The sequence below is a fragment of the Netta rufina genome, assembly GCF_964035555.1.
Source record: "Netta rufina genome assembly, chromosome: 1".
Classification (NCBI taxonomy): Eukaryota; Metazoa; Chordata; class Aves; order Anseriformes; family Anatidae; genus Netta; species Netta rufina.
In genome coordinates this window covers 133,104,776-133,248,954 of record NC_140123.1, presented here as the reverse complement: position 1 = coordinate 133,248,954, position 144,179 = coordinate 133,104,776, and the positions used below count along the sequence as shown (strand labels likewise).

General features: G+C 40.6%; 1 protein-coding gene across 1 annotated transcript; it reads left to right on the top strand.

Moving 5' to 3' along the window:
• Nucleotides 1–58,047: 58,047 nt before the first annotated feature.
• EFCAB6 (EF-hand calcium binding domain 6) lies at nucleotides 58,048–132,083 on the top strand (the record flags this gene model as incomplete). The annotated part of the gene is made up of 13 exons (XM_084301893.1): nucleotides 58,048–58,180; nucleotides 60,585–60,691; nucleotides 77,004–77,264; nucleotides 80,439–80,556; nucleotides 82,969–83,082; nucleotides 91,413–91,489; nucleotides 92,548–92,666; nucleotides 94,214–94,271; nucleotides 123,475–123,702; nucleotides 125,569–125,746; nucleotides 126,602–126,786; nucleotides 129,260–129,409; nucleotides 131,961–132,083. The coding sequence occupies 13 exons, from the start codon at nucleotides 58,048–58,050 to the stop codon at nucleotides 132,081–132,083; spliced, it is 1,851 nt and encodes a 616-aa protein (XP_084158019.1).
• Nucleotides 132,084–144,179: the final 12,096 nt, after the last annotated feature.

Genomic DNA, 144,179 nt, shown 5'->3' with positions numbered 1-144,179 from the left:
CCAAGCTCTGCTTAATTGTAGACAACTTGCTGAGAAGCAGTCATGCAAAATATACAGAACAAAAGCACAATTATAAGATACTTATTTTTCTTAAGGAAAAGAATAAATTAGTAATGCAAATGAAGTATTTAAAAATATCTGGTATCACTATAGCACTTACTCATGTATTTATGCATGTACTGATCTATGTATTTTGAAATATAGATTCCAAGTATTGGCAAAGTTACTGTGCCCTATCTTGACTTCCTGTTCACTAAAGTTGCAGAAAGTTGCAGCGTGCTAAAAAGGTAAGTGTTCCATATTATGCAGTCAAATTGCTCCTGACTTCTAGTCACAAATCACTTGTGAGTTTTCTAGCTCTCAAAGCAGGGTCTAGCTGCTGATGTGAGCATCTAGTAAGGTAGACATACAATTAGTTCTTTTCTAGAAATGTTTTTCTTGTATATGTAATTGACATAGTTGCCATAGGAATGTTGACTAATTGCTAAAGGGAAAGGAATGGTCTTCTAAGCCACTGATCTGCTACTGGGAAAATATGAGTCTTTGGCACTAATCAGCCTGTTAACTAAATTAACATTGTAAATTATTGTGTATTAAAGAAATCATAGTCAATGCAGTTTCATAAGGATTCAAAAATGAAAGGTAGCTCCTTATTCTACATAAAAATAATAACAAAAATATTATAAAAAAGAAAGGTGCTCTCACAGCAGCTTTATTAGTGGAGCACTAATATTTTTTCACCACCACCCCTTGCTACTCCCCCCCAGTGAAATATAAAGAATGTAATTTTGAAAAGGGATCTGCAAGGAAATTGTTCTTCCTCCAAAAAAATTTTTGTAAATTCCAGTCCAACTTTATTCCCAGCAAGTGCAAAGCTAAGAAAACTCTCAGACAAAGAAAGAATGAAGGCGTGTAATACCAGGGATACAAAAATAGGATTAAGACTTTGAAAGGAGGCAGGAGGAAGAAGAGGAGCAGCAAAAGAAAAGTAGAAAAAAAAGGAGGGACTTTTTCCTAGAGAGACAGAGGAGCTTAAAAATCCTAATTAATTAGTGAAAACTAATTAAATAACAAATGTGGGGTCTTTTCTGGAATAAAAGTTTAATCTTTTCTTTATTACATGGGACATAGTAAATTGGTAAATCTTTTTATACACTTAGGGTTGGATTTTCCTCTAACATTCAAGGAGAATAAGATGTTACTCTTGATTTCCTTTTAAACTCACTAACATTTGGAATAGATCATTAAAGATTTGTTTTTTGGCCACCTAGAGATCTTTTCTGAAACTGTGTGCAGTGTAGAGAAGTAAACATAACGGTAGGATTGTGAAAGCTATCAGAAACGTATCTATACTTCCACCACTGGAGGGCAGTACAGGTGCTGTTTTCCAGAAGTTATGAATGGATGAATCATGAGATACTTACTTTTCCTGTTTAAAACTCGAGCAATACTTCCACCACTGGAGGGCAGTACAGGTGCTGTTTTCCAGAAGTTATGATGGGATGAATTATGAGATACTTACTTTTCCTGTTTAAAACTCGAGCAATTCCACTGAATTCAGAGGCTGAAAATATGGCAAAAGTTAGCTTTCAGGACTCCATGCCACAAAACCAGATATGAATAACATTGTGCAAAGCTTTTCAGAACCAGTTACTTAAGGCTGAAACCGAAGACAAATATGCAGAGATTAGAATTTTGCACATGTAGAGCCAGCTGTAGAAAGTAGACTTGGCTGGCCTGTTGCAAGTCAATGGGATGAGGAAATGGAATTAAAGCAAGGTAATACATCTTTTTTTATTATTATTATTAATTTATTTTCAAAAAGATTTTTCAAATTTTCAAAGTTACTGGTGACCAACAGGTACAAATAGATTTCATTTGTGCTTGGAGAGAAGGGGAGGAGGCATGTTTATAGTTCTGAGGGACACTTGATGAGAGAGAATTAGCACTATAACTAGAAGGGAGAACTAGCACTATAGCTTTCTTGACCTTGGGACTCTTGTATCATTCCAAGGGCCAAATACAGCAGCATATACGTATAGATATATCCTTGAACAAGAAATATTCTACACTAAGTCATCACACTGGTAGAAGAGGGACAGCTGCCACATCTCTGTTCTGCTCAGGGATCCAAAGTAGTCATTTTGTTTACGAGCAGTGCAAAGTTGTGAGGAACAGCTAGAACGAAGGTAGGATCAAGCCACTTTCTTGCATTTGTAGTTCTTTGCATGCCAAGCCAAAGCTCCCCCATTCGTGTCCCTACAGTGGTCTTCAACAGTACTATTGTGGTTCACGTTCATCTACACTTTTTCTGTGTTTTCAGATCAAACAGCCAAGGTTGCCAGACAATGACATTAAGGCAGCTGGAATTACTGCTCAAGGAGAAAGTATGTTGACCAGGGTGATAGCACAAACCACGTGCTGGTATCGTAGGTCACTTCAGATAATAAGTAGATGGTGCTCTTGATCTATTGCTATCAATTTAGTAATGTGCATAAATGGATGTTGCCCTGTTGTTGCATTATGAAGATCTTGTCATATAGGTATGCTTAAAGTGTTGTTTTTGTTATTATCATGCTAAAGTACGAAGTGTTTCAAGTCTCCTCTCTCTAATCTATGCTATGAATCCCTTTTTAGCGTCAAAAAGCTAAGTACTCTTCTCTTTCAAGCAGTCTCATAACAAATCTCTGGCATAGGACTGGCATAGTCCTACCGTGATTCTATTTCTTCGTTACTAGATGCTTGTGGCTTGAGTAACAATGCTTGTTTTATACAAGAAACTAGATTCTCCACACCAGTACAATTCCTGAAATCATTTAGCTCTTTGCAAGGCTGGTATAAAACATTCAGTCACATCACAAGCATAGTATTTTAACCATTTTGTACTCTTAAAATTATTCATCCACCTGAGAGCTCAGGCTCCTTAAAAATCAGATAGGGTGGAACAGCATCAAAATACTTTTTTTAATCGGGGAAGATGTAGAGGTAGGACTATGGAAAACCTAGACTTATTTATTCCACAAACTGAGTCACAAAAACCTGTCCATCAGTGTCATGATCTTATTATATTTGGACATTTTCAAATTAACCTGTAACCTGATGTCACATACCATGTCTGACTGAGAGAGGGAGTTAGGAGAATCTTAGCAAATAGAGATAGAGCGCTGACGGTATCAAACTAGTGGATGCTACTTAGTGTCTTTGCCAACTAGTGTGCATTCTGCAAATTAATTAAAGCAAGAAGCCTTGGGCCCCTTACCAAGGTTAGTCTCTTGATAAGAGTGTGAGCCTATCTTAAGAAACTGTCAGAAACTGGTCCTACGGATGGACAAGAGCCAAGAAGCAACTGAGTCTGCGCAAAAACAAGAGGTCAACTAGCGGTGACGAGGAAGAGTCACCAACCTTCATCCCCACGACCGCCAGCAACCACCACCAGGAGACAATGTGCAACTGCAGAGGGGAGGAGCTTATGGAAATGACTTCTTGAACTAATTTTAATATGAAGTGGGGATAGGTTATGCCTATGTATAGGCACATCCACCACCAGGAGACCCTGCACAAGCGCAGATGGGAGGATCTTATGGAAATGACTTGAACTAATTTTAATATGAAGCTGGGACAGGTTACCATAGAATCATAGAATATCCAGAGTTGGAAGGGACGCATAAGGATTATCAAGTCCAACTCCTGGCACTGCAGAGGTCTGCCCAAAAGTTTAGACCATGTGATTAAGTGCACAGTCCAATCACTTTTTAAATTCAGACAGGCTTGGTGCAGTGACTTCATTCCTGGGGAGCCTGTTCCAGTGTGCAACCACCCTTTCAGTGAAGAACTGCTTCCTGATGTCCAGCCTAAACTTCCCCTGCCTCAGCTTAACACCATTCCCACAGGTCCTATCGCTGGTGTTTACAGAGAATAGGTCACCTGTCTCTCCACTCCCCCTCACGAGGAAGTTGTAGACCACAATGAGGTCCCCCCTCAGCCTCCTCTTCTCCAGATTGCACAGGCCCAGTCTCATTGCCCAGTCTGTACGTACAGCCAGGGTTGCCCCGTCCCAGGTGCAGGACCCAGCACTTGTCTTTGTTAAACTTAATGTAGTTGGTGATCACCCAGCTCTCCAATCTGTCCAGATCTCTCTGCAAGGCCTTTCCACCCTCATCAGAGTCCAGAACTCCTCAAAGTTTGGTGTCGTCAGCAAATTTGCTCAAAACACCTTCTACTCCTACATCCAAATCATTTATAAAGACATTGAAGAGGACTGGCCCTAAAATGAAGCATTGAGGGACCCCAGTAGTGACCATCCGCCAGCCAGATGTGGTCCCATTAACCACAACCCTTTGAGCCCTGCCCATCAGCCAATTGCTCACCCACCGTATGATGTTTTTGTTAAATTGTATGCTGGACATTTTGTCCAGTAGGATCCTATTCCCAATAGGATCCGTGTGAAAAGCCTCGCTGAAGTCCAAAAAGATCACATCAGCTGGTTTCCCTTGGTCAACTAGATGGGTGATCTTATCATAAAAGGAAATCAAATTTGTTAGGCAGGACCTGCCCCTCATGAACTCATGTTGGCTGGTACCAATGACTGCATTGTCCCCCAGGTGCACATCAGTAACTTCAAGAATCATCTTCTCCATAATTTTACCAGGCACTGACATGAGACTGACAGGCCTGTAATTGCTAGGGTCTTCTTTCTTACCCTTCTTGAAAATTGGGACATTTGCCAGCTTCTGGTCCACTGGGACCTCTCCAGATTCCCAAGATTGTTGAAAAATAGTTGAGAGAAGTTCTGCAATGATATCAGTCGGCTCTTTAGGCACCCTGGGATGGATCCCATCCTTACCCATGGACTTATATGGATCCAGGTGGAGCAGTAAATCCAGCACACGTTCAGGGTTGGTTGGGAGTTTGTCATTCCCACTGTCATGGTCCTCAAGCTCAGGGCACCCAGGGTCCCGAAGACCATCATCAGCATTGAAGACAGAGGTGAAGAAGGCATCTCTGCTTTGCCTATGTCATTGTCTGTGAGGAAACCTTCCCCATCAAGTAGCGGACCTATGTTTTCTTTGGTCCTCCTTTTTCTGTTAACATATCTAAAAAATATAAACATATAAAATATAAATATATAAAATATATCCTCACTCTAGTCTGACTGAAATATTAACTTATCGCAAGGCTGTTAGAACAGATTGTATCCAAGACAATCTTTTCTTACTGTATAAAGGCCTATCAATCATAACTAGATATAGTTGTTATTAATGTCATAGCTTTTATTCATTTGGCTATATGCAGCTAACTGAAGAGTAACATTTAAGTTTTCATGTTAAGTATTTCCTATCACAAAAGAAGGAGATGAAATATCTTATTACAGAATTTATGTATTGAAAATATCCTCTGCTGTCCTAATTAGAGGTCTGCTACCTTAAATTTACAAGGTACTATTATATTTTAATAGCTTTGTGAAATATAGCTATTATATACATTTTGAGTACATTAACAAAAAACATCATTAACTTAAGACAAGGTTACGGTTACATATGTATTTCAGGAACCATGGAGTTAGCTAAGTGCTGCAAGATATTTAAATACATGATGTACACAGGTAATTATTCAGATACACCAAGAGTTCATACAATCTTTTAAATATTCACCTGTAACATTACACAGGTAATTCCCAAGCTAAACCTTATTCTGCTTCTGTTTAGATGTCTATCATCATTCAAGGAAGGATACATTTATGTTGGTGACTGTGGCTGGGTTCTAAATTTGTATGAGGGAACTTTAAAAAAAAATGCAATGTTCTCAGTTAAAAAAGAATAGTAATTTTTTCCCCTTCATAGGCAGAAAGCCACATTAGGCTCACCTACCACATATACCTGTATTTAGACATCATAACCAATGTGATGGCTGAGATCAAGAAGGCAGCAGATGGTTCAGAGCATCCTCTAGTTAGTGAAAAGATATAGGGGAACCAACACCTGAAAAACAGTCTTGGACTTCTGATCACTGTCCTGCACTTAAATTCTAGCCTTGCTGACAATTTATTTAATCAAATTATTCAAACCTGTCCTTGAGCGTTTTTTATGACACCAAAATTATTTGTTGTATTTGTAGAAAGCAAGCCTTACTGCCTTTGTAGTTATTACTACCTGCTCAGTAAAGCTAGGAAAATATTTTGAATATTTCAAATGCCAGGGCAAAGTTCTAAGTTTTGTTTTGACTGCAGGAGTCTTTCCATCATTTCTAGTCACATACAATAGCATGTTACTACTGAAGGTTGCTGTCTTGAGAAGAACAGGTTTAAAGAGCAGGGAGGAGAGGAGTTAAAAAACATACTGAACAGGAAAGAGAAGTAACAGCAGATTGTAGGAAAATGACCACAATGTTTAGGATCACCAGTGCTGTCTTCTAAGCAAAGAACTAAGCCTAGGAAGGAGGGCCAAATGCTGAAAAGATGTGTGCCTGGAAATATAAATGATGGTGCATGAAAGAGCTTTTTTTTCCCCCTCCCAGTGGCTTAGTGATTGTTCAGGGACGCAAGGCAGCAATGAAGTTAGGATAGTTATGCATTTTCTTATGTGTGGGTAAGAAGAACCAGAACTTTAATACAGTTCCAGAAGCCCAGACCCTTAATTTCCATAATCCTGTCTGCATGCTGCTTCCCTGGCACAGCTAAGACCTGTTCAATAAAGGGTGGCTCATCTTCTAAGCACCTTAAATCTAGAGTATGGTTTTGCTGGTTTGGTTGCTCAGACACCAAAAATAGGGATAGGATTTGTTCCCCAGTAATACTTGCAATGATGTGTCACCACAGAAAGGAGCCTAGACTTCAATTACAGTGTTTCTGAATATTAAAAAAAAAAAATTTGCTCAACAACATACAACTTTTTTTTTTTTTTTTTTAATATCATCATAAGGACTCTCCTGAAGTGAGTCAGACCCTCCAAATCATAGTGTTTTCTTAAGAAAAGAATTCAGCAAGTAGGAAATAATGAAAACTCATTATCAGAGTGCAGAGATGGCTCTGCATGCATGTGTACATCCATTTTATACGGAAGTCTTTCACTCATAGCTGGCTTGTGTGAGTGGAAATATTAACTAAGTTCAGACCTTGAGTGTTTCTCTTTTAAGATGACTGAAGTACTGGGATTGATTCATGTCTACAACAGGTCTGTTCGCGTAAAGTGCAATGTAAAGGCGACAGGAAATTGATTTATTTTGTATACTCATAGCACAAATTTCAAGGTATCTAAAAACTGCTAATGAGTTATAAAAAATATGAACAAGCATCAGGCCCATATATTTTCCTCACTCCCCCTACTCTTCTCTCCCCTCCCCCATTAATTTTTGATTTTGTGTTTATGAGGGTCTGAACGTAGTCTAATTCTTTTCTATCTGGTTTGGGCCTATCTTTACCAGCTGGTAAATAGGAAATCTTCACTGTAGGAAGCCAATACTCTGCAGAGCGTAAACAGATGGAATCAATATAAAGTGACAAGTTAGACTGTGCTACTGAGAATACAGAGCCAAAACTAAGAGCATAACAGTCATGACACTTATTTTGTTCCAATTCATTTGGTACTGAATAGCACTTCATATATGCACAGCTGTGTCCTTCCATTTTTTACTTTCTTTCTTCTGGTTTGATGATGACAATTTCAAAGAAAAACTTTAATTAAAGATTTTACACAAAATGGCCCAAAGTAGAATACAGGGAAAATGAGCACTGATGTTTTTATAGCAAGAGAAGAATATTTCTCAGGCATTTTTTCTTTATTTTTTAACAAAACAAACAAAATCTGATGTGTGTATCTCTGTGTGTAATATGCAAGATTGATAGATATTTGCAGACTGAAATCTTCCATTTGGCAATAAGGGACATAACCGTAACTCTAAAAGCTTCCCTGTCATCCCTTTTTTTTATCCTGGTGCCGGTTACTGTAGGATGCCAGGAAGGGCAAAAAATCTATGTTTACACTTCTGCATGGGCTTCAGGAAAGGGGACAGTCACACAGACAGACTTCTACCACCAACTGTCAGGTTGTCCTGAGGTAGACTGGAAGCAGAATGACTGAGGGTCTCCCCTTTCCTGCCCTGTCCAGTTTGTCCAACATAGAAGAGTGCACCTCCTCCACTCTCAAGAAGGACATTTTGGCTACTGGATCTGATGCAGTCCCTTTAGGCATGGTTAGAAGGGTGGTAAGCTTCCAAGCTGTTCTATATTGCCTTGAAAGCACATCTGAGCACCAGTCCTTTTGCCAGAGAAAATGCCAATCGTTATAGTGTGGGTTTTACTTTACTAATTTATGCATTTTTGATGTATTTTCATCATCAAGGAAGCAGCATGTTTTACCACTCTGTCCCCTACTTACTCCTTATTTCTGTAGAATATGCTGTTGCTGCCTTTAAATTTCTGCTATTTTTGCTCTCTTGGCAAATAATAACCTAAGATTTCCCATATGTTGTTTATTAGGGTGACTGTGCAGCTCTAGCGAGGGGTAGCAACCACAAGTTTGAACACAGATTTTTGATTCTGATTGTCATGTCAAGGGCAAGCAGCTTTTGTCCCTGCAGAAGAAAAGCTAGGTCTGTCCCAGTCTCCTCCATGCATATAATAGAATCATCACAGAATCATCTACATTGGAAGAGACCTCCAAGATCACCTAGACCAACCTCTGACCTAATACTAACCAGTCCTCCACTAAACCGTATCACTAACCTCTACATCTAAATGTCTTGTAATGACCTCCAGGGATGGTGACTCCACCACTTCCCCAGGCAGCCTATTCCAATGCCTAACAACCCTCTCAGTAAAGAAGTTCTTCCTAATATCCAACCTAAACCTCCCCTGGCGCAACTTCAGCCCATTCCCCCTCATCCTGTCACCAGGCACGTGGGAGAATAGACCAACCCCCACCTCACTACAGCTTCCTTTAAGGTACCTGTAGAGTGCAATAAGGTCACCCCTGAGCCTCCTCTTCTCCAGGCTGAACAACCCCAGCTCCCTCAGCCGCTCCTCATAAGACTTGTTCTCCAGATTCCTCACCAGCTTCGTTGCCCTTCTCTGGACTCGCTCGAGCACCTCGATGTCCTTCTTGTAGTGAGGAGCCCAAATCTGAACACAGTACGCAAGGTGCAGCCTCACCAGAGCTGAGTACAGGGGGACAATCACTTCCCTAGTCCTGCTGGCCACACTGCTTCCACTGCTTCTTATACAAGCCAGGGTGCTGTTGGCCTTCTTGGCCACCTGAGCACACTGCTGGCTCATATTCAGCCAACTATCCACCAATATTCCCAGATCCTTCTCTGCCAGGCAGCTTTCTAACCACTCATCTCCCAGCCTGTAGTGCTGCTTGGGGTTGTTGTGGCCCAGGTGCAGGACCCAGCACTTGGCCTTGTTGAACTTCATGCAGTTGACCTCAGCCCATCGGTGCAGCCTATCCAGATCCTCCTGCAGAGCTTTCCTACCCTCAAGCAGATCGACACACACACCTAATGTGTTTTGTTTTCTGTATGCTTTTTCTTTCCACCCCTAAATCTTCTTGATTCATCATAATTTTTGAAGTGAAAAGAAAAAAGTTTCAGTGTACATAAGAACAAAGTATTCACTGATATTCTGAAATGCCTTGATACTTATGAAATGTACACCTGCCTTAATCTTTGATGTTTGCTTTTTAGTAAATCTCTAGGTTTCAGTCACTGAAGGAAGGTCATGCTCTACCTAGTGCTTAAAATGTTGTATATGAAATTCATTGCTTTGCCTAAAGGAATTTCTAGTTTACTAGTGCCATTTGAAAAGGAAATTGCCTTCTCTAAATGCAAAATATTCATTTTTCATAGAGTGTTATTTTAACATTTCTTACTGTGTCAGGAAATGTCGTCCTGTATTATCTAAATAGGTACAAAATGGCATTTATTATATGTTAGAAAAGTTTTCCAGTGCTTACATTTGTGTCAATTATGTCAGTGTTAGTTTCTTGTTTATTGAAATCACCTGTAATTTGCAGATTGCAAAGAATGTGAAAAACATTATCAGGTGCTGCAGATTTTTTGACTACAACAATGCAGGATGGATACAGAAGCATGCACTATAGCAAATTCTTGAGATCACCTGTTTTAAGATGAAGGACCCAGAATTTGAAATGTAAGTAAAGAAACCTTTTTTTTTTTTTCTTTTCTTTCTTCTCTGTGAGAATAATAACAACAATAAATGATAGGGCTTTTGTGATCTTCTGAATAGCAGTAGCCAGGGCTACTTGCCAGTTTATCTTCTGTATGTGAGTTGCTGCCTTCAGTCTTTCTCTGACTAAATGGATGTAATAGTATATGAGGATAAATATGTCAGTAAGTCATTTCAAAGGGATGAGTCCTGTATCAGAATTCATCCCAGATTAAATCAGCTTGATTTTCAAGATGGAAGTTAAGATGGTGGAGAAACAATATAGGATTCCCCTTGCCTGCAGTCAGGGTTGAGGAGTCTGGAGATGGTGGTGCCTATTTGTTCCATTATGAAAGCTGAGCAGAAGAGAGAGTGAGAACCCCAGAGTCTTTTTTCAGAGGATGAGGTGGTGAACAGAGGAGAGGCCTTACAAGGCTTACAAGGGAGGCCCTCTGCTTGTAAGAAATATTAGGACAGTCTGTTGTTCGACCTCTTCGGTTTCTTTGGCTGACATTAGGATATACATAAGACTTTTTTTGAAATACTATTCAGCAGAACCAGTTTACCAGGTGAAGAGAGTGAAATGCGTGTACAAGACTTAAATACAGGAGCCAGGCCCATTCCCTTTCACAGCTGATCTGAAACTATTGTCTTCTGAACAAGAAGGTGGTGTCTTGCTCCTGTTGAGAGAAGTGAAAGGTAAAAGCTGAGAGACATTGCCTCTCTCTGGAAAAAGATCCTGATGACCAGATGACTAGTGAATTCTTGAATTTGAGAAAGTCAATAGCTCTGATCCACTGTTTCATGCTTTTGCTGAATTCAAGCAGATAATGAGAATGTGACTTTTTTTTAACCACAGGGTAGAAGAATGTAGTTGTTTGAAGTAAAATGGTACTGTGACAGGTCTTCACATCTTGTGCAACTTGAGGCAGTAAACAGAAATCTTGTATCATGGATACTATGTTTGGTTTTCTTTCACCTTAGCATGGTCTTTCTGTAAAGTGATATGATGAAATGGAAACTTAGAGTCTGCCTCCAGGATGAAGCTAGGAAGCCAGGAGAGGCTAGATTCGGTGACACAGTACTCTAGGCCTGGCACCTGATTCACCAGGAACCTCAAGGAAAAAGAGGAGAAAAAAAAAAAAAAGCTTAAACCTTTAAGGCTGTAGTTTGTACAGCTATAATAAGGGAAATATAAAAATATATATTTAAATAAATATAAATACAGCTATAAAAAGGGAATAATACTTACCCTTGAAGTTCATTGTGAACCATAATTAATGTTCATAGAGCATTTGGAAATGGGATTGCGCTGCCATCTTCAGTTGTGTGGACTCCCAGGATGAGTCCCAAGAGCTGGTCTCCCAAGACGATCCTAAGATATTCAATGTCAGAGCAATGGCTAAGTATTAATCTTGGGAGTCCATATTATGCTTCAGATTTGTCAGATTTAGGGCCTCTACCAGTCTGTACTGACAGAAGCTGTAGCAGAGCCTGATATCTCTGAGCAGAGGTGTGTGAATCAGACATATCTGAAGCTTTGTGTGTAGTAGGGCTTGCAGGAAGAAAGATGACCTAAGCATGATTGGGAAGGAGAGCGCATATCCAAACAGCATGTGGAGTATTTCCTTTATATCTTTGCTGTTGGCTTTGTGACATTGTGCTTATAAGCCACTCTGATGGAAGTGTTGAAGGAGATGAAGTGATGACAATGTCTGTGAATTGATGCTGGTGACATGCAGGGAGATCAGCTACAAGCTGCCTTAAACCAACATGAATCTGACTCTCCATACTCTGTTTCCAAAGAATGTTTAGTGTTTTATAATTTTGAATTACTTTCTGTGGACATTGGAGTCTATGAAATCCATCAGGAAATACTGTTGGTGATTGTATTTACTGGAAAGGAACTTAAAACAAATTAAGATGATACTTTCTTGCTTGAGGATTTTTATTTGGATATTCTTTTCATTGTGAGCAATTCCAGAATGATTTTTGTCAGTTCATATTGGCTACACTATTATACTTTGTGTGTATTTTTTGGTTCAGATACTTTCCAGACTTAGATGTGAACAAAACCAATTAAATAATTTGGTACAGGCAATTGTAGAACAGAAGCAATACTCTTCTAAAACAGTCTATTAAAAAAAAAAAAAATGAAACGATGCTTTATTTGGTCATAAACCTCGTGTTTGGCATCACAATCTGAAAGGTAATAAATCTATAAAAATGTTACTGCATCTTGTAAGTACTGAATAATAATTAAAAAAAAAAAAACACAGAATGTTATTGGGGGGGGGTTAAAGCTCTAAAATGATGAAATTTTATCAGAAGAACTTTTGAAGCTTAACAAATAAAAATAATGGTATAGAATCACCTCTGTATGAAAACAACAGAAAATCTGAAATAACACAGATATAATATTACATGTATTTGATTTTTCACTGAAACATCACACAAACTACAGAAATATTCTTTTAAAAAAGCCAAGTGAAATTGAGAGTGTATAAATATACCCAAACTATATCTTTTTTTTAATTATTATTATGGATGAGCCTTAAAGCAATTAAAATGTGTTGTTGTTTTCCAAAGTCCAAGTTCAATATCATTAATGTAAATAATATACTTAAGGAAGGAATAAAATGCTTTTTCTTTTGAAAATGTGGTTAAAATCATGGGTCAAATTAACTTCTATGTTGGTAATTTTGCACCAATCAAGTTAAATTTCAAGGAAAACATAAAACAGATGAGAGTACTAGTGAATCTGCTCATCTGCCTGCACGCTTACTGATTTACAAAAGCTAATTTTCTGTAATCATCATGGCTTAAAGGAACTTTGTCCAAGTGAGCAACTTAGGTCAGGTTGACTGAGTTTATTTTGTCTGTATCCTACTTGGCTGGGGAGGCATGGCATCCCGAGAAATTTGAATCTAAATGTACTCAAGTATCTTTCAAGTATATCCTTGTCTCCCTCTGAATTCCTGATCAACTGGGCAAGCATAATACTTTCTCTCTCTTATGTTGGGAACTTGACCACTTCAAAAATCTACATGGCTGACAGTGGTGAAAATGGCTGAGAAATAACAGAAATCCAAAGCAAGCAGTAACAAGTAAAAAATTGCAGATTTCTCTGTCTCCCATGGAATATTTAAATGCTCCAAATCATCATCCAGGAAATTCTTTATAACAAAATTACCCAAGATTTCCAATTTCCCCCACCTTCCTCTGCACTCCCTCTCTCTCTCTCTCTCTCTCTTTTTTTTTTTTTTTTTAATTACATCAGGGCCATATATGCAGGAAGGTGAAATAAATGCTCAGTCTGTCTTTCTAGGCTGTTTTAATGTATCTATTCCCTCTTCTTCCTACTTCACTCATTTCCTCAGGCAAAGAGTGTCGTATTCCAAAGGCAGCAGCCTAAAAACTCAGGTTAATCAGAAAGAAATTTTCTATTTTTAAGGTTCCCAGTGATGTTTCCGTAAATCTAGAGAGCCTTTGCTTCAAAGCAGTGGTTTCAGAGATGATCTAGGGTACTAGATGCTTAACTAGTTGCTAGCCCATGTTTCTTACATATCTTTATCCATCAATTTCTCTGGACAATATAGCTTTCATAGCATAGGCCTCTGAATGTGTTATTTTAGAGAAAATGCATCTCATGTGATAGGGCCTTGGCCACTGCTGTCCTTCAGGCTTCTTTTGTTGAATGAAATTATAATATAATCCACTTAAAATGGTTCTTTCTAGAAGAAACAGAAAACACTGCTATCCCTTGAACCAAGTTTTGCTGCCATGTTTCTTTCTGCTGAATCTTCACAATGTGGTCAGCTGAACTGATTTCTGCTTTTGGACTGCAGCTGTTTCTGATTCAAGCTACAGCCCACTGAATACTTGCCTTGGATTGATTAACAGTTATTTTTTCCCATAATCTGCTATGGTTGTTCTGGGACATAGTGTCGAGTCTCTCAATTAACTTTAATTGACGTTGGATTGGTCCTGTAATTACTGAGAGCTTTTTCTGTCAAGATCCTGACAAAAGTCACTGCCCATGCATATCTTTTGGGCTAGGGATGCTTACTGCATAGTCTGGGGAAAATAATCATTTTCAGAGGACTGTTTTGATCCACAAACTCTGCCAAAGAGCCCTGTTTGTGCTCCTAGCATTGCTTTCCAATGGGCCAGCCCAAATCCAGAGAAACAGAGCAATTGTTACTTCACCAAGTTCTTTTTTTTTTTTTTTTTTTTTTTTTTTTTTCCCTCCAGAAAAAAGTCTAACAGTTTCTTTTACATGTTATTTACATAACCCCTTCTTGGACTGACCTCCCATCTAAAGGTTTGCTTGATTATGTGAAAAATATAACTCTCCTTAAGACCAGATCCTAGGTCTGAGCTTTTAGGTTTTCATAGGTATGTGGTCATGATCAACTAGTCCTAGTGGTCTGGAAAGTTACTCAGTATACCAGTGCTACATTCTCCAGTTTTGTGGGAAACAACACACATGAAATATATGCCTATTTCCTGAACATCCCAATGATAACCCTGAATTCATTGCAGTCAGGCAATGCAAGCCTGCATTTTTAGATGAATAATTGAAAACATAGGAACAAAAGCACCTGACTTCTTCCTATATGCGATAACTGGAGTTAATTTAAAAATCAAAAGAAAAGGGATATAGCAACAATTTTTAAATATTGAACTTAAAAGCTTTCTCTTAAAAGTCACATGTTCAAGTCAAAACTGTCCCTAGGCACCTTTAATGTACTCGTGGCAGTAATGCAGCAAATAACTCAAGGTTATTTTCTTTGGCAGCAATTTCAAAGCAAATCTTTGTGCAAAGTATGATTTCTTTTCCTTGAACAATGGGCTGGATTCATAAAAGGTGTAATGGGTACATGTAGTGGGTTTACGCGTAAACCCACTACGGTACATTTGTTAGTTTTTCAATTTTAACAATTAAGGGGTATGTGTGTAAAAATAGCACGTAGGAAAATAATGAATAGTTGTTTATAATTAGCATATTTTTATACTTAGAAAACCAGAACCCATTTCTGCAGTTATTAAATGTGCATTGTCAGCTTCATTTTTTTTTTTTTGAAAATTGCCAACTTAAAAAAAGAAAATTCAGTTGGATTGTTGCTTAAGGAATATATACTGAAATAAAAAGCAAACTCAGACTTTAAAGTGTATAGAACAATATATAGCTTTCTTTTGCCTGATTGTGTCAGCACTGAGATATGTGCTAGCCTGCTGGCTTTTAAGCAAAAATTGTTCAAAAATCTCCCATTATGGATCTGTGTAGTACAGCTGTATCATGGCATTGATTCAAGAATATTATGGCTGCACTAGATTGGATGCTTCAGCTTATCAGTGCCAAAACTAGCATTAAAGTTAAATGTAGCTGGCATTCATGTACTCTGAAAGACTGTGCTTGCAAGAACAGGGCTTTAAAGATGGTCTGCTCCAATGTCCCTTGAATGTAATGTAAGTATTTTCATTGTGACTTGTTTCAATCCAGTCCTTCCACCTTGGTTGTACAGCAGAAACAGTGATTGAACAGATATTGGACATATGGAATTATTGGATTTTTTTTTTTTTCAGATGATAACCTACGAATTGATTTAGGTTTTATAAATATGGGAATAAATAAGGAAAGCATAGAAATAAATAGGAAAGTAATTTAATGACAGGAAGTGCAAAGGAAAAGGTTAACTTAAAGTACTGAAAGTTTGTCACCCTTTTTAATGAGCTGAAAGGTATCCTCATCTCTGGAAAGGAAACATAGGAAGATCATAACCTAGGATTTCTGAGTCACCCTGTGTTTTCTTTCTTCCCTCTGTAGAGAAGGATAGAAGAGACTGTTGTCAGTGTTTAAAGGTGGTCTTTGGCAATACCTTCTTTGGCCAATAAATTTATTAAAGTAATCATAGCAATGGTAAGGACAGATAATTGGTCTTTTAAGGCATATCAACATAGCTCAATCAAGAATGATGTTGCATAATTTGTGTTCTCTTTATATGCCCATACAATGGCAATAGTAAGTCTCCTATTGATTTTTATCACGGACAGGCTCTGGCCCAATTTCAGTGGCTGCACAGACCAACTCAATCTCCATGCATTGTGTGTCCAGTGTCATATCCCACCTCTTCTGTAGTGTTGTGGTTTACAGTATGGTCACCATTGTATGATGGTGAGATCCTTGCCTGTTCTTGGGGATTTGTGTTCCTATATAAGAGGCTGGAATATAAAGAAAAGCTGACAAAAGTGCAGTTTTGAACCAATAATTAGTTCTGTGTTTCTATTTGTTTATTAAATAGGATTGAGTTTCCATCCTTGACATACACAGGTCCATAATAAGCCATTTTGTTCAAAACAGTAGAAATTGCCCGAGAGTAGTAATAGGAAGTTCCTAGGGGAAAGAATGCCACTGTTTTCATGTAATAGAATACACAGTACCCCATGGGTTGCTGCAAACTGTTACTAATGTAGGATTATGACTGAAGAGTGTTCCTGTTCTGTAGTAAGACCATGGTACTTTGTGTATGTATCTGCTTTTTGTTGTAGGTTAGGGTTTTTTGGTAGTTCAAAAAATTGAGCTGTAAACAAGGGAGAATTTCCGACACTCCAAAGATGTTCCAAAGTATCATTCTTGATGATGAGGAATACTATTAACTTGATCTTTCTCCTGGCCTTTTCATAAAATACATGTAGAATCATAGAATGGCCTGGGTTGAAAAGGGCCTTAAAGTTCATCTGGTTTCAACCCCCCTGCTCTGGGCAGGGTTGCCAACCACTAGAGCAGGCTTCCCAGAGCCGCATCCAGCCTAGCCTTGAATGCCTCCAGGGATGAGGCATCCACAACCTATCTGGGCAACCTGTTCCAGTGCCTCACCACTCTCTGAGTGGAAAAACTTTCTCTTAATTTCTAACCTAAATCTCCCCTGTCTGTTTGAAACCATTCCCTGTTGTCCTATCACTATTAACACATATAAACAGGCATTCCCCCTCCTGTTTACATGCTTCCCTCAAATAGTGGAAGGCCGCAATGAGGTCTCCCTGGAACCTTCTCTTCTCCAAGCTAAACAAGCCCAGTTCCCTCAACCTTTCTGCATAGGAGAGGTGCTCCAGCCCTCTGATCATCTTAGTGGCCCTCTTCTGGACCCATTCCAAGAGCTCCACATCCTTCTTGTGCTGGGGGCCCTTCTTGTGCTGGGGGCGGAGGGTTGGAGAAAGTGGAAGAAAATTGTCAGGGCCAGGATGGAAAGGAGAGGAAGGGAGATGAAGGAATGGCAGGCAAGGAAGGCTGTTGTCTTGCAGCCTGAATCCTAGGAAAGACAGGCTTTGATAAGATGTTTTAAGTGTGGCCAGGCTGCCCACTTCAGATAGGAATATCCAGAGTAGAAGAAGGAGGACAGAAGGAAAATGGGATGAAATATAGTATACTGATAAGTTGTTTCAGCCTCCTGGAGGGAGAAAGATACGGAATTAAGTTGGCCAATGACTGAGCCTTTGGTGAAAGTGTGAGAAACACTCCGTAACCAATAACTTAGGCTCAGGCGAGGATCCCAGTGAAGTAGTAATTTATTCGCGATTGCAATGGTGGGCACCCCACAAGCAGGAGAGCGCATCTACTAGTTCCAAAACACAGTTTATATACTTTTTGATGACAGGACCCTCCCCTGTTTCCCCACTGAGTGGGTAATCCAGGTTCACAATCTATCTGATGCTTCACAAACAATGCATGGCTTTCAGTAGCCGGCCTGTTAAATTTCAATTTCCTTTTGCCATTTTTACTGTTTGAAGTGGTAATGTTTCTTCACTTATCTGACTTAACGCTGTGATTTTCACCTAATTGTCCTAAGGAGTCTGGTTGTCTGCATTTCTCATGGTCACCTGCTTAAGCTTTCTTATCACTATAAGCATATCTCAGTACCACATTCCTTCCTTCTAAACAATGTAACTCTGCAAAAACAACATTTCTATTCCTACAAAAGTAAGTGTTAAAAAGGGATACTGAAGGTGTTAAAGGTGTGGTATATAGAATTTGACAGAGCTGTTTGAAGTTGAATGAGCAGGGAAAGAGGATGTAGGCATTATCTAAGTAACAGTTGTTATAAATGAAGTCTCAACTCTGTTGAGGGATTTTTGAAATTGAAACAGCAAGAATCCCATGGCTTGCTGTAGCTGAGCAAACCAGGGCAACTATGAGAAGTTCCCATGACAGTGTTCCCACATCGCCCAATTGAGGAATTCAGGAAAATATTGTTACCCGTAGCTGGCTTCAAGGACAAGGTCTATGTGACTGCTAATCACAAGGGGGTTGTTTTCTTGCAGGTGGGGTTGTTTCCTTGTAGTTGTTTGTCTGAGTGCTTTTGACCAATAATCTTGTGTGAAACACCGTCCGCCCCTGTTAAGTTCACTATAAAAGTTAGGCTATTCGGGCAATAAAAGGGAGCATGATCTGACTCTACTGGTGTCTGTCGTGCTTTTGGCTGTGCTTCCTGCAACATATGGCGCCCGAACAGGCTGAGGCTGGGACATTGGAGCGGCGCCAGGAGACCCGAGGCCCACGGAAAGCCTACCACTGCACGGAGAGAGCACTGACTGATGCTGCAGAGCTACGGCCAGCTACAAGAGACAAGGACAGACCTGGTGGACGCCGGAACACCTGAGAGACGTTGAAACACTCTACACACCGACTTGAACAAACGAATCGCGGAGGGACATGGGAAACGGAATTGTGGCGGGACGAGGGAAATGGAATCGCGGAGGGACATGGGAAACGGAGCCGCGGAAAATGTGGGAAATTGAAGTAATCGCGGTGCGATGCGGGACATCCGAGATCGAGTTGATATGGGAGACCGGAGGCATCAGTGGACAACGGCAGCCGACCCTCACCGTGTGGTGAGTCAGCACATAGCAGAGGGGCGGACATCAGGACCCTGCAGCCTGTCTGACGTAACCATGTAAGCAGCGGCGGCTGTGCTGCTTCTCTCTGGCATTCTTTTTATAAGAGGTTTATCTTGCAATGCAAAAAAGACTATTCGTCCCCAGATCAGTGTTATAACTATGTTTCTGGATAACATTCCGTGGGGTTGCCACATTCTACAGATTACTAATGACAACTTAGCTCTATTACTACCTTTATTGCAGGGCAGGAGTGCAGAGACGCAGATTACACTGCCAAATGACCACCAGCAGGCTCTTTCACAAACTGCTTCTAAGGTTGCAGCTGGCACTGCCTGCAGCCGTATAGCAGACGTTACACTCTCTTTCCTAACTAGTAATCATGTGTCTCATCCATTTGTGGTGAATAGTCAGCGGCAAAAAGAAAAGGGGGAGAGTAACGGGCGACAAAGACAGAAACGGTACCAGGAGGATGCCACTGACACTAACAGCACGGGTAATAGGAGTAGTATGAGTGACACAGGTGCAGGGTGGCGGCAGGCGCTGCCGCGTTGTGGGGCACTCTGCCTGCTGCTCGCCCTTGCCAGCCTGTGCACTGCTGCCGACGGTGCTAGAGCAAAATGTGAAGACTGCTCAGATGGCAGTGATGAGAGTGCTTGTGTGAAGAAGACGTGTGCTGAATCTGACTTTGTGTGCAACAGTGGTCAGTGTGTGCCAAACAGATGGCAGTGTGATGGGGACCCGGATTGTGAAGATGGGTCTGACGAAAGTGCTGAGCTGTGTCATATGAGAACAGTGTCATGGAAATGTGATGGTGAAAAAAGACTGTGACAGTGGAGAAGATGAAGAGAATTGTGGCGATGTGACAGAGATCCTTATTGTAAGGATGGAAGTGATGAAATTAACTGCCCTTCCTGGACCTGCAGGCCAGACCAGTTCAGATGTGAAGATGGGAACTGTGTCCATAGGAGTAGGCAGTGCAGTGGTGTGAGAGACTGTCTGGATGGCACTGATGAAGCAAACTGTAACAATGTAATTCAGTGCTCTGGACCTGGCAAATTCAAGTGCAGAAGTGGAGAATGCATAGATATCAATAAAGTGTGTAACCAGCAGAGAGACTGCAAGGACTGGGGTGATGAGCCCCTGAAGGAATGCAACATAAATGAATGTGACTGTCCAGCTGGGTTTGAGTTTGTAGACAAGAGAAACTGTGGAGATATTGATGAATGTCAAAACCCTGGTATCTGTAGTCAAATCTGTATCAACCTGAAGGGTGGCTACAAATGTGAATGTAGCCATGGCTATCAGATGAATCCTGCTACAGGAACCTGGAAAGGGCCATACGGGTACAAAAATACAAATAACACCTGTGATTACAATGACACCGCTAAGCAGGGTTTAGGGGTTTAAGGCACGGAGACAAGGGGTAACAACTACAGTGTTTGGAACAATTGTACAGCTTTGGCCTTACCTCCTGATGTTTTTCTGATTTGTGGGGATAGGGCCTGGCAAGGTATCCCTGCAAATGCTATCAGATGTCCATGTTACTTAGATAAACTCATTGTATTTGCTCGTAGCTTGTTACAGTTGCGTGAGATCACCAGACATAAATGGGCATTGCTCACACTGGACTGCAATGATAATGTTGAATTGTGTGGGGTTGCAGCTAGAGCGGCATTGGCAATTTTAGTGCCTGGAGCGGCACCTCCGGCTGCACGTAACAACTTAGAAAAATTGGTATGCTGGGCCGAGAAGCAAGCCTATGCCACGACAGAGATACTTGAGGAGATGTTACCAGATCAAAATAGTCTGCGACATCTGCTTTAACAGGATCAAGCTGCTATTGACTACTTGTTTTTGGCTCAAAGGAATGGGTGTGAGGACTTTAAGGGAAACCTTAAAGTTTAAACCTTTTTGATCATAATGAGTCAATTCACAAATCCATTACTTTCCTGAAAGAGCACATGAGTAAGATTCAATATGGTATCAATCCTTTCAATCAATGGTTCACTGATTTGTTTGAAACAATGCATAGATGGTTACTGGGATTAGTCTAAGAGGGATTAAGGATTCTGTTTGCTGTGGTGTCAATCATCATTGCATGTGGTATTGTGATAAAAGTGGTTAAAGGGTTACTTGCAAAAATGTTATATTGGGCGTGGTTTGCTCAAAAAAGTTAACAATTCCCCCTTTTTTCTTTTTTTTTTTTTTGAGGGATTTTTGAAACAGCAAGAATCCCATGGCTTGCTGTAGCTGAGCAAACCAAGCTACCAGAGCAACTATGAGAAGTTCCCATGACAGTGTTCCCACATCGCCCAATTGAGGAATTCAGGAAAATATTGTTACCTGTAGCTGGCTTCAAGGACAAGGTCTATGTGACTGCTAATCACAAGGGGGTTGTTTTCTTGCAGGTGGGGTTGTTTCCTTGTAGTTGTTTGTCTGAGTGCTTTTGACCAATAATCTTGTGTGAAACACTGTCCGCCCCTGTTAAGTTCACTATAAAAGTTAGGCTATACAGGCAATAAAAGGGAGCATGATCTGACTCTACTGGTGTCTGTCGTGCTTGCGGCCGTGCTTCCTGCAACACAACTCAATCTGAATTTAATAATATTTATACTTACAAAAGGTATAAAAGCTATAAAAGGTATAAAAGGCAAGTAAACAGCGCTGGCTGTGCTGGGAGTCTACGCTCCACCAACATGCACACATGAACATCAAACACTCTAAATATATAGAATGTTGCTTTACATACTAAACCCGAGTATGCCTATACATATGTACAATCAGAAAAGGTAACAAACAATCCTTTAAATTCCATGACTTAACAGTCTCAATTTTCCATTCCTTTTCCTGATTACAAACAAGTCTCCATTTTCCATTCCTTTTGAACAACATGTCTTGCTTTAAGTTGTCAAGCAACTCAGTCTTCAGGCCCTATGTATCCTGTTCTTCCCAGATTGAAGAAAAACATACCCATCTCCTTTTCAAGGCCAATGAGGCCTGGGTCAAAAGGCACGTTCAGGTCAACAGGGGGCGTAACAGCAAAAGCATTCAATGGCTGTAGCAGCTTAGGGGCCCATGGCGTAGCAGTCGGATCAGTAAAGGAGCCCGCAGATCCCTCACTATCTGGCAAGCCACACGTTTGTGATTGTGGCTCCACATGGCTCTTTAAGGCCTCAGAGACTGCTCGCCATGTGCCAAGCAATCCCACTGCAACCTTGTCATTTTTAGTTGCAGAGTCCCACACCTTGACCTCAGTTTGGTCCCATATTTCAGGATCATAAACTGTCTGATTTTTAATAAGGACAATAAGCTGTAAGGTTAGGACAGTCTTTGTTCCTAAGAATGTATGATTCCCTATGATTCCCCATAATGCGCAACTGCTTACCAGCGAGAGGCAGTTGTGTGCACGGGTCCTCTTCTCTCAGCTCAAGCTTCTCTCCAGCTCCTGTGCGCCTGTTTCCAGTGACTTTCTGTATGAGCTTCTCTGAGCAGTTTGCTGAGTTTGGCCGAACCTATCTTCATGAGGCAATCAAAGTGCCTGTTCCCGTCCTGGTCTCCATTCTGCCAGCCTGTTCCTCTTCACTTATTTTTCCTGCTTCTTTATTGATGTAACTTCATCGTGTTGCCTTTTTCTTCTTTTTATCTTGAGGGCAGGCTCCCCTCTTATACCCTTCTCTCCACAGCAGATCTTTTCATAACAACTTTTCATTGGTCAAACAACTTTGAATGTAACAACAACAGCAAACACCCAGAAACTTCCATGTTTTAAAGGCTGGAGAACAAGAAACCATCTGGAGAACAAGAAACCGGAGACTGCATGGAGTCTCCTGATCACCCTTCTTTGTTCCCTCTAAACTGTTTTACATTCCTGATGGCCTCATCATTAAGAGTCTGATGTTATCTCAACCACGGGGCTTTCCTCCCAAATCTTGGCCACACGCCCAAATCTCCCCCTTCTTTATTAATATCAACCATTTTCTCGACATGAATTACCACTTATATTACCACTATATATTTTCCATATATAACACAGTCTAGAAGTTTTGGTATATTTGCTGTGGTGTTTGGCCAGTTTCCCAAGTATCGGTAAGGGACGGGATGGGGAGGGGACAGCTTGCTTCACCAGGGGCCTCTCCACAGGCCCTGGGGGTTTCCGCTTCGGTGCCTGCAGCGCCTTCTCCCCCTCCCTCTGCCTGACTGGTGTCTGTGGGGAGGTTTCACGCTCCTCAGTCTCCCAGCTGCTGTTGAGCAGCAGGTTTCTGTTTGTTTGTTTGTTTTCTTGGATGTTCTCTCACAGAGGCACAGGTTGTGCTGCTCATGTCTTGGCTCTGAGCCGCAGTACTGGTCCCTTCTCCGCTCTTGCCCTCTCCCTGATGCTTCTTAGGAAATGGTCCAGACTTACACACCCGATGGTTCTTCTATTTGCGTTCAGCTTTTCCATGAGTTAGTGGGGGCTCGATTCAAAACAGATAACCAATCATCTAGGTAAATTTTCCCACCTATTATTAAATTTTCAGGTAATTCAAGATGTTGTGGGTATCTCTACTGGAGGTGGCACTTGCCCTATGGGATTTTGGGGTCCCCAAATCCTTCTATTAGGGCCTTTATTTGGGTTTCCAATGATTGCTAATATTCTAATCAATACAAGATTTAATATACATATAACTAGCATCCAAAGGGTAGGTATGCCCTGGTATACTTCAAGTTCTTTTAAGCTTAATTTTCAGATCTCCAGGAGTAGACTCAACCTTCCAGGTTCCTGTTACGGGTCCTTTACTCATGATGCATGTGTCCACCCCTTTTCCACCGTTCTTATAGCCATCTCTTTGGTAGTTCAGTGAAGTCCACCTGTATTCTCTCAAACGGTCGATATGCAATTCTTCTTCCTCCAGCAGGTGCTTGCCTAATCACCTTCTTATTTACTTTTTGACACATTAAGCATCCTTGGACGGTTTGTTTGGCTATCTCATATATTTCTACACACCTATACAATTTTAGAAATTGATCACTCAGTGCTTTTGTTCCCCAGTGGGTTTGTAGGTGTAGCCGTAAAAGTAGACGCCTAGTTTGTTCCTTTGGAAGTATTTCTCTTCCATCAGGCAGAATCCATTTTCCTTCTTTCAGTTCTGCTCCTATATTCTTTATAATTTTTATTTCTGCTTCTGTATACTTTTTCTCTTGTGTCCCTTTTCCGTTATCCGTTTCTTGTAGGGTTAGGACTACATCATGCTTCCTAAGAGCTGCTTCTCTATCCGCTAGGTTATTCCCTCTTATGTGGAAGCCAGTTCCCTTTTGATGTCCTCTGACATGTACTACCGCAATCTCCCTAGGTCCTCTCAATGCCTGCAATATTTGAGTAACTAAAGTTTGGTGAATCAGCCCTTTTCCCTGTGTGCCTATGAGTCCCCTTTCTTCCCAAATTTTCCCAAATGTGTGGACTATTCCATAAACATATTTAGAGTCTGTATAAATAGTGCCACTTTTTCCTTTCAATAGTTCTAGGGCTCGTAATAATGCATAAAGTTCACATGCTTGAGCGGACCAGGAAGTGCTGAGTGGTCCCAATTCTATTAGGACCATATTCCCATTTACGATGGCATATCCTGATCTTCTTTTTCCATCTACTACTTTGGATGACCCATCAATAAATAATTTTTCCCCTGTTTCTAATTCTGTCTCCTCGAGATTGGGTCAGATTTTGGTTTGTAATTCAATCACTTCCAACAATCACTTGGCAGTTCTGTTAGGGGTTCCCCATATAGAAATTGTGCAGGACTCTGTGCAGCAGTTACTTTTAGTCCTAATCAGGGGAGTCGATCAGGATGGCCTTCAGCATCTTCAGCATCCTACTATCAGTTAACCATTTTTCAGCCTTTTGCTGGAGTACTCCCCTAACATTATGTGGAGTATATATCTTCAGAGGTGCCCTAAAAGTGAGTTTTCTAGCTTCCTCAATCAGTAAGGCAGTAGCCACAATTGCCTGTAAGCACACTGGCCACCACCTACTCACAGGGTCTAATAGTTTGGAACAATATCCCACAGGTTTCTTGGTTCCTGCCCATTCTTGAGTTAGTACTCCATATGCAGTTTGGTTAGAAACATTTACAAATAAATAAAAGGGTCTTTCTAAATCTGGGAGGCTCAACACTGGAGCTTCTATTAACGTTTTCTTGATCAACCTCAACTTTTCCTCATCTTCCTCGTTCCACTTAATTTTTTCTCCAGTCAATTTTTCATATAAAAACTTTGCCTTTTCACTAAACCCTTCAATCCAGGGCCTACAATATTCCAAGAGGCCGAGCAGTTGCCTCACTTCCTTCTTCATTACGGGTGATGACAGGACTAAAATCCCAGATACCCTGTCAGGATCCAATTTTTCTTTCGTTGGCTAAGCCAATGTCCTAAGTACCTTACTTCCTTTTCCACGAATTGTAATTTAGATGTTGAGACCTTCAACCCTTTTTTCCCTAAGAAATTAAGTAATTTAATAGTGGTTCTCCATGTCTCTTTTTCAGTCTCCCCAGCTATTAATAGGTCATCCACATATTGCAACAGTTTTACTTGCCCCTTTACCTCAAAAAGTTGTAATAATTTTTCTAAGGTTTGGCCAAATAAATTTGGGGATTCAGTAAATCCCTGAGGAAGTACAGTCCATCTAAGCTGTTGTCGCCTTCCTGTTTCAGGGTCTTCCCATTCAAAGGCGAAGTAATTCCGCGACCCTTCACTTAATGGGCAGGCCCAGAAAGCATCCTTCAAATGTATTATACTATACCATTTATGCTGAGGTGTTAGGTGGTTTAATAAAATATATGGGTTAGCCACCACTGGATATTTGGTTATGGTTCGCTGATTCACAGCCCTAAGATCCTGAACCAACCTATATGATCCATCAGCCTTTTTTACTGGCAAAATGGGGGTATTACATGGGGACATACACGGTTCCAGCATCCCCTTTTGGAGCAACCTGTCTATAACTGGTTTGAGTCCTCTTTTCCCCTCCAGTGGGATAGGATATTGCCTAATCCGTATTGGCTGCTGTGGATCCACTATTTCTACTACCAAGGGTTCCATATCTAATTTTCCTGAATCTCACTCTTGATACCATACTTTTGGGTCTATTTCTCCCTCATCTTCTTGGGTTAGGGTATATAACTGAATTTTTAATTCTCCCCCCTGGCTCTTGATTTCCAACCCTAATCTTATTATTAAGTCTCTTCCTAATAGATTGTGCTCAGCCTCAGGCACCAGCAATAGGTCATTGAGACATATTTTCTTTTCTGATTCTATTTCTATATTTTCCAATATAGGAACCTTAGAGGGCTCACCTTTTGCTCCTACTACCATGGTATTCCTTTTTTCTTCCTTAACCCCTTTTGGTAATTTTCTAATAGTTGATTTCTCTGCTCCGGTATCTAGCAAAAAATACACCTCTTCCCTCTGGGGACCTATTAATAATTTTATCAAGGGCTCATTCGATGTTCGGGTCCCCAAAAGATATAGCCCCTGACACCCCTAGTCTTCCTTAAACATACCTTTATCCTGTTTCTTTTTTCTGCAGTTCCTCTGAAGATGCCCCTTTTTGCCACAATAGTAACAGATAGGGATTCTATCTTGTTCTTTCCATTTATCCATGGGTTCTCTTTCACCCTGTTTTTTTCATGATCCTTTCCTGTCCACTTGGTTTTTGACTTTCCCTTATTGCTGCCATAAAAACATTTGCTTTTGCCTTGTTTTTCCCCATCTCTCCTCACATAGACCTTTTGTGCTTCCCTCAATAAGTCTTCTAATCCTTTTTCATGCCCATCATCAAGTTTCTCCAATTTCTTTCAGATGTCTTCCCAGGATTTTGCTACAAACTGGGTTCTCAACAGTGCCCCTCCTGCAGGGGAATCAGGATCTATACCCGAGTACATCTGAAGGCTTTTTCTCAGCCTGTCTAACCATTCAGTTGGAGATTCGTCTCTGCACTGACACTCGTTAAAAGCTTTATTTATATTTTGTCCCCTTGGAACCGATTCCTTTATCCCTTGTATCATTATGGTCCTAAGATCCCTCATATTTTGCCTCCTTGAGCAGCCTGATGATCCCAGTTAGGGTTGGTATTTGGCCATTTCACATCCCCTGGAGGACCTCCCTGATTTTGTCTTTCCCACAGTCTCATTCCTGCTTGCTTGATCATTCTTCTTTCTTCTATAGTGAAGAGGATTCCTAATATGGACTGCATTTCTTCCCAGGTATACGTGTTTGGACCTAGGAACTGGTCCAATCTTTCGGCAACTCCTAAAGGGTCATCTAAATGGTTTCCCATTTACTTCTTAAAATTTCTTACATCTGAGGTGTTCAAAGGAACCACTACAAACCCTATTCCCCCCTGGTTCTCCCCAAGGGATACCTCCCTCAAAGGGTAAAGGCCTCCTAAATCATCAGTCCGGCCTTGTGTTTCACTTTCCTCCCTTTCTGTGGCCCTTATCTTACTTCTAGTCCTTTGTGCAGGAGGAGAGGGAGAGAGAACAGGGGCCGTGGGCAATTGACTTTCAAAATGTGGTGGTTCTGGTTGCCATGAATAGGGAGGGAGTATATTATCCAGTTTCCCATTCTTCCTTTTCCCTGTCAGTTATTGTATTTAAAGCAAAGATTTGCAGCTGCTCCAGCTCCTGTGGCTGTGTCAGAGAAACGAGCTGTAGCAGTGCAAGTTGACCCTGCAGAGGGTATTCCAACCCCTGTAGCAGACCCTGTAATGGGGTCAGAGAAACGAGCTGTAGCAGTGCAAGTTGTCCCTGTAGAGAAGGTGAAAAAATGGTATAGAGATTCAGGTCGTCTGGATCGCAGAGAGTCTTCTGCCAAATCTAGGTATAGAGACGACGATGACGCTGGGCCATCAGGGATTCAGGAGGAGGAAGATGAGAATGCACATCCCAAATTACAGTCTGATTGTAAACCCGCTCTACCAAGTAACCCGTAAGAAGAATGAGTTTGAATGGGGCCCTAAGCAATGACAAGCCTTTGAACAAATCAAGCAGGAAATAGTCCATGCAGTAGCCCTTGGGCCAGTTTGAACAGGACCAGATGTAAAGAATGTACTCTACACTGCAGCCGGGGAGAACGGCCCCACCTGGAGCCTCTGGCAGAAGGAACCTGGGGAAACTCGAGGTCGGCCCCTGGGGTTTTGGAGTCGGGGATACAGAGGATCCGAGGCCCGCTATACTCCAACTGAAAAGGAGATATTGGCAGCATATGAAGGAGTTCGATCTGCTTCGGAGGTGGTCAGTACTGAAGTGCAGCTCCTCCTCGCACCCCGATTGCCGGTACTAGGCTGGATGTTCAAGGGAAGGGTCTCCTCTACGCATCATGCAACTGATGCTACATGGAGCAAGTGGGTTGCACTGATTACTCAGCGGGCTCGAATAGGGAACCCCAGTCGCCCAGGAATCTTGGAAGTGATTATGGACTGGCCAGAAGGCAAATACTTTGGGATATCATCAGAGGAGGAGGTGGGTCGTGCTGAAGAAGCCCCACTGTACAACCAGTTACCAGAGAATGAAAAGAAATATGCCCTGTTCACTGATGGGTCCTGTCGTATTGTGGGGAAGCATCGGAGATGGCAGGCTGCTGTATGGAGTCCTACACGACGAGTTACAGAAGTTGCTGAGGGAGAAGGTGAATCAAGTCAGTTTGCAGAAGTGAAGGCTGTTCAGCTGGCTTTAGACATTGCTGAACGAGAAAAATGGCCAGTTCTCTATCTCTACACCGATTCATGGATGGTAGCAAATGCCCTGTGGGGATGGTTACAGCAATGGAAGCAAAACAACTGGCAGCGTAGGGGCAAACCCATCTGGGCTGCTGCATTGTGGCAAGATATTGCTGCTCGGATAGAGAACCTGGCTGTGAAAGTACGCCACGTAGATGCTCATGTGCCCAAGAATCGGGCTACTGAAGAACATCAAAACAACCAGCAGGTGGATCAGGCTGCTAAGATTGAAGTGGCTCAGGTGGACCTGGATTGGCAGCATAAAGGTGAATTATTTATAGCCCGATGGGCCCATGACACCTCAGGCCATCAAGGTAGAGATGCAACATACAGATGGGCTCGTGATCGAGGGGTGGACCTGACCATGGACGCTATAGCACAGGTTATTCATGACTGTGAAACATGTGCTGCAATCAAGCAAGCCAAACGGTCAAAGCCTCTTTGGTATGGAGGACGATGGCTGAAATATAAATATGGAGAGGCCTGGCAGATTGATTACATCACACTCCCTCAAACTCGCAATGGCAAGCGCCATGTACTTACAATGGTGGAAGCAACCATCGGATGGCTGGAAACATATCCTGTGCCTCATGCCACCACCCGGAACACTATCCTGGGCCTTGAAAAGCAAGTCCTATGGTGACATGGTACCCCAGAAAGAGTAGAGAATGGAACTCATTTCCGAAACAACCTTATAGACACTTGGGCCAAAGAGCATGGTATTGAGTGGGTATATCACATCCCCTATCATGCACCAGCCTCCGGGAAAGTTGAACGATACAATGGACTGTTAAAGACTACATTGAAAGCAATGGGCGCTGGGACATTCAAAAATTGGGATACGCATTTGGCAAAGGCCACCTGGTTAGTCAATACTAGGGGATCTGCCAACCGAGCTGGACCTGTCCAATCAAACTTGTTACGTACTGTAGATGGGGATAAAGTTCCTGTAGTGCATGTAAGAAATATGCTGGGTAAAACAGTCTGGGCTACTCCTGCCTCAGGAAAAGGCAAACCTATTCGTGGAATTGTTTTCGCTCAGGGACCTGGATACACTTGGTGGGTGATGCAAAAGAACGGAGAGGTCCGGTGTGTACCTCAAGGAGATTTAATACTGGGTGAGAATAGCCCATGAACTGAATTGTACCATGTTAATTACTATATAATACTGTATGTTATCACTACCATGACTACTATAGGTGACTAATTAGAATGTATGGAAAAGAGTGTACCCTGAGCATGACATAAATGGTATGGAATAAGGGGTGGATAGATGTCCTGGTTTCAGTTAGAACAGAATTAATTTTCTTCCTAGTAGCTGGTGGAATGGTGTGTTTTGGCTTAGGATGAGAAGAGTGCTGATAACACTCCGATGGTTTAATTGTTGCAGAGCAGTGCTTATACCAAGCCAAGGACATCTCAGCCTTTTGCTCTGTCCTGCCAACAGGCAGGCTGGGGGTGCAGTAAGAGCTGGGAGGGGACAGACCCAGGACAGGTGACCCAAACTAGCCAAAGGGGTATTCCATACCATCTGACGTCATGCTAAACAATATATAGGGGTGGCTAGCCGGGGGGAGGGGGCCGGACTGCTCGGGGTTAGGCTGGGCATCGGTCAGCGGGTGGTGAGCAATTGCATTGTGCATCACTTGTTTGTACATATTATTATTAGTAGTACTATTATCATCATTGTATTATTATTATTATTGTTATTATTATTTTCCTGTCTTATTAAACTGTCTTTATCTCAACTCACGGGCTTCACTTTCCATTTCTCTCCCCCGTCCCAGAGAGGGAGGGGGGAGGGTGAGCGAACGGCTGCGTGGTGTTTAGCTGCCGGCCGGGTTAAACCACGACAGGGGGAAATGCGTTTGAGGCTCCTACCCATAGAGCCACATAATCACTTTCTTCTTGGTTAAAAGGCTCCTTACAGTTAACATAGCAGTTCAATGCCTGACATACCCAATCCTCAAATGATCCAAAAACTGGCCAAAAAACATGTGGCCTTAAAGATTCCTTTGGCCATTTTATCATACAAAATTGAGACATTTTCTCTTTATTTTTTCATTTCCTTGATTCCCAAACATCCCAATATTTTAACATTATCCCTAATGGGCTTTCTGGTGGAATGTCTGGGCTCCCTGAGTCTCCCAGGTCAGAGAATCTACTTTCCCTCAGACCCATCCTGGAACCTTCAAATAAGTTCTGAATCCCTGGAACACCTAAAGAGGTTCCAAATCCCTGGCTGTGTTTGTGTAGAGGTGTCTTGCAAGTGGTTAACCCACCCACGAATTCCTAGACCAATTGCTTCGGTCCTTCACCGGCTGAGTCCCTCGTGGGAGATCAGAACCGTGGTTAGAAGACCTCCGCACTCACTTCGGAACTACGTTCCATCTCAGTCACACCCTTACACACAGTCACACAGCCGAATCCCACCCAACCGAATGGTATACTCACAAATCCTCTTCGTTCGGGTCTTTGCGCGCAAGATTACAGGTCACTGACGGAGAGCTCTTTTTTTTTATTATCATTATTATTTTTTTTTATTATTATTTTTTTTACTTGGCAGGGACTGACTTGTTGCAGAGGTCCTTGGGCAACTGGCAACTTGGAAAATGCATGATCAGATAATAGTAAAATGGGATACCCCGTCAAAATATGGGTGACTGTGACAGAGGGTTATGTACCACAATCCATCTCGTTTGATGCTTGTGAGGTATTAGCTTGTGGAGATTTAAATGCCCAGCGACAATTGAACAGAGAGAACAAATAACTGGGAGAGACCCAACAGCCAGATTAAGAATAGCTGTATGGAAACGATCCTCTATTGCCATCAGAGAAAGGGAAAAACTCAAGGTCCTTGCCCGAGCCTATGTTATTGGCTACAGTGTTAATCACAGAACCATATTATTTTCATAGGGGACACTTTTTAGCACTGCTGCTTTATAACTTTATTATTGCTTTTTGTGACTACCATCATTAATTCATCTTCCTTGTGCCTGCTTTGCAGTGTGTATAGCACAGTATGTAAAAACTGATATAACTGCGTATAAAGCCAAGGTTTTTGCACTAAGGTATAGAGGCTTAATGGAATAGAAGCTTTAAGTTGCTGCTTACTTTCTTCTATTTGCTCACAAATTTGTATTTAATTTCCTAAAGGGAGCATTACTCTCTTGCATCCAAGTGACTAGTGTGTGTGAATCTGCTGGAAGAATAGCTTCATGACTGTTAATACCATAATTGCACAGCGATAGTATGACTCTACAAGCCTCTCCTTTTAAAATATGCTAGTGTGGCAAGAAAAAGAAAGGAAGAAGTAAAAATAAAGGCAATGAATAAGCTAATGCTGAAAGCTTTCACTCTGCCCTGTTCATTGTCAGTCACTGAAAAAGTTAATTGAAGGGACCTTTCTGTGCTACACAGTAAGCAATTTCAAACCTGAAATGTTGAATGTAAACTAAATTGAGGCAAAAGTCTTTTGAACTTTGGTCACAGAATCACAGAATCACAGAATTTCTTGGTTGGAAGAGACCTCAAGATCATCGAGTCCAACCTCTGACCTAACGCTAACAGTCCCCACTAAACCATATCCCTAAGCTCTACATCTAAACGTCTTTTGAAGACTTCCAGGGATGGTGACTCAACCACTTCCCTGGGCAGCCTGTTCCAATGCCTCACAACCCTTTCAGTGAAGAAGTTCTTCCTAACATCTAACCTAAAACTCCCCTGGCTCAACTTAAGCCCATTCCCCCTCGTCCTGTCACCAGGCACGTGGGAGAACAGACCAACCCCCACCTCGCTACAGCATCCCTTGAGGTACCTATAGAGAGCGATAAGGTCGCCCCTGAGCCTCCTCTTCTCCAGGCTGAACAACCCCAGCTCCCTCAGCCGCTCCTCGTAGGACTTGTTCTCCAGACCCCTCACCAGCTTCGTTGCCCTTCTCTGCACCCACTCAAGCACCTCGATGTCCTTCTTGTAGCGAGGGGTCCAAAACTGAACACAGTACTCGAGGTGCGGCCTCACCAGAGCTGAGTACAGGGGGACGATCACCTCCCTAGCCCTGCTGGTCACACTGTTTCTGATACAAGCCAGGATGCCGTTGGCCTTCTTGGCCACCTGAGCACACTGCTGGCTCATATTCAGCTGACTATCCACCATCACTCCCAGGTCCTTCTCTGCCAGGCAGCTCTCCAACCATTCCTCTCCCAGCCTGTAGCTCTGCTTGGGGTTATTGTGCCCCAGGTGCAGGACCCGGCACTTGGCCTTGTTGAACTTCATGCAGTTGACCTCAGCCCATCGATGCAGCCTATCCAGATCCTCCTGCAGAGCTTTCCTACCCTCAAGCAGATCGACACACGCATATAGCTTGGTGTCATCTGCAAACTTACTGAGGGTGCACTCAATGCCCTCGTCCAGATCATCGATGAAGATATTAAAGAGGACCGGCCCCAGCACCGAGCCCTGGGGAACGCCACTAGTGACTGGCCTCCAACTGGACTTGGCTCCATTCACCACGACTCTTTGGGCCCGGCTATCCAGCCAGTTTCTAACCCAACGAAGCGTGCGCCAGTCCAAGCCAAGAGCAGTCAGTTTCTTGAGGAGAATGCTGTGGGAGATGGTGTCAAAAGCCTTGCTGAAGTCAAGGTAGACCACATCCACAGCCTTTCCCTCGTCCACCCAGCGCGTCACTTTGTCATAGAAGGAGATCAGGTTCGTCAAGCAGGACCTGCCTTTCATAAACCCATGCTGACTGGGCCTGATCGCCTGCTTGCCCTGCAAGTGCTGCGTGACGATTCTCAGGAGGATCTGCTCCATGAGCTTCCCTGGCACTGAGGTCAAACTGACAGGCCTGTAGTTTCCCGGGTCTGCCCTCCGGCCCTTCTTGTAGATGGGCGTCACGTTTGCTAGCTGCCAGTCAACTGGGACCTCCCCCAATCGCCAGGACTGCTGATAAATGATGGACAGTGGCTTGGCCAGCTCCTCTGCCAGTTCTCTCAGTACCCTTGGGTGGATCCCATCCGGCCCCATCGACTTGTGCACATCCAAGTGCCGTAGCAGGTCACCAACCACTTCTTCGTGGATAGTGAGGGCCGCATCCTGCTCCCCATCCCCTTCCACCAGCTCAGGGTACTGAGTATCCAGAGAACATCCGGTATTGCCGCTAAAGACTGAGGCAAAGAAGGCATTGAGCACCTCCGCCTTTTCCTCATCTCTTGTAACTAAGTTTCCCTCCACATCCAGTAAAGGATGGAGATTCTCCTTAGTCCTCCTTTTTGTGTTGATGTATTTATAGAAACGTTTTTTGTTATCTTTAACGGCAGTAGCCAGATTGAGCTCCAGATGAGCTTTGGCCTTTCTAATTTTGTCCATGCACAGCCTCGCTACATCCTTATAGTCCTCCCTAGCGGCCTGCCCACTTTTCCAAAGATTATAAACCCTCTTTTTTCTCCTAAGATCAAGCCACAATTCTCGGTTGAGCCAGGCTGGTCTTCTTCCCCGCCAGCTCGTCTTTGGGCACGTGGGAACAGACCGTTCCTGCGCCATTAAGATTTCCCTCTTGAAGAGCGCCCAGCCTTCCTGGACCCCTCTGCCCTTCAGAACTGCCTCCCAAGGGACTCCACCAACTAGTGTCCTGAGCAGCTCAAAGTCAGCCCTCCGCAAGTCCAATACAGCGGTTTTACTGGTCCCCTTCCTGGCCTCGCCAAGAATAGTGAACTCCACCATTTCATGGTCACTCTGCCCAAGACAGCTCCCGACAATCACATCCTCCACCAGTCCTTCTCTGTTTGTGAAGAGAAGGTCTAGCGGGGCACCACCCCTGGTAGGTTCACTAACCAGCTGCGTCAGGAAGCTATCTACCTTCCACGCTCTCCAGAAACCTCCTAGACTGCTTTCTCAGGGCTGTGTTGTGCTTCCAGGATATGTCAGGGAAGTTGAAGTCCCCCACGAGTACAAGAGCTGACGATTTCGCAACTTCTGTCAGCTGCCTGTAGAACTCCTCATCCGTATCCTCATCCTGGTTCAGCGGTCTATAGCAGACCCCGACCAGGACACTAGCCTTGTTGTCCCTGCCGATCCTAACCCAAAGGGACTCGACCTTGTCATTCCCAGCCTCGAGTTCTACAACCTCGAAAGACTCTCTAATATAGAGAGCCACACCACCACCCCTTCTGTGCTGCCTGTCCCTTCTGAAGAGCTTATAGCCAGGCATTGCAGCACTCCAGTCATGAGACTGGTCCCACCATGTCTCCGTGATGGCAACCAAGTCGTAGCCTGCCTGCTGCACGATGGCTTCCAGCTCCTCCTGTTTGTTACCCATGCTGCGTGCATTGGTGTAGATGCACTTCAGCTGGGCCATAGCCTTATCCTCCGGCCTTGCCATTGTTCCCCCCTACACAGCCCCAACAATCCTAGCTTCAGCCCCATCCCCCTTCCTACCTAGTTTAAAGCCCTCTCAATGAGCCCTGCCAGCTCCTGGCCCAGGATCCTTTTTCCCCTAAAAGATAGGGACCCGTCTGCGGCTATCAGGCCAGGTGCTGAGTAAAGTGCCCCATGATCAAAAAACCCAAGATTTCTGCATTGGCACCAGCCCCAAAGCCACGTGTTTAACAGGTGGGCTTTCCGTGTCCTCTCTGAACCCCTCCCTGCCACCGTAGGGATGGACGAAAACACTACCTGCACTCCTGCTCCATCCACTAACCGACCCAGCCCCCTAAAGTCTCTTTTGATAGCCTTCAGGCTTCTCTCTTCAATGCTGTCACTGCCCGCCTGGACTATCAAAAGAGGGTAATAGTCAGAAGGGCGTACCAGGTTGGGAAGCTTCCTGGCAACGTCCCTGACCCTGGCCCCAGGGAGGCAGCAGACTTCCCTACGGGTAGGGTCAGGCCGACAAATAGGGCCCTCTGTTCCCCTAAGAATAGAGTCTCCAACAACAATAACCCTCCTGTCTTTCTTGGTGGAGGCAGTCCTGAGGTGTGGAGTCGACCTCCTCACCCTAGGCATCCTCCTGGGAACACTTGCTACCTCTTCCTCAGCTACTGGTCTGTCAAGCTCCAGGGCCTCAAACCTGTTGTGTAAGGGCACCTGGGAAGGCGGGGCCAGAAGGGGAGGGCATCGCCTGTGGTGTCGAGCAGGGATCTGTTTCCATTCCTCCTGAACTCCCAGATCCCCTCCCTCTGCCCGACGGCTACAGGGCAGGGGGTCCACCCCCATTTGAGGAGTCTCACCTCAGTACCTCCCCTTGAGGCCCTTCAGGGAGTTACTCCACAAGTCTATCTCTCCCACACACTCCCTGATGGCCCACAACCTCTCCACCTCCTCCTTGAGCTCCGCCACCATACGGACCAGGTCATCCACCTGCTCGCACCTCACGCACACAGTTTCTCTGCCTCCCGCCGATGGCAGCAACAGGCTCAGACACTCCCTGCATCCGGTGACCTGAACTGCGGCATTTTTTAACGGGTAGTCGGTCTGGGTGTGTACCGACTTCCTGGAGAGCGCACCGTGCCTGGTGGAGACCATTATCACCTAGCTAACGGCTGTCGTTAAGGCGGTGTTCGTGTGGGCGGGCGGAACGCTCTGCCCTTCCTGCTCGCCCTGCCTGCGCGAACTGCCGCGCCACTCCCTTCTGACGCGCCACGCCCTATTTGCCCGCCCTGCTCACCGCGCTCCTGGTCGCTCGCGCTCCCTAGGGGCAGCTTTTGAACGGCTGGGGAGGGGGCGGTGCTGGCTCCGCCTTCGTCTCGTGAGCCTCCCTCACGAGGGCTGCCGGGTCCTGGCGGCTCCCTCAAGTAGGCTCGATGCCGGAAAAATTAGCCCTACCTGGCCCGATCCCCCGCTCCGCTGCAGAACGCGTCTGCCCCGGAGCCGATCGCCTCGGCAAATGGTGAATAAATAGTGAATGCTAGCATAGTGAATTGAAATTTTGACCACGGGATTCAGTATTGTTATAGAATAAGTGAAGTTTGTTCATTGTAAAAGGGATTGTAAGGGGAACTTCTGCCCTTCGGCCTTGATTCAGGGCAGAGACTGGGGGAAGGTTGCATACATGTTGTAACCTATTGTGATAAAACAATGGACCATGGTAGCTCCCTGATTAAGTTAGAGATTGCAATCTGCCTCTTGCTTAAGTTGCCAAGCAGGTTTTACAACGTCCTCAGGGCATGACCTGAGAGATGGACTTAATACCATATAAGGAGAAAAGGGAGACCAATTCGTGGAGGAAGACTACGGCCTTCATCTTCACGACCCCCTAGCAACAGCGTGCGCAGCCGCAGAATATACCAGGATGTGGCAACGTAGCAGACAAACAACTGGAACTGCTAGACTATAAGAAGAAGGGACTGAGGGGGGTTAGTTGCGTGCTGTTGCGGAGCGGAGACTCCCCAGCCGCCCGGCGCTGTTTTGCTTGTGTCTGCTTACTTGATTAATAAAATAATTTCAATAGACCAGTAAATTGTGTGGTCTAATTTATAACAATTTGGTGTTGTGACTCGGATGAAGGCAATCTGATTGAAAGACCTTCGGAGGGGGCGCCCCGCTGATTTCTGCGGCCTTCGGTAGGACTACTTTCATTCAAACCCTTCACCGACGAACCCAAAATTAGACACAAGCAAATAAAACCGGTAAACCCCAGGCAACCTTTGTGCACGAAGCCCGAACGAAGACCCACGGGGTGGGTAAGTATAGGCCAGTGTTCTGTTCTGTTGGGGTTGGGTTTCCCAGAGTGTGACAATTGAGACGTCCAATTGCGGACGAAGCGAGAGCGGACCCCTCGGTAGTGCGGTTCCCACATCCCGCGAGGGACTGGGCCACGAAAAGGGGGAGCGTGTGTGTGTGCGTGTGAGGGCACTCTGGAAGATGGGACAGAAGAAGAGTAAGCCTTCTGGTCCCATGGGTGGGGTAACGTCTGATGTTAGGTTACCCCGGGATTAATGATTAAAAATTGGGAGGATTCCCCTTTTAGGCGGGGAAGGAATAAAGTAAAAATGATACATTATTGTGTTGAAGTTTGGGGTGGTAAACAGATTCGAGGAGACCACCTTTACTGGCCTGTATTTGGGTCTTTTGAAGATTGGGTTTGTCAGGCCTAAATATTTATGTAAACTCAAAGGAACCCTTTAGTCTAGAAGAAAGTGAGTATGTGCACCTCTGGATAAATTCAGATAAGAGGATGCATCTATATCCTCTAAAAGAAAAAGGAGGGCGGGATAAAAAGAGAAAGGACTTAGAAGTCCCGACACCGCCCCCGCCCTATATTCCACTGCCCGCACCAACGGCTCCCGTCCTTAATGGACTCCCTGAATTAGCTAATCCAGGAGAATCGGAATCGGATCATGAAACACAGGGGCCGGTAACCAGAAGCAGGGCAAGAAATCAGAAATCTGCTTTAAGGGAGGGATTATATCCCCTACGAGAAATAGCGATGGGGGGACCCCAGCCAGGAATGGAATATGTGGCCATCCCCATTAACTCTGGGGATGTCCGAGATTTTAAGAAAAGGACAGGAGGAGGGTAAGCAAGCTTTAATGGCAACTGGCATAGTGTTTGCAGCTGCTGAGGAATAATTCTAACTGGAATAATAACTGTACATTGTATATTGTATATATAAAAGCCCGGGCATTTTTGTTAAAGTATTCTTTTATTCATATGTTAATATGTAAATATGTTAATATGTAAATATAAGAACTGCCATTGAGGTGTATGTCTAAGGGAACAAAATTTGCCCAGGCATATTATCGGCTCATCAGGTTTAAATGTCCTCAGTGTAATTGTCAACAGGCAGTTAATTTACAGTGGTTTGATTTTATTTGTGTATCTATATATTGTGAATTTTGGAGGGATTGGGATTTACTAGTAAAGAGCTTCTAGGAAAACAGTGGAATATTAACCACTGTAGATTACAATAGGAAATGTTCAAAGCAAAGAAACCCCGAGGAAAAGCCCCCTAGGGTGTATACTAACACATTGGAGGGATACAGTGGGGTGAGAGGGTATAGAAAGTAAAAGAACTCTTATCAAATATTGTAATCAATGGTGGCCACTTTATAAACTAGAGGATGGAGCGGAGTGGCCCCTAAATGGAACTATTAATTATAACACCATATTACAGTTAATGTTGTTTTTGTGGAAAGAAGGGAAATGGGATGAAATATGGTATATTGATTGATATGTTGTTTCAGTATCTTGGAGGGAAAAGGTATGGAATTAAGTTGGACTCTGACTGAGCCTTTGGTGTTGGTATTAGAAAAGTACGGGCTGGAGAAAGATAAAGGAAGTGTTAAAAGGGTTGCTGAACGTGTTAAAGGTGTGGCATGTAGTATTTAACAGAGCTGTTTGAAATTGAATGAGCAGGGAAAGGTGATGTAGGCATTATCTAAGTAACAGTCTAGAAGTTTTGGTATATTTGCATATTTGCTGTGGTGTTTGTTCAGTTTCCCAAGCATCGGGGAGGGGGGAACAGCCTGCTCCACCAGGGGCCTCTCCAGCAGCCGCAGGGGGGCTTCGGCTCCAGCGCCTGGAGCGCCTCCTCCCCCTCCTTCTGCACTGACTTTGGTGTCTGCGGGGGGGTTTCTCGCTCTCCCAACTGCTGTTGAGCAGCAGGGTTTTGTTCGTTTCTTTGTCTGTTTTCGTGGATGTGCTCTCACGGAGGCACGGACTGTGTTGCTCATGGCTTGGCTCTGGGCAGCAGTGGGCCTCTTTGGGGCCAGATGAAATTGTCCCTTATCTACCACGGGGAGGTTTCTGGGTTTTTCTCACGGGGGCTGCCACTGCAGTTTCCCACTCTCACACCCCTCACACCACCCCCGAACCTTGCCAGCAAACCCAATACACTGGGGCAGTTAAGTCATTACTGACTTGTAAAGCTTCAGGGATTAAATTAACTAATGAAACCCTAAATGTGATGGGGGTAGAAGGTACTGGGATAACAGTGCCACTTTTGGGGAATACTAAGTTGAGACCAGGGGATAAAATGATCACTGGGCAATTATTGTATGTATCCAAGGCGGAAACTAACTTGTTGGGAAGGGATTTGATGATTAAATTGGGCATTCAAATAGTAAATTGTTAGACTGGAATAACAGTGTTATTAATGGAGTGCTCTCAGGCCCTGAGAGCAAATGTATATTCACCTCTGACTGGAAAGACTCTGAAATGGGGGTGGAAGCAACAATATAGGTGGACAATTTTACCTCAGGGGTTTACAGGGCCACCTATCTATTTGGGTAAATTCTAAAAAAGGTTTTGGAGCAATTACAACCTCCCAAGGAGGTATTAATCTTACAAATATGTGGATCATTTTAAGGAAAATGGATACTCCCCAATGGGAGAGAAATGCTGAATAAAGTGATAATGAGGCAAATATTAACTGTTTTACATCAGAAGAGTCATTGGGAGGTGCAAGCAATGTGTGATGTTGTTCTAAGAAAGCATGTCTGTGTAGAAATATATACTTTAGGGAAGCACACATGCAGAGGATGTACTATATGTCAAAAGGTAAATAAAAAGGTCTTCTGTAACCTATCTAGAGGGGGACGGGAGCCAGGGCTTTGACCTTTCCAAAGTATACAGGTAGACTTTACTGAGTTACTGGTTTGTCCTAATTGACCATGTGACTGAATGAGTGTAAAGCTTTACTGCAAGGATTAAAGCAGGCCTTAGATATTGAGTGGGATTTTCACAGCCCCTGGCACCCCTCTTCTTCTGGAAAGGTAGAGCGAATGAATGGTGAAATTAAGAAACAACTAACAAAACTTATGCTGGAAATTAAGGCTTCTTGGGTAAAATGCTTACCCCTTGCACTGTTAAACATATGGATGCAGCCCAGAACTGATGTAGGAATTTCTCCTTTTGAAATGCTATATGGTATGCCCTATGACTTGGAATTGCCACTTGATCACCCTCAATTCTAATTAAGACTTGGAAGGAGACTCTTTTTAACACCACGATGGGGAAGGCCCCTATGTTGTTTTGCTTACTACAGAAACAGCCGTTTGGACTGTGGAGAAAGGATGGACACATGCCAGCCATGTTAAAGGACCCATCTGTGACGAGAAGTGGGAGATCGCTCCAGGAAACAAAGACCTGGAGCTCACATTGCGACAAACTCGATAGGTACCGTGGGTTAAGGTAGAGGCTCTCCCCTGAAGAACACTACTGCTGCCGAGAAGAACTAAAACCTCGTAGTTGGCTGCAACCCAAGTGACGAGTGAGGCAGAGGAGTGAATAAGTGGGGAAAGAAATGGGCCTCAGCCATTCCTATCGGTATTTGGGGGTTCTCGCAGTGATTTCATCCTGCATAGCGACTCAACACCACTCCCACCAACCTTTTAAATGGACTTTAAGTCGATTCGAAGATCAACAGGTTATTGCAACCCAGATAACATCGGGGGGGGGGGGGCAAGCTTTACTTCTACACTATGTCAGCTGATCTCGAGGCCCCGATGCTGGGAATATATGGGATTTTATTTCTGCCCAAGTTCTAACCCGGGAAAGGGGTACTGTAAATGCCTGAACGTGTATTATTGTGCATACCGGGGGTGTGAAACCATTGCTACAGACTGGACACTTGGGGCTGGTTGGGATAAATTCTTACAAGTGGAATATGGGCTGCAAGGTTGTAACCAATAATTGGATCCTTGTTACAGGTGGCGAGGGCATGGTATAGGGTATACAGGAACCTTCCACGGAAATAAAGAAATATGCAAGGTTCTATATATAAATATAACAAACTTGGATGATACTAGCTGGGTACTAGGAAAAATGTCAGATTTTACGAACACGGAACAGATAGGGGAGGACTCATACTAATAAAGAAGGAAAAACCCGAGACTTCCAAGGTAGTCGGGCCTAATAAAGAGTTAATAGGGGAAGGTTTGGTTGTCCAGACTGTAAAGATACCTGGGACTGCCCAACCTACTACAGTGTTTTCTAATAAGTTGACAGAGTTATCCTTTCCCACACTGCTTCCAAGCATTGTGAAAAAAGAAAGGGGTTGTACCCGAGGAGATAACTGAAGGGTACTGGCTATGTGTAAGTGTTAAGCCCCCATATTCAAATTCTTCCAAGTGCAGTTGGGGTCAGGAAATCGGGATAACTTTGACCCAAGTTACGGGAAAAGGTAGATGTATCGGCAGAGTTCCAAGAGATAAAAATGATCTGTGCCATGTCACTGAAAAAAATGGACCAAACACACAAATGGTTAATTCCTGCAAATAACACTAGGTAGGTATGTTCATCGTTAGGAGTCACTCCTTGCATATCTTTAAAATTGTTTAGCACATCTCATGATTTTTGTGTACAGGTGGTCATTATACCAAGGATTCTATACCACACTGAAGAGTATATGTATACCCATCACACAGTGGCTGAATACCATCTAGTAAAGAGGGAGCCTATTACGGCCGTCACCTTAGCCACTTTAATGGCTCTCGGGGCTGCAGGTGCAGGAACTGGAATTGCTTCCCTGATAAAACAAAGTCAGGAATTCACTTCTCTACGCATTGCCGTAGATGAGGATCTGGCCCGCATAGAGCAATCAATAACGGCTTTGGAAAAATCGGTTAGGTCATTGTCTGAAGTGGTACTCCAAAACTGCAGGGGATTGGATTTAATTTTCTTACAACAAGGAGGGCTGTGTGCAGCCCTACGAGAAGAATGTTGTGCATATGCAGATCATACTGGGGTGGTAAGAGATACCATGACCAAATTGTGGGAAGGATTAGAAAAACGAAAAAGGGAAAATGATGATCGTCAACATTGGTATGAATCCTTGTTCAATTACTCACCTTGGCTTACTACTTTGTTGTCTACTATCGCGGGACCTTTGATACTGCTTATAATTGTACTTACATTTGGACCATGTATACTCAATCAAGTGGTAGCCATAGTAAAGAGCCGATTAGAGGCAGCTCATCTCATGCTCATACGTACAAAATATGAACCACTCGAACAAGAAATGAAAGATGCTGGTGACTTCGCTCTCAGTAAACGAATGTTACAAAGGTTCAATGAACAAAATGGAGTATAAGAGAAAAGGGGGGAATTGTTATAGAATAAGTGAAGTTTGTTCATTGTAAAAGGGATTGTAAGGGGAACTTCTGCCCTTCGGCCTTGATTCAGGGCAGAGACTGGGGGAAGGTTGCATACATGTTGTAACCTATTGTGATAAAACAATGGACCATGGTAGCTCCCTGATTAAGTTAGAGATTGCAATCTGCCTCTTGCTTAAGTTGCCAAGCAGGTTTTACAACGTCCTCAGGGCATGACCTGAGAGATGGACTTAATACCATATAAGGAGAAAAGGGAGACCAATTCGTGGAGGAAGACTACGGCCTTCATCTTCACGACCCCCTAGCAACAGCGTGCGCAGCCGCAGAATATACCAGGATGTGGCAATGTAGCAGACAAACAACTGGAACTGCTAGACTATAAGAAGAAGGGACTGAGGGGGGTTAGTTGCGTGCTGTTGCGGAGCGGAGACTCCCCAGCCGCCCAGCGCTGTTTTGCTTGTGTCTGCTTACTTGATTAATAAAATAATTTCAATAGACCAGTAAATTTTGTGGTCTAATTTATAACAAGTATTGTGGTGTAATTGCCTGAAGTAACTAGGGAAAAAAAACTAACATTCACATTTTAAAGAAAATGTACGGCATTGAAGAGGCTTTCAGGGTAGGGCATAACTGCATTACCTGAGAGTTCCCTAGGCTTCCAACCTTAGAGGCTATCGCGCTGGGAAAACCTGCTGTGCCAGCTCTAAGGAACAGTACGGAGCGTAGAGTGGAGTGGAGACACCACGGCGAGGCTCTGTAACCAGGTGGGGACTCAATTGTTCTTGCGCACACCGAGACCGATAAGCTGAACTTTTTGCTACCCTGCGCCGAGGACCTGTCATGTTTTAACAAATGCTGTACCCTAGTGTACTTTTTGCTCATTATAATATCAGTATAATACCAAAACACACCTCTATCCCAAAAGCTACCCGCCTCCAAGGTGCGACCACCCCTCACTGAGCATGCGCTCTGAATTTCTCGGAGCCTATTACTTTAAACGGAGACGGGAGAACTTTTCACCAAGCACAACTGAGATGCTTGACTAGAGCCACTCAAGCTCCACCTAAAAGATAGAAAATAATATAAATTGGCCTAAGAGAGAGGGGATGTTAGGGAAGATACCACCGTCAGGGGAGATACCATCCCGAGAGAATACATCCTTAGGACCTCCTGACTCCTGGGACCAGTCGACGGGCTGAGCCTCTCTTGTCCCCCATTGGGACGCCTTTGGGTGAGATTTGAACATTTGGTTATAAATCCTTCTAGAGTCTTTGAGCCTTTCAACGTGTTAATTACCAGGCTGCGCACCTGTAACACCTGTGTATTTCGTCCATGCTAGCTTGCTTTTGCAGACAGTCGCTTTCGTCGGCAACCCAAAGAACCTATGTACCTGTTGCTGTAATAAATCACACTTGATTGCATTGTCATTGCTCTCATTAAGTGCAACTAGGGTAAGGATGGTTATACATGGTGAATCCGGGACCGTGATAGTTCAGTGTTCTGAATCCAACCAGACCCCTAACGGTTAATGCGTTATTGGTGAATATCCGACTGGACCCCTAACGGTTGATGAAATCAAATTGGTGAAATCTGTGATTGTGATAGTTCAGTACCCTGAATCGGGCCCATAACAGTTAATCAGCTACACCCATTTACGCGACAAGTATGTAGGTATCTATGTACATACATACTGAATATACACTCTGAACATATACTCTCTATGTATGGTGAATGGTTCTAAAGGAAAACATCACAAGGAGCCTGCAAATTCAGAAGGTATCAAAGCTGTGTCCAGGAAAATATATACAACCTCTGTGTAGTATATAGCATACAATTTGTACAGATGTATATTATAAAGAATAAAAGATAAAATAAGAAACGGCAAAATCTCAGCAAAACACATCTGACACCTGAAAGCTAAGAAGTACTACTAGTCCCTCATCTGCTGTACAAACATATGTGAGCTAGTGATTCTGCATAAGTTTTCAAAAACATCTCATAACCATGAGATTCCCTTCCAATTGATGCGTCAAAAGAAAGAGTCTAGAAGCACTGATTAAGAAGAAGATTTACATTGCTGGAAAGCATGTGAACATATTAACATAGACAATAACTGTATGCAGAGTGTAACATTTTACTAAAATACAATGCAGCATTTTGCTGCAGCTGTTATATCATTAAAGAAATAGCACTTGCCTGCTGCACGATGGCTTCCAGCTCCTCCTGTTTGTTACCCATGCTGCGTGCATTGGTGTAGATGTACTTCAGCTGGGCCATTACCTTATCCTCCGGCCTTGCCATTGCTCCCCCTGGCACAGCCAGGTGTTGATATTGTAAATACTTTTTATGAAAATGATGTGATGGTTGAGAAGTAATTCTAACTATTGAATTCATGTCAATGTGTTATTTTACTGTAACCAGATATTTTTGCATTATTATTACCAAAACTCAAATATCTTGTAGGCTTTATAGTGTACAGAAGGTAAATGAAAGAAAATGAAATAAGGTAAATGAAGAAAACATTTTCCTGCCTTTCTTCAAGAATCTCAGCAAACCTGAGTTTAGGCCACGGGATATTTTCCAAAATTTGATTTCCTGGACATGATTTAAGTTCAGCTTATGAAGACTACCTTCCTAAACTTGTATTTCCTTTATAAAGCCAAAATATCATAGGAATAGATGTTTTTGTGGCTTTCAGTTAAATCTAGACCAGGATCTCCCATGATTAATCTTTTATACTCAGAAGGTAAAAACTGTGAGAAGGATACTGCCAGAATGTACTTTGTACTCTTTGGCAATGTTGCCAAGGGCACATTGCCATTCAAGGAGAAAGGAAGAGTAGCTTCACTCTTACACAGTATTATTACTTCAAAATATCGTTTGAGCTTACAGCAACAGGACAAGGCACCCAAATCATACATTGTGAGGAAGTCAGTAACTAGTTCGTGTGTCTCTGTTTAACAATACCTTAATTCATAGGTTATACATTTAAATTGTTTGAAGAATCGAATCATCCATGTAAATAGTTGAATTATTTTTTCTTTGTGTGCAGTAGTTAGCTGAAAAGACCTCAGTGCAGATACATGTTTTACAAAAGCAGGTGTCATAGGACAATATCATCTGCAGTAACTATATTGCTTTGTGCATTAAGCAGATAAATCGGATTTCCTTCTAGTCATTCACAGTGTGATAGAACGATGATCAACTATTACTTTGTCCAAAAATTGCTATTGTAGTTTTTTCAATTAACGTCACTTACCAGTTTATATCTTGAAGTAAATCTTGCTCTTAAGAGCAGTTGCATAATGGAAAGATTTCTGCATGTATTCTTCCACTGGAACTTTCTCTAGCATTTGAAAAATATGGTGACATTTTAATGATGCTGTAAACAGAAGCATTCAAGCCTATGTATGCCATATCTCTCAGGTGATATTTCTCAGATAATGTAATTCAAAAGATCCACCAGGTGAATGGAACAACAGCAAAAGTTCTTCGTAGTCATGTAATTCAAACGATAAAGTAATTTCATTGTAGCTGATAATATAATAGTAATTGATGGGCAAGGGACGTGATTTCAAGGTTTTATGATTATATTTAAATGACATGAGATGTGGCAGTGAGCAGTTTATAAGAAATAATACATGATAGCATTTTACAGATGTTGGAGGTATTTACATCTCATGGGCTTTTCATATAAAATTCAGGGCCCATTGAAATTGATGCAGTTTTACCGTAGACCAGCTAGGATTTCATCCTTGACTGGTTTAGGACCAATTACCTACACACTTATTTCTCTGTGTATGTCCCCACTGCAGCAAGATCAAATACATCAGAGGCAGACTGTCAAGGTGTATTTCACTCAAAGGACATCACTCAACTGAGTCCCAAATTCCCTGAATTCCATCATTTCTAGTGTTGAAAATTCTTTCAGTCAGAAATGAAACATTGTGAACTTGAGACTATACACAGTGGTCTAGAAAGAATGAATTTCACAGTATTCTAGTATTGCCACATGAGCTTTGCTGTGCATTACCTCCCTTTACAGTTTGAGGAGTGTGAATGAGAGTATTCTTGCTAACTCTAGGGAGCAAATCATACGTGACCAGCGTGAAGTCTGTCCAAATAAGAGGCCTAGCCTTCTAAGCATTCATTTTCTTGAGTCTACCCAGATTTCTTATTGGTGAACTTCATTTGTGATATAAAGTAAATCATGGTCTTCAGTTGGTCAGGATTTTGGTGAACATTATATCAGTTAAAAATATGAGGATGGTTTTCAGCAGCAGAGAGTTTTAAACTTTTTGTGTTACCCTCATGCTTCATTTCTTCGGTTTAAGGTTTGCCAGATGTTAAGGCATTGATAGTTGAAAATTTTTCAATGGGTAATATTTTGTAAAGGATTACTATGAGATGATTTATCACATTACTTTGCTGGATATTCATGTTGTTACAGCTCTAATTTGTCAGTTCTTTTGGAAGTATATTCCTTTTCATTCGGACATAACCTTAAGTATACTTCCAAAAAGCAATGCAGTGTTCTGTTTAATTGCTTTAATAAGTTAGCTGGCATACTATAGTAGATAAAATGCTGGCTTACCACTCTCAAAATGTGTGCACTTTTTCTGGCCCTACAGTGGAATGATCTTTCTGTGCCTCACTTATTACACCTGTGGCAGCTAAATTATACAGATATTGCCTTTCTTACACAGCTTGAAATCTGAGGGCCAGTATTATGTCTATAAAGAGGGATTGCTTTGAAATCATTAAAATATGCCAAAGTCCTTCCTCAGTTTTATTCCCACTGGTTTTAATGAGAGCTTTGCCTAAATAGGGTTTGCTTTAATTTGATCCTCAAAACTTACTGCAAAGAATTTCTTCCTCAGTCCTGTGAGGGCCTGATTCATCCCTTTCCATGACAGAACTTGCAAGAACTTGCAAGGGCTGTGTTGGCCAGCCATAGGGTGATGGGCGAAACTGGAAGAGCTCCATGACCCGTTAACCATCTGCAGAGTGCAGGAAAACCACTGCACCTTTGTAGCTGTGATGCAGCTTTGGCTGGTTGCTCTTTCTGAGTGCAGAATTGCTCTCTACAGTGTGATTCAAGGGATTTAGTACACCACAGACATTTGAATGGGAAGGGATCTCAGCTGGGGACCCAAAATAGTAGTTGTTATCTTGGCCTTAATTTTAAAGATCATAATTTATTTCATACTGTTTGTTTCATATTCATTTATCCAAGACAATAATCAGATGTAAAATATTTCTTATTCCCACAGATTTTTGTAATGCCTCGTCCCTCAGTGGTATTCTTGGCAACGCCCCTCCCTGCAGGGCATGAGACGGTTCTCCTGGTGAAACTCAAATCACTAAGTCTGCATTCATCTGCCTTGATACTTTGGTGCTTGGCCCTTCTCAGCCTCTGTTCTGGGCTCTGGTGCAATTGTGCTGCTTATGTAGTCTGAGATGTTCATCCCTTGAGACAATGAACCATGGTGTGTGTGTGCTATTTGTAGGCAGGACCATAGTAAGTAATCCAGTTCTATCCCCTCACCTTAAATACTACATGCTTTCCAGTTTCAGACAGACAGTGAATACAGTGATTCTTGTAACTTCTGCCTTTTGCTTTGTTGGCTGAGCTTGGGAAACTGACCTGTAGTCCAAAAATTGGAGTGTTTTGTTTTTTTTTTTTTTTTTTTTTTGATTTTGTAGAAGATCCAGGAAGTCTTGCATACCTCTAAATGCATTTAGTTATTTTTTTGCTTTGTCCTAGGCCTCCTGGATTAGCAAATGCTCTAAGCGCCATCTGCCACCATTCTAAGGAGCATTAGGAGTTTTAAAAGCTTTTCTGAGATGACTAGAGTAGCAAATCAGAATATTTCTGATATTATATGACAGATGTAATTGCCTACAAAGCACCTCTTGAAGTAGGAGTGCATTCAGCCATGCTCACTTGGGCCTTTCTGCAGTACCATTGAAACTGAATAAGAAATATGTCAATGGTTTGGGGGGTCAACGGATCAAGTCCTTATTAATTTTAAAGTAATTGTTCTTCAAATATGATTCTAGTTAAGTTCCTGTGATTTTTATCACAGAGTAACACTTCCAATACTTTTGAAGTTTTTGCATATGGATGTGATCGGCACCAAAAGATTAAAGAAAAAACATACTATTCCCCTTAGTTAGGTTCTCTACTGTTATGTGTAAATAATGAGAAGGGATGCATTAAATATTATCTCATTCTAGACATTGTAATGTGAGCATCTATATCTGAACTGCTCCTCCTAGACTGCATTTTATAGTCACTGGAGGGAAACAATGGGCAGGATTCATCTAACTGGTTTTAGATGTCTACTTTAGGATGAGATGAATCCTGTCCTGAAAGTGCCTGTTTCTTCTCAATGACTATAAAGGGAACTTGAAGTAACTCACTCAGGTGCAGACACATACGTTTGGTTAGATGAATTCTCGCTTCGGGTCTAGTTCTTCCACAGCTAGACATTTGGAATGGAGAAAATAAGTTGGCTCAGTTTACGTTTTTAGTAACAAAGAAAAGCTGTGGAAGTTTACTCTAATTATGAATGTTGTACACACTGATATTTTAATGATGATGTAATGTTTCTAATTTGAAATTCCTCTTGGAATGCAGAGTGTTTTTATAAAAAAACCTTTTAAAACTCTTTTCTTCTGTTCTTTTTTTTTTTTTTTTTTTTTTTTTTTTTTTTTTTTAATCAAGTTTGGACTGAAAGCCACAGGTAAAATTGCTTGGCAACAAGTTTTAGAAAAAAATTACGATCCTGAGGGTGCCTTTGAAAACAAGCAGACAATTCCTATGAGAAAAAATAAGTAAGAAGTTCCTTTTTAAAAGTGAGTTCTGAATAACTCATGTTAAAAATGTTTATTGAAAATGAGGAAACCATGTCCAATCAGCGATCACCCTTGATTAAATTCAAATATAATATCAAATATATATATCAAAATATCAATATCAAAAGATAAGATAATATAAAATATAACATAAAAATGTAAAAGATAAATAATCTTTTGGCAATGCTTTCTCTAAGCGCACACTCTTATGACAGGATTTTGAATCCTGTCATACCCTGAGTCTTAATGAGGTGGTTTATTCTTCCTACTCTAGAAAGAACATATTGAGCAAAAGAGGATGAGACATGAAAGCATTGCAAAGACTGTCTTTTTTTCCTGTTGCAGAGTAAATCCAGCTAGAGGAGATGAAGCTTTATCCAGTGACACTGTGCTTCAGAAGCTGTGCAGATATACCCAGGATACTTATCCATCTTTAAAGCAGGCATTTCTTATGCTTGATGAAGTAAGAGAAATTATTGTTAGGTGTTGCCTTGCTTAACTACTCTTACACATAACCATTTTTGTCGTATATCAGTTTCAAAGTAATATAGTGGCTGCCAGTCTTTCTTCTGTGGTACAGTAGCTTGCAGAGACTGTTTTCAGTTTCTTTAACATAGATATGTGCAACCTGGGACTAAATAATCTGTAATAACATTTCTGATAAAGAAAAATTATTGAACTAGAATTTCACTGGAAGTCTTGTTGACTAGTTCTTTAATCATCCCTGTGGCTCCCTTTCAACCCCTGCTATTTCTTCTGTGTATTTCATGAAATGTTATGACAGAAATGAGAATTAGTGCTTTCATAGCAGTTGTATTGGTACTAGAAAAATAAATAATGTAGCTTTCCAGATACTGCTAAGTGTTCCCCTGTTTCTACATCTAAGGATAGCTTGAGTCCCTTAGGCATCATACTGGCAATTTATTTATGCTTTGATTATATGTTATGACCTGCAAATCTTTCAGAGTTACTGCTGCTTATAATTAAGATTCCTCTTCTATTCTAGGATATTTTCTCAATTTCTTAATGTAGGACTTTGTTAGAAAGCTTATTCTTTGATTGTGCTTGATCTTCCAAGTCATGCTGTATCAGTGGTTTTTCTTTGTCTGTTTATCATTCCATTTGTCTTTATTATCTATAGTTGTTTTTATTTGTACAAATGTGTATGGAGCAAGAGAGAGTACAGGTGCTGTGTTTACTGTTTATACACACTCAAACACACAGAGACATATGTATGTACATACGTATGCATAAGAAGGATGTGTATTACAGGGCTACAAATCAGCCACTGCAAGACTGCATTGGAAAGAGAGACACTAGAGGGTGGTTATTATTCCATGTGAAGTTTTCTGTTCTCTGTTTCTCTGTTTTTTTTTGTTTTGTTTTTTTTTTTTTTTGCATTTGTTTGATATCTGTCATTTGATTCTGTACAGTTCTCATTTCTAAATCAAAATGCATGTCACTGTGTGTAAGCAAGGTATACAGCTCCCAAGGCAGCAGACTGCCCCAGAAAAGCAGCTCAGAGAGGGACACAGTGCCAGCTTTGCCTCTGTCAAAGTCCTGGACAACCTTGTCGGCTGCTACCACCAAGGAATGAATCCAGAGGTGTTTATTTGCAACTGTTGCCATCTAACCTTGATTGAGTACAATTAGTTATCTAGTGTTATGTCCTGATTATGCAGAGTTCATCTCCAAGCCTGGTTCTGCATTCCCTCCCTTCCCAGTCTTCCTTCTGCTTGGGGCTGTCTCTGGGCCCAAGCGGATTGCTGCCTCTCTTTGCCTACTGCAGTCTCTTCTCAAATGTGGAAGTTTCTTTAAATGTTGATTTCCTTATTGGTAAAATGAAATGTGATAACTCTGGATTAGACACTTAGTACAGAAAGAAGGCTATGAATAATGTTCAGTCTCAAGAAAAATCTTTTTGGATGTCATGGCTTTCTCTTCATGATAGGGTCTGCATAGTAACACTTAATGAATGCTATTATTCTGCTTGGCTGCTGCATGCGGTAGTCTAATGGAGCATTGGTCTCACCATTGTATGCATTACGTACAATTACGTCTAAGCATGTGTGAATCTGTAGCATTCCTAAATATTTATGGAGCTCTATGAGTGGGTTTTTAGCTATTATGAAAAACCCATGAAAACAAAGTAAAGAAATTTCCTCAAGCAGGAGAGCACACCTACTAGTTCCAAAACACAGTTTATATACTTTTTGATGACAGGACCCTCCCCTGTTTCCCCACTGAGTGGGTAATCCAGGTTCACAATCTATCTGATGCTTCACAAACAATGCATGGCCTTCAGTTGCTGGCCTGTCAAATTTCTTTTGACTTTTTACTTCTTGAAGTTTCTTCACTTACCTGACTTGACTTAACACTCTGATTTTCACCTAATTGTTCTAAGGATTCCGGTTGTCTGCATTTTACAAGGTGGCCTGCTAAGCTTTCTTATCTCACTGTAAGCATATCTCAATACCACATTCCTTTCCTGTAAACAATGTAACTCTGCAGAAACAACATTTCTATTCTTACACTTCTAATTCATGTCACTGCCCAGCCTTCATTTTTGCAACTATTTTTTTCCTGAGATGTTCTTGATGTGTTGATGTCTAAAATGCTGTTGTTCCATTACTGTCAATCCATATTCTGAAACGAAATCCTAACCTAATACGAGTGCTTTCTAATGTGCAATCGAGAAATAAAATTTTTCCTGTAACTGTAGCTACAAATTTGACTTTAAAATTGTGGTGGTTTTACCTTGCTAGGCAGCTGAACTCCACCACAACTGCTCTCTCATTCCCCCTCCTCAGAAGAGGAGGGGAAGAAGAAAAGGAAAGAAACAACTCATGGGTTGAGATAAGGATAATTTAGTTAAAGGAAAAAATAATTAAGGAAGAAATATTATTAACTTAACAATTTAACTAAAGGTAAAAAAGGGAAAGGGGAGAAAATGGAAAACAAACAAACAAGCAAAGGCTGTGTGGAAGTGCAGATGAAAGAAATTACTCTCTACTTCCCACAAACAAGCAATGCTTGACCATGTCCTTGATGCAGGGCCTCAATGGACGTAGCTACTGTTCAGTAAGGCAGACATTTTCACAACAAGAGCCCACCCCCGTCCTCATATTCCTTTTTCCACCTTGTATTGCTGAGTGTGACATCACATGGTATGGAATATCCCTTTGGTTGGTTTAGGTCAGCTGCTCTGGTGATGTTCCTTTCTCACTTTTTGCTCACCCCCAGCCTCTGGGAGGGTTAGAAAGGGTCGTGATTCTGTGCCAGCACTGCTGCATTGTTGCATTTCCTTTGTGTGAAGAAATTTAGAATTGTGGGATCAAGTTGTCATTGCTCATATGCAGTATTTCATTATTTATATTTTAGTTCTATTTTTAAAAAGAGATTGTTTATCTCAGAGCAAGGAATTCAAGTGGTACAGGAAAGTCTCCTAACTTAGATGCATCAGATTCATAAGAAAAACTAAACTGTTTTCTGTCTTGTGCTGATACCTGGTATCAAGCAAACTTCATTGTTCCCAGAATTGTAGAAGTTTTACAATACTAGAACTGGTAACTGTGTACCTGTATCTTAATAACTACAGGACATGTATACCTATTTAGCATTACATGCTGAAAGAGGTGATTGAAATTTAAGTTAAAGATAGGCATAAATACACACAGGATAAGACTACAGCTTAATTTGAGATGCAGCATTTTTGAGAAGAAGGGAGATGACATGTATATTATTAAAATAGCACTGAATATATATCCCCATGGTCCTGGTGCACACAGGCAAGGGAGAATCTGTTTTGATGAAGGGATAAAATCAATATGATCAGTAAAGTAATTGAAATTAGAACTGTGCAGTAATTATTACCAGCTCATATGATATAAATAGAAAGTGCTATCATGTCTCTAATATATTTGTGTGCAATTTGTCATACGATATGTGGATTGTAACGTATGTGTGACACTGACATGGTATTGAGCCTACTGTTGCTCATTCCATTTTCCATGTGTTATTCATTCCATTTTCAAAAATAACTTCATCTGACTTTCTGTGGAGATTGGATTGCCTTTTTTCTAGTTCTGGAATACGAACTTCTGATAAAGAACTGTCTATCTTCAGTTCTGTGGCCTTCACAATGTACAGAACTATCCTAAAATGCCTTTCTGTCAGCTTTGGAATGTCATGATATGTATGCCCCATACACTAGATTATGTGATCGTCCCTTAAGTGGACATCTGGACTTTTTTATTACTTCTGGATTTTTTTTATTACTTTGAACTCTTACATATTGCACTTCTTAAATTGTAGATCAACGAGCAAATAATAGACTGAAAAAATTAAAGCTTTCAGTTTGGTTGACATAAGCAAAACAAGCACTGGGCATATCTTCAGAAGGACTATAAGCATTTTTTATTATATGGTTTTATGTAGATGATATATCACAATTCTTTTCCAATATAATTACATTTAAAACAAAAACAAACACACAAATTCTTTTTATCCCTGCACTATATGATCTGTGTATGTATGTATATGACCACAAAAGGAAAGAATTCACCTAGCAATTTATAAGAAAAGAAACCAGTTTCATACATTTCAGTAGATAATAATAAAAACTACAGCATTCAGGCTATGATTCAATAAGCCTCTTTACTACATGATTTTAAGTAATTTACTGGGCTGGAGCATTACTGAATGAAGTTTTGAACAAAGGTAGAGGAATTTGAGATTGTAGAAAGGAAAGACAGGCTGAAGAAACAAACACTTAATCACCAATATCTGGAGGCTGTCACACTGAAAGACAGACCTGTAAGAAATTTTTAAATTTATACATAAGACGTGTAACAAATGTTTATATTTATACATAACACCATGGTTGCTACTGTTTTGTTGTTGTTGGAATGAAACAGTACTTCTCCATTGACACGGTTGATGCTGTAACTGAATTAAATAATAATCTGAGCAATAAGGTTATTTTAAATAAAGTTAAATTTACTAGATAGCCAAATAAGCAAATATAAGCTACTTCATAAATACTGATGCAGTATACTTTAACTTTCCCATATTATCTAAGGTTTAAACAAAACATTTTTACTGTAACAGATCTTCATGGTTGAAACAGTTATTCTGTACAATTGTTTCTTGTGAAGTACAAGCTATCTTTCTAGCTTCAGTACCAGATTCCCTAACTTACATGTATTTACTGGGGGAGGTAGGTATATTAACAAGTTTTGTTTCCATATGATTTAATGCAGTGACAACAGTCTCTAAAGAAAATGCAAATAGCAGATACTAGTTTCAGAAGATCATTATCTCTTGATTGCAAAACTTTAAAATATTTCCCAGACCAACTGATGAAGTAAGTAATTGCTCATCCTCTCTGTTATTACTGCCACTCTCGATCTCTGCGGGGGACTAGAGGGAAACAGAATTTTCTTAGGTTGACTTTTATGAACAGAAAGATATTTTTCTAGTGCTTAGCCAGGAGCTGAATCACTGAAGGAATTATTTACTCCTATTTTTTCTGTTATTGTTCCAAAGCCTTTATTCCATTCTTTTTTCTTCTTTCCTCCTATTATACTTCCTTGTTTTTTTTTAGAGAAAATAAAAAATTACCTTAAAAAAAAAAAAAGGTTTGGAACAAATTTAAAATTATAAAATGCAGTAGACCATCACAGAAAAGAGTTGGTACAAACCCATATTTAAAACTTTCCTACATAAATTAAGAATATTACTTTACATAGGAACTCATGGAAGCTATGCCTTAAATGTCACAGAATAAAATAATAATAATATCCTGATTCCCCTGCATGAGCACATACATTGCCTGTTACCTTACAGTCCAACTGCATATCTGTTGGCATGACAATGTGATGGGATTAGGAGCTGGATAAAGATTCACCCTGAAAGCTGATTCACCCTCGGTAGCCAGGTCAAGGATGCCAACAGGTCCAACATGGCAGCAGAATTGATTTAAAGGTTACATATGAAGATGCAAAGGCAGCATGAGGAAAGAAAGGCAGAGTCCACAGACAGTAGGTCTCAAATGTTTTGGATTAACAAACTACTGTCAAGAGTCAGAATTTCTCAAGGCTCCGCATGTACAGATTAGGAACAAAATGCAGCTGATAAACTCACCTGAATGGTTTGTTCAAATTGAGGTTACAAGGCACAGTTTATCAGGAAACTAAATAATCTATGCAAAGGTAATGGAAAGGTCATTGTTATAAATGAAGTCTCAACTCAATCTGAATTTAGTAATATTTGTAAAAGAAATATTTATAAAAGGTATAAAGGGCAAGTAAACAGCGCTGGGTGTGCGGGGAGTCTACGCTCCACCAACACGCACACATGAACATCAAACATTCTAAATATATAGAACATCACTTTTACATACTAAACTCGAGTGTGCCTATACAATCAGAAAAGGTAACAAACAATCCTTTAAGTTCCATGACTTACTAAACTCAAGTACGCCCGTACATACGTACAGTCTTGCATATGTACAGCAATTTGGAAGGAGAGAGGACTTTTATCTTCCTCAATTAAACTTGCAGAAGGGGCTGATAGCAGTTATTAGAGAAGAAGGAAAAAGGAGGCCCAAACAGGAACAGCCCCAGCTAGGCAAGGAGCAATGTGCCTTATGTAAGAAATTTGGGCATTGGAAAAACGAATGCCCAGAGTGGAAAAGAAATGGAAAAGGGAACCGGAGAAGGGAGGTGGTGGTCGTGCACGCAAAAGATGACTAAAGAGGACTGGGGAATCTACTCCAGAAATCTGCTGGTTATAAAAATGAAGCTGGGAAAGGAGGGAAAAGAGGTGGAACTTATGGTAGATGCAGGGGCAACATATTCAGTTTTAAATCAAGCATTAGTATCAATGGGGAAGGATTACATTGTAGTGAAGGGGGCAACTGGCCAATCTGAAATAGCATATCTCTGCAAACCATTGAAATATAAATATGGGAAACAGTGGGGCATTCACAATACATGCCCAACTCCCCAGAGTCACTACTATGAAGAGATTTATTTGAAAGATTACAAGTTACCATTTCATTTAAAAATGGGGAGATTATTCTGGAGGTAAATGATCAAAGATATGTGGAAGTGTTGAGTTAAATCCTAAGTCAAGTGTTTTCCAAGTATGGTCTAATATACCAGGGAAGGCAAAAAATGCAGTTAAACAGTACCCCTTGAAAAAGAAAGAGAAGGAATTAGCCCGATAATTGATTAACATGCTTAACACCAGAGCTAACTTGGTTTACCGTTTTAGACCTGAAGGATGCCTTCTTTTGCCTCCCTCTCCATAAAGCCAGTCAGAAAATCTTTGCATTTGATTAGAAAGGCCCTAAGAGTGGGCGCAAAACACAGCTCACATGGACAAGGTTGCCTCAGGGCTTTAATAACTCACCCACTTTGTTTGGAGAACAACTTGCAAAGGACTTGGAGACCTGGGAAGCCCCATCAGGAGAAGGAAGGCTGTTGTAGTATGTAGATAACCTCCTAATAGCCACCCAGACAGAAGAAGCATGTGTGGCCTGGACAATAAGCCTCCTAAACTTTCTGGGACCACAGGGGTACAGGGTATCGAAGAAGAAGGCTCAAGTGGTAAAGCAGAAGGTGACCTACCAGGGTTATGAGGTTAGTGCCAGACAATGGACCTTGGGGCAATATCATAAAAAAGCGATATGTCAAACCCTGGAAGCCAAGACAATAAAGGAACTGGGAACCTTTTGGGGAACGATGGGGTGGTGCAGACTGTGGATCTATAATTATGGATTACTTGTAAAACCACTGTATGCACTAATTGTGAATGGGAACAGGGACCTCCAATGGACAAAGGAGGCCATGCGAGCCTTTGACCAACTAAAGAAGGCTCTCATGTCAGCCCCAACTCTGGGACTTCCAGATGTGAATAAACCATTTTTCCCCTTCTCCCATGAGAAACAGGGGATTGCCCTGGGAACTAGCACAGGACCTGGGCCCATATCGAAGGGCAGTTGCTTATTTTTCTAAGCAGCTGGATGCTGCCACCAAGGAAAGGCCAGGATGCCTCAGAGCCATTGCAGCAGTGGTGCTAAGTATCCAGGAAGCATGCAAGTTCACCTTGGGACAGAAAATAACTATACTAGTGTCTCACACAGTGTCCACAGTGCTGGAAGTGAAAGGCGGTCACTGGCTTTCCCCACAAAGATTCCTGAAATCAGCAGAAACCAAGGGGAGCCAGTACACCATTACTGCCTGGAGACCTAGTCCAGCTGTCCAGATCTGAAGGACACTCCTTTCGATGGTGTGGAAATATGGGAGCAGCTACGTCATCAGCAGAAAATGACATGCTGGGTATGCAGTTACCACTTGCAAAGAAGAAATGATCTGGCGGACAGAGAGGCAAAAGAACCAGCAGAAGGTGAGTTAGCAACTGACGGAGCCTTGATTCCAGACAGGCAAATTCCCCTTGAAGGTAAGTTTGTATATAACAAAAAGGATAGAAAATTAATCGGAAGTCAGAAGGGAAAATATAGCCAAGAGGGATGGGCTATTACCAAAGAAGGGAAGGGAAGCTAGTCATCCCCTCCAATTTATTGTGGTATAACTATCTAATTGGAAAAAATATTGCCAGGAACTTAAATGTTACCGTCACTCAAATAACTTAACAATGTGACCTTTGTCTCCAGACTAACCCCCAAAATGCCCCCAGACTAAAACTGTCAAATTGGAAAAGGCCATTGGCCCGGGCAACAATGGCAAATTGACTTGTTTGAACTTCCAAGAAAAGGGGGGGGTGTTGATATTTACTGGTGTTAACAGATACCTTTGCAGGATGGCCAGAGGCTTTCCCCACATGGACTGCCAAAGCCTGAGAGGTAACTAAGTCTCTTGTAAGAAAACTTTGAAACCACAGTGGGAAGGACTATACTAGGTGCTCCTTACAACCTCCACCTCAATTGAGATCAAGGAACAGTGTGTCTGGATTCACCATTCTCAAGTGAAGAAAGCTTTAGAAGCCCCCTGAAAAGTAACACCAGGTGACGGTGAACTGAAACTAAAGCTCGGTTGAACAAAATGAGGACATTATGGTCAGGCGTATTTAGTAATATGGTTAGCAGAAATTTAGTTAATAGAATTGTTTTATTTCTATAGCTTATAGTTGTAATCGTGATTCAAGAAGGTGCCTCTATGATAGAAAATGGTGAGTGGCCTTGGTCCGAAGCCTTAACAACAGAGGACCGAGATGGGAAAAGGCTGAAGACCAAGACCACACACTAATAATAGATGCACTCAGTATGGTTCAAGATAACGTATCTTTAGCTCTTAGTTGTATACAAGCACAGTTATGGATGCAGGCAATGGCTGCCCTGATCATTAGGGAAGGAAGTGAAGGCATTTTTAGACAGTGTATATACTCCTTCAGAGTATAGAATGTGGGCACGGATGGAGAATGGGAAATGGCAGTCTGTAAATCTAGAATCATGTGTTACATGGAGCAAGGTGTTTGTCACTTTGAAATTCATCCAAATCCTAGTCAAAAGACTGTGCTTGTATATATTGGTCAAGGCTGTGTGTGTGTGTTTAAGAACTGCTTGTGATTTTGTAGAAGTAGATAATGAGAACATAATTCTCCCTAGCAAAAAAATTAGTATTAACTTTTGTATTTGTAACTTTGTTAGAATCGTTGGGTGTGATTTTCTATATTTGGCACCAGTGGTATCCTACCAGTTGATCAAGTCTAACAACACAATATATACCTACACCTATTGGGATGACAGGAAAATGGAGAGAAGACTAATCACTGTCCATCATGATACAAAGGAAATAAGCAGAGTTTTGCAAAGAATAAAACAAGACACAAATCACAACTGGTGGGATACACTCTTTGGATGGTCGCCAACTGCAACTGGGATTTTGAACACATTGTGTCACCCAATTATTGTTTTATTGATGTTAGTTGGTATAAGTTTAATATTGTCTTTTGTAATAGTTGTCGGGAATTGGAAATTACTACAACGAATGTCTATGTCAGCTTCCTTGAAAAAAGTGCATGGCACTTTTGAGGGGTACATATAGAGACTGGGAAGAATAATTTTTATATTAAGTAAAAGAATATACTAGATTTTCCAGAAAAGGGGGGACTGAATCATTGGGATTAGAAATTAGAAAGCGATTGATTCACTTAGACCTCCAGATAACAGGAGCCACCTCTGGTTCAGAATTTAACCAAGGGGTCAGAGATGAGGACAAAGAGACGAGATAAGGAATGTTAAACATACAAGGTCTCGAGATAACAGGAGCCTCTCATACCCCAAGAACCAGATCAAACCAACCTTATGGCCCAGATTGTGACCAAGGCCTCAGAGGGCATGCGCAAAGAGATGAGGTGAAAAGTTCAACCCTGATGAAGACATCTTACTTCATCCCCACAACCCTCAACGCCCACTACCACAAGGCACTGAGCAAGTGCAGACAAGAGGAATTTACAGAAATGACTTCTTGTAGCTAATTTTAATACTAAGCAGGGACAGGTCATGCATATGTATAGGCGTATTGGGGAACCTCATGCATATCTAACTCTTTACTGCATATAACCATGGCAAGTTGCCGTGTTAGGTGCGCATGACTTTGGTGGGACTACCCCCATGCTGCTCAGCGCTGAATATAAAAAAATTATACCTACTTTACAATCTTACTGATTGTGGAGTCAGCTTTCCGTGAGTCAGAATAGCATGTTAGAATTAGCACTGGTTTAGTAAACATTTGCCCTTTTTTATGCATGCTTTCTATGCTTTCTTTTTTTTTTTCTTAGAAAAAAGATGGAAAAATCACAAGAAATGACCTTCATCATATTTTCCATTACTTTGTTTTTCAAGTGAAAGATAAAGACTTCCAGGAACTAATCCAGATAATTGATCTAGAACAGACTAGATACCTTGACTATTATGAATTTGTAGACTTGTCTGAAGAAAAAGAATCCATGGTAAGTGCTATTTCTTTAATGATATAACAGCTGCAGCAAAATGCTGCATTGTATTTTAGTAAAATGTTACACTCTGCATACAGTTATTGTCTATGTTAATATGTTCACATGCTTTCCAGCAATGTAAATCTTCTTCTTAATCAGTGCTTCTAGACTCTTTCTTTTGACGCATCAATTGGAAGGGAATCTCATGGTTATGAGATGTTTTTGAAAACTTATGCAGAATCACTAGCTCACATATGTTTGTACAGCAGATGAGGGACTAGTAGTACTTCTTAGCTTTCAGGTGTCAGATGTGTTTTGCTGAGATTTTGCCGTTTCTTATTTTATCTTTTATTCTTTATAATATACATCTGTACAAATTGTATGCTATATACTACACAGAGGTTGTATATATTTTCCTGGACACAGCTTTGATACCTTCTGAATTTGCAGGCTCCTTGTGATGTTTTCCTTTAGAACCATTCACCATACATAGAGAGTATATGTTCAGAGTGTATATTCAGTATGTATGTACATAGATACCTACATACTTGTCGCGTAAATGGGTGTAGCTGATTAACTGTTATGGGCCCGATTCAGGGTACTGAACTATCACAATCACAGATTTCACCAATTTGATTTCATCAACCGTTAGGGGTCCAGTCGGATATTCACCAATAACGCATTAACCGTTAGGGGTCTGGTTGGATTCAGAACACTGAACTATCACGGTCCCGGATTCACCATGTATAACCATCCTTACCCTAGTTGCACTTAATGAGAGCAATGACAATGCAATCAAGTGTGATTTATTACAGCAACAGGTACATAGGTTCTTTGGGTTGCCGACGAAAGCGACTGTCTGCAAAAGCAAGCTAGCATGGACGAAATACACAGGTGTTACAGGTGCGCAGCCTGGTAATTAACACGTTGAAAGGCTCAAAGACTCTAGAAGGATTTATAACCAAATGTTCAAATCTCACCCAAAGGCGTCCCAATGGGGGACAAGAGAGGCTCAGCCCGTCGACTGGTCCCAGGAGTCAGGAGGTCCTAAGGATGTATTCTCTCGGGATGGTATCTCCCCTGACGGTGGTATCTTCCCTAACATCCCCTCTCTCTTAGGCCAATTTATATTATTTTCTATCTTTTAGGTGGAGCTTGAGTGGCTCTAGTCAAGCATCTCAGTTGTGCTTGGTGAAAAGTTCTCCCGTCTCCGTTTAAAGTAATAGGCTCCGAGAAATTCAGAGCGCATGCTCAGTGAGGGGTGGTCGCACCTTGGAGGCGGGTAGCTTTTGGGATAGAGGTGTGTTTTGGTATTATACTGATATTATAATGAGCAAAAAGTACACTAGGGTACAGCATTTGTTAAAACATGACAGGTCCTCGGCGCAGGGTAGCAAAAAGTTCAGCTTATCGGTCTCGGTGTGCGCAAGAACAATTGAGTCCCCACCTGGTTACAGAGCCTCGCCGTGGTGTCTCCACTCCACTCTACGCTCCGTACTGTTCCTTAGAGCTGGCACAGCAGGTTTTCCCAGCGCGATAGCCTCTAAGGTTGGAAGCCTAGGGAACTCTCAGGTAATGCAGTTATGCCCTACCCTGAAAGCCTCTTCAATGCCGTACATTTTCTTTAAAATGTGAATGTTAGTTTTATTTCCCTAGTTACTTCAGGCAATTACACCACAATACTGAATCCCGTGGTCAAAATTTCAATTCACTATGCCAGTATTCACTATTTATTCACCATTTGCCGAGGCGATCGGCTCCGGGGCAGACGCGTTCTGCAGCGGAGCGGGGGATCTGGCCAGGCAGGGCTAATTTTTCCGGCATCGAGCCTACTTGAGGGAGCCGCCAGGACCCGGCAGCCCTCGTGAGGGAGGCTCACGAGACGAAGGCGGAGCCAGCACCGCCTCCTCCCCAGCCGTTCAAAAGCTGCCCCTAGGGAGCGCGAGCGACCAGGAGCGCGGTGAGCAGGGCGGGCAAACAGGGCGTGGCGCGTCAGAAGGGAGTGGCGCGGCAGTTCGCGCAGGCAGGGCGAGCAGGAAGGGCAGAGCGTTCCGCCCGCCCACACGAACACCGCCTTAACGACAGCCGTTAGCTAGGTGATAATGGTCTCCACCAGGCACGGTGCGCTCTCCAGGAAGTCGGTACACACCCAGACCGACTACCCGTTAAAAAATGCCGCAGTTCAGGTCACCGGATGCAGGGAGTGTCTGAGCCTGTTGCTGCCATCGGCGGGAGGCAGAGAAACTGTGTGCGTGAGGTGCGAGCAGGTGGATGACCTGGTCCGTATGGTGGCGGAGCTCAAGGAGGAGGTGGAGAGGTTGTGGGCCATCAGGGAGTGTGTGGGAGAGATAGACTTGTGGAGTAACTCCCTGAAGGGCCTCAAGGGGAGGTACTGAGGTGAGACTCCTCAAATGGGGGTGGACCCCCTGCCCTGTAGCCGTCGGGCAGAGGGAGGGGATCTGGGAGTTCAGGAGGAATGGAAACAGATCCCTGCTCGACACCACAGGCGATGCCCTCCCCTTCTGGCCCCGCCTTCCCAGGTGCCCTTACACAACAGGTTTGAGGCCCTGGAGCTTGACAGACCAGTAGCTGAGGAAGAGGTAGCAAGTGTTCCCAGGAGGATGCCTAGGGTGAGGAGGTCGACTCCACACCTCAGGACTGCCTCCACCAAGAAAGACAGGAGGGTTATTGTTGTTGGAGACTCTATTCTTAGGGGAACAGAGGGCCCTATTTGTCGGCCTGACCCTACCCGTAGGGAAGTCTGCTGCCTCCCTGGGGCCAGGGTCAGGGACGTTGCCAGGAAGCTTCCCAACCTGGTACGCCCTTCTGACTATTACCCTCTTTTGATAGTCCAGGCGGGCAGTGACAGCATTGAAGAGAGAAGCCTGAAGGCTATCAAAAGAGACTTTAGGGGGCTGGGTCGGTTAGTGGATGGAGCAGGAGTGCAGGTAGTGTTTTCGTCCATCCCTACGGTGGCAGGGAGGGGTTCAGAGAGGACACGGAAAGCCCACCTGTTAAACACGTGGCTTTGGGGCTGGTGCCAATGCAGAAATCTTGGGTTTTTTGATCATGGGGCACTTTACTCAGCACCTGGCCTGATAGCCGCAGACGGGTCCCTATCTTTTAGGGGAAAAAGGATCCTGGGCCAGGAGCTGGCAGGGCTCATTGAGAGGGCTTTAAACTAGGTAGGAAGGGGGATGGGGCTGAAGCTAGGATTGTTGGGGCTGTGTAGGGGGGAACAATGGCAAGGCCGGAGGATAAGGCTATGGCCCAGCTGAAGTGCATCTACACCAATGCACGCAGCATGGGTAACAAACAGGAGGAGCTGGAAGCCATCGTGCAGCAGGCAGGCTACGACTTGGTTGCCATCACGGAGACATGGTGGGACCAGTCTCATGACTGGAGTGCTGCAATGCCTGGCTATAAGCTCTTCAGAAGGGACAGGCAGCACAGAAGGGGTGGTGGTGTGGCTCTCTATATTAGAGAGTCTTTCGAGGTTGTAGAACTCGAGGCTGGGAATGACAAGGTCGAGTCCCTTTGGGTTAGGATCGGCAGGGACAACAAGGCTAGTGTCCTGGTCGGGGTCTGCTATAGACCGCTGAACCAGGATGAGGATACGGATGAGGAGTTCTACAGGCAGCTGACAGAAGTTGCGAAATCGTCAGCTCTTGTACTCGTGGGGGACTTCAACTTCCCTGACATATCCTGGAAGCACAACACAGCCCTGAGAAAGCAGTCTAGGAGGTTTCTGGAGAGCGTGGAAGGTAGATAGCTTCCTGACGCAGCTGGTTAGTGAACCTACCAGGGGTGGTGCCCCGCTAGACCTTCTCTTCACAAACAGAGAAGGACTGGTGGAGGATGTGATTGTCGGGAGCTGTCTTGGGCAGAGTGACCATGAAATGGTGGAGTTCACTATTCTTGGCGAGGCCAGGAAGGGGACCAGTAAAACCGCTGTATTGGACTTGCGGAGGGCTGACTTTGAGCTGCTCAGGACACTAGTTGGTGGAGTCCCTTGGGAGGCAGTTCTGAAGGGCAGAGGGGTCCAGGAAGGCTGGGCGCTCTTCAAGAGGGAAATCTTAATGGCGCAGGAACGGTCTGTTCCCACGTGCCCAAAGACGAGCTGGCGGGGAAGAAGACCAGCCTGGCTCAACAGAGAATTGTGGCTTGATCTTAGGAGAAAAAAGAGGGTTTATAATCTTTGGAAAAGTGGGCAGGCCGCTAGGGAGGACTATAAGGATGTAGCGAGGCTGTGCAGGGACAAAATTAGAAAGGCCAAAGCTCATCTGGAGCTCAATCTGGCTACTGCCGTTAAAGATAACAAAAAACGTTTCTATAAATACATCAACACAAAAAGGAGGACTAAGGAGAATCTCCATCCTTTACTGGATGTGGAGGGAAACTTAGTTACAAGAGATGAGGAAAAGGCGGAGGTGCTCAATGCCTTCTTTGCCTCAGTCTTTAGTGGCAATACCGGATGTTCTCTGGATACTCAGTACCCTGAGCTGGTGGAAGGGGATGGGGAGCAGGATGCGGCCCTCACTATCCACGAAGAAGTGGTTGGTGACCTGCTACGGCACTTGGATGTGCACAAGTCGATGGGGCCGGATGGGATCCACCCAAGGGTACTGAGAGAACTGGCAGAGGAGCTGGCCAAGCCACTGTCCATCATTTATCAGCAGTCCTGGCGATTGGGGGAGGTCCCAGTTGACTGGCAGCTAGCAAACGTGACGCCCATCTACAAGAAGGGCCGGAGGGCAGACCCGGGAAACTACAGGCCTGTCAGTTTGACCTCAGTGCCAGGGAAGCTCATGGAGCAGATCCTCCTGAGAATCGTCACGCAGCACTTGCAGGGCAAGCAGGCGATCAGGCCCAGTCAGCATGGGTTTATGAAAGGCAGGTCCTGCTTGACGAACCTGATCTCCTTCTATGACAAAGTGACGCGCTGGGTGGACGAGGGAAAGGCTGTGGATGTGGTCTACCTTGACTTCAGCAAGGCTTTTGACACCATCTCCCACAGCATTCTCCTCAAGAAACTGACTGCTCTTGGCTTGGACTGGCGCATGCTTCGTTGGGTTAGAAACTGGCTGGATAGCCGGGCCCAAAGAGTCGTGGTGAATGGAGCCAAGTCCAGTTGGAGGCCAGTCACTAGTGGCGTTCCCCAGGGCTCGGTGCTGGGGCCGGTCCTCTTTAATATCTTCATTGATGATCTGGACGAGGGCATTGAGTGCACCCTCAGTAAGTTTGCAGATGACACCAAGCTATATGCGTGTGTCGATCTGCTTGAGGGTAGGAAGGCTCTGCAGGAGGATCTGGATAGGCTGCATCGATGGGCTGAGGTCAACTGCATGAAGTTCAACAAGGCCAAGTGCCGGGTCCTGCACCTGGGGCACAATAACCCCAAGCAGAGCTACAGGCTGGGAGAGGAATGGTTGGAGAGCTGCCTGGCAGAGAAGGACCTGGGAGTGATGGTGGATAGTCAGCTGAATATGAGCCAGCAGTGTGCTCAGGTGGCCAAGAAGGCCAACGGCATCCTGGCTTGTATCAGGAACAGTGTGACCAGCAGGGCTAGGGAGGTGATCGTCCCCCTGTACTCAGCTCTGGTGAGGCCGCACCTCGAGTACTGTGTTCAGTTTTGGACCCCTCGCTACAAGAAGGACATCAAGGTGCTTGAGTGGGTGCAGAGAAGGGCAACGAAGCTGGTGAGGGGTCTGGAGAACAAGTCCTACGAGGAGCGGCTGAGGGAGCTGGGCTTATTCAGCCTGGAGAAGAGGAGGCTCAGGGGCGACCTTATCGCTCTTTTTAGGTACCTCAAGGGATGCTGTAGCGAGGTGGGGGTTGGTCTGTTCTCCCACGTGCCTGGTGACAGGACAAGGGGGAATGGGCTTAAGTTGAGCCAGGGGAGTTTTAGGTTAGATGTTAGGAAGAACTTCTTCACTGAAAGGGTTGTGAGGCATTGGAACAGGCTGCCCAGGGAAGTGGTTGAGTCACCATCCCTGGAAGTCTTCAAAAGACGTTTAGATGTAGAGCTTAGGGATATGGTTTAGTGGGGACTGTTAGCGTTAGGTCAGAGGTTGGACTCGATGATCTTGAGGTCTCTTCCAACCAAGAAATTCTGTGATTCTGTGATTATCTAATTTGATAGAGATTAAGCAATATTTCTTTGCCTAGCAGATTATTTTAAGACATAAGCTGCAGTTTGCAAATCTTCCTAGTATTAAGAATCTGTTGATAATTTTCAGTATCAAATCTCTTTAGGTTTGCATTAATATGCCAACTGACTTAACTCCATGTTTAGCTTTGTTTTGGGTAGTCTGAATAGTGTTTTTTACAGATACCAGAAGAGTGGAGTAGTGTCAAGAGATACTAGATGCACAAAAAGAACAGCACTGAATGGAATGCATTGCTTTGAAAGGCTTTGATCTTAGGAGTTAAACCAGGGTGAGTCCCTGCACCCTGGTAGGTCCAACAATAGCAACATTTGATGCAGCAGCTCAACTCCATTCCAGCTGGTTTTGAGTAGAACAACAGTCTGGCTGAAATTTTAGGGCAATATTTAGTAGCCTGTAAAATCAGCATGTTGGGAAAACTACAAATGCTGACATTTGTCAGCATGTATGCAGCTGACATGCACACTGAGTTGGATTTACAAATTAAGCCAGTTAGGCTTGTAGTAGGGAGGTACAGAGATAAGTGGCCATTTTTTGTCATTTAAAATAAGCATCCCAAATGAAATAAAGGTTAGCATGGGGGAAGGCAGATAAAGGAAATGTTAAGCATCACAGATCGTTGTCACGTTGGGATGAAATACCACCTGGGATGACATAGTAGCCACACATGACCCTGGCCACTGTGATTTCACACCTGGAGAGAGATTCTGTTCTGAGGAGTAGATCTGCTCTGGACTTTATAGCTGGTTTGTACCCAGTTATTGATGAAAAGCAGGTGCAAGTAAGCTTGAGTTTATGGGAGTCTTTACTTTTTGTCTCCTCAGTGGTGATGCCAGCTTCATCAATGTGGCTTTTCCTGTAGAAAAGGCAACTAATGGTTGTACAAATAAAAGAGGATGGCTTTTTCAATAAATCACTTCATTTTTATCATTACTTTAGGAAGTAACTCAATCAGAGTAATCTTAATAACAGCAATGGGCAGAACCTGAACCTAAAAACCATCTAGACCTCCAGACAGCCAAGACAATCTGAAGGGCATCTCGGCCTCCTTCCTTTCACCTGAAATTTTGCACAGTACAGTATTTGGACAGATCTGCAGTTATATGGAGATTTGCTGTCAAATTGTGATCCTATGTTCATTTCTTTTCAGAACCATCTGGTTTTAATGCCTTTTCACTTATAGATTGAGTACACTTTTGTTCTAACTGCTACTGCTATAGACAGATCCTAAAACAGGTGAAATAAGCCAGTTTTTGTAGTTATTTTCCCCTGTCTTCAAATTATGCCCTGAGTAAGCTGAGTGCCACTTGGAACTCATTCAGTCCTAGTGGGTTTTGTTTTACAATACTGAGGGGAGAGACAGACAGTAAAAACCCTGCATTGTTATTCAGTACATATGTCTCTTCAGTCACTTAAAGGAGCAGGGTCTATGAAGTGAGGTATATGCTTTCCTGCACAGTCACTTTTAAATAATTTTTCAGAACAAACATTTTCAAAGATAAACTTGGGTCTGATGTTGCAGCATGTTTTGGAATCAGTATACTAAAATTGTTTTAGTTAAAAATAACTTTCTTTAAATTAGATAGCTCATAAATGGCTTAGTGGAAAAAAATTACGAAGTCTGGTCTCCTTGTTCTATGTTGTAATACTGTAAGTGATAACATGATTCATTTTCAGCAAATGTTGGTCTTCTACATTATGTTTGTCATTTTAGTACAGTTTTTCATGTGACAACACTATCACTGTTTAATATCAGGAACACTTTTTGCTGTTTCCTGCATTACTAATTCATTCAATTGTCAGGTGGAGGAGATCCTTTCAGATTAAATCACAGAAAACTGGAAAGATTTTCATAAGGCTTTGCAGTCCTGTGATCCTAAATGTACTGGCACTATTAAGAGAAGTCATCTAAGAAAAGTCCTACAGCTGTCTTGTCCCTCCTTGTCAGATCAACAATTTATGAAGTAAGTTGATGATGCATGAATTGTAATAGATTTAATGTAATTTCTTTTCTTACCCTATCTTTCTTCCTGTCTTTTAATATGACAGCTATATTTGGAGGCATTAAGGATTTTGGTTTGTCTTAAGCATATAGAAAATAAAAGATTGGCGGAGAAAATGCCCCATTCCTCACATGAGCAGCATGTAAATCTCTTATTTCCATGACAATTACATGTTGGGAACTTGTCAGTTTGACATAATTTCACTATTTTAAAGGTGACACAAGTCTTTTTTATAAAGGAACAATTAGTGTGCTGGAGATCCAAGTCATTATCAAGCATTATTTAGTATTTCCAAACACAATGTAATACAAAATGAATTTAATTAATGTTATGTCTTTCCTCAGTAGTCCATTGTTGTAAAGAACAGAGAAATGAAATTTAATATTGTTAACATGAAATCTCATTTTCAATATGAGCAGACTCCCCAAACTGGGGAGTCAAAATAGCGACAAGCACAGGGAGTATGAGGTTAAGGTATCTATGTCCAAAGGAAAGGGAATTGGATTTAGGCATTTTATTGCAATAACAGGTCAATCGGGTCATAATTGGGTCTAATCTACTCTCACAGGAGCTCTAACTTTCTCTGCTTACAGTCAGTGACTTTCAGAAAACTGTGAAATTCTTTCCTACCTTTAAAAACATAATAGGAAAATCAAAGGAATCAGTTCCAGTCTGACAATTTACAACCCAGTGTCCTGCTGATCATTATCAGTGAGCAACAAACACAACAGCACCAACAGGAAATGGCTTTTGGAAAATAATCTTTGATCCTGAAATATGAACGAGCATGAATGTGATCAGTAAAACCAATTCTACTGTAGGTATTTTCCTTTCTATAAATGTCTTAGAGAAAACTTCAGGTGCTATGCATTGGGTTCATAAAAGTCATGTTTCCAGCACAGTGTGCTGTTATAACTATATGCTTTCATCATCTGTCAGTTTTATAGCTCTGCACTATGTAGCATACAATCAGTGGTCATTGATCATGAACAAGTAGTTATACTTGGAATTACCTGGGACTCAGCAGTTATACAATTTTCTAAATAATGTTTCTACCATTGTTTGTGTCAATAAGAGATCTGTACTATAGGAAAAGAGAGGAATTACAGTCACTTTGAATCACAAAGTGGTCTTTACTTGAAATTCTAAACATTCCCTGTAAGAAAACAACATAAAGCAGTGAAAGGCAGACTGGTAGGGTTTAATTCGTTGATGATTTTAGTGAATATGTATTTTACCTTTGTTTTAAAAGGATGCAAGATAAGCACTGTGAGATCAGTCTAGCAAAATGCTGAACACTGAAGTTGTTTTCTAGCAAACCCCAGGAAAAAAAATGAATACTTTTAAGAGTTCTAATAAGGTGAACGTAGAGCATATTTGCATTATCGAATTGCAGCATTGTTAAACAGTTCAGCTATCTGTGTTTAGTAAAGCAAGATATGTATCACCATAGATGGGATGAATTTAGAATCTTTTCACAGGAATGGATTCTGAAATATTCATCTAAAAGACAAGATTTGAATTGCATTGTCAAAGACATTCAGGGACATGTAGTCTTGTATTGACCATGTTTAGTCCATGAACGCAGTCTCATTCATGCTGTATTGTTTAATCTTCTCTAGCAGAAGAATAAGAGCACCTGTTCTTAGCAGTATCATTCGTCAGGGTTGTGTTTTAGAGAGCTGATGACCACACTGAAGAAGAAATGTAATTCTTATAATAAGATGAAGAGAGGATTTATACTCAATGCAATAGATGACCTAATCAATTGGAGAAATGTTTGGTTTTAGGATAAATGAGTATAAATTAGCTAATTAAGTTAGAATGGCTCAACCGCATTTGAGGAGATATTTTTGAAAAATCTACTTTGTATATTACTCTTAGAGTTGTCATTCTGTGATTTAGCCTGACTCTTTAAAAACGTTTTGACTTGCATCTTTTTACCAATCTATATTTCTTTGTTTTTGTTTTTGTTTTGTTTTGTTTGTTTGTTTGTTTTGTTAAATCTTACTTAAAACTATCCTAGGAAAACATTGTGGATTATGCAGAGGAACAGTGGGTGGCACTGTTCATTTGCTGATCTACAGTGGTAAGAGATGCTAGGTTTAAAAATGATGTATTTTAAAATAATAACCAAAAAAAGAATTATAACTGACTCCTCTAAATGCTTACACACTGGCTTAAGACTATCACATCTGTGCTGGGAATGCCATAATCAGATTGAGGGTTTAGCACGGGCTCTTTAAGGGATGCAGGGTTTTTGAGCAAAAGGTGATGAAGTGACTGAATTACATTCTGAATTCCAGTGGTTCAGCCACATCAGTCTTATTTATTTGAAAAGATACTTCTGCTTTGGGGTCTTCTACTATAATTGGACTTTTGCATTGATGTGACTCATCCTGAGGCACTTGAGGACAATAATGCTATTGCTGCAGCAGAGTAGCTGGCATGCTTGTCCCAGATGGCTACCTGTAAGATGACATTCAGACTGGGGAATATAGGGAATAATTTTTAAGGGCATTTGGAAGCCTTTTATGGATTACACTCACAAAGCCGATGTTGTGCTGTGTTGTTCACAGCCATTTTCTGTGTGAAGTCTTCACTTCTTTTGTTTTGTTTGTTCTGTTTTGTTTTCCTCTACACTGAACAGAATTTAACAAATACTAGAAAATGGAGATTCTTTTCCCTCTTTCTCTCCATTCTGATACTTTATCCCCTGATGTGGGTTAGATTTCTCAAAATAAATTAAAGCTTGCATTTCATTTTTTTCAGAAGAAAGGCATTGGAACACATGACACGTCAAGTTACCAGTGTGTTTTACCACAGATATTTTTTTAGTGTCAATCTACCTGCCTTTGGTGTAAGTGGAGTGCAGAGAATGCCATACTTCCCCAGTACGGTACAAGGACAGGAGCATTCTGCTTTAATCCAGGAATTCCCCAGAGCTCTGTGAACATGAATGAAATCCAGGAAGGCTAAACAGCTCAGTGAAGCAGCAACAAGGGCTTGATGACATGGGCTTTGATTTATGAGCTCTGCTAATTTATATGGGAATGAATTAAGAGGGCGATTTAACAGTCCCAGCTGACCTCTTGGCTGGACGTTACCTTCAGCATAAAAGAAGGGGCTGAACTAACAGAGCGTCTGCCCTGGACTGCTAGCGTTCACAGCCAGGAGTATTAAATAAAGCCATTAGTGATTTCATTTTACATTCCTATGTCAGGTGGCAAGTTATGGTAGACAGGGGGTTCCTTCATGATTTCTGTCAGGTCTAGTGGTGTAGTGGCTGTAATCTTAGCTACTTCTTCCACCGGTGCTGCTGAGTTTGACAGGGTAGTGGTGGGTGAGCCAAGTTTCTTCCAAGTATCCATTATATAATTCAAGCATTAGTTATACATGGTATTCACAAAGAGTAACTACAGGCAGGAGATACTCTTCTTCTTAGGCTCCTTCTAGAGACAACAGAGCTTTTCCAGGTAATGATATAGTGTTTATGTTAGGTTCCTGCTTTCTTTTTGATTTCAGGAGCCTGGGAAGGCTAGTTTCCAATACTTAAGGATAAGCTTCTGAATAATGCCCTTAATATATGGAAAGGAAATGTGCTACTTTGATCATCTTTGCCTTAAGACATATGTGTTATGTATTGTTCTTAACCTCTGAAATTGTTTTCAAATTCTTATTTTATCCAGGTTATGCTCTAAATATGAAGATAATAATTCTGGTGGGATCTTTTACAAGATGCTTTTGGATAATTTAAAAGTTGCTGTTCTTCCTGGTGACTTAAATGGTATCAGTTCACATATATCAAAGGGAAGCCAACAAAGTGAAGAAAAAAGGCAAAAAGAGCTTTCAAAAAGGTACTCTTATTAATGCAGACAATGTTCTATTTAATGTAAAGAAAAAAAAAAAAAGACTCAGACTGAGGGTACATGCTGCTTTTCTAATAGTAAGTATTGTCCTCAGCTGATCTCTCATTTCACAGAGATATATTCAGTTGTACAATGCTCAGAGCATTGCATCAGGAGAACAAACACATATAGATCATTCATCAAAGACCCTAGAATTCAGGTAAAAATGGTTGAGCTTCCTTTACAGAGTCCACAAGGATTATATCTCACTGAATCATTCAACAACTGCGGTTGCCCTTTAGATAACATCTGATGAGTAAGCTTGTGATTCTCTGTGGAATCAGTGTGGCTCATTACTCAGGAACAATAGTACACCTCATGGCTGTGACTACAGCAGGTCTCTAAGTATGGCCTCCATCTGTCTGAACCAGCATCACTAATATTGGCACCCATGTTGTGAAGATGTTTGGTTTACTCATTTCTTATTTTGAATATATGGAAATGTCTGCATAATCCAGCAGAAAACAAAATGCAACCCAAACCAATCAACCAACCAACAAAAACAAAAGAAACTGGAAAAAAATAATGTATTCTAATATGATGAGCTTTGTTTTCCTTAAAATTATATTGGACACATGTATTTCCTTTCACTTGAACCCAGTGAAAGAAATATTTACCTTAATACATCCATTAAGGTATTCTCATTGCCTCTCCCTCATTTTTAAGGGTGCTATTTTGTAAAACAGAGGCTACTCCCCTGTGCAAAGATCATATTTTAATCTGAAGACAGGAGTATCTGAAATCAACAATTCTGTTAGTGATGCATCTTGTCACAGATCATCCTGAACCTCCTTTTTTTCCTCTTCAACTATCTGACTTCTTTTGAGCTTCACTAGCTATTGGAAGGAGGTCAGTTGTTTGAAAGCATCACCTGACTACCCACCATTCATGTTGGTTGATTGCATTATTCTTACTTCCTTAGGAAACTGAGGTGAAAGTGGTGCTGTTTGGAGGGTAGTATAACTTAAAATATAAGCTTGCCTGAAATCAGGGTAGATCATAAGGATCCCTAGTGGCTTGTGTCTCTTAACAGGCTTTGAACTCTTTGTGACTCTGTAATTACTGCCTGAAAGCAGGAATAGATTTTTTAGAAATATGTCTAACTCTCTAGTTCTTTTCCTTTCCTCTTTTTAAAGCTAGGTGGTGTGTGTGCTTTTCTGCATAAATGCGGGGCACCATTTTATCCAGTTCTTTACATACCAATTTGAATACATAGCAAAATTTATTATGTGTTCTTGCCTTATTTCTTACTAGCGTTCATTTTCAAACTACCTGTTTACATTTGACTTCTTGTTGAAGACTGATACAGAAACAGTCTTTAAGAGCTTCATTCCCCTTAATATAACCTGTTGGTAGTTTTCTTTCCATATTGAATAGAAAGCCCACATTTTTCTTGATTGCTCTTATATTATTGAAGTATTTATAGAATGAAGTATTTATAGAATTACTCTTGATGTTTTTGATACTGAATCTCATATTGTGTTATGGCCTTTCAGATTTTGGTCATGCTTCTCTTTTATACTACGATGGCATGTTACACTGATGTACTGCCAGCTCTACTTAAGTCATTTTCCCTTTAAACTCATTTCCTATGATACCTTACTTTCTTGAGTATGTAGAAATATGCTTTTTTTCATTGTTCTCCTGCCTTCCTTTTACAAGAATCATAAGCTTTGTTGTTCCATCAACACTCCTGCCTAAGCTGTATTTTCCTTTTTCAGGCCATTTCTCTTGGTTAGTTAGAATAAAATTTAGAAAGATTTTCACTTCTCTAGATTTTTCAGCATCAACAGGATACCACTGACACATTCTGATAATTGGCTGGACAACCTGTGTTCTGCTGTAATCTTTACCAGTTAAAATCTTCTTTTTTTACCCTGGATGATTTTGCTTTGATTTTGCTTTTTTTGCTTTTTTTTTTTTTTTTTTTGCCTTTTTTTTTTTTTTCTTAGAAAGAAATCTTCAGATTTCTAAAAGCTTTAAATCTAAATCCTGTGTTCCCTCTTGAGGATGTATAGTAAGCATCCTATAATTTTAGCACTCAGATTCTCTTAGGCTTTTATCAGTAGAACTCTAAATAAGGTTTAATTTACCAAATGGTAAAATTCCAAGGTCTTCCAGGAACCATAAGGACTTCCATGTCCCCTTGTTTATACCACTTTTCTTGTATTCATGCACTGACAATCAGCATGCTTGATCTTTTCTGTCTGGCTTTGTCTCTTGTGTAAATCTGTTATGTGTGACCCTATTCCAGGTAGTTATAGACCCTCAGCTAGGTGGCTTTGGTTAATATTTTCCCATGAGCAGAGCTCCCTTTTTCAATCCTAATTGAAGGCTTGTCTATTAGAATCATAGAATATCCCAAGTTGAAAGGAACCCACAAGGATCATCTAGTCTAACTCCTGGGTCCAATCAGGACCACACAAAAAAAACAGACCCTATGTCTGAGAGCATTGTCCAAATGTTGTCCATAGCTTTGGGACTACACAAACACTTCTTGAACTCTGGCAGGCTCGGGGCAATTACCACTGCCCTGGGGAAACCTGTCCTAGTGCCTAACCACACTCTTGGTGAAGAACCTTTCCCTAACAACCCCACCTGACCGTTCCCTTTCCCAGTTCCGTGCCGTTCTCTCAGGTCCTATCGTTGGTCACCAGAGATAGGTGATAGTGCCTGCCCCTCCACTCCTTTTCATGAGGAAGTTGTAGACCACAATGAGGTCTCCCCTCAGTCTTCTCTTCTCCAGGCTGAACAAACCAAGTGACTTCAGCCACTCCTTGTACGTCTTGCACTCCAGACACTTCTTCATCTTTGTAGCTCTCCTTTGGACACTCTCTAACAGTTCTATACTTTCTTATACTGTGGCACCCAAAACTGCACACAGTACTTAAGGTTATTATGAAGTTATCAAGCTTTCCAAGAATAAGCCACAAGGAAGCTTATTGAACAAGGAAGATAGCCTTCCAGATCACATGCTGCAAATAATCGTTCATTTATTTCCAGGATACACCCAGCCTTTGCCTCAGTCTTGAACTCTAGTAAAGTGGAACAATATAAAGAACATTTGAATTTACCTTCTTCACCTGTCCTGTGTTTACTTTTTCATTTTCCTGGGGGTCATTCATGCCAAGGCCTGTGTGGATAAGCAGGAGAGCATATTAATCATCAGAAAGTGGCAGGTAAAGTTGGTAATATTTTCACAATCTCTTGTATTCACACAAGATAGAAGACCTCTCAGAAGACCAGGTCACTTCAGGAGGTGAGTCCACCTGACTTACTCAGAAGAGATCCACCAGTAAATGTCATATTTTGATTCCTCTTGGGATGCGTAGAGTTAATGTTCCATGTGCTATTCAGATCAGAGAATAACTCTTCATTGGCATATTTTTAGAAAGAGAGTTGAAAGTTTAAGATTATCTTTAAGTTTAGGGAATACTATAAAATATACTTAATAAATCTATAAAAATAGGAGTGCTGAATATTCTGCATTTTGCTTATATGGAAATACATGCTCTCAGATTAAACAAAAGTAATTGTTCTATCTTTCCTTTTCATGGGGTAAATCCATAACAAAGGCAAAATATGTACAAGTGGGACACATTACATACCCTTTAATTTATTTTCTGTCTTTTAAAGTTATTAAATATTTAATTGTTATTTACATTAATGGCTTATTGATGAAGGTTTTGGTATTGCAGCAGAAAACTTATACCGTTAATATCTATAAACTTTCTTAGAGAGCCTGAAAAAGAAAGGTATGCTGTCCATTCCTCACAAAGGAGAAAAAAAAAAAAAGGGGGAAAAAAAAAAAAGGGAAGTGACCTACTTGGGATCCAAGAAGAGGAAATTTCACCTTCACAGGAAAAAAGGTTATGTCCCAAGTGACATTTTATCCTTTTAAAAATCGATGTAAAGACTTTAATTAGCTTCTTTCATGTTGGCTTAGTTCTCTTCTGTTAACTCAGTATGTATTAAAGGATGGAGGTTGGTCCTTAGCTGACGTAAAAACCCAGTCTCATTATAAACTAAGCCTGTGATTTGGAGGTCTAGGATCTCAGTTTGCAAAATAAATACTGCAGAGCAATGTCAGTCTGTTTGTATTTTTAAAAGCAAGCTCTTTTTAAGAACCAGCTATACTTAAAAAATGGTTGCACAATATAGGCCTTGGAATCAATGTGTGCTTTTACTTGATCAACCTGTCATTTTCTTTTGCATCAAAAAAACTTCTGTGTCCATGTCTTGTTTGTAGTTAGTCTTGTTCATTATTGCTGATCAAATATTTGAAACTACAAAAAATAAGCAATTTGTCTTCATGCAGTCTTTCAATTTTAGAAAGAAGCAGATTGAAGATAAAGCTAACAAATACATGTATGCCAAGAATAGAACTGTTGATGAAGTAATTAAAAGGCTGACGGACAGCCTTTTACAACAGGTAGCAACTATTAAAGAAAGCTTTTTTACCTACAACAAGCAATCATATGGGAAAATTAGTAAATCTGGCTTGCAGAAGGTAGGAAAAATGTTTTTCTCTTTCCTGTGCTTTTTCCAAAAGGATGCTTATTGTCTTATCATTGTGCCTGCTCACACAGCTAGGGTTAAATCCTCCAGGATTGTTTCAGTCACTAATGAGCTAAACAGGCCTCATGAAGGTTATTGTATGAGAAAGATTCTCAGCTTGTGTTAAAAGACTTAAAATTGTTATACTATAGCAGCATCTCACCTAAAAAACTTCAACTGCTTGCAGTGTCAAAAAGAACATGTATGAATTGGGATTTGGGAGACACAGTTGGGACGTGGAGGTCTAATGTCAGCTCTTGATACACCTCTTATGCAAAGTGAGTGGGCATATCTTAAAGAATTGCTTAGCCTTAACTCAGAGTATTTTAAACCGTCTTTGTAACTCCACAGTAGTAATTGTTAGGAACTGGATATCATTACATGAAGAATAAGTTTCTTAACAGATGACACTTTAGTGAGAATTATGTAAACTAGTTTTATGTCATCTTTCAGATTTCTGAGCTTCATGCTCCTCTGAACCTCTCATGGACTTCAGTGTGGCTTGTAATCATGCTGCGGTCAGGGGAGTTCCCTGGGGTCCCTGGCTGTCTTCCTTGGTCACTCTTGCTCTGCTTTCAAAGGAGTTGTATAAAGGACATCTCCTAAAGCCATGTAGTAGCATTTCAGGGTGTTGACTGTTTTCCAACAGGAAAGGAGAACCTTCCTCTAACTCTTATATGAGTTCAGGTGATTTGAGCATGTTGTAATTTTCCACTGTAACATTTTTGGGGAAAAAATCCACAACAATATGATTGTGTTGAAATTGTATAGTTTTTACTTGCCAAGGATTCCAAATGGATTTTGTATGTCTTTTTGAGGTATGTTTTTATGTGGAATTCCCAGGGCCCACTGCTGCCTTGACTGCTTATCTAACTCTGTGTGTTGTCCTTTAGATAGACTCATAAGGTCATGGATTTGGGATTGTAGCTGTGATGCTGATGGCACCCAGCCGTACATTTCTTTCTTTCCACATTTCAAAGCAAAATGCTTTGTTGAAAGTTGACATGGGGCAGGAAAAGAGACATGATGGCAGTAATACTCCCCTTGTCTACCTAGGTTTAAGCAAGAGCTGCTGCTAAATAGTGTTATGATAGTAATTCATACTCTACACTTCATCCAGATACTGAGGTAAGATAAGAGTTGGAAGGTCAAAAAAGAATTGTATCTTTGAAAATGGCCTGCATAGTCCCTTGTGAAAATTTGTCCCAATCTATTTTTACTGTGGGTCAGCAATAAACATAATTTTCCCATCCGTGTTCCATGGATTGCACGTGTTTTTGCCAGCTACTGTTGTAAATGTACTGGCAAATGTACTGGCTGTAAGGGGATGACAGATCTGTTGCTTTCTTTTCCCCCCTTCTTAACATAAATGCATGATGCATATGATAAGATGAACACTCAGCTATTATAACGTCTTCCCCCATGAATGCTATAGTTACATCTAGCCACATGTCTTCATACCCTTACGTAGATATCTTTCTGCAACGGTGTGCAGAAAGTGAAATTGCTTTGAAATGAAGGGAAGGGAAAGAGGGAGGACAAAACACACAAAATATTTTAATTTTTTTCTTAAAATTTTCTTGTTAACAATTAACAATTAAGGATGTGTTAAAGTGCAGCTCATCCCTGCCATATGATATCTGATCTGATATCTGTGGCACATACCTTTGTGACATACTGGCTTTGGTTGCTGCAATTACACTACAATGTGATACCTGAGAGGCTTATTTGTTGCCTGCAGCTAATGCAGTAACATGCATTTTGTCACTCTTAGGGAGAATAAACTCATTCTGCCTGCTGCTTTATCTTCTCCATTGGCTGTCTGCATACAACTCATATTTAAGATATTTGTCTAATAACAAGCCATTGAAAGTTAATCTTTGTGATTTCATTGTTCTTTTATTACACTAGTCATGATGCATTTCTGAAGTTTTGGCAATATGTAAAGGGTAAAAAATCACCATTTATGTGCAGCCACATATATGCAATACTGCACTGTAGTGTTCTTGAACCCTCCGAGCTCAGCAGAACCCAGCTAGGTGGAATATTGTCCAGGATCTCTGCTCTGCTGTTGCTGCTGCTTTTCATCATTTTTAAAAAAAAAAAAAAAAAAAAAAAAAAAAAAGGCCTGTTTCCCTGCAAAAGTATTGGTCTGTTCTGCCCGTTATGCTGAGTGAAATAAGCCTCCTCTGGACTGAATGAGGATGAGAGCTCTGTGAATAAGGCTGATTAAAAGGGATTTCTTGTTAGAACCGAAGTGGCTGACTACCTTATGTCTCTGGGAGCTGTCTGGACATGTGTATTTCCAGGTGAAATGCAAGCTGAAACTGAGTCGCCATCACTCGTGATCTTCAAAAATCTCTGAACCTGTTACAAAACCAAGGGGTTTTAATCACTGTCCAAGTGGAATTTCAACTGGAAGTTTTTGCATTGCTACTGCTTTAACTTTCCTGACATTTCTACCAAGATGTTCATCAACCCCTGCCCTGAATTGTTTAGGAGCACAGCTGCTTTTCAACTTGTGGAGTTTCAGTGGTCAATAAAGAATCATAGAATATCCCAAGTTGGAAGGGACTCACAAGATCATCAAGTCTAACTCCTGGGTCCAATCAGGACCACACAAAAACCAAACCCTATGTCTAAGAGCATTGTGCAAGCATTTCTTGAATTCTGGCAGGGTCAGTGCCTTCACCACTTCTCTGGGGAGCCTATCCTAGTTCTCAACCACCCTCTTGGTGAAGGACCTTTTCCTAACACCCAGCCTGACCCTCCCCACTCCCAGCTCCATGTCATTCCCTTCGGTCCTGTCGCTGTCCCCACAGAGCAGAGCTCAGCACCTGCACCTCGACTCCCCTCATGAGGGAGCTGCAGGCCACTATGAGGCCCCTCCTCAGTCTGCTCTGTTCTGGGCTGAACAAACCAAGGGACCTCAGATGCTCCTCTCTTGTCTTGTCCTCTAGACCCTTTATCATCTTTGTGGCCATTGTTTGGACACTGCAATAATTTTGTCTTTCTTATACCATGGTGCCCCAAACTGCATGCAGTACTCAGGGTGAGGCTGCACCAGAGCAGAGCAGACTGATACTTCCCTTGACCGGCTAGCAATGCCATACCTAATGCACCCCAGGGTACAGTTGGCCCTTTAGACTTCCAGGGCATGCTGCTGGCTCATACTCAACTTGCTGTCAACCAAAACCCCCTGATCTCTGTAGAAGAATATCTAGAAATAGGTGTCTACTACCACTGTAAGCATTATGGGGAATCTACCCTGGCCTTCAAATTCTGCTTCAGAAGAATGTGGGACTCCCCGTATCACAGCTGCAAGCCACGTGTAAATGTTTTTGATACATCACGTTATCATAGATAGCACTGGGCACCAATATTCAGGCAACATAACCTGTCCCGAGTGCATATGGTTGGGTATTTTGTTAAACATTTTTGGGTAACGCTGAAGTTAAGTGATCTACATTGTCTACTGTTCTTTGGAGGTGTGCCAACCTCACTGCCTACATTTATGTCAAGTTTGAAAAGTGCTACTCTGGCCTACAGACTCATCTAGAGCAGCCAGGTAGCCAATGTACAGTTGGACAGTGTTGCTTGTCCTCCAGGGTGGAACAAGTTAATCAAACAGTAAATAATATAGTGATAAACATAAAAGGATGCTTGCATTTGGATTTGTTATTCCAGGCCAAACCATAGAAACGGGCAAAGGATGTCTGCCTAATTTAGAAGTAGATAAACTCTGTTTATTTGGATAATGTGATGTAAGAGTAGCACTAAGGGAGGAATAGGGACAGAAGGGACACTAAGGGACAGAATACACACATTCATCAGAATGATAACTGATTGTACGTCTAAATAACTAAAAACTACAGACATAAAATCTCCAGTTAACCTTTGTAGGGTTATACCAAACCTGCCAGTTGTCTGTGTTTTTATTTACAGCTAGCAGCATAAGGACACCTTTTAGCTGCTTGTTTATGCAGTACCAAAGGTATGAGGAGGGTTAGTGAAGGGGGATGTAGAACTTAATTTCCTGTACCAAAGGGTAATGTAGCACCTCTGGCTTCACTGGCCTGACTCTCCTAGTAGCAGGGCAAGAAGGCATACACCTTGCCTTTGCACCTTGGGACTTGGATTATTATTAATGTAGTTGGAAATCAGGAAGATGGCAACTGAAGTTTTTTTTCAGGTGTCCTGGAGTAAAGTCCACAATTTATATTATATATGTGGGTTCACTTTTGTGAAGGGTTACAGTATCTCCTTGCTGTGAGGTTGTCATCAATCATCTTCCTTTAAATAAGACTTAGAAACTATTTACATGTATTTTGTGAGCTATTCAGCACAAGACTACGACCTAGTCTTAGAATTTAATATGGCTTAATCTTGCATGCAGTTTTGGAAGAATTTTATCCCTTTTTTTTTTTTTTTTTTTTTTCTCTCTAGATGAAAGTGCTAATAGTTGAGGCTGTAGTCACCAACATTGCTATTGTGACTGATTCTCTTCAACTTTGATTGGATTTGTATGGCCAGATTTTCTTATCGCTACTATTTAAGCATTTGATCTAATGGTAAATCCATATTCAACTGACCATAAAATGTACTTGCTTATCCAGAAGCTTTACATCCATAGAAAGGAATGGTAATTTGCTAATTATTCTTATTTTTAACACTCTTTATGTGTTCAGCCATTTAATGATTTTTTTTTTTCTTTTAATCTGTGCAATTAACTAAAATAATAGGAGTAATCACTGTAGGAACACCTGGAGAACCAGGACAGAGCTGTGCAGGATAGTTATAAAAGAAAACACCTAAACCAGGAGTTACAAAGCAGTTGAAAGAAATGAAAGGTTTTGCAGGAAGCCCTCAGCAGCAACAAGGGCTGCAACTACAACTTTTCAGGGAAACAGGAGGTGGGAAAAGGAGAAGAAAAACAGGGACCCCTCTACAATCACCTACCAGGTAACATTACATTGGGAGACTGCTGCCGTATTGGAGCACTCTGGCTCTTAGATGGAGACAGAGAGGCAGACGGTCTGGATGGGAAAAAAAAAAAAAAAGAGAGAGAGAGAGAGAGAGAAGGGGACATAGGACGAACACAGAAAGATCAGATTTTGCCAAATTAGATTACCTAAAATGGATCCCCAAATCTTATTTGAAGAGCAGCAACCAAGATGTGTTATTAACCTTCCAACTGGCTGCAGCTATGTTCAACCGTGCAGCTAGGTTTATGGATTTGAAACCATTCTGCAGCATTTCTTGTCCAGGAAATGCTTTTGGCAGGTGTGTGGAGAAAAGTGATAGTAGCAAACTCTACAAATGACAGATTTCTTCCAGTCTGCTAAATGAGTGAGCTTTATTTCTTCTCACTTTTTACTTTCCAGGTGAAATTTAATCTTAGTCTGTCACTTGGTGCTTTTACTTAAAATGCCAGTCTCAGTCTAACTTTGCTCTGTCTCTTTCTGTGTAGAATTAAGTTGTGCAGATTAAATCTATATTTAAATGGTTTACTGCAAATATAAGGAAGAGAGAACAGTTTTCAGAGTAATATCAAGTTGAGCCATAGGATAAAACATCCAGACTTTTACTATTCGAAGTGGCATATTAAGTAACAAAATGGGCCATTATATAGATTATTCTATTTCTCTTGTAACAAGTGTTGGAAGATCATGGCATGTCAGTGGATGATGGTCAGTTCAATCTACTAATGGAAAAGCTAGGGGTACCAGATGGAGGATTGAGTTATCTGGATTTTGTTGCGACATTGGAAGGTAAAGTAACTTTAGTACCAATACAGCATGAAAAAATCCTTTTGCGGAAGATACCGAACTTTTCTTTTTCAAGAAAATACTATTGTGAAATTAGGAAGAAATCAGTGATATGATTTCTAGCACACAGATGAACTTTCTCTCTGTAGTTCTTTCACTTCTGATCCAGTTAAACTGCTGAGTAGCTGACCCAAGGCTGGAGGGAAACTGGAACATATGGGATGTGGGCTAAAGGTCCATAGAGAGGTGTGATGGAGATTGCAGAGTGACTAAAAGATCGCAGAGTGACTGACCGGTCTCTCTGCCTTGAGTGTATTGTCACCCACATCATTTCTTACTCTTATTCAGTCCGAGGATTATGTTATATCCTAAATTGCAAGAAATGATTTTGTTGTAGTGGAGTCCAGAAACATTTTTTTGTTCTGTATTAAAAAAAAAAAAGACAAAAAAAAAAAAAGACAGTATTCATTTCAGGAATGAAAGATCTGTTAGTAAGCCATTAGTGATAAGTTTTTTAGTGGTGCTATATACAACTGGAACTCTGTGGTGTGATCTGGTTACTTTTTGGTTTATGGCTTTATTTTAAAGTAGTGCTTTTGAATGTTAAAGCTGTTAAGGGACTTTTCTACTAGAGACTGCTGAAATGTGGTTATCTATAAATTAATTGATAGTTTTACTGGAGTAGCAAGAATCCCAGTGAGAGAGATCTAGGTTTACTGTTTTTATAGACATAGATGAATTGTTCACCCATATTATGAAGATGTGGTGTCCATTATTGATTTACTGTTGCTGAGGAATGCAGGCCAGAGGAATATATTCATAATTTTTTCACCTCAGCTATTTGCTTTACTCCATCAGTAATTTCACTGATTTTAAGGCACTGTGAGTAAATGTTCTGATTTCTGACTCTTAAAAACAAATATGATGGAATCTGAATTCATTTTCTTAGGATGGGACCCTGGGTGAAGTGTAAAGCTAGTTGTTTTTTTTTTTTTTATATATATCTTTTTCTATATATCTTCTTGTATATCGTATCCAAAGAAGAGCAACAAAGCTGATGAAAGGTCTAGAAAAAAAGTCTTATGAGAAGTGGCTGAGGGAGCTGGGGTTGTTTATCTTGGACAACAGAAGGCTCAGGGGAGACCTTACTGTACTTTACAATTACCTTAAAGGAGGTTGAGTAAGGTGGGAACTGGGCTCTTCTCCCAAGCACCAAGCAATAAGATGAGGGGAAATGGCCTCAAGTTGCACCAGCGGAGGTTTAGGTTGGATATTAGTAGAAATTTCTTTACTGAAAGGGTTGTGTGGCATTGGAATACGGAAGTGGTTGAGTTACTATCCATGGAGGTCTTCAAGAAACATGTAGATGTAGAACTTAGTAGCATACTTTAGCAGTGGACTTTAGAACTAGGTTCAGGGTTGGACTAGATGATCTTAGAGATCTTTTCCAACCTGAATGATTCTATGATTGTTCTTTTACGTTTTAAGTCCAGACTTCCTGCATAAAATTTGGATGCCACCAACATCAATGGAAGTTTTGCAGCTTCAAGGCCTGTATTAACTTCTGTATTATGCCTCTGTTATTTTTGTCAGAGGTATGGTTTTACTTTTTTCCACACTGCTACTATTATTTTCTGCTGTCATTATTTCTTTTTTAGATCTAAGACAAGGGGGAGAGCTGACTTGTGGCTGGCTGGCATAATATTCAGACTTTGTTTCATTCAGACCTTGAAGTTTAGAAGTTTGTGATTACAGCTGGCTAAACATCTGTCCATCAATATAACATGCTTTCATCCAGTAGCCTAATAAATGACATTTGAAGCAGGTTAGTCTGGGTGAAAGTGAGTGTGCCAGCTTTTTGATTTAAGTCAAGAATCAACAGTATTTTTCCTGTTTTTAAAACTTTTGTTTTTTATCAATTTTGAGAATCACAGATTTTCTTTCAGGATGTTACTTTATCTGATGGTTGTAAGAGGAAGTGTTTGATATAAAGTAAGTCTCAAATGTCAGAAGGGAAAGAAAAATAAGCCCTAACTTATATTTTTGTATAATTTATTAAGGTAGGGAGAAGTCTGACCCCTTTGTCTATAGTTATATTACTGGTAAAGAGACCTAGTTTTCTTCTGATAAGCTTTAGTAGGAAGGTAAAATGAGTAGAAATTTTGACTAGAATTCAATACAGACTGGAACTGAAAAAAAAGGAGGGATAATGCATGTGTCTGTATGGATGAGTACAGTTTACAGAATCAGATCGGGAGAAAGGAAAATATGATGCAGTGAATACAATTTAGTGATATCATCAAAGTAGCTATAGAGGGTTTTTTTTTGTGTGTGGAGGAGTATGTAAATAATATAAAAAGAAAGGAAACATTCCTTGAAGACAGACCATTATTTTAAATTTTTTCATTTCAGTGTGGAGGAAGGTGTACAGAAATGTCGGTGCATACGTTTTTTGTAAGTTTTTCCTGTTTTAAAATCTGATGTGAATTACTTTCAAGTTATAATAGACCTTACTAGAAATTTGGTAAACATATGAAGGAAGACATACGTACAAGCTGGTGGCAATATTTAATCAATGGGAAGACATATGGGTGTTGCTTTTTTTTTTTTTCTTTCTCATCCAAAGGTTTCTGGGAGGCTACATGCTGTGCAGTGTAATCTTGTTGTAGCTTCAGCTATGTAAACTATTTTGCTGCATAGGGATGGCTCACCTGGTTAGGTTTTAGGAGTTGCTGTCTTTCTTGATTAACTGTTTTCTCTATAAACCTAAGGAAAGAGATAGTGTAAAGAAACACCATTTCAACAAAGCAAATATGTCAATGAACACTGTGCATATCCATGTGAGACAGGACACTGGGATGTAGTGTGGAGGTTTCATAGCGAAGAGCTCATTCAAAGAAAACCTTCTCCTTTTGTCCAGCAACATTTATGCTTTTGCTGTATATCCCCTGTATGACCCATATTGAGATGGGGAAGATGCTAAAACTTATCCGAATTAATATTTAGCTACATATATGGTAAAATATCCTAATTATCGGGGATGTGGATGAGAACCTAAAAACATCCTAATTATAGGGATGTAGATGAGAACCGTATGAGAAGCAGATGTAAAAAAGAAGCTATCGCTCAAGGCCAATGGATGAGAGAAGGACGAACAACTCATTAGGGAAAGATGAAAACCTTGTTGGCAGGAAACAAGGCAAAGGTAAACAAAAAACTTCTAAATATTGTCCAACAGCAGGTCAAAGTCCAGAAAGATAAAAAGTTTAACCTCCTCTTCCTCGTTGCCTTCATCCTGAAAGACCCCTGCCCACAACCACCATGCTACGCTGCACGGGTGCAACCAGAAGGAGCTAAGGGCGGAGAGTATAGAAATGAGTACTTCGAAGAGGTCCTCCTTTTCAGGGAAATTAATGAATATGTATTAGAGCTCATGTAATATGTAACTGTACTTGTGTATAAAGTTGTGAGAGATGACCAGGCAGGCGCGCACCTTTTTGAGGGAAGCTATTCCCAGTGCGCCCGGTGCACCGCAGTAAAGTATACCTACTTTACAACCCTATTGTTGTGGAGTCTTTTCCACGTGCCAATATGTTGTAGAAAAATTATAAAATGCTCAAGAGATGTCAAAATATGTTATTTAATCTCTTCCCCAAAACCATGGTGAAATGGTTTCCTGAAGTACCACTGTACAATATGCAGAAGGAATCAGAAAGATCTGGAACAGTGACCAAAGTAGCTTTTCTGTGGCCTAAAAATACCTTAGCCCTTCAGGACTGGAAGTACACATGTGCCCTGCTGGGAAGCTGGATGTCTCCTATTCCTGATCCTGCTGGGTTGTGCAATATTAAAATGCACAAATTAAATTGTGAAAATATGAAGCTGCCATTTGTGCAGGACTAAATCTTGTTGGAAATGAACATCAAGCGAAATAGTCTGAGGTAAGATACTCTGTCTGGACTGGAAAGTAAGGATCATTTTGATGTCAGGTCTCCTGAAATAGTTTACATTAATTCAAAACAGAGGAGGGGTTAGCTGTGATAGAAATGCTCCAGGGGAGATGATCTAGCATGCAGTAGTTGTACTACACAATCAAAGACAAGTCTAATTAATTTTTGTGACATTGTCTGCAGCAGCTGCAGACCATGAGTTCCCTCATACAACACCAAATCATGGCTTTTATGGTATTCCTCTTCTCCTCCCCCAGTCTGATACCTTCCTTCCTCAAAAGAGCCAGACTCTTCCAGAGAAGGCTAAAGGAAAAGCAAAAAGACCTTGTCTCATCTGTGCTTTCTTCCACTGAGATTATCCACTATGACCTTTCTTCACCTTGTACTGGGAAAACTATAGCAGCTGAGGCAGTTACTGTAACTTGGCTGGACACCCCTAGTATTGTATACAGCTACTGTAAGTCATCATGTTTGGGCTCTAAAGAAGAGTTTCTTGGTTTACTTCTGGTATACTACAGTGCTATTTATCAGATATGCTTAATATCATCTTTTCAAAATTTGTCACTCTGATTTCTCTATTCCAGATGCTGGATTGAATGGGCCAGGAGCTACATTATGTAACAGCCTAAACCAAAGAGTAAATAATGCTAAATATTGCTACATGACTGCTGAAGAATGTCTTAGCTTAATGATAAGCTGATGGAAGTCTATGGGCTGAATACATCAAGACATGGGTTGCTTTGGGAAGTGAAGCTGGTTATTTGTGATACAAACATTTGTTCTAAAAGTTGGTTTGGAGGAGCTGTCAGAAAAGTGACTTGAAACTGTATTAGATTTCATGTCTTTTGTGTTTTCAGAAATTTCCATTTCAAATACATTCAGCTTTCAAGGCAAAAACTTTTTTCCACCCAATTGTCTACTCTGCAGCCTTTGCCAGGAAAATAAAATCCGAGTTACATTTTCCATCCATTTGTGAGCATAGCTATTAAAGATCTTGCAATTAGAAGAGAATAATTCCATGCTACTCATTCATGGAACAGTCCATCTATTCATGACAGTGATCTTTAAAAAAGAGATTCTTAGTTCACAACATGGTGTTTTTAATCAAGAGTTGTTTTCCATTTTTTCTGTGTTTGCTTATTATTTTCTGTAACTACCATTAGAATGTACACCTTGAAATCCTACCATGGATATGCACAGCATACAAAAGAGCACATTTTACAAAAGGAGAGATGCTGCAGTCATTAGCCTTTTGCTCAGTTCATTCTGTCCCTGTTCCCTAGGAGAACTGGAAAGATCAGCAGTCCTCTGGGGGTCTTGTGGGGTCCTCTGTTCAAACCAGCCTGGACACCCCTAAAAAAGTTGATCATATTGACGGGTATTACTTCAGATTTCTGTAGATCTGCACCATTTGAAAAGTGTTGGAGCATTTTACGCCTATTTTAATGGGAGAACATGTTCAGCTAGTAGATTAATTGCTATAAAGTCTCTCTTCATAACAGGTTTTCTAAGGGTGTGCAAGATGATGGGTAAAGATGAGTCACCTCAGTATGGTACTGATGGAAAGTGGAGGCTACTTTGTAAATTTTGGGGGCATGGCTTTTTGATGCTCACTGCTTTTGTTCAGTTCTGTACATGCTTAAAATGAAAGCAATAGGACTACACTTTATTGCAGACTAACCCAAGTGTTAAGTAAGGCAGTATCATTGGTGTTTTGTATTCTTAAACTGCATTAAAATATTTGTCTGTTGTCAAAACAAGTCTAGAGCGGTATTTTTTATGTTTTAAAATATGATGTAGTTGACATATTGAATATATTTAGTTAAATATTCCTTGTTAGGACACCTATTCTGCCTTCCATGAAGCAGACGGTAACCATGATGGTATCATCAACATGTCTGACTTTCAGCAGTTCTTTGACAGCTTTCTGTGTGGTCTTAGAGATAAGAAGTTCTTGCGCCTACTTAGTTTCTTGGGAATGAACCTGACCACCATGTTAAGTTACCAAGAATTCTGTCAGCTGTTCCAGACCCAGGAAACTGAGGATGTTCACCCTTCGCTGGTGCCATCTCACAAGTAAGAAATAAAAAGTTGAGTTGTACCTACAATAATCTGATGTGTTTACAGAAATTAATATGCTGTGTGAAAATTGGTATTAGGTATGATTGAAGGAAAATATATTTTAATATTTCCTTATCAAGCTGAAGTTGGGTAGCTTTATAAAGTGCTCAATGATTATAGGACACATATCAGTTGTTAAATCTACCTCTAAATTAAAATCGTGGAATTACCCTGGGGACTGTTTAAATACATGATGTTAAATATATATACTGATAACCATATTGGAGTCTTAGAGCTGAGCTAACCTCTGAGCTAGACAACTGGGCTGTATCTCACAAGCATGCAGAAATAGGGACATGGTTTGGGAATCAGAAATCATGTCTGTCTAATCTCATTCAGACTAATCTCATTGTCAACAGCTGTAGGCCCTCTGCTCCAAACCTTCATGCCACTAGGGAACTGGGTGTAGACAAGATCAGGTGCACAGAAATGCTGAGGTGCTGCAGAGTGGGTGGAGGATAAGGAGAGTATTGCAGCAGCCCCCTTTACTATGTGAAGTGAAGCTGCCTAAAATGTCTGAGATTTTAAAGTTTGAAATAAAGCAGAAATTATGAAATAATGAATATCATTTAGGTACTAAAAATCGTTCTAAAATCTCAGTGTGAAACTGTTTAACTATACATATAGAGAGAAATTCATAAAAAATAACGACAAGGTACAGTAGTACAGCAGGACTGAAAAACCTCCCGATCAGCATCTCATGTCTGTTGTGGCAATGGTGATATATACACATAGGCTTATTTCCCAGTTTTTTATTTGTCTATTACAGCATTACTGTTGGCTCTGTTAGTAATATTTATCTGCTTGGTTTGCTTTTCTTTTTTTCTGAATTGGACAACTGGGTGAATCAAGGACATCAGTCTAAACCAAGAAAGGAAACTGGTGGTGACTGGGTTTTGCAAACAGTAGGAGTCTGAGACCAATTAATGTCTCGCTGTCATTTCTGTTTCAGCTTGGACTTAGCTAGGCATTGAAACAGTTTGGATTTAGCTCCAGGTTTTTCGCTTTTCAAAGAGTTACTGTTTTAGAAGTCAGTAATGAAAATATGGTGTTCGAAAGCCTTCAGAACACTCTTCTGTTTCCCAGCCAAGTTTTTAGACCATTTCTGCTGGTGAATAGTTTAGATTTATGGAATCTTCCCTCAAGTGGTGGGAGTGGGGAAAAAATCAACAGGTTTCCAGGCACCTAAAATAGATTATTGTGGCAATCTTTTGTCTAAATCTAGATGGAACCCTCAGCAAAGGCTGAAGCCCTGAGCTCTGGCAGCTCGGAAGGACCTAAGTTCGCAATGTAGCAGTTCTCCAGGACCTGGCTGTGTTTCTGCACATGCTATGGGTGGTACAAGAACACAGCAGGCAGTCCAGATGTGGTTACTGCATCTTGCCTCTTCTGTAGACTTGATATTCTTCTGTCACTTGTTTGAGAGCATATTGAGTGCAGCAGAACCAGGCTCTGAAACCTTGTGTCTGCAGTATTTGTTTATAAAGCAATAGACAGTGAAGAAACTGGTGCTAGAACATAGTCTATTAAGAGAAATGAACAGGCTTTCCTCAAATTTGTAATTGGAACTGCTTTGAAAGGCTGAAGAGAAGTGGTCACCAGAAGGAGGAATCTTCTTATGTGGAGGAAGGTGTTCAATTTTGAAGAATGGTGAGACATAACATTCCCTCAATTCTCAGTAAGATGTGTCCTTGCATAGCGTGTGAATTTAGTCACCTTTCTGTGCAGTGTGACAGCTGTGCCAGATGCTGATCTGAGGCACCCATGTTTTCCTGCCTGCCAGGACTGCACCAGGTCCCAGAAGTTAGGTACTTGTAGTAGTGATTGAATTTGTTTGCAAGTGTGGGTCTTACTCCCTAAACTTACTAGCCATGCTTTCGTGGTTCACAAAGACCATTTTTTTCTAAGTTATTGATGTAAATCAAGGATAATCTTCCTGGAGTCACTCCAGAATTTAATTTTTTCAGAGATAATTAACATTTCCTTCTATGCGTACAGGTGATCCACACGGGCTCTAACCTGCACTAAACTGCAGCTAGAGAAATAAGGCAGTATTTAAAGAATTGTTTGCACAGATGTGAAGTAACAGTTCTTAATGGGTATCTTAGAAACTATGAAACAAAACTACAACTACCATAAAGAACAACAAAGGCAAAGGAAACTTGTAGAGATTAAAGATCCCATTAATGTAAAACATAGTTGTTATTTTATTTTTTTATTTTCTGAGGGGGAAGGAGGAAAAAAAAAAAAAGATAATAACAGATGCAGAGCTAGCTTGTGATCAGGCTCATTACTACCTTGTTATCAAAGCAAGAACCAGATGGCATGACCTAGCAAGGGTAAGAAGAATGTTTTCTTTAAATAAATAAGCAGCACTAATAGATTTCAGAACATTATTCAATGTTGATCTTCAGAGTCTATAAATATGCAAAAAGACCCATGCAAAACAGCTCATTAATGATAAAAACTTACAGTGTGAGTTAAGAAAAAAACAATTTGAATAATGCTCAATTTTGTAATGCTAATTATATAGTAGATGTTATTACAGTTATTTCTGAAACTAACTTCATGTTTTACTATTGTTGGTTTTATTTAATGTTTCTGTTATAAGAGTAGTTATGGGATTCATCCAAGGCCCATTTGATTACGTGCTGTACACAAACATGTACCTATTGCTTTGCTGACTCCAAGTGTTGCCCTGCACAAAGAAGGATTGATTCGGGGCATTTACACCATCCAAAGAGACTCTCACAAAACTGTCCTATATTTTTTTTTCAGCATTTTTTTAAATTTTTTGCGTAGTTGCAATATAAGGACAATAGAATAGTACAAGGACAAATTAATATTTATTTTTTTCATGAAATTTTTGCATAAATTGGACAATTGTACTGGTAGTCTCAGATTGTAAAATGAATGATTTTTAAAAAAGGCAAAATCTCATTCATATTAGGTATAGAAGAAGTTGGCAAGGAAATCTGCATGTCTACCATTTTCCAATGCCTTCATCTTCCACTGGCATACCTCAGCAATGGGTGTACCCACAGCTGGAAGCATAATTCTTATGCTCAAATCCTTGTATCTGCCATCAATAAGAAACTTAGAGATTACATCACCTTGATTTAATCTGGTTGACCTATGATGTCAATCCTGATTCAAGCTTGTGAGAGTTGCACATCCATCAAGTAGGAAATAGTAAAAAACCAATTTGGTGGTGGCAGACATTTTAAATTAAAAAAGGAAAAAAAAAAAAAAAAAAAGGAAAGAAAATCGGACGTGCTATTGCATTATTATTTTATATTTCTTTCTCAATTCCCATTATTCATTAAGCTTATAGAGAGATCAAACATACAGTTGAACTTGTTGGTTCATGTTAGTGATGATTTCTTTTACATTCCAGAATTTTCAGGAATTTGACAGTAAGGGAAATGTCATTATACAGCCAGCGGACTTGAAAAAAGTCTTGTTCAGATTTGGCATTCCAGTCACTCCAGAAGACTTTAAGAAGCTTTGGGCAAGGTATGACAACTCTAAATAATTAGCTCTTGCAATAACGTATCTTTTATAGAATTACAAAGCCTTTGGTAGTGCAGCAAATGACAATAGATTATGCTGCACAAGAAATCCTTTATTTTGTTATGATCGTGACCTTAATCATGACACTGTGTTACAGGAGGCTACATCTTATAACACTGAGCTTAAGAATACAGTTAGGTACATTAGTTTCCCATGAATTCAAGGACAGGATTTTCTCTCGATTTCAGTATTACTGGTCTATTTGCTCTTTCAGTGGCACTTTCAATGGCCCAAGGTCACCAGCTACATTAACTTCCTTTTCATCAATTCTGTTTTATACACACAAAATGCTTGCCTTAGTTTGTGATGCATGAAAGTCAGTTCCAAGTGTCTCAGGTTGGCTTGGAAATACACAGAAAATTTCCATCTAGGAGGTCCATACAGTCTGTACTTGTCTGAAGTCAGTGCTACCAGCCTTTCATTCTCAGAGCACTAAATTTGCTTACAATATTTTCTACCTAAAGAAAAGTGATTTTATCAAAATAAAAATGCCACATACCAAATACATAACAAAAGAGAGTAAGGTAATTTCATGCTGTGTAAAAATGGCAAATAATATCATTAAATGTTTTTATAGACAACTAATTTGTTGTGAAGTGGGTAAAAATACTTGTCTGCCATCAACAAAGAGTAGACTGTTTGAAATGGCATAGGTATCAGCTGTATGTGACATTATATAAAAACCTGCCTTCGTTACAGATCTATTAAAAAAAAAAAAGTCACTCCATCTTACTGTATAGAACCTGAGTGTATTGGCTCTTGGTTTCAAACTGCATTAAATATGTTTTTTTCCTTAGTACTGATTCATCTCTGAATTATTTTCTACTCCATTAGATTTTACTTTCCATTCCTATTCCTTATGGATGCCATGGCACATTGAAGAGTATCCTTTTCATGTAGTTACCTGCTGCACAACTTCACTCCCATCAGCCACTCCTTTTATACAATAGCTAAAATCTCTTACTTATATGTCAGTAACTTGAATAAAGGAATTACAGTGAAGCTGAGGCTAAATTAGGCATTACCATGCATTGGAGCACTAGCAGGGGGAGAAACTGCTGCAGAAAAAAACTATGGAAAGGTTTATACCTAAGACAATATGAAGAGTGTTTATGAGGCTAAATCCATATTTCTGAAGGATGATTACAGTTCTGAACATCTCAGATATGCATGACCTGTTTGAGATATTTGGGGATGAATTTTCAGGAGTCCAGTTCTCCATGTATCAAGTCAGACACTGAAATGCAGCAGTTCTGAGAGGTGGAAAATACTCCTGACAATTTGGTGCTCAGGGTAGTGTATTCTGTAATTACAAAGCAAAGCCCTATCTTTTGAATTTCATATAAAGTCACTTACTCTCCATGTGGTATGGCACCTCTGCAAGGAAAGGAAGTCAGTGAGATTTGAGCTACTATGTCACTTAAGATCATCTATAATGCCTTTTTTATGAGGAACACATGATTATTTAAAAATAGCATTTCTTTTTCTAGGTATGATACAGATGCAAAAGGATATCTTACTCATCAAAAATTTTTACAGAAACTGGGGGTAGAATTTGCACCTGCTGACATAGGGCTCAGCAGACACAGCACAGAGGACATCTATACATGTTTAAAAGCAAACTATAATAATTAATAAAAGAAGCATTCAAAGCTGGAAGAGCAGCAGCAACAGCACACTAAAGCTCTGCATGTAAGAAAAATTAAAAAATAGATCATGTAAGTTGATCTTACAAGCTTAGCATGTAACTGCCTATGTTTGTGTTTAGTTTGTAAAGATGATACTGATACTGTGTATAATACAAATGTAATTTTCCAAATAGTCTCTGAAAAGGAGTTTCTGAGGGTACTGGATCAGGCTTATACTTAGCGCTATTCCCTGGATTTGCTAGAGATAAGCCTACCCCAGTGTGCATCATGAGACTTTTTTAAACGTATTCTCCATGGATGTATATTACTTATTTTACAGACTTCATGGCAGGAGCTATACTGACAAATCAGAGTGTCCAGAAACATTCTCAGACACAATCATCTTTGCTGATAACCCGCCAAAACAATCCTTGTCATACTTTGGCCTATGTCAACTACGATTCTCTTTGATCTCTCCCAGCACAGTTTGGGAACAAGAAGGCCCCAAGGGCTGTTTCCAATAGCTAGTTTGCAGATAACTGATCTCTTTTTGTGTCTGAGAAGGTTCACTAAGCAGAGACGTGCCAGCTGGCCTCTGTGTCCAGAGCACTCCCTGGCCTGTTTATTGGTATAGTTTCAGCTTGTAGTTACAGTCTGAACACTGCTGTTAGATCAGGTTGAAGGGAAAGAGCAAGTGCAGATTTGTCACCCTACAGGTCTCTTCTCAGACTGCTCCAGGCAACATGGACTTAGACCTAAGGGATCACCATCAACAGGTGCTTTTCTTTTAGCGGGAAAGATTGTGTGTGCAGGACACTCTGGTCCTTTATCTATCCTGTCCCTTGGATGAGAGCCAAGTAGCAAGCACAGTTGGTTTCACAGCCCTTTAGCAGCTAGTTAAATTGTCAAAAAATGGCTGCATAGAAGCAACAAAAGACAACCATGACAAGGATAGACCCTGGCTCCATACAGGAGAAATAAACATCTTATCTCTAAGCAAGAGGAGTCTCTGCCTCACACAAAATCAACACTCAGAGTTAATAGGTCATTGCTCCTGAGAAGAGCATTTGACAAACAAATGACACAATGATATCCTACTTACAGTGGAGTCTAATGATCCATGCTTGCCCTAGTGAGTCAGCAGTGATTAGCCTGCTGCTGGTATAGGATTCCCACACTTGCCAGCAAAATGAGGCAACAGGATAATCCTCTGTCCCACTAAAATGATGTTAAAACCTTATATTTCCAGGTTGTAGACAGACACCATTTGGATGCTTATCGTGTTTTCTGCTCATGCTTTTACTCTTCTTCTGAAGTATTTTGTATTTAGGACTATAAACCCTCAGGAACAAAACACATGTAAAAACATAACCTCCAAGAGTACAGATTTGGTTTGTGCTTGGAAAGGATCTACATGTTGTGGGAGCTAATAAATTATTGTTGATAATAATGATAATTCCCCATGACATTTTTGGTAAAGGCGATATACTCATAAACAAAGAAGAGAAGTCTTGTCTTGCACATAAAGAGAAATATGTTTAACTCATTAAACAAACAAGAAGAAGAAAAAAAAAAAGAAGAAGAAGAAAAAGGAAAAAAAACAAACAAACAAACAAAAAAAACAAACACCACAGAGACCCTGTATGCTAAGGCTTTTGGCTTTTTACCTTTTTTTTTTTTTTTTTTTTTTTTCTTAATACTGTTTTTTCAGTGTCCCAGATAGGCTGAAGGAATCAAGGACAAAGCTCTCCTTTCTTTTTAGCATCACAGCTCTCCTACCTGCATTGCAGTTCCCAGTGTCATAAACAGTATTCATGATGCACACAGGTATCAATGTGCATTCCACCTGTAAAATATTCACATAATATACAGCAGAGATGGTTAGGCAGCTGCTGTGCTATAGGCATTGCTTGTTATTGTATTTATAACTGTCTGTTGTAAAACTTAGACCCAAACTGTGTCATATTGGGCTCTTCTGGACGAGGGCATCGAGTGCACCCTCAGTAAGTTCGCAGATGACACCAAGTTAGGTGCGTGTGTCGATCTGCTTGAGGGTAGGAAAGCTCTGCAGGAGGATCTGGATAGGCTGCACCGATGGGCTGAGGTCAACTGCATGAAGTTCAACAAGGCCAAGTGCCGGGTCCTGCACCTGGGGCACAATAACCCCAAGCAGAGCTACAGACTGGGAGAGGAATGGTTGGAGAGCTGCCAGGCAGAGAAGGACCTGGGAGTGATGGTGGATAGTCGGCTGAATATGAGCCAGCAGTGTGCTCAGGTGGCCAAGAAGGCCAACGGCATCCTGGCTTGTATCAGGAACAGTGTGACCAGCAGGGCTAGGGAGGTGATCGTCCCCCTGTACTCAGCTCTGGTGAGGCCGCACTTCGAGTACTGTGTTCAGTTTTGGGCCCCTCGCTACAAGAAGGACATCGAGGTGCTCGAGCGAGTGCAGAGAAGGGCAACGAAGCTGGTGAGGGGCCTGGAGAACAAGTCCTACGAGGAGCGGCTGAGGGAGCTGGGCTTATTCAGCCTGGAGAAGAGGAGGCTCAGGGGCGACCTTATCGCTCTCTATAGGTACCTCAAGGGAGGCTGTAGCGAGGTGGGGGTTGGTCTGTTCTCCCACGTGCCTGGTGACAGGACGAGGGGGAATGGGCTTAAGTTGAGCCAGGGGAGTTTTAGGTTAGATGTTAGGAAGAACTTCTTCACTGAAAGGGTTGTGAGGCATTGGAACAGGCTGCCCAGGGAAGTGGTTGAGTCACCATCCCTGGAAGTCTTCAAAAGACGTTTAGATGTAGAGCTTAGGGAAATGGTTTAAGTGGGGACTGTTAGCGTTAGGTCAGAGGTTGGACTCGATGATCTTGAGGTCTCTTCCAACCTAGAAAATTCTGTGAAATTCTGTGAAATTTGTTGTACCAGCTGATTGTCTGTAGTCTTAAACTTGGATGAAGAGCTCTTTTGGTCAGCAGCTTTCAACTTCTAACCTGTTTAGTGCAAGGCCTCCCTACCTGTAGAGCTATAAAAGAGCAATTCTGCAAGTAGAGAAAATGCTGTAAGACAAGCAGAAATTGTGCAGAGAGATTCAAAGAAGCACATCCTCACCCTGAAGCAGGTGGAGAGTAATTAATTCAACTGGGAAGACATGCAGGGTAAAAATAAAATAGTAATGTGAAATTGTGTCAGGTTCACATCTTTTACAATTGTTTAGTTTTGAGAACCTAAGGTAAAGCAACTATGTATATACCTACGTATATGGCAACTATACACACAAATTCATACATAAAAGTGCATAGTGACTTCTTTATTATAATTTTGAAGAGAACAGAAATTGTCAGACTGGGCCAAGGATAACTGGATTCAGTTACCTGGTAGTAACAAGAGCCAGATATTTCTAGTTGAGGTGGAATAGCCTACTAGTCAATGGATGTGGAATATTCTGCCCCTGCACTATGGCTGTCTAATCCTGGGTTATTATAGAATTTGGGTAAGCCTGCAGGCAGGACTTCCATATCCTTTTCAAAAATTGCATTATAATTATTTGTTAGATACTGGCTCTTCTTGATTCAGATACATAAAACATCCAGTTCTGTTCATAATCTTTTCAAATTTCTGGCACCTGTGGCTAACCTGGAAATGGATTCACATCTTAACCACTTATGGTTTGCAAAACTAAGTCTTGTTATCTATTCTCATCTTTTGGTTCTGCTGAATGTTCTCTTGTCTGCCATACATCCCACCCAATTCCTGGCCAGAGGGAGCAGTCCTGTCATAATGGTTCCTGTCTCATTTTTCCTCTCTTAAAACAGGAAGAGCAAGAGAAGTTGAATCCAGGCCTTTGAACTCCTCAGATTTTACATGAGGCCTCAGAAAGCCATAAGTGACTCTTACACCTGAGCCATTGTCTGACAAATGAAATGCAATCATGTAGTGGCTTTGACACCACTGTGAAGCAATCTAACCAAGGGTCAGCCTTTCAATCCAAGACCAAATAGAGCAGATGAGATATGGCAAGTGAAGGTGGGCACTGTGCCCTCCTACTATAAAAGTCGGTATAAGAAGATCTGTTGGTCAGAAAAGTAGATGCAGTGGCTGCAAAATCTAACCCTGGTGATCCATCTGGTCCTCAGCCTCCATTTTATTCTGAAAGAACTGGAAAAACAATTCATTTCACTGATTCCTGTCAAATTCTGATTGGAAGGAGACAGTTGCATTAGGTTGCTGTGAAAGAACCCACTTTAGTACCACTGGGAACACTGTACCCCTTCCGTGATCTTGCTTAAGCTCTCTCAGTACTATTTGCACAGTGACTGAATCCAGCCCTTGTCCTTTCTTCAGGCTCTCTGCAAGGGCTGTGAACCTCACCCTAATGGCTTTGGAGCAGTTTCAGTGCCCTGTGAGTACACAACGTGAGGCAGACAAAAGCTCTGTGTGTCTTACAAATCAAAACATGTCGCTGTGCACTTTTTTTCCTCTTTTGTTGTAACTCACAGGAACAAATCGCCCAAATTAGAAACAGACATTGAACAGTGGCTCTCCAGCTTTTCAAGAAAAATGCAAAACATTTGCAAGATTTTTTTTTTTTTTTTTTTGGCAATGTAGTCTGATTTATGGTTTTAATCCTCATTTTCTCCATGCACATATTTACTGCTGTAAGTGGAATAATTGTTGCTTAGAAATCTTTAATGCGTGCAAAAATGTTGAATACCTCAATTTTCCAAAAATATGAATTTGAAAAACTGTTTTGACTTCTACCTCAGCCTTTGCTTTCATTGGGAATATTCAAGTGGGAGATAATAGTGGTGGCAAAGAGCTATCATTTAACAGCATGGCACTGAAAATAACATACAATTGTAGAGGAGTCCAGAATCTTTTTTTGCAATGAGGGTACAATGTGGACCATATCACATCTTAAAAGCACACTCTTGCAAGATGGGAGGTGCAGTGCTAAACAATCTTCCAGGGGAGAAGCAGAATGATATCTCAGTGAAAACACAAAGTGCCCATATGGTAGTCAGGATTTTTTTTTTGTTTTCACGTTACTGTATGCTGCTTCCTAGGTGAGACTGTCTTGGTCTCTTGGGGTGCTGAGGCGCAGCACCCATCTGTAGGCTTCTGAACATAATAAGTTAAAACCCATAGATCCAATTAGCAGATATTGGATCTTTAGGGTCTCATATCTAAGAGGAGGTTGAAGGAGTCTAAACTAGTTAGTTATTAATTAGATACATGGAGATTCAAGACAGTAAAGCTATCTTGAGTGCAATGGCACCACTCTGATGTGTATCTTTTATAGTATCCTTCTACGTTCTTTCCAATACAAGTTTTGTCTTGAATCTTATAAGGTAACAGGAGCAGAATGTGAAATAGAGGAGGGTATTAACTAGAAAAAAGAGATTTGAAAGTGAGAGAAAAGGTGATAGCTCTTTAGGGACTTTTAGAGACTCTAAAACATGCTGGCAATATGCAGTTTCCTTGAAAAGATTCACATCACGCTTTGAAACCTATATACAATGGCTAAATTCATCATAAATAAGCTTTACTATTTTTTGGAGTATTACAGTAGAAGCTATCAGTGTTTTTAATGGCAGGGTGAAAGGGCAATCCATGCAGCTACTGAAAGTTCAATATTGCACTCCCAAGGAAGCGTGAACTTTTGAAAGACACAGGTTTTGTATGAGAATGCAGAGGGAGGAATTCTTTGAAGAACTTTTGTCTGATTTTAAAATAATGAATCAGTCAAGTAGTTATGACATTTTGAGAGATTCCATTTTAAGGGATCAGATGCTGATTGGAATCCAAGATACAAAGCTACTGAAAAGACGTCAGGAAGGTAGGGTGTGTTTTTTTTCTTCTTTTTTTTTTTTTCTTCTTTTTTTTTTTTAAAAAAAAAAAAAAGGAAAAATCTGTTTAGTCAAGCTAGGACAGTTGTAAGGGATAGTAGAAAACATCAGAGGGGAAGAGGACATGCCACATGTCATGAAACGAAATAACACAGTTTTGAAGAGACCCTTCAGAGATATCAGTAAGAAGTAACAAAAGTGAAAAATACAAAAATTTATGAAAATTCACAGGTTCAGATTATGTCCAGGAATTTGGAAATACTGCAGCAGCTATAAGAAATAACGTTGCTGTAACACCTTGCAACTGGGTAAGCAAAAACAACACAGAGTACCCCATACACTCCCAGATCTGTATGAGGTTGCACAAACCAACCATGCAACAAAGCAGAGATTCTGCGCACAAGCTGCAGAAGGGATCTGCAGGCTGAGAGAAAACACCTCGAAATTCAAAACTGGTGCTCAATGTTACCTTCAAAATTTGGCTTATGAATCTCCACTTACAAAGACAGACTACTGAAACTGAGGGTGTCTACCAAGAATCTAATTCCTACTAAAGGATTATATGAAATTATTTGGAAAGTGAAGATAAACACAGTAGTTTAAGTTTATGCTCAGAAAGAGATAGTATTACGTCTAAAATATATCTTGCTCTGGGCTTGATTAAAGAAGTGAAGCTGATGAAGGAACTGTAAGAGATCGTGCCCAGAAATCTTTAATGTCTGAAATAAAGTAGACACAGAAAATAAAACTTTATTTTCACGACAATTTGTGCTTTTAGGAACATTCTTCTGTTTATGAGAGAGAAGCTCATAAAGCAGCTGGATCACATAGGAATAATGTTGTGAAGTTTAGAAATGGAGGAGCCAATTAACAACAGGAATGTCAAAAGGCAGGCTGCTGATATTGTCCTTATATAAATGGGGCTAAGTGTATCTTTCAGGACAGATACTGTCCTATATTTACTGTCCTATAAAGGATATTTTCAGGAAAATGCACACACATAAAATGTATATTTTTTATGAATACAAATAAACATTTTATGTAAATTCAGATTCTTCTGCTGGATCCAAGTAATTTCCTTGGATGACAAGGGTTTAACACTATGCATCTTTAAATTACTGTACAGGAGATTCTGCTTGAGACAACTTCCTTCAGGCTTAAATCCTTTTCTTGTCTTCAAAGGAAAGTGTTAGAAAAGCTATTTACTTGAAGCAGCTGCGCATGCTTAAATAGATACTGAAAATGTTGAGTAGGGAGAAAAACTGTGGGGAATCTGAAAAAGTAGGATTAGACAAATACGAATGTAAGGACAGTGAGATAGCAAAAAAAGATTAACTGGAAAAATGATAGAAGGGATTTGTTACAAATATGTCATACACAAAGATAATGAGGGTGTCCAGAAGCCTGTTAGCACCGTGAATGTTCCATAAAAGTTCATATCGCACTGACAATCTCTGCAAGTAGCTTTTGAGTTACCACACAAAATACTGGGCTGTAAAATTGGGAAAAGTATTCCTGAGTCATGGAATACCTTGGGTTGGAAGGGACCTCTAGTTCCAACACTCCAAATGTACGGCATTTATAAAGACAACTACTTGCCTTACATGTATTCATGCTAAAAGGTAGACAAAATCTTCAAAAAATGGCTTATGGATAGTATTATTCAAAAAAAGAATTAGTGGAAATTAGTGTCATATGCTTCTAGGGCACTTGTGAACACCGTAATTCTAGGTAAAGACTAAGAGAGCAGAGCTCTGGCTCTGCAATGTGATTGTAAGAAATGCCACATATTTGTTTATTGGTCTGTTATGGTCAGAGCTGACACAAATCACTTTGTAACCATGAGAAAAAAAAAAATAATAAAAAGGACCAGCTTGCAGAATATAAAATTTGTGTGACTTTACACTCTTCTTTAACCAAAACCATTCAATTTTACAATAAAGTTTAAGTTGGAGAAATAATTACTAATCAAAAACGTACTTTCTAGAGCATTCATTGAGCCTACTCTTGACAGCAACACAGAGAATGATGACATAATACCTGGAAATATGGTTGAAAAAAAAAAAAAAAAAAAGAGAACAGTCCTATTTCAGAAGAAGGTGGGCTGGGTTTGGAGAAGCTGTACAGAAGATGACAGTGCAGAAAGTCGTGCAGGTTACAACCTGCTGGGCAGCAAGGGCCATTGCACACCAAGCCCATCTGACAAACTCAGATCAAAATTTTCTGCATTCACTTTAGAGGTAACAGCATGGTGTTGTCAATGTATTATGATCTGATATGCCTCACAGAGTACAGGAGGCTCATGAGACCTTTGAGAAATGTGAAAGAAAACACCATGTGTCAGTACATCGGAACCTGTTGTAAGTAATTGACTTGGGCATTAACCTGAATCTGCATTTGGATTGAATTCAACATCAGAACATGTTATGGCATATACTAATGCTGAATTTGTTTGCATATGAAGTCCCAAAAATTCTGTCTAACAGTGATGCACTGTTCAGAATCTTGGACCTGGAAAGATTTGTAGAGAATGAAGGATTTTAACATGTTACTCCAATTCAAATATCCTAAATTTAATGGTGAGACTTTTAAAAGACATTTAAGGAAGCTGTGAAGTTGAGAAGTGATCCATACTTTCACCAAATTTGAGGAATGTTTTTCAAAAATAGTTTATTCCCATTGAAACTTTGTTAGACAGAGATTCCCAGTACACCTAATTTAATCTATATAATATTGGAAGGTACAATGGGTCTGAAGCATATAATAAATTGGTAACAACCCACCAAAGTCATATTATAATTCAGATTTTTTAAGGTAGATGATGCTGTTTGCATACACAATGGTGTTACCTGTACCCCAAGGGCTGTGGGGAAATTATTCTTTGTTCATAAGAAGTGCAAACTCCAAAAGGATGGATTCTTAGGAAAAACAATTGGCAAGGAAAATGTATTGTTCTTGTAAAGTCTGTACTGAACTTACAGCTTCTTGAAAACAAATGGAAAATCAAGGATTCTGCAATGCTGTGAGAGGAAAGACAGTACCAGTAACTGGAGGTGAGATCAGATGCTGCTGAGCAGATCCATGAGAGCACTGAAAAGACTTACTGAGTGCTGCTCCCTGTTAGCCTTATTCATACAAAGGAGAAGATGTAAGGATCGGGTGCTGCTTGATTGGTGGTGGCTTAACAAGAAGCTGAGTGAACTGGTCTGAGTTGTTAGGTCCACAGCCCAGCTTGTTGAGGGACTGAGGCAATCACGCTGGATCATGTGGGTTACATGGCTGAACAGTGTTATCGCTGTAATATGTCTTTTATAGTACAAATCCCGATTCTCTGAAGAACCCAGCCTCTGTGCTCTGTACCCTAGGGCTGTCAGAAAGAGCAATCCCAAAGCAAATGGAGAGCAGCTGTAGTTATTAACCCAGATTAAAACCTGTTGGTTTTGCCATCAGGGTATCCCCTTGTAAGTGCTGAATATATGTAGCTAATTTATGTATACTTGGTAATCCACTTCAAGGCACAGTTTACAACTAGTTTGACCTTTCATTAATCTGAAGAGATTTTGCTGGTTGAAAACATGCAGAAAGGAAAGGTATTTATACCTGCCTTATCCTCCTGAGCCCAAAAGTGGAGAGGTTTTTGTTGAATGAGGAGGAGAGGGATATTTGGGGTTTCCAAACTTTGATCAAAAGGTCCCCAATGTCAGTGAAATATGAGAGACGAAATAAAGTGGAAGGCATAGTCAGGATTTTGAGGTCTGAATTTGATCATGTGTCAATAGCCAATCGATAATCAATATCTCAGAAAAAAATTTGAATGCCGATCTGAAGTCCACATGAGTCAGCAGAAGCTCTGCATTTCTTCCCTTGGGCAAGGGTCAGGCCCTGTGCTATTCCCAGTTTTGCTCAGGTTTAACTTTTTGTAAAACAGTTCTTCTGACTATTATCAAAGTTCCAGGAGCTTCAAACTGCATGAATTATGCTGCCAAGCCCTCATAATTTTACCAGCATTTTGTAACTCTGATCAAACAGGCTTTAAAAGAGAGGACTGTATTTTCTATCTACAGTTCTGAATGGGGAGAGTAACCACTTAATCACCCAAGTAACATTTGTTTACAGTGGGAGATTTTGGCTATGCAATTCCACATGCAAATAAAAAGGGGGGAGGGGGAATGAGGTTTATTTGTGAACAATTTAGCAGTCTTTGAATAAATCATATGAATTTACCACACACAAATAAGCTCAAAATCTTTCTCTGCCCTTCCACCCCTATTTTGTGTATTTGTTTGTATCGTTTTCATGTGATGTAACAAATGAGCTAAAATAAACATCTCTTCTCTTTCTGGGATAAATTTAGGGATTACTTCCAAGATTTCAAGGCCTTTCATAAAATGGATAAAAATAGAGATGGCTGTGTAACAGCATTTGACCTGCACAGGATACTACAAGAATTCAACTGTTACCTTGATCATGATCAGTTACGGAGTCTTCTAAACAGGTTTGTGTGATTATCTTCCAGTGATCTCTTTGGTCACACCCAGCAAAACCTATAATCTTGTATCTAATGTTAAGCATATTGGAAGCCTTGTTAAAACTAACAGAGATAGCTATATGCTTAAAAATGCATATGAGTGAGAAATATTTTTAGGCCAGCAATTGGTTGTACAGGTAATGAGAGTGAAAAGTCTGCTTACATAACGACGGTTTGCTTTGAATCTGTGCATTTGTTTGCTAATTTTATTTATTTATTTCAGAGTAATACAGCAAAGGGGTGAAAGAGACCCTGTTCCAAACAAAAGCAGAATTAAATCAGGTTATAAAATAGCAATAGCTTTCAAGTAATCCAATGCTGCTGCTATGCAAAACTATGCTTTTAATTCAGTGTGTTAATATGAGCAAGAGGAAAATTCTCTTTGTAGAGGCTGAGGAACACAAAGGACCTGCTCCAGCTTCAGGTAGGTGGGGTTTTCTGCCCTAAACAGCCTCTCAGAGGTCATATGCGTGGCAGCACTGGGTTTTGTTTTCCAGAGCCTGACAGACCAGACTCTTTTTGAAATAAAATTAACAAAGACTTTTCACAGTTCACCTTTAATTGGGTGATAAACTTTTTACGAATTGAAGCCTTAATAGGAATCTGCTGCTTGTTTCTTTCTCAAAGACCTCTTGATGATAAACACCTCCATTCATTGTAATTTTGTGCAGATTATTCATTTCTTGATCCAAAATAGTCTTTTCTAAATAATACTGAGTAGATTAGCATATGCATTTAGTTTTATTACTAAAATTTTAATGCCCACTTGGCAATTTATTTCTCCGCTGAAATGGTGTTGATTATTTCCTTTTCCACACACTGTCTCCAATATTGGAACCAGCTTGACATGGGTGGTATGTGGGAGTGCTGTGCAGCTGCAAGATGCAAAATCAGGGCTCTTGATTTTTTTTTTCTTAGTAGCAGATATGGGGTCTATAGTTAATTTCTTTTCCAGCCTGTTTCATAAAGCTTCCTCTTTGTTTTACTAGCTCTCACCATTAATTAGACATTCTAGTAACTGGATATTCTGGTGAGTGGTAGCTGAGGCATTGGTCTCCAGTGATTTACTGTGGAAACAGATGATGAAAATACATTACAGTAATTCATTTTTACACAGGAAAATTGGGTTGCATGGTGAGGCCATCTTCTATGTGAAGGCTTGGCTCACTAGGTGTTGCCTTGACCATAATTCTGACCTTTCACCTGCAGCTTAGTAGCTGCTTGCTTATTACATGTGTGCAAATTATCTACAGTTATGATGATTGTCTATAAAATTATTAAAATGTATTGAAATCCTCTCCATGGCTGGTAACTCTAAAGGTCAATCTGTAACAATTCCATGGGAGCCAATAAACCTGTATCAAAAATCCCCAAAGCATACTGTACTCTGGAGACTCTATTTGTCTTTGCATGGTAGGAAATTCCATTAACTGACTACACTGGATTTACACTGGGTAAGCATAGAGCAAGCTGATGCTGTTGTACTCCCTTGTGGTAAATAATTCTACAGGTTCATTAGGCAGGTTTGAAGTCCTTGCTTAAAATACACTGTGTCTTTTCATTAGGAAGTCACAAGTCATATGACAGTGAAGGAAAGTGGCTTTTCATGTTATGGTTAATGCTATTCATTTCATCTTAATCTTTCATGCTAAATAACCCTTACTCTCACATATTTTCTGCATATGTGAAAATTGCCTTAATTCCAGTCTTTTTATGGTAAACTATCCATCTTTGAATAAAAGTTAATTTAGACTGGTAACTCAAGTTCTCTGGAAAAAAAAATAAAAAATCATATGCAAGAGCTCATCTTTCCCCATGCTGATATGTGATGCAAAAATACATTCAGTGTTGTTACCCAGAGCTATCTGTAGTCAGCTATGTAACCCACTGAGTTTCCAATGTGACAGAACATGAAAATTCCCGGTGTCCCCAATCCAGCAGACATTTTAGCAGACATAATTCCAGCAAGTTGTGCGTGCAGCCTGCAGAGCCCTTGGGCAGGCCTCTCAGGTACAGAGGTACAGTCTGACCACGAGTGATCTGATCAGGATCCCTTACTGGCCATGGGGCTTTGCAAATCAGCAGCAGCAGCTGTTGGGCCACACGTACCAGCCCTCTGTGCAGCTCAGGGGATGATGTATCAAAGGAAGGGAGGGCCAGTGCCTGAAATGCAGTGGGGCTGAGTCCTGCCCTCAGTTAGGCATTTCATTGCCCACACTTCATGTTAAAACCTTTGTGCTGTGGCCACTGATACCAGGGCCAAGAAACTGTAGAAAAGTTTTCTAGTGGCCTGCCAAACCACAAAAAGTGAAGCATAGGTTGAGAGTGAAGTTAAGTCTTTCCATCTCAAACTTTAGGAGAAGTTTTGTGTGAAAACTGATTTTGTTTCCTATTATGTGGCAGACAAATCCTGAGCATGTATTCAGCTGTGGTGGTACACCTACGTAATGTGTCACAGAGCTGTACTGTATATGTGAGCTTGTGTTTGGTACCAGCGTACCAGACTGTGTGTGGTACTGCTTCTTTCTTTAGCAGTGGTGATAACCGTGACATACTGATGACATACTTAAGCAGCTCATCAGGATCTGTGAGTCAAAGGTATTTTTGTAAAGCAAAAGTCAAGGGAAAGTAACAGCACTTAGCACAGCGAACATCAGCTTCTCAATAGAGTCTGTTAGATTGTGATGTGAAGAGGAGGTTAAAGGACAAGGTTGAGAGACTACGTGTCCTCTGTTCATGTTGGTGTTGATAAGCTCAGCAGCAGGTTGTGATCAAAATATTCTGCTGTGCTTAAAAAGCACCAGATTAATGCTAATGGACTGGAAGGTTGTACACATGAGCCCAGGCTAAAGCAGTTCTCCTGTTGAGCATCTGGAGACTGGTCTGAATCTGCATCTGAGAGTGTGGTTGCATTTAATTGATGGGATTGGTGGCTTAGACCTGAGAAAGCTTGGGCTGGAGTTAACAGGATTTGTACACTGACAGCACAAACGTATCTTGAAGTGCTGCTGCTGTACAGATAATAAATCATAGTAATTAATCACTGCAGACAACAGTAAGATAGTTATTTAAAATCATGGATATCTTGTTCTGTGTTTTTTTCCCTTAGCTTAGGAATCAGCATTCATGACAGAAAGCTCTCTTATTTTGATTTCCTGAGAGCACTTGATGATGGCAGAGCATTTAAATGCCAACAGAGACAAAAGCAGGCTGCACTACCTGCAAGCTTTGCAGCACTCAGCTTAGAGCAGACCTTAATTAAGATAAAAGAAAAAGTTGCAACATCTTATGATTTGTTGTACAAGGTAAGTTTCATGTGGTCATGGAATATTTTTTTAATTCCCTTTCTTCTGCCTGGCTGGAGACGAGCCCAAAGACTTCAAAACCTTTCTACTATTAATGGAGTGTTACAAAAAACCTTGGCCTATGTATGAATAGTATGTTCTGACAACTGCAGACTTTTTGATTGTATTCTGGTAACTTCACAGAACAAGCATATCAAATCAAGCCTAGAGGTTTTGTGAAGATAAGGATCGGAAAAGAAAAATAAAACAGCAAATCATCTGAACTCTACTCTCTTCCCCAAAGCCCTTTTCCTTCACCAGTTGTCTGCAAACTGCATGGCAGGCATGTAAATAGTCACATCTTTTGAATATCTCCGTTGAGTTTCCTAAATGGAGACTTCCTATAGGTAGATATAACGTGCTAGTGCAGGCAGACATTATGGTTTTATCAGTGTGAGATGAAAAGAACATGTAGCAACTGAGGATACAGACATATGATTGGATGTGGACACATTATAGTGGCTGCAGAAGTTAGCACCTGTCAGCTGGCTTCTGCAACTGTCTGCAGTTATACTCTTGGCCACTCCTATCTCTGACACAGACAGATAAGGCACATTAGCTGACAAGCAGCAAGTTTCCTGGTTTTCCCTTCTGTAAAATGAGGATTACAAAAATAACCCCTTTTCTCTAGAATTTTGAAAGCTCTTTATGAAAAAAAAAATGCCGTATATTAAGTAGTCTTAGGCTGTTGTGTCAGAGCATACTGAAATGCAGCAGCCTGTAGAGTAAATAATTTTTAATGTCACAGTAACATTGTTTTCAAGCATGCGAAATAATAATCAAAAAGACCTTGAAGGAAGCATTCCTATCACAAAGGAATGTAGAGCCATGTAATCTGCACCTGCAGTTTCAGGTCCAGTGTAAGCTCATGGCCTTAGAGGCAGGCATGCAAAGATGGAGAGTTGCTGCCAGCACAAGGGAAGTAAAGGGAACATGATGGGGATAGAAATTCCCTTTTATCAATGGCTGCATTTCTGAATTCTCAATCTTTGGGCTTTGTCCTGCAGTTAAAAATAACACAGGCTTGCAACAAAGACATCACTAATGATGTTGCTGGTATAACTGAAAAAGAACAAAATACTGTGGGAGATGCTGTTTCTTTACAGAAATCTCTTTCCATGCTTCTTGGAGACTCTGGTGATGTTTGTAAACTTACTGGGGCCATCACGACATTTTTGGCCAGATAGACTAACTCTTAAACAGCATGCTGAACTATTCATATAATCACTTTGCATTTTTCACAGTGAGGGAAAAATCCCTTACTGTGCTCTGCATCATTAAAATTGGATGTAGATAAATACAATAGTCCAGGTTAGTGTCTGGTAAATTTTAATGGGGCACTCCTGGCATCCTAAAAGGCAGTATCTGTCCTCTCATCCCTAGGTGCCTTGGACATGGGGAAGGTCACAGTTTTGTCTACTTCAAAATGAGTTCTGACATGAACAAATTATCCCTTTGATCTTTTAGGATACCATTTGGTTGTCAATATAACTTCAGACATTTTCTGCATGGACAGCCAGCCTTTTTTGTGGAAAAGCGGAACTTTTTCTCATTTCCTTCATACGAGAAAATAAGAAAATTCTCCCCTTGTTTCTGAGTCATTTTTTGTGTAATAGTTGCTGCCTCCCATGTGACTGGGGAGTCTAACAACATGAGTTTATAACAAAGTGTTTTCTTTGTTAGAGGCAGATCTGAAAGCACAGTTGTTAAAGTCTAGCTAGTTGGAAAAAATAACATCCCATCTACGACACTTCTACAAATGAATACAAACCTTTGAAGTTTTATAACAAATAGTTTAAGATTTGTTAGTGTTCAAAGGATTCCTTTCCAATGTCCTTTGCATATGGTAATGTTTATTTTATCACTAGACAAGGTTTGTGTACATTAAAATATACATTTTTAAACCTGTTATTTAGAACAGTTCTAAAGCTAAAACAAAAACCGCTGAAACTGTAGGTTGTTCTTTATTTGCATATTCATATGTAGCACAGAAATAGAGGCCAGTTTTGATTTATTTCAACAATTGCCTTTCATTTTTGAAAGAACAGAAAACTTCAAACTAAGAAAGGTTCTGGAAATTTTTGTTTGTTTGTTTCTCTATGTATAACAAAAAAATCTGTAAGTAAAAAGCATGCAGGCCTCATTTCCATAGGAACTGCTAAAAAAGACTTGTCTTTTGTGGTCTGTCTAGGTTGTAATTTGAAATCGTGCTTCTCAGGCATTTTCTCTATATGATGAAAAAGGCAGTGGAGTAATTAAAGCACTAGAACTTCGGCAAGTACTTGACCACTTCTGCTTTAAATTATGAGACTAGCAGTTCAGGTACCTTCTCAAGAACCTTAACCTTTGCAAGGAGTTGACAGTATACTGGAAAGCTTTCCTGAAAATCATAAACCTCCTCTCAGAAGTAAGAATAGTTACTGAGCTCTATTTTTCTTTAGTTGATAAAATCTAATGTGCTAGAAACTTCTAAATTTCACATATTTTTCTTTTGATCTCTGTCAAGCTCCACAAAGCCCTTATTGTCTTATAAACTGCTCTCAGAAGTTAAGTCTGGCACTCATGCAGATGTAAGTCTCTACGTGTGGCAAGCTGAAATCATGACCATGGATGCTACCCAACTGGATGACATAAGATGTGGGATACCCAAATATTCTTGATGAATTCTGACGTGTCTAGATGAACTGACAGGAAGTGGGCAGAAAAGTGAGTGGAGTGTGGAGCTCACCACGTTCTTAGCACCAAACAGTAGCAGGAGTGTAGATGTACTAGTAAGGTCAAACATGGAGGTTAGTCAAGTACAGAGAAAATCTTGACTGTGTCCATAGACGGTCTTCTGATGCTCTGAACATATTTGTTGCAACAATTCAAGTTAGAGTTGCAGTTTCTCTGTGGCAGATGTTTTTGTCTGCAGTGTCTCACCCAGATTAGTTCACTTGAGGCAGTCTTCAGGAACAGATCCCACAGCTCATACTCACAGCATTCTTTTGTCAGGCAGAAATTCTTACTGCGCTTGAAAACAACAGGAACATATCAAAAGGTGTAAGTAAAAGAAGTCTTTGTCCTATTTTAATTTCACAGTCTTTCTCTTTTCTCTAGTTTCTCCTATCTTAGTCTATCTTGACCAGTGGGATTAGGGTGTAAGTAGATGTGAGTGTATAGGAGTCCAAATGACATTACCTTACTGTTCATTTCTGAATTTGGCTAGGGATGTGAAAGCCTGTTACTAACTATACACATAGGAGTTCTAAAAAAAACCCTGCATTAACTTACGTTTTCTGTTCTAAGAAGTAACTATGTTTCATTTTCAAAAATATATGCTCGAAGCACAAATAAAATGAGAAAAATAATAATCATCACCCAGTGGAAAAACATATAAAAAGCCTACCACTTTATTGCCATGGTGATAATAGAATGTTGTGCTAAACAAATCTGTATAGAGCTATATGGTGATTAAGTTCTGTGTCATAATGCAGAAGCTGGAAAACCAGTGAGATTTTTGTTTCAGCCTCTTCGTGTCCTGAGTCAGAAAGTCTGTCAGGGCTTGAGTGACTGAAAAGAGCAGAAGGAGGGACTACACTTTTTGGATGAAGGAGGACCCATAAACAGCTCAAAAAGTTTGTAACGTGTTATAGGGTTTTTTAGTGTTTTAGTGACTTTAACAATAATTGTCAGTTACAAATAGACGTAGATTTACCACAATACTTATTATAAGTGCATCTTTATTCAACATTTTATATGGCTGCTTAAGTGCTTTTATTCTCTGTAAATTTAGCATTAATAGTAGTGTAACTGTTACTTTGTCCTTAGTGGCAATATTACATTTAGATACAGTTATTTTAAAATAGTTGGTGATTTTAAAATATTTATATTTTCAGCTTATTAAAATTTAAATGCAGTCTTAATAGATGTAATAGATTACATGGTTCTCAAGTGTAAAACATTGGAATACTTTTTATAGGTCAGAAAACGCTGCATTTCCCCTTTATTCTGCTAGTATGCTGATATAATTTCAGTAAGTTTCAACTGAATCATACCAGCCCAAAGACAAATTGTGTGAAATACAACTGTATAATTATTTTAAGAATGTTTTTGACTGCTGTAATATTGACCTACCAGCAAGCTTTAAGACTTTAGAACAGGTGTCTACTTTTGCTAGGGAAGGCTTAGCTGCGATGTCTTCTCATCCTCCAAGGAGGCGCTAAGGTTCCATAACAACTTGACAAGCTGCACACTCCTGGGTTCAAGCTCTGCAAGTGTACATTTAACATGAAATATCTTTAGCAGTACTCCAAGATCCTGAGTGCTTTCCACCTCAACTTAACAAAAAATAAGCTACCTCCCCATCTTTCAGGAGGTACATGGTTCATGACAGGATTGGAACCTGTACTGCTTTTTTCTATATTGAGCATTCTCCTTGAACTGTTTTCTGTGCTGTGTTGGGGTAGAAGGGATAAATCCATCATTAAAAGCCCAAGTTAATCTACAAGGGGACATTTTTGAAAAGACAAAACAAATATGAACCAGGGTCACAGTACTGGTTCAGCTTCCAGATGCTCTCAAATGTCATGTTTTCCTTTTGGGTTCAACCCAAAATCTCACATGCCTATGCAATTTCATCCCACCTTGGGCTCACATGTATTCCTGGGGTTCTGTGCAGGTTCTGGGAGAAGGCAGTTAAATTATTCACTTCATCCAAACATGCTACAGTTTTGGCCTGTAAAGTATGTATGTAAATTAATAAGGTATGCAACTCATTCAGGAACGTTAGGAAAACTGATCATTATGCTATACAATTTGATCACTGAAGTATATTAAAAAGTAATGAGTAAAGTATGCAGCTTGATTATTGAAGTATGGAAAATTTACTGAACTAGTAAAGTGCGAGCCTGGGATGATTTTTGTCTCACATAGCACCTCATAAATATAACCCACAACCACAAAAGCAAATATTCACAAACCCAAAAGCCATACAGGTTCAGAATTTATTTATTTATTTTTTTTCTTAAGAAATAGCTGAATAAGGGAAGTTGAAAAAATGATTTCTAAATGTTGTATTCATCACACGGATCTTTTGATGTCTTTGACATATGCTAATGAGCTTTACATTCTGATTAACTCTTTAGAATACACACTATGGCATCTGTACATCTGATCTAATTTATATGAGCAGGATTCCCACTGAATTACAGCTCCGTAGAGGTGTAGAGGTACGCTATATGAAAATAGAACTAAAGAAACATAAAATACTTCAAGCAGTGTGATTGCAGCTTAATATTCAGGTAAGGAAGAACTGCGGTTATGTCACTTAGCTCTGATATTGGTAACTAACTGCAGAAGAGCTGAGAAAGGAGGAAGAAGACAGAGAGGACCTTGTCTTGGGGATGCTGTTAAGCACCAGTGGGTTCTCTGAGGACATTTGTAAAAGTCCAGACTCTGGAGCTGGGAATAAGCATCATGAACTTTTCTTGGCTGACCTGCCAGACTTATGATTAATAAGGTCTGAGTGGAGCTCTTCTGCATTAAAATAAGTGGCTAATGCAGTCTGGCCTAATGAAAGCTACTCAGGGGGAATCAGACACCTCCTACCCCAAAAGAAAGTGTACTCACCATCCTTCTCCACTGTGAGCAATTTCAGTAGTGTAACAGGAAAAAAGTAAAGAATGTGTTAAAAGCAATAGTAGAGGGAGTGCTGGTCAGATCTAGGACAAGGTTTTACACAGAATCAGCACACCTACACTGTAGTGGGTAACACAAGAGGAAAGGAAGGATTGCGATCAATTGTTTTGTGTTGTTTGGCCTTCCTGCTGTGGAGGCTGCTGAGTGATTTGCAGTGAGCTTAATAAACCTTTAGCTGTCGAGACCAGCAGCGAGAAGGAGGAGAGCAGGTCAGGTTGAAGAGATGACGGAGAGAAGGGATAGACCATTGTTTGTGCCCATTCAAGGGCAGGAATTGAGCTAATGAGGGATTTGCTGGCATGTGTGTCTTTCAGCTGACAAAGGGAGTAAGTAGAACCATATTTGGCATAACTGCCATTTTTTTTTTTTTTAAAGGTGATGTAATGTAAAATGATGAGATTTGGATATTGGGCTGATTTCCAGAACTTCTTTGCAGGAAAAATCATGAAACATTTCAAAATCCAAGTAGGCATTTGATTTAGCTTTGTCCTGAATTTCCTGTTTGCACACCAAGTTCTCTATTTCTGTTTGTGTTTAGCTTCCTGTTGAGTTTCTCTGCAGTTGGTCTCATGCTGCAAAGTGCTTTCTTTTCTAGCTGAGTACATTTTGTTTCCAGCTAGGTACATCATATCTACTTGCCTGCAAAACTGCAGGCTCACTTATTCATGCTTGTTGCTCTTCCTGCCAGAGAGGATCTTGTTTCTCTTTGGACCGGTACCCGTGAGAGGATTATACCTAGGAGGGTATAGCAAATGTGCATCTCTTCTTGAAGCCTGGCACTGTGATAAGTGTGCCTTCAGGTCCCAGGACTAGTATCCACTATTTACTAATGAAAAGCATTGGGTCTGTTGTTGCTGTCTCTATCTGTGTTGGACATGTTGCTGCTGGAGAGTCTACAAAGCTAAGCCACTTGGTCTCACATCACATTGCTCTCAGCAGTGGCAGTGCTGCAACCCTTACCTGGAAAATGCAAATGAAGCGGCTTCCTCATGCTCTTGGAAACTATTCCTAAACCAACAGAGGGGACAGCACTGATGCAGTTTACCAGCTCCACAAACAGAGGGTGACTGTGCTGTGACTCTCCAAAACTCTGATTTGCACTGAGTGCAACTCTACACTGTATCTGTTGTAACTATATAGTTCTGGAGCTCAAAAACAAACAAACTAACCAAAAAAGACCGTGCAACAGAGGAGTGGCATCCTCTCCTCAATTTTTCCATACTCGTGCTTCACAAATTCATCAGTGTTATTAAGCCAACCCTTGTGCACTGTGTTCAGTCATGGGAAGATGAATTTCAATTGCAGCTATGATCTTCCTGTGCAATTGCACCAGGAATATGTGAAGACCTGCTGTACAGATGTGGTGCTTTTCCCTGTTTTGTGGGTGGGAGTTTTACAGGTTTGTTCATCAGTCTTCATCTACTGAACCTCTGGCCCTCTTGCTCGCAGACAGATGACTCAGCAGTCGTGACCTTCTGCACCAGGCTGACCAGGCCTGCTGATCACATGCCTACCCTTAGTCAGCAGCTCCACAAATTCTGTCCTAGCGTAGAACAGCCATTCTCCAGAGAATACCCCTTCTAGGATATGTGCATGTTAGTATTACATCTGCTTCAGGCTGACAAATATCAAATCTTTCCTTGTCCCATGATATAATCCCAAGTTACTAATAATGCATAGTGAAACTGGATCAGAAATTTCCCTTCATTGCTTCTGCTCTTCTTTGCACTGCCCTCCCTGTGACTACAATGTGCCATACCTCACTGTGCCAGGATTACTTGTTTGAGATCTCTTCCTATTGACAATGCTCACCAACGCTGTACCTCCCTTTCCTTCTCTGTTTAAAGTAATGAACAAAAAGGTCTAACAAAAATACCTACAAGATATCACAACCAAAACTGCTCAGAAAGTTTATTTCTTGAAACAAAATCCCAGATAATCTATTCTGCCCCTCTCAAAACAGCATCTTTTGGAATTTAAATTCTATTCCTGCTACCCAGCTTGCCCCCAGTTGTGCTTCTGCCCCTATTTAAGGCTAGAAAGCAAAATTTTAAAATGGCAAAATTTTCCTTGGGATGAAAGCCTTCACTTTATATTTATTTGAAGAGAAGGAAAAGGAGAAAGGAGCAATAATCGTTTTGAGAACATAGTATTAGACCATCAGATGTAGTTCTGATGGACTAGACACTTCTGGGGAGACAGAAGAGCAGGGAGTCCTCCCCATGGCTCCTGCTTCTCTATCCAGTTCTACCTAGGCTTAATGTTTCATATGTATTTAATACAGCTGTTATTTTAATTACATGTATAGGGCTGTGGCATTTTTGTAGACAAGGCAAAGTTTGACAAAAGAGTAGTCTTTGATTCATTGTGTTAAATCATTTTGTCAAATCATCATATGCCATTACAAATGCTAAACACTACAGAGTGTTTTATCCTGCAAATGTGACCTCAAAACTTGAGTATGTCAGTTGCAAACAGTTGGTCAAAACAAAAATGCTACCTTACAAAATGACCCTTACTGGAGTATTCATCTTTTATTTATAATTACATTTATTATTGCAAGCTCTTGTTGCCCACCAGCTATGAAATCCTCAGCAGGTGTAAATCAGCACTCAGGTTAATGGAGCTAAACTGATCATTGCCAGATGAGGATATAACTTACAAACCAGTGGTAAAACACGGGCCTCTCTGTAATACTGAAACTTTTAAATCAGATTCTAAGAGCTAGAACTGGCTGTCTGGTGGCAATATATGCCAAACAATATATGGTTGTTTGAACACAAGAACAAAATGACTTTCCACCCCAAACCACACTGGGGCAACTAACTCTGCTGCTTCCATACATCTTTAGGGAAGAACAATTTATGGAAAACAACCTGAAGATACTTGTTGTTAAGGTAAAGGATGGTCCCAAGGGTAAGCACAGAAACCTCTACAACTTATGTAAATGTCAAAAGGATGATTACTCCTGGCAAAGGTCATTCTCACATACAAAGAGGAAAATTGCATCTTTTTCTTCAGGTAAAGATACAAGAGGCTTCTTGTGCAAGCAGTTTCCCAAGACCTTTGCTGTCTAAACCTCCCCAGAAAGGGAGAAAGGTCAGACTTGTGACAAGGCCAGAGAAACTGTAATTTATCTGGATGTTCTGATTTACTTAATAATAATAATAATGAATGAAAATAATAATAATGAATGAAAGGCCATAACTGGATATAAATGGTTTTCTAGTTTTCAATCTGTGGTTTACAAGAAGAACAAGTTATTTTTATTAGCTTTCTTACCATTTTAAGATCAAAGAGTGTTAGGTCTTATGAAATAATAAAAATAAATAAATAAATAAATAAATAAGCTCTTGAAATTAAATAAATTATGAAAGCTTGCACTTTCCATATATGTTTCTTTAAAAGGTTCCAGGGCAGTAATTCTTTCTCTAAGTCTTTGGCTTCATAAGAATAATTAAAAGCAGAGGTGACGTGGTTTCTAGTCTTAGACCGGCCTGCAGGCAGAAGGTATGCCTGGTACTGTACCATGTCTGGCAATCTTCATTTTCTGACAACAGCAAGGACCTGGCTCCATGTCTGCATGAATAATTCCACTTCTTGTGTTTCTTCTCTTGGTAATACAGCTGTAATACCTATCCTGCAGAAATGTTTTGTGTAAAGCATGGTTAATAATAAAAAGTGTTACTTGCATCTGAAAACAGGGGAGTCTTCTGATCAGAGGCAGACTTCTTGCAGTTCTGTAAGAAACATATTTTCTTTTCCATTCAGTTATAGCGATCATGTGAGACATGATAAGGAATCAGGCGCTCAGGACAAAAAGCCATCTGTTTCTTTTTTGATATTTCATATTGCATGGAGCAGGAAGGTGGCAATGCTTATATGCTTAAACATGGAGGTATAAAATATAGTAGTAACATTTAACACGTTGTAAAGAAACATCTTTGGACCAAAACCAGATTTATTTATTTTTGTTGTTGTTGCTGTTTTTACCTCTTACCATAGCTATAGTAAAGATGGCTACTACTTCTGTTTGTGAAAACTTTCCTTTCAAGATATTTTACATATTTAGTTTAGACAGTGCCAGTGGGTGGAAAGTTGGCTTCCGTTCCTGAAAATAAGTAGTTGCCTTTCCAAAATTCTGGTACTGCTTTTTAATTACTATTATTGTGCCATTCCTGGGACTAATTTTATAAGTAAAACTTGATTCCATTTTAAAAACTGAGCTTGCTGGAGATAGAATGCAAAATAGGCTTCACTGATACTTAATTTTATGAAATATATCTTTTTGCATGCACAATGAATCTTTCGGTATTCTCAGGTATGACTGTACCAAAGCACAGCAGTTCTTTGCTCTGCAGTGTATTCCAACTGACTTTTGCAGCTTTTATCTCTGCTTGCCACATGACCTCCTACTGCATTTACTCAAAATGTGAATTCTCACCCTGCAGAATGCATAATGGGAGTTTAGTTAGGAGGAAGCCTTGGTGGTAGATTTTAACAGCCACACACTGGTGTTAAATTGACAGCAATACACAGAAAAAAGGATTGATGCACACCTCGTTCAAGCATTAGCACACATGTTCCCAACCCCTTTTCTGCTCTACCTTGACACATTCTCTACCTTTGCAATATTCAACTGCAATATTTAGCTGCTGTGTTCCTACTGTGGGTGACCAGATTTGAAAGTGCCACAGTGAATATACCTGGGACTTAGAAATGGAAGGGAAATAATTGCCGTCTCTTTCAATTCAGGACTGAAATGTCTTTTAAATCAAATAGATTTCCACTCTATGCTAAAGACTATTCAGATGAGAAGAACGTATTTGGGATATTTCGACTAGTTAGCATTTACTTCTCTTTTTCTGTATTAACAGAATAGCCCTCTTTGTAAGATCACCCAATTTTTTAGACCCTTGTAAATGTGTAGGTCAGTCTTGGAATTCTGTGATTTTTGTTGGCCTGTCACGAGTTGGATCATGATTATAGAGTCTATTTTTCCCCTTAACTATGTACATAGCCCCTTTTCTCTTTTGTGGTATAAGCCAGAATTCCTGGAAGCAGGTTTTACTGCCTACAAGATCTCTAATACCGCCTTCTCTGTGGACTTTTCCCTCTTCGGCTGGCTGAATGCCATACCGTGATTTATAATTTATTCAGTGGATGCATTACTAATTCTGTGTGTATATTTTGTCTAGACTGAGGAAGGGCAAAAATTCATTCTGCCTAAATCTTCTTGGGAGCTGTCAAAGAGAGGCAAACTCTTGCAGATATCAGAAGTAGCAACTGCTTGCTTAGACAGGATTGCACAAGAATTTAAAGATATTGACTCTTCAAAAGATAACACACGATATCAAAAGAGGAGTTCTGGGATATTTGTAACTGATATTTTCAACAGCTGACTGAAGAACAAGTAAGAAAACTCTTTTATTTTTTATTCTTAGTTTAAGCGTACAGCAGGTAAATTGACTGTGGCTATAGACGTGTTTACAGATTGTTCTGAATAGGCAAGAACTTGTTTAACAAGTTGGAAGAAATGAAAATGTTTTGAGACTCACTCCGTGAACATTTGTTGCTACATTTGTGGGATATCATTTTTTCCTTACCTCTAAGTATAGCTGTGAACTATAATAACCACAGACTTTCTAAAGCAAAGTCACGGAGATGCTATTGCTAATACTGTTGTGAATTTAAACTGCAGTAGCTCTCTTTTCTTAGCTCTTCATCTGTGTATTCACTATTTTAAAAGTTTATTTTTTCAATTTTGAGTTAATTCACTTCTAGGGTCGATGGGGGTGAGGAGTAGGGAGGCACATTGTCAACATGGAGTAGAAAGTACTTTCATGGGGATTTAATGCAAATTCCTTTTCCTCAGTAGCTATTTTGTCCTGCCCTCATTGGACAAAGAAAAGGGCAAGCATTTGATGTTTCCCAGTCACCTCTCAGCTACTTTTCTGGATTAAAGATTCCCCCAGATAAGCGCTAGCAGAATTTATGTAACCTTGAACTTAGCTCGAGTGATGAATGTCATGATATGAATCTGTCTCTACGAAGCACCTGGTTAGACCCGTGTTAATCTCAGTGGAAGCTGAGGTTCCCATCTTTCCTAAGATTATGTTTCTGCTGGATTTAAAGTAAAAAGATGCAATTTTTTATCTTTGCTAATGATGTGTCACTGTGATTTTTCCTAGTCCCAAACTAGGTGAATAATCAAACCAGAGGTAACCTTGATTACAAAGTTTAATATTTTACTTAACAGCACTCCAACCTTCATGTCCGTGACTGCATCAATATTATTTTGGAAACTGAAAGACGAGACACAGAACTCTTATGCTTGTCTAGATCCTGAAAATTATTTTGGTACTTTGTTCATTGCACATATATATCCTCTGATTTTTTGGCCCAGTATTTCCCACCAGCACTTTTGACTACAAATTGCAGACAGGAGTGGGGTCTGCTTGTAATTACAGTAGAGGGTCTGCCATATTATTGGGCACTGCTATACATATGTATAGTAGCAAATGAAAGCACTGAAAAAATCAAAGTATTTTCTGCTTCCCCCTTGAAAATTATAGAACAAATGGCCTGTGCTCTATTCCTGGTCATCATATTGCTGGCGAGGTACCAAGAGCAACTACCAGGTCTTCTTAAATCTGGAGCCTCCACACCAGATGAAAGCAGAAGTGGAAATTTGGTGATGCTGTTTCCTTATCCTTGTGAACCACTGAGTGGAAGATCCAGGTTTTTTTCATGGCTAACCTCTGGATGTAGGACTAGAAGGTGTTTTGAGCAAATTTGCTGATGACACTAAACTTGGAGGAGTTGACTCTTGTTGAGGGTGGAAAGGCCTTGCAGAGAGATCTGGACCTACTGGAGAGCTGGGCGATCACCAACCACATGAAGTTTAATGAGAGCAATTGCCAGGTCCTGCACCTGTGACTGGGCAACCCTTGCTATACGTACAGACTGGGTGATGAGATGCTGGAGAGCAGCCCTGCAGAGAGGGATCTGGGGGTTGTGGTTGATATCAAGCTGAATATGAACCAGCAGTATGCCCTGGCAGCCAGAAGGGCCAACTGTATCCTGGGGTACATCAAGCATTGCTAGTCAGTCGAGGGAAGTTATTGTCCTGCTCCACTCTGCACTGGTGTGGCCTCACCTTGAGTACTGTGTCCAGTTCTGGGCACCACAGTACAAAAAGGACATGAAACTGTTGGAGAGTTTCCAGAGGAGGGCTACAAAGGTGGTGAAGGGCCTAGAGGGGAAGACATATGAGGAATGACTGAGGTCACTTGACTTGTTCAGCCTGGAAAAGAGGAAGCTGAAGGGAGACCTCTTCATGGTCTACAGCTTCCTCACAAGGGGGAGTGGAGGGACAGGCACCAATCTATTCTCTAGTGATCAGCGATGTGACCATTCTCTTTAGTGACCAGCGATAGGACCCGTGGGAATGGCATCAAGCTGTGACAGGGGAAGTTCAGGCTGAACATCAGGAAGAGGTTCTTCACTGAGAGGGTTGTCACGCACTGGAACAGGCTCCCCAGTCACTGCACCAAGCCTGTCAGAGTTTAAGAAAAATTTGGATTGTGCACTTAGTCACATGGTCTGAATTTTTGGGTAGACCAGTGTGCTGCCAGGAGTTGGATTCGCTGATCCTTGTGGGTCCCTTCCAACTCAGAATATTCTTTGATTCTAAGGCAGGCAGGCACACATAGTACTGAGTTGTGAAAAATCTCTTGTTTTTTCCTTTTTAGAAGCAGGATGGCAGGCATCTCCAGCTGAAAAGTTGTCCAGACTAGATTCTGTCTACTTTATGCTCAAGAAGAATGGAAATGACACAGGAGTTATTTTATGCTTAAAAGAACCTCAGAGAAGTAAAGAAAAAAAAATCCTGATAGAAACTGTCATCTATAATAGCAACGAGAAGCAGTCCTGAGGAGCCTCATTTATGTAAGCAGCAGCCTCTGTGCGAGTGAGACTCAAGCCCTATATCTCCAGATATTTTGATTTTGACAGGTCTCTCAAAGATATGCCTATGTATATCTATATGAAGAGGCTCCAGGAGAGCCTTCCAATCTGGGTACAGGATTTGCCACTGCTAAACCAGACCCATGCTGTTCAAGGTGTTGTCGCTGCTCAGAGTTGTTACAAAAGTGTTACCAATAGTCATAGTCTGGATGACTTCACAAAAAATGCCATCTTTATCCTCTTCTGAATGATGGCCACTTACTACTGTTTGCTATTAGCAAGACCTGTTTGGAATCCATATCAAGGAATGGATGAAGACATTCCTCCTGAAATTTGGCTTCTTGGTCTTCTGAATTTCTGATAGTGTGGCCTTTCTCATAAAAGGTGTAAACAAATTGCAAACAAGGTGTTGATTAATATCTTCCTGAGTGACACCCCCCTTTTTATTACAGGCACTTTCCTCCTCTGCTTGAACTACCTTGACTTGCCTGAACTATTTGCAGTACTCAAAATGGCTACATTTTGTTGCCTGTTGAAAGTTTCTAACTATAGTTAACCCAGTTTATTGTGGTATTGTTCGATTTAATTGAAGTTTGTAATACACTTTGAGATCTTCACATGAAGTGTGAAGTGTAATCACAAGTGCAAAATAGAATTGTTTATAATTCATAATGTGGTAGCAGCCAGGCCAATGGGGGAAAGTTGAAAGGAAATTCAAAATGTATCCTTTGCCCTTTGAAGTTTGACTGCGACTTGGCACATTCATCAAAGAGGTGACTAGTTTCCTTTAGGGTTTAAGTCTCTGCTGAAAAAGATCAAATCAAAAGCAATCTGAGGTTCCCAAACAGATTTATATTAAAAATCAACAACGAAAGCCCTAAAAAAAGCATACTGATGGCTCTTGAAACACTTGCAAAATGAGTGCAGCTCATTTAAGGGCAGACTGTGATAATCCCTGCTTTGATTAGTAGCTTATATCATGAGTAGTCCCATTACATTCAGTACAGATACTTGTGGAATAAAGAGCTGTTCAGTGAAAAACAGCCCAACCTCATCCTTGCCATACAGAGAGTGGGATACCTGCCCTGTCTTGTGCCAAGCAGCCATCAGACCTCCACGTATCCTTTAAGGCAGCAGAAACAAGGGCATCAGCAGCTGCCCCGAGGACTTTCACAGGCTGTCAGTATTGTAGAGGTATGGTTCCTGGCAGTATCTCATAACTTTATGTGATTCAAAAGGCTGTAAAGATTTTCTGCTGTGTTCTTTCATGCTGATTCATTTTTTGCCCTTGGGGTGAAATAATTTGGTGATGCAAGTACAATAATTGAGGAACCTTAATGGCTTACTGAGGTGGCTGTAGAACTTGTGTGTACCCAATAGCATGAAAAATTCTCCTTAATGGTACATAGCCAGGACACACATGCAGCATGTATTTAGATTTCACGATAAAATGTTATTCTTCTATACAGCACCTCAATCACTGTGTCTAATCACAGCGTTTATAGTATAACCAGCACAATAAGGGCTCAATTCAATTAAAAATGTCCTGCAGAAGTCCCTTTTTCATTGTTTTCCCAGCTTTGTACAGGCTTCTGCAGAGAAGCTATGATTTTTTTTATATTTATTTTAATAAGATGAACCCTAGGATTCCTTCTATTGTAAGTCATCTTCTTCCTTTTTTTTCAATACATTTTGTCACATTGTTAGTGCCTTAGGGGATGCTGTTGTAAAACTAACATTTGCAAAAGTCATCTTTTGCTTCTTCATTAGTTTGAAAATCTTTGGAACACAGTCGATGTTGATGCTGGTGGATGGCTGAAATATCAGGACTTTTTGAGAAAGTTCAGCTCAGAACTCGTAACAATGTCATCAAGCACTCTCAGCGTTCCTAGTCTTGCAACTTCTACCAAGCCAGCTACCCGTGCCATGCAGGAAGCACAAGTGTCTTCTCAGCCTGAGTGTCCCAATACATTCTCTCCCCTAGTAGGGCAAAAGAGTGTAAGTGTGGTTGTTTTATGAATTTTCTTTTTATTTTTTTCCTCTGGGCATAGGCTGAAAATAATACCTGTGGGACTCAGTGAAGGTGTTTCTATTGATTTCCAAGGAAATCAGGCATGAAAATCTGCTAATAAGCAAATGAAGTTATTTGTAAAATATTTGCTTTACAATGACAAAAATTGGGTTAAATTGTAACTCCACTGAAGTCAACTCATATATATCAATTTATACCAGTAATATTCCCTGCTGTTACCTTCAGCACATCCATCAGAGCTGTATGGCAAATAAAATTTCTATTCTTAAGCACAATCACATTTCTCAGAACAAAGTAAACAAAGGCTCAATAGCTGAAAATGCAACATAAAAAATGTAGATGGTCATCTGAGAAGGCTAGGCAGGATTGGAAGTTACAGTTTTCTACCTGGTGTTTACATTCTGCTGGTCTTGTTCTGCTTTTTGGTGGATGCCAAATTACAGCTGTTACAGCTGTGTTAGTCTTACTGGTAGACTTAATCATAAGACCTCAAAGAGAGATAAGAGAAGTGGATTAGGAAGGCAGTAGTTTTGCTTTGGCATTCCTATCTATGCTTAATGTCAATAATGTCAATATGCTTAATGTCAATAATAATCCCCCCCCCCCCCCCCCAGCTGCCATTCTGGCCTCTTATGCTAGTGACAGGACTGACAGACAGGTTGGAAATAAATACTGGCAGAAATATTCAGTATCCCCCTTTGTGGATCTACATGCACCTATTCCATGTTCTTTGGTTATAATCAAGCCTACAGAAGAAAAATAAAATATTTAGAATTATTCAGTGCCTGGAACATGCTTGGATTTTCTAACTAGTTCTACATGGAGATGTTTAGCTACTGAAAAAGAAATAACAGATTGATTAAATTAAAGATGCAAACAACTTGTCACAGCTGGTAAATCTAAACACTGGCCCATTGCTAGCTCAATTATTGCAATAACTGTAGGTTCTTTCTTGAAAAGCCCAGACAATTAGCTCTGTGTGTCCTTCATGCTTTGATTCAGTTCTCAGAGAAAGCACTGGAAAATTTCCCCTTGCTGTCTGTGAATGCTAGATCGGATGGTGCAAGACAACAGGAAGGGAATGTAAGTCTCCCAGAACTCATGGTGGTTGGGAAGACCCCAGCCAGCCTGATGTTCATCCATCAGCATTCATCCCTGCAGCATTTGCTGCATGGAAATGTGCTCGAGTCCTCAGCCAGTCTGCAGTAGAGAAACCCCTGAGGGAGCACTGGGAAGTCTCACTAAATATGAGATTATTTGTTGGACCTAGAAGCATAACTATGGCTTGTGCAACCATAATAAAGAAGTAGGCTGGGGCTTTACTTCCAGCTCACCCACAGTACTCCTGAGGCAGCAGTCAAAAAGACAGCAAACAATTCGATCCTCTCACATTATTCTTTCTGTGGCTCTGCACACGAGCACTGAAGAACTGACTCTTCTAGTAACAAATCAAAGTACTGTTACTGCATTATTCAGTGACTTTGCATTGATTTGTTTATTCTAAGGTGGTATTACATGTCTTTTTTAAACACAGTATCTGTTCTTTAATAAAAAACTGTTTGGAGAAATTATTAAAGATTCACAAGTAAAGTAAATAAAATAATGACTAAAAAAAAAAAAAAAAGTGGTCAAGGCCCATTAAATGAATAGCATCATTCTGACACTAAGAATTTTCTAACATGCTGACACAATTCAAAACAGACTTAAAAATGGTTTGGGTGATACGTTAGTTTCAAGTCTGGAAAGCCAGAAACTGGATTTGTCATCTGGTATTTTGTCTACACAACCAGTAAAACTTGGATGAAAATAATACCATTATCTCTTGCTTTTAGACACCAGCGTCCAGCCATCCTCAGACAGCAACGGCATGTTCTACACCTGTCCTTAATTGTGAAACAATAGAAAATAAGATAAGAAAGGATATCCAACGTTCCTGGAGAAGCATAATTAAACTGTGCAAAGAGAAGGATGTCGGCAAGCTAGGAGAAATCCCAGTGTCAGACTTCCTGGGTTTGTTACCATCTGAAAAGTGCTCTATCCATTCTCTGATGTGTTCTGTTTTCCTTCTGATGTCCTGGCCATTGGAACATTTAGTCTTTAGTCAGCTGGCATCCACTGTGTGATTGCTCCAGGTACCACCCTGTTACTGCAGAGCAGAACAGCTTACTGTACACTTGGATGCAAAAAGTTCATGTTCCTCTTCAGAATTATTTACTGTTTAGAAAAAGAGAACATGGCTATGCTTGTTGATACTTTTGGTTTGTATACAAGCTATCTCATCACCTTCCCAGTATACCACCCTTAGCATGCCTAGTGATAACTGAATAGCTTCATCAATCTTTTATTTGTGATCTTGTATGTGCTTCTGGCTGCTCTGGTCTTGATGGGTGAATGCCTGCTGATTTCAAAGGACCTTGGATTTTACTCTTAGACAAGATGAGCTATACTGCTCTTCTGTTGTGTTCTCTTCTACACAGAATTCCCAGTGCTTTTCTTAGGACATTTGCATGTGTGATAAGACAATGCACACCTGTGTAATTAGATATAAACTCCTCAGTATAAGAACATGTTAGCTTATCAGAACGTTTATTACAGTTAGCACCAAGGCATATTTCTTGTGCATTTAAAACCAAAGTACCATGCTATCAGTCCCCTGAAGCCCTGTTAAATGTGAACTGCCACCCCTATAAGTTTAGGCGTATGTATATACCTGCATCTAGCAATAGCTGCATAATACATTTATGCAGCAGTCACTGAAACTGAGCTTGTCAACATTATTCCTGCTAAAACGTGTACAGTACAATGACTGTCTATTTTTATGAATGACAAAATTAATATTCTTTCTGCATTTCTATATTATTTCAGATATAGCAGAGAAGTTCCACTGGGGTTTAAGTAAAGAGGAAATTAACCAAATAACAACAAAATATGATTTCAAGAAAAATGGAAAATTTGCATACCGTGACTTCCTTCAGAGTTGTATCTTGTTGTTAAAACCACAGAAAAGCTCACTGCTACAAAGGGTGATTATACAGAAGCCTCAAAAACCGGTACACACAAAGCATATAAAAATCAAAATTACTTTTTTTTTTTTCAATTTCTTCTGTAGTGACATAGTATTCTAGCATTCTCTTATTTAATCCTCTTATATTAATTGTTATTTGGTATCTCCTTCAGCTGGAAGATTTAACTCCCTGTGCTCCCTTGTACCCAAGTTTTATGGTAAATTGGTTACATTTGCTAAAATGTGGATAATAATTACTAGTGGAAAACATTTAAGAGCTTTTGCTGAACTAAATAAAAATCAAGTTAGAAATAAAAAGTGCAGTGAATGTGTGTCAGGAGGGCCCAGTCTGGAGCTACTGATTGTAGCTCCAGACTGACTGGGGCTGTGCCCCTGCCCCATGCCCAGACCTGTAAGACAAGTCCAGAGGAAGATCTCACTTGCACTGCTGTTAATGGTCACTGAGAACGTCTTGTGGCCAGGGCTGATCAGCCACATTGTGCCCTTGCAGCTCTCCCTGTCACACATAGCAATTCCCCAAGCTGCAATGAATGACGGTTACCCACAGGCTGTTCCCCTTTGCCCATAGTACCACTCAAAGGTAGAAAAGATTGGAAGAAATGTAGAATATTGGCTGTAGTGGCCCAGAAAGGAAGTCATCAGTAATAGCGTCACAACCAAGTTCTGTAGTAGGAACAGTGCCAAATTCCAAATCTGCTCATTCAGCAAGCCTGCTACATTTTTAGGCTGTTTGTTACTGTGCCTAATTAGTTTAGATATGGTTAGTAGCAGCATTTTGTAGAGAAATTACATTACTGAATAGTTTTCAGATGTGGAACAAGCAGATTGCTACCAAGGTATGCTACCAAAGTATCATTAGGAATTATCAAGAATTCACTACCAGTAGGGAGAGTAAGGTAAAACTAGTAAGTTTTGCATCAAAGAACCTCATTATCTTACATAAGGTTTCCTTTATATACAAATCTGATGCAGTAAAATTCTATCCCAGTATTCTGGAGTGGATAAAGCAGTCATTTTTAAGTCTGTATGTAGTTGTCCTGAATCCTTTTTATTTTATTTATTCTGTTTAGAAAATATAATGAAGGTCCCAGCCCATGTTCTGAGAATCATTATATAATGTAATATTTAAAATGAAATTTCCTCATAGATTGTTCACCCCATTCCACCTAATAACTATACAGATAAATATCAAAAGGAATAATAATAATAATTAAAAAAAAAAAAAAACACAACAAATAAAATCTTTTTTATTTTATTTTTGTTGCTTTCTCAAAAGCTTGAGAGAATCAATGTCCTAGGGCTTCATCCAGGCTCTGAGCTATGAAAATAACCCAAGCTGCATTCACTGTAAAGAGCTCTTTCCCTCCCTTCAACCCACAAGGGTGCACAGTATTTTGGGTTGGAAATTGCATTATTCATGTATCCAAACATTCCTCAGCTATATATTCTGAAGGAGGAATACACCAAGAGTACAGAACAATGGTGCAGCCGACCACTAGGCCTCTTAAAATGCATATAGGTGCAGCATGGTGCCCGTGTCCTTAAAGCAGTTGTATAAAGTCCACTGTACATTTCCTTCACAATGAGACATTTGTCAGAACACTAGCTCACGTGCAACTGGCACAAATATGGCATAATTGGCTTACTCAATTAAAATAATAATACCAGCAGGGCATTGGGAAGAAGTTGAGCAGGACCTGAAGGAAAATAAAAGGGTAATAGAGCACATCCAGATCCCGAAGGTGGCTTGAGGCTTGCTGACTTTTCTCAAAGTCAGCACTTACTCGTGGTGATACTGGAGTATTAATGCTTTGTACAAATGGAATGAATTTCACCATAAGGAGTAATTCTGCAGTTCACATGTGTTCAGGGTACAACAACATAAGGAGTTTAGCCAGGCTAAAACAACAAAAGACACCATTTCCCAAGTAAAATTAACACTATCTTCCAGCTGTTGAACTACAGAGGTGTTAAAAAACTGATTACAAGGTGTTTTAGGTACTGAGGAGAATGTACATGGGGAATTGTTTTTCTTAAATACCATACTGCTCCCATAGTTGGATTATGAATTCAGACATTTTAAAGAAGAAGAAAAAAAAGAAAAAGAAAAAAAAAAAACACTGAAAAATGAACACTGCAGGCAATTAAAAATTACTGAAAAAGGGAGTTGAAACAAGGACAAGCACAATACATGTAAAAACACTGAGATCTGAGAAGTAACACTGACTTCAGAATCAGTTTCAAATAATAAAAAGTTAGGGCGTTGACAGTGATTAAGTAAATATACCATCTGCGCTTTCCAAGAATATTAAAATACTATAGGTTAAAGTTATCTTGTGTAAACAGTATCTTGCAATAATATGTAAACAACTACTTGACAACCAGTTGCCTGTTAAGTCAGTGTTACTTTCCAGTACCTTTTCATTCTGTGTTATAGTTGTGCCCAGTTGTGTCCATGATGTTAGTAAATGATCGTATTTCTCACCCAACTTTGTTAGATGAGTCCTGGACCACAAACCATGTCATTTTGCAGTGCAATTATGAGAATTCAGCCCCAGATCTTGCACTGCTGGAGACCAATGAAGCGAACTTTTAAATCCTATGATGAAAGTCGTACTGGACTGTTAAATATTGCAGATTTCAGACAAGTAAGTTGCATTTAGCAGGAAATAGTCAAAAAAATTACGGTAGTTTAATCTGAGCTTCCTGACAGATTTTTCTGAAGAATGGTCCTGAACTAGGATATATAAACTCATCCTAGCTTCTCTATAGCCTTTGCTCTGACCTTTGCTCATGGTAATCGTTCTCCACATGGTTATACTTTCTGGAGGTCTGGGATCTTGTTGGGATCCTGCTATAACAGCATACATAAAATAGAGAAAATCTTAGTCCCTATACAAACTTTAAATACATAGTTTTCACAAATGCATGGTAAGGGAACTGAAGTGTTGGCTGCATTGAATGAGCTCCTTATGGTAGGTATCCCTGTAGTCACTGCTACAGCTGCAGGATCCTGTTGCCCTTCAACTGGTGAATGTGGAATGGGCCTAAGTACTCCCCATCTGAGAGTCCCTTGTACTGGTTTCTCTCTTTGCTTTTCTGTGTGCAGCATAATTTTGTACCAAGTGAGGGATCCATATCCTCTACAAATATTTTGGTACCTTGTATCCCCTCAAATAGCAAATATACACCCGTGTATTCTAGATATATAGAGTCTGGAATCAGGAGTTGCTTCTTCATGTAGCTCACAGAGAGTTTGACTTTTGATTAGCTTAATCTTTAAACTTAATCCTTAATTAATTTAAAAATATTTGACATTGTTTTTACTAGGAATAATAATCACTATCTGTTCTAGAGGCGTTCTGAATATATGCTACTCAATTGCAAGAAAATAATACAGTGTGTCTCTAAACCCATTTAATGCTGCATGGGGACATGCATGGGACACCCCTTCCTATCACTACTGCTTTGAAGAACTGATAAACTGGTAGATGGGATGCTCAATCACAGTAAGCAAATGCCTAAATGCAAAAAGCAGTCATGGGGTGTGCTTCTGAAGCTCCCTTTTCCCTGCAGCTGCAGGAAGCCAGCTTGCTGCCTAGCATTTCTAAGAACCAGTCTAAAACCCTTTAGATCATACCAGTCACAGAATGGCTCTTTTAAACCTTAACTTGTTTAGTATTACTGGGAACATGATATCTTCTGGCACTGCCACATAGCTGAAACCCTGCTGCCCCTGCATGAAGGCCAGGGGACAACAAGTATCAGTGTGGCTGTATCATCTTTGTGCCTGAGGCTCCCTGGCTGTCATTGCAGCTTTCTGCCTGCCTGGGTACTGCCTCAGCAGACAAAACTTAGGGGAGAGGGAGCGAAGATCAGGCCTATTACATTTGATTTTAATTTGTCATACTCCTCTAGGACACGTGATGATTATTTTTCCTAGTTAAAACTATGTCAACAGCTTTCAAATCAAGCTTCCCTAACATGACCTAAACTAAGCAAAAATAAATAAGAAGTTGAATAAAATCTAGCGCCTCATAGATTTAGATCAAGAAGCCATCCCCAATTCCAGAATACTACTGCAAAGGTGTTAATCGACCATTTAACAAGATAGAAAGTGATCTGTGGAGGTATAGATCCCTTTGTCTCCTAGGTAACTTAATTTACTGAAACGGAGAAATTAGCTCTCTACTAACTTCAGTAATTCCGCTGTTTATGGCTGTACTGTTTGCACAGGGCTATTAGTGATTTCAGATGTTCAGTTGTTAGGGTGGAAAGATGTAGAATAATCTGAATTTTCCAGAAAACTAATGAAAACTAATGATAACTGGCATGGCCCACAAAGATTAATGATGTTACTGGTCACTTGCAGGGCTCAAATTCCCAAGTTCATCTGAAACCAGAAGGGATCCTCAGAAATCAGTCATTTTCTTTCATGTTGGGGCATTACTGGGTTATTACTATTATATAATAATTATATTAAAATGCCCCATTATTATATAATAATAACATAAAATGCCCCATATAATATATGGGACATTATTATTGTATAAACAGCTGAAGTACTGTAAAAGGCACTTTGTGAAATTTTTAGCATTAGGTGAACCAGATGCATCCTGTTCAAATTGGGTTCTCAGTGAAGTGTTCGTAAAGTATGCCTATAGGCCAAGCATTTGTCCTGTGAAAATTAAAAACACTGAGTACTGCATGAGCGTTATTACTTGTTTTGGGATTTGCACAGTTTGAGTGACTGCATTACTCCTTCTGTTTGTCTGGATGTAAAGACTACAGATCATCCAAGGAGGATAGAAAGGAAGATATTCCACCTCTTCATCCTATCTCCTGATAGTACTGAAAGCCTTCTAAACATGCATTTCTTGTAAATCAGCTTCTACACACATTGATGCTACCCATTTCCCAAATCTCCCCCTAAGGCAAGTGCTATTTGGGATAGAAGACAGAACCCCATGTGTGTGCAGTTTTTCAGAAATGTATTCTATGGAGTCATTACTGACATGGGAAGAACAGGAGATAATAAAGAGGATTTGATTTTCTAATATTCTTAGAAACCTAAGATAAAGTGGAGCTGAATCACAAAGTTATTTTGTAAAGAAATTTTAACAAGAAAAACTAATGTTTTTACTTCATCATCATCCAAAGTGCTGGAATAAATTTTAAAGTTGTTTCTGTCTTTTGTAGGTTCTTCATGAGTACAAAATCAACCTAAGTGAAGAGGAGTTATTTAATATTTTGGAATATTATGATAAAGCCCTCTCTTCAAAAATAGCATATAAAGATTTTCTCCGGGCATTCTTACAGTAGGATTTGGTCAAGTGCAAGAAACTGTAGATACAGATAGTGATGGATTTATAATTTCAAATTTCAAACTAATAAATTGAGTATAGCTATTTATTTATTTATTTATTTATTGTAACTATTCATTAGAGAGCTCAAAATACTTTAAAATTCTGACAGAGTGGTCCTGTGTTGTGGATTAAATCTACATAGTGAAGGAATTAATTCTGCATAATCCATTTATCAAAAAAGAAAGAGGCAACAATTAACATTGTCAAAATAACACTTCCTAAAGACATCTCCAAAAGCGACTCATTTAAGAAATTTCTGTATTTTTAATTTTACACATTTTATTAATGACATACTGTAATTTCAGTAAAAAGGTTTACAAGGCATCCTATTCAATTTCCTCAGTTGTAATTTTCCAAACATATTACTTTTAATATATTAGCCTTCATTACTCAGAAAGTCATCCCATTTCTCAGTGCATCTTTTCTGTTTACTTACAGTGACATATTTGTATTGTCAATATGGAATGACTATGAAATCTGAGATGATGCCAGCGGTGTGACAAAACCACACCTTTCTGTTTTAAAAACTGTTCTACAGTAGTTTAAAAACTGTCCTTCAGCAGTTTAGGAAGGAAGCTACTTTACCAATGAGCATTGACTTCTTAACAGCAGATAGATTCCCAGTGTTAGACATGAGGTTATTTTTTTTTAAGGATTATATATATATATAAATTTATATATATATAAATTAAATAGTAAACTGCAAGTAAGCCCTCTGGTTAGATTTTCCAGTTCTAGAAAGTTCTGTATGTGTATCTTGTCAGATACTTAGATCTTGGGAAGGAAATTAAAAGATAATCGCTTTGTCCATGGAACTTCTGTGATAATTAAAGGATGTATGATCATCTGAGCTTGCTTACTGGGATTATATCAATAACTAAATGCTTACCTGCTCTGAAGAATTCTTAGATAAATATGTCTCTGTTGGGTTCCTGAATTAGTTTTCACTGGTACACTGAAGAGCTCTGTCCTCATCACCTGTACGTCTTTTGTATCTTTCTTTCTCCTAAGTAAAATGTAAAAATAAGTTTAAAAAAATAATAATAAAAGAGAGAGCAAGTCATGTGTGTGATACACAAATGAATATATAGAAGGAAGTCTCTGGAATGAGAGTGGAGAGAGGAACATAATCCTGATTTTCTTATTATTTCTAGTGAATATATGAACCATTGCCACGAATCTGAAAGATTCACAGTGTAGACCAACTTAATGCCTCTTTTTCAGGGGAAATGTTTCATCATATTTGGAGATTTTCAGGAGATTTACAGAAAATTTTGTTTAAAAAGTACTTGGTGATGTTTCAAATTGGACCTGGAGATGTGTAATGTAGATATTCTATACAGTTTCTCATATAGATTCTAGGATTTCTGTAATTTCCAATTTACTATAAAATAAATACATTTGAAATTGGATGTATTTGAAATAGTAACAAAAAGAACATTTGCTTTTTCAAAAAAAAAAAAAAAAATTCCATCAGTTTTTCCAAAATTGATGGCTATCTGTAAATCTCTGAAGTTGATGCTTAGATACTGGATTAACAGAGGGGACTGTGACTAGAGTTATTTAAGGATGTTCTCCCAATACAAAAATTCCTAGTTCCATTACTAGAAAACAGTACATTTTAAGAATACAACACCTATGTCAGCAAGTGACTGAAAGGGTCTCGGTGCAGTTGCTGGAACCAGTAGGCACCTGTGGCATGAGTTAAGTATTCATACTGGGCCTCTCTGGGAGGTCCTGTGTTGGCATCAGCCAGCCATATATGGAAGACCCCATGCCCAAGGGCATCTCAGGCTACAGCAGGTAATGTGTTTCAGCAACTGTGCTGAACCCAAACGGGGTTCAGCTTAGTCCCACTGAAGAACCAGTTAGTCTATTTAAAAAAAAAATAAAATATTATTGTACCTTCCAAGAATCTGCAAACTGCTCTCTTCCTTACTGGCAACTTCTTCCCCTGACCCCAATCAGGTACAACACGTCTGATCTAATTTCTGTTATTATTTCATACAGTTTGTGCACAGAATTAATTTTTCATACTCATTAAAGAATTAATTGCTATTTGGAACACCTAAAATTGTAACACAAATACTACAATAATTATTTTTAAATAGTGGATTTCACTGAACAGATCTAACCACTGTGAAAAAAAGTAAATAAATGATTGTTACCTACCTACTTTATAACTGATTTGCTTTGAGTTGTAGAGCTCTTCCACAAATCATCCACACCTCCTGTTTGATAATTGGGTCCAATTTTGTACCAAATATAATAAGGCATCCATCCCCACACTGCTTTCTGGCATGGAGTGCAATTGCAGAAGGGTGTAGGTGTTGTGTCCCTTGCTCCACAATCTTCAAGATACCCATCATCTTCAGGAGACATGCAGTGGCAAGGGGCATCCCTGGGTTTCTTGACACATCATGCTAGAGGATTTTTCATTAGTTCCACTGGCAGGCATATCAAACCCAACAACTACAAGATTGTTTAAGAACAATCTTTTTGCTGTACAAACAAATCAAATCATGCTGTGTTTTTTTAGTTCCTAAAGGCAGGGCTGGCACTTGCCAACTGTTTATCCAGCCTCAAAAAGGAAAAAGAAAAAAAAATCAACTGCCAGTGTTTCAAAATAACTGAGGTAATTTTTCATATTACAATCACAAACTGCTGGCTGGATCAACTTTGTAACAGAAGAGAGCTTTTATTGCAGCTGTTCCCCACAAACAGTGGTCAGCCATCCAGTGGCGGCAGGCTGGCAGACATCCATTTCTTTCCACTAAGAGGTAAATAATGTCAGTGGAATTGAGCATAATCCCTCAGTAATGGTCTCCCGTTGCTACACGTAATCACCAAGGTGGTTATGAAAATAAAAACATCAATGCAAAGAGAGGAAATGTCATTGCTGAGCAGAGGACACTGATCCCTGCTTTCTGCTGCCCTAGGACCAGCTGCATGGGATGGGGGATAGCAGGCAGGGGGACAGCAGCCCGACTGCCTTCCTCTCGCAGGGTGTGGAGTAGCATCTGATCCTTGGGAAGGGCTGAAGCACAGAAATTAGGGTCCCTGGGGGTAGTTCGTCTGATCACCATAACCTGCTCACCCCTACCAGCCTCTCTGCTCCACCTCAGCATTGCTTGCTGCTTTGTCCCCAGAATGGCACCGTGACTGCCTGGTTGTCTCCTCAGCGCTGGAGTCAGGGGTTTTACTGAGAAAGCAGGTCCTTTGGCAGTGTTTTAACAGCACTTCATGTTTCATTTTCTTCACTCCAGCACAAAAGGAACAAAGCAAAGGAGACTGAAGTCACTGCTGCATCTGCCACCACCGAGGAGCGTTGTGTCCCTGCCAGAGCTCCCATGACTGCCCAGGAAACCCACTCACAGGCAAGAAACAGCCACAGAGAGAGGTGCAGAGGTGGAGGCCTCCCATCACACTCATGGATGGTACCACCCTGCCCGAGCCCATACAACAAGAGACCTTACACCAGCCAAACACCCTGGCATTTCCAGACAATTAAAATGCAAACAAAAAGTGAATTTTGTGTCTAATTAGACTATGAAAGGGGAGGCAGGTAGTGCTGTTCACTGCATCTTTCCTCTTGTATTTTTCTTGTCCCAAAGCCCTTGCAAATACAGGTGCTCAGCACCAACGCATGCTGCTCATTAGCATGTACCCCCCTGCATGTACCCCAATAGCATGTGGCCCCCTGCCCCAAAGCCCACTGGCTGCCCCTGCCAAGCAGCCAGCCTGGTCTGCAGGCAGCAGCTGCTCAGGGGAGGCCTTTCTGAGCAGGGCAGGGCTGCAAGGCACAAGAGATGTCTGCTAGAAGCACAAGCAAGTAGGAAAAGGGAACTGAGAGATGGAAATCCGTTAAAGGAGGGAAGGAAGAGGTTCATAGTCTCTATAGCAGCTATTTCTATGCTAGGGATTGGCATGGAGCCTGCAAGACCAGAAATGTCCCTTCTCTAAGTAGGGAAGGGGAAAGGGAAGGCTGAGGCTAGTCAAAGGGACAGAAGAAGAGAAAGGGAAGAATATATGGCCCTTCTTCTACATCAGCAACTGGAATGCAGCCTGTAAGGCTAGAAATAGAGCATGCTTTAGGGAAGGAAAAAAAAAAAACAAAAAACCACCCTTCTTGAGAATGCAATCATTTCATTTTTTTCATTTGTTTGATTAAGGCATTACTGTGTGAAGTGCCTATATGCCTATATCTCTGTGCAATTACTGTTTTTATTGGGATGATATACAGCAGATCATGAGCAGTAAGGGATGCTCCAAACATGGCCAAATGAAAGCCAGATTAAAAAAGTCAATTTTCCAAAAATTAATTTTCTTTTGTTTTTGAATTTTTCTATACTAAAAGCTGTCATGCAATGGAAAGAGCATTATTACACTGTGAAAAGAGACATAAAAGTAATTTTGTACTATATCAATACTTAAAATATACAAATATGATATCTTCACAAGGCCCCAAAATTATGCTTGGCATGAATTCTTAGCCACAATACAAATATTGTCATCTTCAAATAAGCAGGTATAATATGCTGCTCAAACAAATGTAAAAATAACCCCATCACAGCTCTGGGAGCATCAGATTTCATCTTTAATGTAGGTAGGTTTTAAGTAGGAAAGGGAAGAATGTCATCTTAACCATCAGATTGTACTGGGACGAGCCTTACTGGAGGCACATGGAGGACTATTTAAATGGACAGCAGACCTACCAGGATACATAAGTCAGAGTCATTATAAAAACACATTTCTGGGCCTGCCCATTAAGGGCTGATGACTCATCTTGGGGGAGATGACAGCCAAGTGCACAGAGGTGCTCCTGGGCTGCTTGTTTTGGGGGTTTCAGGTGCAGCTCAGCCAGAGTGGGCTCTGCAAGGCTCTGTGGGTTCCCCATGTGTACAGGCACTGTGTGGGGCTGCAGGGACTCAGTACTGCACCGCAGCCACCTCTTTCCTCCTGCCCTGCTGAGCTGGGGAAGTTAAAAGTCGCAAAAGAGCTTAAACTGGATTTGTGGTCATGCTCCAGATTTTTTTTTAACAAAGCAGCTATAGGACTTGCTCCTGCACAACCCTCCTGCATTGTAGGGTAAATGGTCTCCCACTGGTGTAGACACTGAGACATCACAGCAATACAGGGAAATCCTGTTTCTCATTGGAAACTCTTTGCCGTATTCATCTGGGCTTTGGTTTTGCAGCTGTCACTCAAGCAGGACATCCATGAGTCCAGCCTCAGATCTGCATGTAAAGGGAATGGGGATCTCCTTGGGTAGTGGGAAACAGTGATTGCCATCTTAGAAACACCTTCTGAGAGAAGTTTTAAAAGCAAGAAACCAGACTTTCTATTTATTTTCACCACTAGAGGAGTGAATATCAACAGGACTTCCAACAATAAATGCTCCATCTGACATACACCAAAACCAGGAGTCATTTCTTGCCAACCTCTGTCTTCAAATGACTCCTCCTGGTAATTGTTATGCCTCAGTAATTTGAGTTGATATTTAAAAATTCTGTAATATGTGCCATCAGCTTGTTGCTAGCCCATAATTTTTGTTCTGCTTTGATCTAGTATTCTCAGGGTTGTCCCTGATGAGCCCCACAGTTGCTGGTGGCTCCTGCAGTCTTGTGTAGATGTTGTCCCATCAGCTCTGAGGTGACGTTCAGTCAGAAACTTCACAACCGGCCCCATGGCCACAGGATTATACTCAGGCTGCAGTCCAATGTGCTTGAGCCTTACTTTAGCTACTGTCTGTCCTAATCCCTGAATATAGATTTGCTGTGACTAAAAATAAAGGGAGGAAATAGTGTGACACAGAAGTTTCATTGTGCTGCAGACACCATTTTGGACCTGCTTTCAATGTAAGTACATTTATGGGGCTTAATTCTCATCCCATTAAATCAACAAAGCACTGTGACTACCCTAATTTCAGTGGATTTATTCCAGTATATTAGATCAGCATCAGACCTAGGTGCCTTCTCTTCTTTTCCTGCTGCAATCAGTTTTCATAAAAAGTAGCAGCTATTTCTGCTCACTCTAGAGTAAGACTGGAAGTTTGGTTTTGCCTGAGGAAGAATGCATCCTTCTCCACACACTATGCAGAATTCCCATCTCAGGTATTAGAATAGATGTTGAAACACTTCTAATTAACATTTTTAATTTGCATTTTAATTGCCTGCCAGAGTGTGGAATGACATGTCTGGGTAAAGAAGTGTTTTTGTTACTGCCACTGGTTTGCAGAGCACCAGAAAGGCAGCAGGAGTAGAAGCACCCTGGCCAGTGGTCATTTTGTAGATTTTTCCATAATTAATCCAGGGCCTGATTCAAAGTGCAATAAGTTAAGCCAAAAGGGTCCAAATGGATTTTTGTTTGTTTGTTTTTAATGAACGGGACTTCCATAATTAATTTTTGTTTGAAGATATACATCAGATCTTGATTTTAAAATTGGCAGTTGCAAACAATCAGCACAATCATTTGAAGGTTGTTTTGGTGAATAATTACAATTTTCATAAAGAAAACACTACATACATACATATAAATATATACATATATGTATTTTAAAAACAAAACAGTCGCTGGGATGCCCAGGCCACACCTAAGTCCATTTTGAGAGCTCTTCTCCACACAGGAAGGCCACTATTGCCCATATTCCTGTGTTTAGAGATACAGCTTCCTATGTGGTCACAATGAAAGGTAGACTTCTTTGCTACACCTTACTTTCTAAACAAAATCTAGACTGCAATGTACCTGTGACCCATTCTGTTCAGTATTCCCTGTGGTTTGACACAGGGTTCATTTGTAAACCATCTCAGTAGCACCTTTGCTTTTGGGGGGGGAGAAAGATTTCTCAGTCAAGATCTAGCAGTCAAATCATATCAGGACAGGAACCTCTACCTGGCGGACCCTATGAAGCAGATAGCCTTTTAAAGATGATTCCTCATTTAATTACATTGGTTGGGTGGTTTTTAATTTATTTAACATGCGCCATGTCAAAAATCTATTGTTCCAGTTTCCTACTCAAAATGCTAGGCAGTGGTGCCAAATTATGTGCCTTGCAGATGTCTATTACCTTAACACTATTTCATTTATTATCCAAAGTTGTAATCTCATAAAAAGACATCAAATTAGTTTGAGAAGATCCATCCTACTTAAACGCACCTTGATTGGCATTTAATTTTATTATCCCTTTTTAATACTTTATTACTCAAGCCTTTACAATCAATCCTATCACTGCTTCTTTCTGGTGATCAAAGTCAGGCTAATGCTGTCTCACTTTGGCCTTCCTCTTTCCCTTTTTAAAATATTGGCACAATTTCAGCTTTCCCCAGGTTGCTGAGACTTCTCTCATGTCCCAACTTGTCTGAAAATTCATTATTAACAGTTTAAAAATCTCCTCAGATGGCTTCTCAGATAATCTCAGATACAGTGTTCCTGATTCAAAAAACTTGGTAAATGCTGTTTAACACATGTTTAAGGACTGCTGGGCTGAAAAGTACTTGATCACTGGCACTGTGTAATGCCCCAGTACCACCCAGCCATTTTGTCTGTACACAACAAAAATATTAATCTAAAAATCCCACCTTTTTAATACAGCTGTCAGTGACTCTCCCAGTGCCATTAGCTTTTGTATATTTGAGTCATTACCATGGCAAGCCATTGATAATTCCTGTGTACTTTTGCTTTCGTCACTGCTTTTTAGCACACATTTCTCCCTTCATCAGTTTATTTATTATTATTTTTTTTCCCAGTCTATTTTTATTTACCTTCAAAACCAGGGTGTTTTTCTGGTTGGTTGATTGGTTTTGAAACCAGTTTGTCTCTTTCTGGATTCTGGGATTTCTCTTTAGCGAACTTTCTTAAACAGTTTGCAAATACCATCTATGTTTTCCTGTTTAAGTATTTTTTCTCCCAACCAATGTGTTGGCTTTGCAATTATCCTTTTTGAAACATGAGGAGTTAATCTGATTTGTTATTTTTCCCTATTTAAAGTTACAGCAGTGGATGTGGTCAAGGTCATGGTTGCCAATACTTCAAGCTGCTTCAGCATTCTCCTGTGAACCAGATCTCCTTGCCCATCAAGAGGAGATGTGATGTAGCAGTTGCTCCTGCTTGAAGTAGCCTTTTTGTCAGAAAATTGTCATCTAGGGATTTTAAAAACTCTGTCAGATCTTTCTCCCACTTATATTGTTTAGAATGAACTGCATCACAACGATGAGCACAGGGTATTTAAGTAGTGGTCATCCTCCAGCTGAAGTGGGCTGTAACGGTAGCCAGCACATACCACCTGGAGGGACACCACGAGTATTATTTCTTAGGTTCAGTGGATGAATAGATATTCCATTTGACTGACTTCAAAGTTGCCAGTTACCATTTTGTACTGTGAGCCAGCTTTATTCCTGTCTTGCAGAGTTGATCTTTCCTGAGGAGATTACAAACAACTTAATCAACATTCCTGTCACGTGTCATCCTATCAGACTTCATTAATATCAGCTAGTTCAAATGCATGTTTCTAAACAAGTAATTTCTATTCCTCGCATTTATTACCTGGGTTTCTAATCTTGATGCATAATAAATTTATGAATTTTTGCACTGTGTAGTCTTTGTATCTGTTATGTGTTGACAACACAAAGACATCACATGGGCTGAGGATTTAGTGGTCACTTCTTTTCACACATTTCTGTTCATTGAAATATCTCCTTACAGCTCCAGACAGCCTGGTCTTCCACAGACGAAGAGGCTGGAATTTTAGATCAACACTGCACAATTATCAAACACAACCACTGCTAATAACGCAAGTGTGGGGACAACCAGACAATGATGTTCTTTAAAGGACGCTATCCTTTTTAGCTCAGAAATAGAAATGAAGCCAATAGGGAGCACAAAACATCACAGTGGCTTCTGAGAGCACTGTTCAAGTCATTTGCTTTCATATGTTTTGTTGTTTACCATCTCTGGGCTTTGATCTCTTTTTATTGTTTCTAGTAGATAATACCAGCTTCAAAGTTTGGAGGAACTGTTCTCCATCTGCTGCTGTTGTCCTTTTTTCTTTGTTCCCTTAGCAAGTGTTGATTTCTTGCAAGTTGAAAGGCTCTGCTTTAACAAAGCAGATAAAGGATGCAGGATCACAGGGTGCTTCATGCTTGGTTCTGGCAGGACCCTTCTTGTCCAGTGTGGCCAATTGCACCCTTTGCCCCTCTGGTCTACTTGGCCTGGGGGTTTGGCTGAGATGCTACACTTTAGATTAAAATCTATACCCTAAAAGTTATGATGTCTTTATTTTAAGGGATAACAAGTACTCACTAGCAGATGAATTGGAAGTAATTAACAAACACTCTACTTCTAGCTCAGAAGAGAGCACAGTATTTTCAAGTTTAGAGCAGCGTTAGTGAGCACTTCCTCATCACAGCTATAATGCAACAAGTTCAAACAGTGTTGTCTCATGCAACACACTGATGCAACGCTAAAGGCAGTTGATGAAGTGTCTTCATCACAGTTTGTTGAGTGTGTTGTCTGTATTTTCATGATTTATTGCTTCCTTGACTTTCTTAGGTGTTGGGAGAAACATTGAATCAATTCAAGCGTTCTCAGAGCAGGGACTGCTAATTGTATGAGCTCTGTTTACCACTCAAGAGCTCCAGCTTTGACAAGTCTCTTGACCGTATGTTAATACATATGATTAATTATTGTTATGGGCATCCATATAAACAAACAGGATTTGTATCACTTCAGAGCTATTATTTATTTCTGAACAAGCAAAAAACATAATTATGTACCACTGCTTTGCAAGGATAACAGGTGGGGGAAAAAGGTACTGTTGCAAGTGCATGGGGAAAAAAGCACAAAACAAATTTTGTGTTGTCCCTACAGAAAATCCCAAGGGCACTGGTTGGAAGGAGGGGCAGCAGAGGTGCTGCTCGTCCTGGCATCTGGATGAACATGGACATCATGGTTGGAGCACCTTGGAGCTGCAAGATCATCCAAGCATCTTGGAGCTGCGAGATCATCCAAGTGCCATTTGATCCATTTCATAAACAGATGGGAAACATGAGATATCCATGTTCGTCATCCTGGGCCAAGCTTGGGGACACCTCCTGGTGTCATCCCCAGCAGAAGGTCTCCCTTGGCCTGTGCTGCTCTGGGCTTGTTGCAGGTCCTGCCTGGCAAAAAACAAGACCAGATGTCCATGTGATAAGACCAACATGTTCTGGTCCTCACAGGATTCACCACACCCTGTAACCCTGTCAGATAGTTGCTAACTTTGAGAGCGAGCCCATGGCATAAAAGGTGATGTTTCAGCCACTGTCACAACACGTCACAGGGGGTCCCTGCCCTGTCCCTCCATGAGCTGCTACCTCTCAGGACAATGAGATCAGCCTGCCCATTTCACAGAGGAGTTGCCTGCAGCAATGCCGCAAAAAGCCGTCATTTTTTCCATAAATGAAGCCTGATGTAAATCCTGACATTTCAAATGCACAAAATGAAGAAATAAAATAGTATTAAAAAAATATGCTCAATGTCTCTGCTGTCATTAAAGTAAATACGTATTCCTTCAAGAAATCCAAACATGCATGGCCCTTGGCATGAGGCCTACAGGAGCACGCAGGACCCTCTTCTTCCAGGCCACATCCCTGGGGTAAATCAGTCATCCCCCCAGCTGATTTCTGCTTCTTTGCATGTATGGATGCACACTGGCCCCTGGGGAGACCAAAAATGTATCTGAGGTGGCGGCACCCATGTCAGGGGGCTGTTTGGGGAGCCCCGCTGTGAGCAGGACACAGCAGTGGGGACAGATGGAATGGCTGTGGGATGCAGAAGAGTCGGTGACAAAAGGAAGGTGATCAGCAGCCACAGAAGGAGCATGGGTGAGGGACCAGCCACAAAACAGCACAAAGCAGGATGAGACATGGTCAGATATTGCACAAATGTCAGTGCCAGTGTTAGGTGTCCTCTTCAGCACAGCCTGAGGAGATGAGGACTACAGAGGGCACCGCCAAAGCCAGGACAAGCAGGGGAAAGGCCACAAAGAGATTCTTACATAGACACAAAGGGAGGGATTCCCATGTGGGTACATGATTGGCTGGGCACACTGGGAAGGAGGGCTGATGCTTGTAGAATTATTAGTTGTCACCTCTTGAAGGAAAACCCCAGCTGAAACCATAGGCAGCTCACCACAGTCCTCCAGTGGGGCTGCAAATATCCATTATTAACATGAAACCCCAAAGAAATGAAGAACAGCATATGACGAGAATGTAGCTAGAACTGTATCCCAAAGCTCTGGTACACAGGGACAAGAGGTCCTCTGGAGTCACTGTCTCTCCCTAACTCCCCAAGGACACAGCAGCAAGCAGGGAGGAGCCTTTCTGGGATGGGAAAGTAAAAGGCTTAGCAATGGAGTCTAGCTAGAATTTAAATTATTTTAATTTCTAGATGAAGTGTACATATAAGGTACAGATAAGCACTCCTATTTACACGTTTCACATAAAAAGAGAACAAAGGGACAGTCAATAAAGCTGAATGGCAGCATTCTTACAGGGATAAGCGAAATGCTGTTGTTCTACTGCATTGTGCATAATCACCTGGGGAACTCACTATTCCAAAATATCTCTAAAATCTCAGATGCAGAGTTTCCAGAAGGGGATGGGAATGTACCTGAAAGAACATTTGCAGTTATGTTTGCTATATGTGAGTTACATTAGCAGTGAGCAATAATAAAGGTTTTTAAGAGAGAAATTCTCATACAAACAAGAATAAATGGAGGTGGGCAGAGATCCCCATGGGTAGATTATTCTAAAAATTTCCTTCTAAGGAATGGCTTGTTCCTCTTTCTTCTGAAGCACTTAAGAGACTGGAGAAGACAAACTACCTCTCCCCATCCTCTCTAGCTCCCTGCTGCAGCAGTGCACCAGGATCAACAATGCCTCCTGCCCAGTTTGTGCCCATGCATTGCCCAGCTGAGCCAGGTGGGGATTTTCACCTTCCCTCCTCTCAGCTCCCTTGCTGGCTCCCTGCGGCAACCTCCTTGAAGGCTGAAGTAGTTTTTGGTGTCTCTGGCTCC